At 39.7% G+C, this 141,715-nt stretch overlaps 12 protein-coding genes across 19 annotated transcripts in view; 7 read left to right on the forward strand and 5 right to left on the reverse strand.

Annotated features, from left to right (window-relative positions):
• Positions 1-16,127: 16,127 nt before the first annotated feature.
• On the reverse strand, positions 16,128-20,366 carry LOC117415152 (MARVEL domain-containing protein 1). The gene has a single exon (XM_034025139.3). The coding sequence runs from the start codon at positions 20,217-20,219 to the stop codon at positions 19,713-19,715; it is 507 nt and encodes a 168-aa protein (XP_033881030.1). The 5' UTR covers positions 20,220-20,366; the 3' UTR covers positions 16,128-19,712.
• A 4,429-nt stretch (positions 20,367-24,795) lies between these two features.
• Positions 24,796-28,756, forward strand: avpi1 (arginine vasopressin induced 1). The gene is made up of 3 exons (XM_034025458.3): positions 24,796-25,112; positions 26,503-26,877; positions 27,588-28,756. The coding sequence occupies exons 2-3, from the start codon at positions 26,564-26,566 to the stop codon at positions 27,808-27,810; spliced, it is 537 nt and encodes a 178-aa protein (XP_033881349.3). The 5' UTR covers positions 24,796-25,112; positions 26,503-26,563; the 3' UTR covers positions 27,811-28,756.
• Positions 28,757-29,551: 795 nt separating this feature from the next.
• On the reverse strand, positions 29,552-38,842 carry LOC117414671 (phosphatidylinositol 4-kinase type 2-alpha). Of its 2 annotated transcripts, none has more exons than XM_034024437.3 (9): positions 38,171-38,842; positions 35,798-35,998; positions 35,478-35,699; positions 34,054-34,207; positions 33,449-33,510; positions 32,834-32,933; positions 32,606-32,739; positions 32,428-32,487; positions 29,552-31,917 (listed from the first exon to the last, which is right to left on the reverse strand). In XM_034024437.3, exons 1-9 carry the CDS (start codon positions 38,507-38,509, stop codon positions 31,756-31,758), a joined length of 1,434 nt encoding a protein of 477 aa, XP_033880328.1. In that variant the 5' UTR covers positions 38,510-38,842; the 3' UTR covers positions 29,552-31,755. The 2 variants fall into 2 exon arrangements, with proteins under 2 accessions (XP_033880328.1, XP_033880329.1); XM_034024438.3 differs by having other exon boundaries at positions 35,568-35,699; positions 38,171-38,837.
• A 2,787-nt stretch (positions 38,843-41,629) lies between these two features.
• Positions 41,630-47,860, forward strand: cdc25d (cell division cycle 25 homolog d). Its single transcript, XM_034024394.2, has 13 exons — positions 41,630-41,849; positions 42,261-42,425; positions 42,870-42,967; positions 43,861-43,906; positions 44,342-44,375; positions 44,613-44,675; positions 44,789-44,950; positions 45,400-45,501; positions 45,590-45,652; positions 45,966-46,064; positions 46,148-46,488; positions 46,577-46,688; positions 47,076-47,860. Exons 2-13 carry the CDS (start codon positions 42,280-42,282, stop codon positions 47,217-47,219), a joined length of 1,410 nt encoding a protein of 469 aa, XP_033880285.2. The 5' UTR covers positions 41,630-41,849; positions 42,261-42,279; the 3' UTR covers positions 47,220-47,860.
• Positions 47,861-48,422: 562 nt separating this feature from the next.
• On the forward strand, positions 48,423-57,376 carry pgam1b (phosphoglycerate mutase 1b). The gene is made up of 4 exons (XM_034024608.3): positions 48,423-48,843; positions 52,375-52,649; positions 54,216-54,396; positions 56,087-57,376. The coding sequence occupies exons 1-4, from the start codon at positions 48,705-48,707 to the stop codon at positions 56,254-56,256; spliced, it is 765 nt and encodes a 254-aa protein (XP_033880499.1). The 5' UTR covers positions 48,423-48,704; the 3' UTR covers positions 56,257-57,376.
• A 3,133-nt stretch (positions 57,377-60,509) lies between these two features.
• On the forward strand, positions 60,510-64,537 carry exosc1 (exosome component 1). 2 transcript variants are annotated; one of them, XM_034025270.2, is made up of 8 exons: positions 60,510-60,614; positions 61,388-61,503; positions 61,898-61,972; positions 62,348-62,436; positions 63,125-63,158; positions 63,301-63,351; positions 63,552-63,636; positions 64,101-64,537. In XM_034025270.2, the coding sequence occupies exons 1-8, from the start codon at positions 60,587-60,589 to the stop codon at positions 64,205-64,207; spliced, it is 585 nt and encodes a 194-aa protein (XP_033881161.1). In that variant the 5' UTR covers positions 60,510-60,586; the 3' UTR covers positions 64,208-64,537. The 2 variants fall into 2 exon arrangements, with proteins under 2 accessions (XP_033881161.1, XP_058882301.1); XM_059026318.1 differs by lacking the exon at positions 60,510-60,614 and adding an exon at positions 60,643-60,875.
• Positions 64,538-65,166: 629 nt separating this feature from the next.
• On the reverse strand, positions 65,167-65,995 carry LOC117415769 (histidine protein methyltransferase 1 homolog). The gene is given in 4 exon segments (XM_059027819.1): positions 65,167-65,215; positions 65,217-65,265; positions 65,268-65,608; positions 65,610-65,995. Coding segments are annotated over 4 exon segments (825 nt in total).
• Positions 65,996-66,653: 658 nt separating this feature from the next.
• LOC117416052 (palmitoyltransferase ZDHHC16B-like) lies at positions 66,654-75,547 on the forward strand. 4 transcript variants are annotated; one of them, XM_034027081.3, is made up of 11 exons: positions 66,654-66,801; positions 69,598-69,854; positions 70,455-70,649; positions 70,767-70,855; positions 71,128-71,156; positions 71,290-71,423; positions 71,767-71,814; positions 72,833-72,918; positions 73,377-73,500; positions 73,739-73,809; positions 74,601-75,547. In XM_034027081.3, exons 2-11 carry the CDS (start codon positions 69,615-69,617, stop codon positions 74,707-74,709), a joined length of 1,125 nt encoding a protein of 374 aa, XP_033882972.3. In that variant the 5' UTR covers positions 66,654-66,801; positions 69,598-69,614; the 3' UTR covers positions 74,710-75,547. The 4 variants fall into 4 exon arrangements, with proteins under 4 accessions (XP_033882972.3, XP_058882302.1, XP_058882304.1 ...); XM_059026319.1 differs by lacking the exon at positions 66,654-66,801 and adding an exon at positions 66,816-67,944; XM_059026322.1 differs by lacking the exon at positions 66,654-66,801 and adding an exon at positions 68,005-68,292.
• A 352-nt stretch (positions 75,548-75,899) lies between these two features.
• On the reverse strand, positions 75,900-89,642 carry LOC117416050 (MMS19 nucleotide excision repair protein homolog). Of its 2 annotated transcripts, none has more exons than XM_034027079.3 (31): positions 89,252-89,642; positions 88,484-88,532; positions 87,953-88,053; positions 87,074-87,159; positions 86,698-86,772; positions 86,444-86,513; positions 86,110-86,238; positions 85,909-85,970; positions 85,517-85,603; positions 84,581-84,655; positions 84,255-84,332; positions 83,948-84,086; positions 83,706-83,860; positions 83,485-83,563; positions 83,263-83,388; positions 81,923-82,004; positions 81,626-81,723; positions 81,335-81,487; positions 81,089-81,244; positions 80,876-80,966; positions 80,693-80,795; positions 80,393-80,467; positions 80,186-80,312; positions 79,807-79,910; positions 79,609-79,665; positions 79,003-79,189; positions 78,429-78,511; positions 77,337-77,501; positions 76,830-76,889; positions 76,521-76,621; positions 75,900-76,155 (listed from the first exon to the last, which is right to left on the reverse strand). In XM_034027079.3, exons 1-31 carry the CDS (start codon positions 89,337-89,339, stop codon positions 76,128-76,130), a joined length of 3,069 nt encoding a protein of 1,022 aa, XP_033882970.2. In that variant the 5' UTR covers positions 89,340-89,642; the 3' UTR covers positions 75,900-76,127. The 2 variants fall into 2 exon arrangements, with proteins under 2 accessions (XP_033882970.2, XP_033882969.2); XM_034027078.3 differs by having other exon boundaries at positions 81,335-81,490.
• A 305-nt stretch (positions 89,643-89,947) lies between these two features.
• On the forward strand, positions 89,948-101,847 carry LOC117414701 (ubiquitin domain-containing protein 1-like). Its single transcript, XM_034024468.3, has 3 exons — positions 89,948-90,954; positions 98,260-98,487; positions 98,598-101,847. The coding sequence occupies exons 1-3, from the start codon at positions 90,873-90,875 to the stop codon at positions 98,978-98,980; spliced, it is 693 nt and encodes a 230-aa protein (XP_033880359.1). The 5' UTR covers positions 89,948-90,872; the 3' UTR covers positions 98,981-101,847.
• A 1,173-nt stretch (positions 101,848-103,020) lies between these two features.
• On the forward strand, positions 103,021-116,146 carry LOC117415014 (RRP12-like protein). The gene is made up of 34 exons (XM_034024917.3): positions 103,021-103,297; positions 104,152-104,375; positions 104,497-104,580; positions 104,675-104,751; positions 104,868-104,973; positions 105,211-105,327; positions 105,443-105,581; positions 105,679-105,806; positions 106,059-106,157; positions 106,316-106,407; positions 106,600-106,711; positions 106,870-106,970; positions 107,060-107,174; positions 107,414-107,556; positions 107,768-107,889; positions 108,028-108,092; positions 108,306-108,468; positions 108,578-108,732; positions 108,875-108,942; positions 109,131-109,224; positions 109,329-109,487; positions 109,577-109,657; positions 109,913-110,018; positions 111,997-112,104; positions 112,492-112,649; positions 112,974-113,065; positions 113,211-113,369; positions 113,531-113,694; positions 113,777-113,887; positions 113,989-114,038; positions 114,163-114,238; positions 114,460-114,527; positions 114,928-115,010; positions 115,449-116,146. The coding sequence occupies exons 1-34, from the start codon at positions 103,159-103,161 to the stop codon at positions 115,549-115,551; spliced, it is 3,861 nt and encodes a 1,286-aa protein (XP_033880808.2). The 5' UTR covers positions 103,021-103,158; the 3' UTR covers positions 115,552-116,146.
• An 8,040-nt stretch (positions 116,147-124,186) lies between these two features.
• Positions 124,187-141,715, reverse strand: part of LOC117415751 (anthrax toxin receptor 1-like) — a 33,206-nt gene continuing 15,677 nt past the window's right edge. The window contains exons 12-18 of one of the 2 annotated variants that reach the window (XM_034026482.3): positions 135,342-135,420; positions 134,823-134,918; positions 132,748-132,786; positions 131,767-131,865; positions 131,436-131,600; positions 131,253-131,333; positions 124,187-126,423 (exon numbers count right to left, since the gene is read on the reverse strand). In XM_034026482.3, coding sequence (XP_033882373.2) covers positions 126,184-126,423; positions 131,253-131,333; positions 131,436-131,600; positions 131,767-131,865; positions 132,748-132,786; positions 134,823-134,918; positions 135,342-135,420 — 799 coding nt within the window. In that variant the 3' untranslated portion in view covers positions 124,187-126,183. Of the gene's footprint in view, positions 126,424-131,252; positions 131,334-131,435; positions 131,601-131,766; positions 131,866-132,747; positions 132,787-134,822; positions 134,919-135,094; positions 135,157-135,341; positions 135,421-141,715 lie in introns of those variants that run through there. The other variant, XR_004546447.2, reaches the window with a different exon arrangement.

The raw sequence follows: 141,715 nt of genomic DNA on the forward strand, positions 1-141,715 counted from the left end.
TTGATTAATTCTGTTGTTTACCATGGCCAGAAAGAACTGGATTTCAGAGGGCATGATGAAGGCACCAATTATGTAGAATTACTTTCTCTGATTTCTGACTACAACAGCATGTTAAGCAATAACTTGTCTACAGCCACAGTATTCTTGGGTACCTCTAAAAAGAATCAGAACGAGGGGGGGTCGGTGGGGGCTGGTGTTGATTCTGCTACCCCAGTAGATTTTGTCACGGCATGCCACTGGGATTTTTGTGTATATAGCTTTGGGATCTACCACTTAGGAAAGGCTTTTTCTAACACATGTGGTTTATTTTCTTTAATATGTGACCACTGTACACTGCAGCACTTCTTTTACATAAATGACATTTATTTCACTGTCACGGAAATATGGGTCCTTTGATTCTATTGCTTGTGTAGCAAATTCAATAAAAATCACTGACCACCTTCCAGGCTGGATTTATTGGAGGCTAACTAACAAGCAAGAGTTAACTTTGTTATCGTCTCTCTTGGGACTAACAAAGTGAGATATATGTAAGCTGACTGGCATTTTTTTTGTTAGATACTACAGTATATCTTATTTATGCATTGCTCTGTATAGCCATATAAATTGTTATTTCTAAATGTCCATACACACAAGTGGCTCCGTCACTCTCCTACCTGCAGACATGGAGCAATCCCTCTCTTTCTCTCTTAGCACTAACATTCATTTGCTTCAATCCCAGTCCAAATGGAGCTTGCTGAATCTCTTGGATACAGATAACAATGCTGGTTGAGATGCATAGAGTAGTGATGTAGATACTTAAAGAAACGTATTTTGTTTTTTTGTATAGTTTAGTTTAGTTTATTCAATTTGTGCCCATAGGGCCAGCACAGGTACATCTCCATAGTGCACACACTAATACAAAGAAAGACCTAAGTAAACCATACTCAATAATATAATAATACAGCAATATAATAATTAATATACATCCAGAAATAAATATAAACACACACATATAACCATATACATTCTGTATACACATAAATGCTCAAACACTCACACATACATATACAAATACATATACACACACGCACATACAAACCTATATATATATATATACAGTACACACACACACACAGAGTTAAAGTTTCATTCCAGCTAAATCAAGTGATTTGTATACGACAGCCTGCTCATCAAAGACAGACAGAAGACACATGAAAGGCTCTGCCTGCAGCCCAGCGGTCGCCGTTCTTTAATAAGCAAGATTCGTGGGAGCCGTGAGTTTAATAAAGTGCCTAGATTTGAGCTTTGGCAGAGTAACCATGGTTCTTTCCCCCAGACATGCACAGCGACTCAGAGCTCTATATACAAGTCATGGACACCAGAAATGTGGATACAGTATTGTACAGTCCTAACACCTAACAAGTCTCCAAATAAATAGAGAAATAAACAAAAAAAAACTGCTGTGAAGCCACCTGCTTCACAGCAGCCACACTAGGTGGTTCGGCTCAAGGCGTTTGGTAGCTGAAAAAACAAAATTGAGTTTTAGCATGCATTTGTTTTACCCCTCCAGAGAGGATAAAAACTACAGAGATTACATAGGCAGGACCAAACTGGCTGGAAATCAATTGTTGCTTGTCTCTGTAAAGATGTATTGTGTTTACTTTAGTGTGATGTATTTAAGTAGTAACAGGCAGTCAAACAGATCCAGGCAGGGTAAGGGGGAGTCCACAGTGTAAATGTGTACACATGGGGTGCCATGTGTGTGGATGTCATAGCATATTGAAAATGTCTGTGGAGAGCTGGAGGAAAACTCACCACAATAAAATATTTCCATCAGCTTTCTGTTTATTTAGCAGGGTGAACACAGTACAGAACAGTTGCGTACAACTTTCAACAGCAGACTTTACATATATTTATAATTATAGTATTGTACAGGTTTTACTTTGCTTTTGGCTTGTACCCAGCTCAGGTCCATACAAGCTCATCTAAACAGCCCTAATACTGGACCACCCTTAATAACATGAGGGATACTCATACGTATATTCCGAATGCACATTTTATATTATGTAAAGTGTAACAAAGGGTTAAAATGACACTGCTAAAACTGCTGGGGTGTCATGTGACTACCAACCAACCTTCAGAGATTGAAAGCAGTACAAAAACAGTTGGTGACAATTGCTTCTGTCAACCTGTTAATTTTCATAAAGCAGATTAACTTGATATGATATCATAAAATTCAACTTGTAACACTTTTTTTTTTCTCTGTTCACAGGCAGGTATAGTTTTAATAATTAGAAAATCAGTCTTTTAGCTGGAGTTAAACTACTAGGTATCCCAAACATTGAGTTGTTTGCATATTAAAGTTCCTCAATAGTTGCATTCAGCTTCTCCTGATATTCTTGCTACATAAATATAAATTAATCCTACCTGTCAAGAAACTAGAACATTCCCAGCTAACAAATCTTCCTTAGCAATTCCACTGCTGCCTCCAGGTTTCTTCTGTCTTTCATTGCAGAGAACTACAGTACCTGATTTACAATAAGTGAACCACAGGCCTCCAGTTGATTTAACCAATTGCAGTGATGTAATTAATTGACATTGGCATGTAATGTTATGGGATGATTTTGCCCTGCAGCTTCTGTCTGTAATCTCTTCCAGGACTCCACTGTGGAAAACAGAATGTTTCATCTCAAAGAACGCTTATTTTTCAAAATTGAGAAGTGTGTGATTTGAACTTTTTTTTATTGAATTTTACTGCCTCTCAATCTGGATAAGTCTTTATTGTGAATTCACTCACAACCTACACTAAACCATATTCTTGCTAACAATAATAATTAGAACAGGCTGGTTGATTTATCTGGTTGATTTATCTGGATAACACTTAAACCACCCTAAAAGTGCATATGGGTAAAAATCTATTGGCACTACTGTAGTTAATCTGAGTCTGTTTTGACCAGTCCAGTGTGTAATAGCTGCCATCCCATTTGGGTGAACTGCATAATCACTCTTACCTCTGTTAATGTAATTGTTTTTTTTTTTTTAAATGTTAACTGAAAAGCAATAAAAGATGTGTAATTACTCCCTCTTTCCCAATTGCTTTATTCCTGTTTAATTAGGCTGCTGGGTGGCTCTGCTATTTGTTAAGAGCGACGGGGATATTAAAGCCAGGCATAAAGTGGTGCCCTTGGACAGTGCAGACTGAGGCCTCAGGAAGCCTTGGTAATTGGACAGAGCTGGCAGAGGAGATAGTGGCATGGGAATTGCAGAGGACAGGGAGAAATGACAGCAAAAGGAGATTCTCATCCACCTACCAGGTGTATTAGCCTTCTGAGAGATTGCTACTGCCACACGGACAGCTTCATAAATGTACTTTTTAAATGTGTTCTTGGCATTTTTAATTATGCTTTAGTTTTGTTATCTCCCGGTAGGGACAATTACTTTAAATGAACCCAATTTGCGAGAAAAACAATGCCTGTGTTAAAAAAAGACTGCCTTTATTAACACCACAAGAAGTCTTTCAGCCTTATTTATTGTTATTGCTGGCGTAGCAGTGTAGGGAGGACCCCAAAGACTGGCTTTCTGGGTACAGCAGCAGGAAGGACACTGCTTCTCTCTATTTACGACATGCTGTAGGTAAGGCACTATTTGGACTTCTTGGGATTCACACCTCTGCACCACTCCATGCAATGAGATGGCATTCTTCTCATTTAGATCATTTCACATTATTGTTTAGCCATAACACTCAGTTCCACATGCATCATTTCCCACAATTGTCCCATTCCTGCCAAACTCAGAAAGTAGGGGTATTTTGGGATGAATGTACATTTTTCATTTCTGTTAGACTAGCAGATGGTAGAACTTACATTAATTGCATCATGTGAATAAACTGACGAGTTGAAATTGATCAACACCACATGGGACATGAATTAAAAATAGATTTACTCATCCATCTTCCTTTTCTATTTCTTTTAACACATGCACAGTAACAAGTTTATGCACAAAAACCTATACCTACTTTGCAAGCTGGTTCAGTGGGTTACATTATAACTTTACAGTGTTACTGTTTTGACATCCATCAAGCATAAAAAGCCTTGTTCATCCCACCACAACTTATTACTGTTTTGATGTTTTTTAGCCACATCGGCAACTATTACATTTGACATCTTTATCCTGTTTCTTTTGCCCATCTCTATGTGCTTTCCTCCTCAGTCTGTCTCTCTAAGACACACCACTAGATGAGAACATGGCCCCACAGAGGGTATAACAGCAGGGCTCTTATTGCAATGGGTAGCACTGTCTGTACTACATTAATCTCTACATAGGGCAGCTTTATTACCATAAATATTCATGGACACTCTTCACAGCATTTACACTGACATGCAAATGTTCCTTTCAAGTGTTTTTAAGATGTCAGGTCTCTCCCATTGTACCTTAACCTGGATGCTGTGATACTGGCTACAGCCTTAAATTCACTCGTGTGATTTACTTTCTATAAAGAACAAACCAATTCATTTTTTTTTGTTTTTTTGTTTTTTTGTTTTTTACTGTTTTTTATGATCTTTTCAAGTGCTCTAAGGTTCTAATCTCTGTTGATTCAAAATTATATTGCCAGTAAGAACAATTCCTAACTTCATTACACGGTAGGTGACCCAGGAGATGGGGTTTCCACTGCCTTTCATTTAGGCAAACAATCAAGTTTTATGGAAATACACAATATATAACGGGCGTAAATGCAATAAGTACGATTGTAACATCAGACCTAAGCAAACAATATGATCCTTAAATCTGTAAAAGAGTAAGCTGGGAAACTGTGTTAATGGTTAATACAATTCTGCCCTAAAAAAGAAAAAAATCAAGTAATGAAGATATTGTTTCCTTTCATAAAACATAATAATTAAAACATGCAAATAGGAATAGTCAGACTGGCGAAAAGGTAACTTGGTCACAATGTATTGCTATGTTGCTAATCACAATGTGTTGCTAAAAGATGCATGCCTGGTACATCATGAGTTTAGTGTCCTTTGAAAATTCTGCCATTTTTCGTGATTTTAAAGATGGTAACCTTCCTCATATTTTCTACAGCAGGATCATATAGTGGCCAAGTAAGTTTTCCCCCCCTGTTATGCCCCTTTCTCACAGAATAGCAGTGAGGTGCAAAAAGAAGGTTTATTAAATATCAGGCACACACTCTACACTACTCTACTGACTGGATAACAGTATGTAAACATAATTTCATTTTTTGTTTTGTTTTGCAATCATCGCTTAATTTTCCTTTTATTTCAATAAATAAATAAAACACGTACCAGCGCAGAGTCCTTTCATCATAACCCAGGCCCCTGTTCAGATAATTTGCTCATTGCCTGCTCCGTTTCCATTGATGTCAGGCTTGTGGAAAAGGGCTGAATAATTTAAAACAAATAGGATTCGGAAAAGGCTCAGTGCTAAATCACTTCTGGTGTCCGACATTAAAAACAAATTGCTGGCAGAAAACATTTTAAGCAGATTAATTCATATTAAGCTGGTTATCACAACACTTTGAAATGGAATTAATAGATTCTGTTCCCTGTTTTTAAAAACTGCTAGCACGCAATACTCTTAGCAACCGGCTTCTTAAAAATAGTTTCTAATCAGTGCCTGAGACTCCAGGCCTGTGCACTCCAGCTTTTAAACTCAAAATTGGATCAGCAGAAATCAGAACCACCGTGCATGATTGCTAACGATATAAAAATAAAGCGGAAGAAAGGACTGAACTGTGCAGGTTAAAGCTGGACTGGGAACTTATTTAACACCACTTCAGAAATGCCCAACTATCCTATTACATATTTCATTTTGGAAGAGATTGCTTAAGGATCTGTTGGAAGCCTAATTTAAAAAGGTTTTCCACTTGGCCTGCAAAGACCCTCAGTACCAGATTGACAGGAGTCGCAAGCAGCAGTGTCTCTCGGATTTTTAACTTAGAGGGCTGGAGACCTTAAAAAAACATTTCTTGCATGCTGATATAAATATAGAAACAACCCCTCTAGAGATTCAGGGTGACCACATACCCTCATATGAAAAAGAGGGGGTAAGATCATTATTATTATTTATTTATTAGCAGACACCCTTATCCAGGGCAACTTACAATTGTTACAAAATATCACATTATTTTAACATACAATTACATTATTTTTTACACATTATTTTTACATACAATTACCCATTTATACAGCTGGGTTTTTACTGGATCAATCTAGATATAGTACCTTGCTCAAGGGTACAGCAGCAGTGTCCCCCACCTAGGATTGAACCCACAACCCTCCTGTCAAGAGTCCAGAGCCCTAACCACTACTCCACACTGCTAATGGAAAATGGATATTCAGAAATAATGGATATCAAGAAAGAGAGGTTCATAGCTGAATTGTTTCTCTAAAAATATACACACAGGCACCAGAAACTAGTTCACCCAATTCTTTAAAGCCTTGTAGTTTGGTCTGACTCACCTACAAGATTCAAAATGTGTGATGTTACCTGCCTGTGAATATTCTGTGAATGTATGAGGGGTCAAGTTTGTGTGGGGTTGTGTTGTACAAAGAAAACCCTGCAGTTCAATTAGGGTAATCTGCTGTCTTATTCTACAATAATGCATTGGATATAATCTATTAAGCATTTATAAAGTGTTATTTAAGTATGTGTAAATTAGTCCTAACTGACTCTCAATGATCTTTCTAGAAGCAGAGTGACCCATACTAAGCAACTAATCCCCACCATTTTACTACCATTTTAAGCTTATATTACAATAATGGAAATAGCATGCCATACCAGGGTGCAATTATTTCTCAGAAAAGCATAATGAGATTAATTTAGCAGAAACACCAATTATAGCAGAAAAATAAATCATTTTGACACCTCGAAACCAATAAAGCTAATGAACTAAAATTAGACATTTCTAACATGACATCAAGAAGGGCTAGAGGTGCTCTTGACTTTGGTTTACTGCATGAAGCAATCAGGTGACTTGCCAAGATCAGACAGCTAATTTACAGCAATGTCAAGTAGACGTTTCTTTCTTTATTGGATGTTTGCCATTACGTATTTGCATGCCATATTACAATAAGACATCACGCTGTACCCTATAACCGATACAGAAAGCTGAAGGTTATCTTGATAGGAATGGATACATAATACAATCATTAAAGCAACCATGAGAACAGAGGAATCCCCAGAACAGGTAATATCTGTCAGCTCACCGTCTTCAGGAAGAGATGAGGATCAAAATGATCTACATACCTTAGAGAGGGAGAATAAGTGTGAAAAAGCAGGCAAGAAGAGTGTGGGGAGGGAAGGAGGGAGTCTCTCTGCAGCACTGCACTGTCTGCCTCTATCACTGAACAAGCCATAACGTAATTAGGATATACAAACAAAGAGCAATTAAAGTTGGATAAATGAAAACACATTACACTGTTATTTGTATAATTAGAAAAGCACAGCGCTGGGGCTTTTGGAAAATGAGTAAACAAAATCTAATTAAATCAGCTCCATCCTGAAACTAACTCCTGCTGGCTGACAGGCAGCAGAGCTCTGTAGAAAGTGTGCCCTTCAAAGCCAGGTGAGTGTATTACCTTACCAGCATTACAAACCCTCATCAAAGCAAATTGGAACACAACACATGTTCTCACAGATGGCTTTCTTTTTATTTATTTCTTTCACTGAAAAAAGGCTTTAGCTGTGCTTTCAGGCTTACTGTTTCATAAACAGGTGTGCTCAGCTGCAGTGCAATGATAGGATCGCAGTGGATCAGCACTTGGTGCCCAGGCTAGTCACGGAGCACACTGTAGTTTGTATACTGTATAACGCAGTGGGTCTTTGTTGTTCAGTTTCATGCACTGTGTCTCAGCAGCTCAAAAGATGAATGAAATACCTGGAAACCAGTAACAGGTTTGCTTCATCTGGCAGGTCAGGCCTTGTAATATTACCTCACATATGCAGGAGGCTTGATGGTCCAGTGGTTAAACAAAAGAGCTTGCTACTAGGAGGTTCCTGGTTCAAATCCCAGCTCAGCTACTGACTCACTGTGTGTGACCCTAGGCAAGTCACAACTTCCTTGTGCCCTGTCCTTCAGATGAGATATAAAACTGAGATCCTATTTTAAGTGACCCTGCAGCAGCAGCAGCAGCAGCAGCAGTTGTTGATGCATAGCTCACCCCCTAGTCTCTGTAAGTCGCTTTGGATAAAAGTGTCTGCTAAATGACTGATTCATAATAATAATAATCCAGTAGAAGATGACATTGTGAGCTCCAGTTTAATTAAATCAGTCTTAGCGCAATGTTTGTCTTATTGTTAGCTTCCAGTCATTCTAAACTATTTAAAAAACATATTGTTAGATACGGTGCATTTACCTTTGCCATGAAAATGACTGGAGAAAATGGCACGCAGTTTTACAGTAGAAAAGGCAGGGAGCCTACAACAGAGCCAGCCCTGATGCTGAGAGAGGCTCTGTGTAATAGTTTAGCAACAGCACTAGTTCTGCTAGGATAGCCTGTGTTAACAGTGGGCAATTATCTCTGGGGTTGTGGCTGAGGTTTTTAAAAGAAGGCCTAAGAAACAACAGATCAGCTTTTATTGATTAAACTTCAGAAACACGGGTCTGACTCATCTTTAATGAGACCCTGTTTCTTTTTCTTTCCAGGCTCACTTTTTGCTTCCTGACAGCTGTGCAGAGAGAGAGAGAGAGAGAGAGAGAGAGAGAGAGAGAGAGAGAGAGAGAGAGAGAGAGAGAGAGAGAGAGAGAGAGAGAGAGAGAGAGAGAGGGAGGGAAGGAGACAGAATGCGGGAGTCTTATTATCAGCTGCCTTGTCAGGCACCATCCCTTTAATTACTACAAATAAGTGGTACATGACACAATCTAAACACTGCAAGTGTAAGAGAAGACCAGCCAGCAAAATAGGTATAAGCTCCTGCTGATGGATTGTGAGAAGGGGGAGCCCAGCTATCTCCACTATCTGGAGCGATGCTACTTCACAAATGTCTAGGGTTTCTTTTACTGGTTCCCCTCAAATCTTTTACAACCTTTTAGTCTGTTTTGAGTCCCTGCTGACCACCACCACCAGATGCACAAACCCATTTAACTTGTGACCAGATAAAATGAAGGCCTCTGGGAATCTTACATTTAACATTCAGCTTGTCAATTTTTTGTTCTTTGTTTGTTTTGTTTTTTTAACATGGTGCTTCCCTCTCATGTTGTGAAGCTGTCAAGGCATGTCATAATTGAAGAAGCATGGACTCAATATATCAGTCCTGGGTTCAGGGAATGAGTGGCGAGGACAGCCTACCTCTTCTTGGAGACTTTAGGAACATTTGTCTTTTGAATGCTTCGTTTCCAAACAGCTTCTCTTATGAAAGGCCCTTGACGAAGATTGTTTTTGCATTAATATGCCCTCAGCGTTGTCTCCTCCCATAGAACAGGTGTATAAGGGTTATTGTCGGCTTCAGCGTCAGCACTGACTGAATCTGTTGCAGTCTGAGCTCTCTCTGCCTCCTTATACTTGAACATCTAACAAGAATCTGTGTCCTGAGGAGTCAAGTCTATCCCTGTCCTGATTAGTGTTGTTTTTTAACCCAGCAATGGTCCAGTATCTGACACCTTACTGTGTACCTTAAAAAAATACATATACTGTATATCTATTACAACAATTCTAAATGTCTTTTGCATTCAATGGTTCTCCAAACCTCACTGCCTGGCTACAGCTCCCACCCCCATTCATTTCAAATCTGTCACAAAATATACCACACGATCTGACAGAGAAGGGGAGTGTAGGTCAGTGGCCCTTCGATTTGTAGAAAAAGCATTGTGCAAGAAGGTATGGTAAAGAAAAGGCAGGAACGGTACAATCGTGATAAAGAAAAAGTAGGGAAAAAGACTCAAATCTGTGGTACAAAAAGCACAATTGCCACAATACTGCATACCACACCAGAGGTTTAGCATTTCTGTTAGATATTAAACCTCTAATCTGCAACCTATGGGGCTATGCTTTTTATTTCTAGCTCAGCAAGAAAAAAATCAGGCAAAGCTAGCCTGGGTGTTATTTTCTGTCTGGGGCACCACATATATATTTTCCCTTCCCTAGTGCAGCCTAGTGACAGCAAATCTCACACAAAGCTGACCCAGAGGGCCTTCAAGAATGGAGAGAAATGTTCTTAAACTGCGGGCTCCTGTGTGCACACAGTGCATGTGAGAATGAGATAAAGCTGGAACTGAGATCTCTCTCACCCAGCCAGGCAGGGAAGATTAGGCAGGGGCTCATGGAAAAAGCTTCCTAATCCAGTTCTGCTGACGGTAATTGATACAGAGGAGATGGCTTTGAGCTGGCTTGATGTTTATCCTGCAAGTGAGTAAAGACACTTAACACTCCCAAAGTACATCCATCTGCAGTGTAAGTGGGTCCCCAGCTCCTTGAAATATTCCCCATCATATTGGAAAATAAATCAGTGGGCATTCTGCAGGCAGAGTGTTTGCACAGGCAGCGTTCCTACAATAATATTCTAATTGGGGACTTCACTGCAACATAAAGCTAAAGCCCATTCCTCCAATAAGAACATAAGAAAGTTTACAAACGAGAGGAGGCCATTCGGCCTATCTTGCTCATTTGGTTGTTAGTAGCTTATTGATCCCAGAATCTCATCAAGCAGGTTCTTGAAGGATCCCAGGATGTCAGCTTCAACAACATTACTGAGGAGTTGGTTCCAGACCCTCACAATTCTCTGTGTAAAAAAGTGCCTCCTATTTTCTGTTCTGAATGCCCCTTTATCTAATCTCCATTTGTGACCCCTGGTCCTTGTTTCTTTTTTCAGGTCGAAAAAGTCCCCTGGGTCGACAATGCATCTATTCATTAAGGGCAGTACACAGCACAGTATTTTTCTATATCCTGTGTGACTTAATTTACACCATGTTGGACTAAGACTGACTGCAGGAATAATGCCTCCAGTTCTCTGACAACCAGATGACCCAAGCAGGCTATATCATTATTCAAAAGAAATCTAGAACACAGAATCTAATTTCAATCTCCATCCTAATCGCTCCTATATCAATCAATCGCTGTCATTATTTTCAGTATTGCCAATTCTAATCCACACTGGTGTGTTCTGTTGCACTACGAGTCCCTGAGCTCAGGGAGGTTCAAAAAGAGACTCCCCATTCTGAACAGAACGTGCCGAATGTGGAAGGCGAAGGTTCTCCTGATCTTGAGAGTCAGTGCACATACAGACACAGAACACACAAAGGAATCCCCTGCACAGGCAATCAATCCACAGCTCAGAATGAGATACTACTGCTGCTGTATGGGGGGACTCTTCTGTCTCATGCATTTAAACCTTTGCAATGGTTGCATGTCTAATGGAACTGAAACGACCTATCACTGGCTTTGTTCTGTCTAGTTTTCCAGTGCAGCTGCAGCCACTTTCGATAAGGGAGTGCCTTATATAAGAACATTCTATAGATCTTCCAAAAGACTATCAAATACTGTAGCACTCACAGTTCTTTAGTGACTACATTAAAAAGTAACACTTTCTTAATGCTTTCTCTGCTTCCAGGCATCATCGCTGTTAATATTCTTGTTGTCTTAATTTTGTATCTGATTGCTAGAAACAGCATGTTTTCTTTTAAGGCACACAACAAAAAACTAAACCTGAAAAATAAACACTTTCAGAAAGTCATAAACAAATAAACAAGGGTTATTTTTTGTTAAAGCTGTAACTGTTATTTTCTGTGTGCCAACAATGCCACCTAGTGAAAATAGAGTATAGCGCAGATCTGTTTCTCATCATCAATCAAAATACTATATTACTATTGTGCAAAATGCGAAACACACAGGGAATAACTACAATAAGGTTGGCAAGACAAATGCAAAAATACTAGGAACGAAAAAAAGAAATGACAGCTGCATGACATTTAAAAACTGTGTGGGAATCTGCCAGTGATTAATGGATGTCATTGAAGTCGCTGCAAGTCTGAAAAGCTGGCAGAACTATTGCATTAATGTTAACACTTTTTTTGGTTGTTGCTTAAAGCATCTTTATATCCTGCGGTATTTTAATTGAAATTGGCTGCTCTACTAAAGAACTACCACTAGATGGCAACATAATACACTACAGTTGCATCAGTCTGTCAAATTCTCTGTATTTGGTTACTACAGAGCTTCATACTGTTCAATGTTTTCTGTCTGTATCTGGGTTGTGGTTTGTCTTTTTAGCCAATTAGCTAAAGAAAAACATTTTTGTAAAAAGCAAAGAGAATGAGATTTTCAATTTGTAATGTGACATAAATCACTGAAGTATTTTATTTTGAGGAAGGTGTCCCAAGATTTCAATATACCTTCCCAGGACACAAAAAGATCCTGTTTTCCTGCTTCCACAACCATGTAAATTGCTACAGCAACCCCGCAATGCCAGTACCTTAAGTTAGCACAATTTAGATAAATTAGGATACAATATTACTGCATTAGATGCACAATATAAATTGGTTGTCACTACAACAGTAGTAATCAATGCTACTAATTGAATCTGGAACCAACTCCCCAGTAATTGAGTCTGGAACCAACTCCCCAGTAATGTTGTTGAAGCTGACACCCAGGGATCCTTCAAGAAGCTGCTTGATGAGCTACTAACAACCAAATGAGCAAGATGGGCCGAATGGCCTCCTCTCGTTTGTAAACTTTCTTATGTTCTTATGTTCTTATGAATGACTATAGGATTTCTAGACAGTTTAAGTTTTTAACAACCCCCTTGCATTCAGATGTTCTGTTTTTTTGTACCTCAGAGGTGGCAACCCTATAAATCGCTGTTGAAAACAGAACAAGGAAAGGCCTCGGGTGGAAGAGACAATGACAGAAAGCAAAATGTTTCTCCACCAAACAAACGTTATTTACGTCATAGAAATTACACAGAGCCAACAAAGATGCATCTCATTGAAACTAAAATGTCAGCAGGGATAAAAATGTCTGTTATTTTTATTTCAAAGATAATCATTTATAATGGAGATCAGCCAGTTAGCTGTCATCAACTGACCTGCAGCTAATACATGCTTTAACAGGCCCGTCAATTCCAGCAAGAATCCTTAATCTAGATGCGTCACAACAAGCACTTACACAGTAACGGATTGAAATCTTACCTTTACTTTTCCTTTCAAAGTCTTTATCAGTCTTGTTATATATAGAAGTAGGCCACAGTCTCATGTTGTGTTGGATTGGATATATCCTTAGTACGAGATAGCTGTTTTTTGTACAAATGTTTTGAGGGTTACATGGAAAAAAGGGAGAGCACACGTTATTTTAATTGGAATCAGATGTTGGCAACCTTTTGTGTTTTTTGGCAACGTCATAGCTGTGCAGAAATCTTAAGCAAGTTTCAGTGCATGATTACTTTGGTATCTTTGTGTGGAATGTTGAATATCTTACATGGTAGGTTCACAACAACCTCTTATTACTGTATGAATACTGCTCTGTAGAAGTCAGTCAGCTGTGGGTCCTTCTATTGCAATATGTAATGTTTTCTCCAGAATGTAGCCCATATCCCCTACTTGGTTGCCTGTAAAAAGGTACAAAGTCCTTGCAACTCCATTTGCAGTACTGCATCCCCTCTACTTGTGGTGCATAAAATATATTATTATATCATTGCACTTATTGACACTTTGCACTTTTAATTGCACTACATCTTGTCCTGAACATTCGATGTAAAAATAAAAATAACTTAATGGCATTTTGGAGGGTTATATTCTCCAACGTTACAGAGAGCAAGTCTATTTCTACCTGCTTTCCTTCAGAAATATTTTAAATATGCTGTTGCTTTAGAAATGGGTCTGAAATGCTACTGTTTGAGTTTTATGTTTTTAATTTTGGTGCTTGTGAATGTAGTGCTCATTAAAAAAACAATCCTGGTCCTCACTCAATAGCTGCAGTGCTGATTTCTGTAGTGGTTAACTTTACTACTGGGGGCTAAACTGAAACCACCAACCACCAGCCACATTTGACTTGTACCAGATTTGAACCCAGGCATGAAATGTATGAAATGCTAGGGAATTAGCCCTCTGCACCACCACACCATGTGTATGCATGTTGTTGCTGAATTGTAATAACACAATGGCCAGCTAAGGAATTATTTGAAGAGAATGTCTCACCCACTGTAGATGCCCTGTATTCAGATGCCTCTTTGTGTGCTGTGTTTGCTTTTCAAAGGAAGGGCTGCTTCCTGTGACCTATGGGGCTCATAGAGATGAGGTCATTGTTTTATGGAAAAGGAGCCTCGCAGAAGCAAGGCTCATTGGCAGTGCTGCAGCACATTGAATAACACATTCTTACCATCTGTTACAAACTGGCAGTAGAGAACCAGCTTGGTATTTCCAGGGTCCTATCAATAGAACCGCGGGCCGCAGCAGCACTTTCTTCTGCCACACGCTGCTGGAACAGAGGGCCTAATTCAGCCTCAGAGAGACAGGAAGTGATGTCACTTCCCCCAGGTCCTGACTGGAATGTTGTGTCTGAAACCGTTACTGATTTTTTTCCCCTTATTATTGACCTCAACAGAAAAAGCACAGGCAATAAAAAAAATAAAGAAAACACACTGCTGGCTGGCAGGAGTGCAACGTTTAAAAGGGCACTTTCCTTTTGTCCAGTAAATCTAAAGTTTAAATCTGAACAGTTCCCAACACAAATGAATGGGTTTGGAAAGTACTATTTCAGTGGTCTACGTCCAGCTAAAAAAAGAAAAAAGGCCACTGTCGGCATGTCACAGGGCTGGATGAAAGCTGTCTCCAATTACTGGAACCACGTCAGTCAAGCTGGATTCAAACAGTCTAGCAGCATGGTTCAAAGACGTGTCTGTCCACCCAATCCTATGAACTAGCCTATGATGTGGTCTCGGTCACAGTGAGAAAAGAATGGTACAGACACCAATGGATATAGAACCCCAAGTTTTCCAGACCAACTCAAAGCTGCTTCCTCACTCTCTGTAAACATTGTCATGTCTGGTAACCATTAAGGTGATTGTGAAACAGTTCTCTCTCACACACACACACTCTGTTTCCATAATAAACCTTCTAATTACAGCAGGACTGCATGAGCTGAGCAAGTTGTCTGCAAGCCTGGCTGGAGAATTTCCTCATAAGGAATGTTCTCTAACAGAGGGCTTGTAAAGCTGACATTCCAAATCCTGAGCACTAAGTCACTAAACAGCTCAGTGAAATTCAATATTTTAACTCTGAAATGAAACTTGTATTTTTCATCTCCATCAAGGTTTCTTGTGGAGTAAAAAAATATATATATATCATTACTATTTCATGTTTGTTTTATAACAACAATTTTTTGTTTAGCATTCTCCAAAACTACAGTAGAAATATTAGGAATAATGTATGGGAATAATAACGGGAATTAAACATGTTAACGCTTTAATACTACTTGGCTTTACTTGAAATGAATTCTTAAAAATAAATAACTCACTGGACTTTATGTCTGAAATGTCCTAAATAATTTTGTATTTATGTTGTATTTTGTGAACCTTTACTATGGCTTTCTTTGTTTATTTTTAATATTCTAGTGTGCATTGCATTTAAATTTAACTTTTTCATGTACAAATAAGGTTTGAATGAATTACTGAACCTAGAAAAAGTAGAAATGTTTTAATAGTTCATACCTAGGTATGGTGCAGCTGTGTTTGTCCACACAATATTCTGGTTGGTACACAACGAGGCTGATCTCATCTAAAATCCTGGCCAAGAAAAGAATGCACTGAATAAACATGAGACCCTTTCACAAGCTATATTCCCTGTTCTTGATTATGAAGCTGTCATTTGCAGGAATGCATCATTAAGCAGTCTGCAAAGGCAATGAGGTTAACTACTCCTTGGCAAGGTCTGTGCTGAACTGTGGTCCCAGGTCTCATCACTACATCATATACCAGCAACTGGATTGGCCTCTATGAATGACAGAAGGTTGCCTCCCCATACATAACTGGCTGTAAATAACAAAGTCAATGAATGTAGAGAGCTGGAAAACTGCCTTATTACATGTAAAGCAATTTCTATTAATGCAACATACCATGTAGTTAATAGTAATGTGCAAAACCAAACTGAACACATATAAAGCAATTGAAAAACATGTCAATGTAAAATATATTTTTTATGTGTCCAAAACTACTTTTTTCAGCTATTTTTAAAAATATTTCATGCATTAATATTACGGTTATTTACATTCAATCAACATGGGATTTTGGCATAGCAAACAGTTCCCCCACTTGGCTAAATGTACAAATTGCAGGACAGATATTAACATTATAATTTTCTGCACACCTTTTCTTTTGATTCTTGTATTCACTTTTAGTATATCAGTATTTGTAATGTAATTCTGCATTGTATTAACACAATTATTATGAGCACAATTTTATCAAACTTTGCAAGCATATTTGTTACAAGCTGTGAATGTAAATATTGATCTGGAAGTGTTTCTGTTTTTTACCTGAAGTATATTCTCACTGCCTTTCCTTTTTAATAATTTACGACCGATTACTGATGAAAAACAGATTCAACAAGCATGACAAAAGCATACATACAGTATTCCAGTCAGCTGTAAATACAAATTAAAGCTGGCAGAATAACCACAGCCATTATTAAAGTTTTCCAACAGTAGAAGTATGGCAAAGTGTAATAAAGCACAGTAGGCATAGATAGGCATTGTAAAGCCCAGAGAGGTATGGCAAATAAAAAACATGGCAAACTATGGGAAAAGCATAGGAAAACTGCTAAATTACTGTGGTAATCTGTTATAAGGACATATGCACAGTACATCAATTTCAGGAGAGTGCTTCTTAAGTTGTTATCCAAACCAGTCGTGTAAAAATAGGCCACCACAATCGAATAGCTCCAGTAACAAAAGAATGTCCTTACCAAGTTTCATCACAATAAGCTGCTCTAGATATACATATGTATATAAAAATATAAGTAAAACATATGTATAGACCAATGGATGTCTCCATGCATCCCCAGATTCCACTAAATGAAGCACAGGAGATCTTGATTTAATTGTGATTTTTTTAATTATTAGAATTCTACTTAAGGTAACACAGAAAACAGTCTTGGATTCAATATGACAACAGCTCAACATCAATACAAAAGAGGTTTGAAAACAGGTGAGTTGCATTGTAGTTGTGTCAATGTCATTAAAGCTCTATTAAAAGGAATCAGTCAATTAATTATTCAAAGTGTTTACTAGGACAATAGAATGGGAATATTTATATGGGAATATCAAACGGGTTGATTCTTTCATAGTTCTTACAATGAGCCTTTCACTGAGCTGAACATTTTCCTTAACAACCAACGACTGAGTATGCATGTTATTTTCTCACTGAGACTGATTCAAACAAAGAGTAAGCTTTATCAAGAACTCCAGCACACAAGTATACCATTCTATTATATCAATTCAATTCAAAGATTGGAATTTCTGAGCTCTAAAAATACAAAACAAAACCTGTGCTGTTTTAGATAATTAGTAAGAAAGTATTCTGAGTAAGGTAACGTAATTGGCCATTAATGCCCCATAACCATAAACCAGCACAGGTTGTCATTTTTTTGGTAGACCAAAATATAAATACACACACAATAATGTAGTCAAAGACAGTGACAAAAAGATGCAAAGCCACTCTATCACCAATCTCCAGGTCAGCTCATATTGTCAGTGTTTAGCTAAATGTATGGCAGAGCTGTGACAGTCAGATTACTGTACTTCCTAGACTAATGAAGCTGCTCTTTAAGTTATACTCATAGAATGCTTGGTAAGACACCACAGGCTAGCAGTTTCATAATTAGATAATCTTCCCATTTCAAATCCTGGGTCATATCTTGACGCACATGTAGTGATTCACGTAGAGCTAAATGAATAATAAAAGCAAACTCATTGGTGGGTCTGCAGACATCTTGTGTGGTGTCATAATCTTCCATGACTAGCTGGGCAGGTGTGTTGGTGCGCTGAACCTAGAGAGATATTCTTCTGGGATTAGGTTACTACAGTCTGGAGAAATACAGATTTACATTGGGAAAGGTTGGTGCTAGTTTTACTAATATAACTCTGCTGGCACACAGTGATATCAGCTTTGCACAAAACTGAGATCCTTAGTGGCAACACCTAATTAACAATAATCGGGTCTATGGTGGGAGGCAAGTTATTGAAGCTGCAGGGCAGGAGTTTAAGCAGCTGTATCCAGAGGGGTAATTTCTCTGCTGAATCGTCAGTTTCGTCACATTAAAAGCCTCAGCGTCAGCTACATTTATAATTGTGAGCCATTTATAAAGTGAGAGAGAAGGAGAGAGAGAGCTTTTGATTTATCTGGAACCTCTTGGTGTGTAGCTGGAATAAATACAATAAGCATGCTGTCAGAGGAGAATATCCTTCCTTCATAGAATCAGCATACTTTAATTCCAATGGCAAACTGATCGCTGGCTTGTATTGGTCTTCAGTCAGAAGTAGTAGTCTGGTTTTGTGAAAGGTTTGCAAGGTTGTTTTGCATGGATCCAATGCAGGAATGTGGCTGAGAGTCCTGTCCATTTGTCTTTCTGCCCTTTACGTTTGTGTGGACATGATAAGCTCAAAGTCCAAGAAAAAAAACAGGTTTGCTAATGTAACACTGAACACATTTTCCAGGAGTGAAATGTTTAGCCAGGATAGCTCCCTTGGGATCCCCTTACTGTAAAAGCACAAAGCTTTAATGGGATCAGCAGATGGGCATGGTGAATTAGTCGGATTCTCTTCCACCCAGCCCTAAAGAGCAATCACAGAGCTGCTCAGACCACTCACTGCTTTTCTTATGGTGGACTCTTTGAAATGGTTTCATGTAGAGAAAGGCCCTCAGCCTCGCCACACATATTTAGTCTACAATCAACATGATCTTTTTTTCACACAAAAACACTAACTGCAAAATACAAATCTGCCAGCTAGTTGAAACTGAAGTTTAAATACAGCTTGTGACACTTCATGGTGTGATTTATATGTTCACACTCATCAGTAATTTAGGAAAACAGCCATACTAGTGCTGCATGCCTTCACATTCTGTGTGTCCAGATTGACATGTACTGACAGCAAAGGGCACTGCCTCGGCTTGCAGTGCTGGAATGAACTAGTAAGAGTAGTTTTTATGAGCCTTTTTTTGTCATTTAATTCTTAAATGTCTCTTTTTTAGAAAAATAAGAATTGTTTTTTTGCAGCAGTGTCTGCTAGGCTTTTGTTGACAGATTCCTTGCCATACACTGAATAAAATTCTGTGGTAATAATACTATGTGTATGCACTGATAAAACATACAGAATATTAGTTTGGCTAATGATTGACTAACGAATTTACCACATTGTTTTCCAGAAAATTTTACAATATCTCCTGCTAATTATTCAGGACTATATTACTTAAACATTATTTTAATATTTATATCAATTTTAAGACATTTGCAGATTTTCTTTACAGACTTTACAAACTAAAGTTAAAATTATTTTCAGACAAAAATGTATTCAGCATGTTTTATTTTCTTATTAAAAAAAAAAAGATCATTCAGACATTTTAATTAGCAAACCTGTATGCACTTGAACAAAGCCTCCACCTTAAGAAAAGCAGCAAATATTTGTTTTTTCTTTTAAAAAATGCCAACAGTGCAAAGACAGGAAAACAAGCGCCTTTTTTGCTAAATTAGTTTCCTTTGGAATGCTAAACCTCCCCTCCTTCCTGTAATTGTTTTAAGTCGCAACCAAAGTCTGTTTTCCCCTGCACTTCCTGTAGGAACAGTAAATACCGGAGAGTAGATAGGTGGCAGCACAGAGACCGGAGAACACTGTGGCTGACAGGTACGCCTTGTACAGGCAGTGGTGTCTGTACTGCTCCAAATTGCAGAAACTGTTCTTCCGCGTCTTGTAGATCATAATGCCCAAGGCTGCAAAGTAAAGCACAGCGGCCAAAAGGTCATGCACTGTGTTGCTTAGCAACCATCTGTCTCCACCCAAAAGGGGGACCAAGTCTTGCTTATCCAGGAGGGTGAGGACGTAAAGGGCCAGGGTCAGGAGCCAGAAGAAGACAGACACAAAGAGAACAAAGTGAACAGAGCCCTCATACTTGTTGGCAGCGATGGTTGCCCAGAGCACGGCTCCGAGCAGGATCTGCAGTAGCCTCAGGACTCCAATGAAGCTCTTCAGGAACACCCTGTTCACACGCAGGCTGCTCCGCTGTCTCTGCTGCTCGGGGGACATATCCCTGCTGGTTGCCTTTCAGTTTCCAGAAGCAAAAAAAAAAAAACCTGGAGAGGTCTGATTTTGAATGTGAGGGTTTTGAAATCTTGATTTCGTGTTTTTCGTTTCTTCTGTGGCCAGTAAACTCCCATTTCCTCCTCCCTTGTCTCTGTTTTCAAGAAGTGGTGGGTGGGTGGGTGTGTGTGTGGAGAGGAAGAGGGAGGCCGTCTTGAAATTTGAATCCTTCTCCTCCTCCTCTAAGGGAAGACTTCCCTTTTTTTTCTTTGCTAAATATCTTCCACAAATTCCTCTCTCTGCCTCGTGTTTCTCTTCAATGCTGTCTCCACAAAAACTTAACTACAGACAAAACAGCTCTTGCTACTGGTAAGCATGAGAGCACTGTTTCAATCCCAGACCCTTTTCTATTCTGTTTCTCCTGTCCTTTATTCATTACAGATCCAAGTTGCTTAGCTGAAACTATAGGACTGCCATCAATACACACAGAGAAATGTATATATATATATATACAGTGCCTTGCGAAAGTATTCGGCCCCCTTGAACTTTGCGACCTTTTGCCACATTTCAGGCTTCAAACATAAAGATATGAAACTGTAATTTTTTGTGAAGAATCAACAACAAGTGGGACACAATCATGAAGTGGAACGAAATTTATTGGATATTTCAAACTTTTTTAACAAATAAAAAACTGAAAAATTGGGCGTGCAAAATTATTCAGCCCCCTTAAGTTAATACTTTGTAGCGCCACCTTTTGCTGCGATTGCTGTAAGTCGCTTCGGGTATGTCTCTATCAGTTTTGCACATCGAGAGACTGAAATTTTTGCCCATTCCTCCTTGCAAAACAGCTCGAGCTCAGTGAGGTTGGATGGAGAGCATTTGTGAACAGCAGTTTTCAGTTCTTTCCACAGATTCTCGATTGGATTCAGGTCTGGACTTTGACCTGACCATTCTAACACCTGGATATGTTTATTTGTGAACCATTCCATTGTAGATTTTGCTTTATGTTTTGGATCATTGTCTTGTTGGAAGACAAATCTCCGTCCCAGTCTCAGGTCTTTTGCAGACTCCATCAGGTTTTCTTCCAGAATGGTCCTGTATTTGGCTCCATCCATCTTCCCATCAATTTTAACCATCTTCCCTGTCCCTGCTAAAGAAAAGCAGGCCCAAACCATGATGCTGCCACTACCATGTTTGACAGTGGGGATGGTGTGTTCAGGGTGATGAGCTGTGTTGCTTTTACGCCAAACATAAAGTTTTGCATTGTTGCCAAAAAGTTCGATTTTGGTTTCATCTGACCAGAGCACCTTCTTCCACATGTTTGGTGTGTCTCCCAGGTGGCTTGTGGCAAACTGTAAACGACACTTTTTATGGATATCTTTAAGAAATGGCTTTCTTCTTGCCACTCTTCCATAAAGACCAGATTTGTGCAGTATACGACTGATTGTTGTCCTATGGACAGAGTCTCCCACCTCAGCTGTAGATCTCTGCAGTTCATCCAGAGTGATCATGGGCCTCTTGGCTGCATCTCTGATCAGTCTTCTCCTTGTATGAGCTGAAAGTTTAGAGGGACGGCCAGGTCTTGGTAGATTTGCAGTGGTCTGATACTCCTTCCATTTCAATATTATCGCTTGCACAGTGCTCCTTGGGATGTTTAAAGCTTGGGAAATCTTTTTGTACCCAAATCCGGCTTTAAACTTCTCCACAACAGTATCTCGGACCTGCCTGGTGTGTTCCTTGTTCTTCATGATGCTCTCTGCGCTTTAAACAGACCTCTGAGACTATCACAGTGCAGGTGCATTTATACGGAGACTTGATTACACACAGGTGGATTCTATTTATCATCATTAGTCATTTAGGTCAACATTGGATCATTCAGAGATCCTCACTGAACTTCTGGAGAGAGTTTGCTGCACTGAAAGTAAAGGGGCTGAATAATTTTGCACGCCCAATTTTTCAGTTTTTTATTTGTTAAAAAAGTTTGAAATATCCAATAAATTTCGTTCCACTTCATGATTGTGTCCCAATTGTTGTTGATTCTTCACAAAAAATTACAGTTTCATATCTTTATGTTTGAAGCCTGAAATGTGGCAAAAGGTCGCAAAGTTCAAGGGGGCCGAATACTTTCGCAAGGCACTGTATATATATATATATATATATATATATAAAATGTGCAAAAGAAATAATGGGACACAGGAATTAAAATTTAACTAATTGTCGTGATTCTTACCTTGTTATTTAGTAATGAAACATAACAAAATAGCAATGTCTGCGTCTTGGAAAGAGAATTTAACACAAATCTTAAAGTCTGATGACTAAAAGGAGATGGTGCATATATTCAGTGCAACAAAAAGATTCAAAATGGGTTATTTGGTCACAATACTAAACCTCCACCAATGAGACTTTAGAGAGATATGGGCTTTCAGTACAGATCTGCATTGAAACCGTTACACGTCACGCCCATCTGAACAGGATTTCCTGTGGGAGGAAGCTGATATCAAAATAACGTTCTGTTGCCTCAAGCTGGTTGATGGTAGCCTATATCTGGTAAATTACGTAAATACCAGAGTTTTGACTCAGTGCTCTTACTAATGGTGTTAATCCTTTTACGATGTTCTGCTAATCAAAGTGACGGAATAATAAAACTCGTTTACACTTTTCAAATGAAGTGGTTCCGTGTATAATGGCTCTTCTGCAGTTAAATATTTCCAAACATTTCCATTCGGCTAACTAATAAACATGAATGAATTTGGGAATTGCGTGATCCTGTCACTTCAATGCTGAGGATACTTCTGCTATCATTATTATTGAAGCAGCAGTTTTGTTTTGTTTTTAGCCCTGGTAGAAACACAGTACCAGAGACACAGTTGGAATAATCAGGTACATTGAGTTTGGTCAGACTGCAAGAACCTCTACAGGCAGGCATATATTGGCCAGCCACCAGCTCATCCCTCAGCACAGGGACTGCATTGACGAATGAATGGCACAGTTTGCAGAAAACCATAATGGGAAAGCATGACAAATGAAGCTTGCAGACATGTGCAGCAAACTGTGACAAGCAACAGATGTGCTACAGTGGCCCAAATCATAGAAACTTGAAGACCATAACAGGATCTCTGCGGTGCTACCCTACAGTCAGATTAACAGTTTGAATGTAGTATAAGGTAAAGCTGTAATAAAATGACATCAATTAACAAGCTCTAAAGGTATGTTGAGGGCCAGTCTATCAGTTATAATTCAATTAATTTGGGTCTTCAAGCCTCTATATTACTGAATCTCAAGTCTTTACACTTCCATTAACTGTCTCTAAACAGCTTATTTTTCTTGTTAGCCTTGCATGATTCTGATATTTCAGTTTAAACAGAAAATGAAACTTATGGAATGACAGGTAAGTTACCCCTTCATCAGGGCAAGCAGAAAGAAGGTCACTAACTGCTGATGGAAATTGATTCTGGCATACAGACCACTAACTCAGCACCGGACAACATGAATTCAACTGCAAATGTAAACGACTCATTACAGCGTCACATTTAATCCCAGACTGAATCTCATGGTTTAGGTGTCTAAAGTCTTTCCTGAGTCAATGCGCTCTAGATTTGTCTGGACAGTCCTGGAATGTAACACTTTTACCCTAACGGCTGGTCTAGTTTGTCACATAACATTGCCACAAATTTAGCAGTGGATTTGGGTTCCACATCCAAACCACTAATCAAATAGGTTTTGTCAATATCTTCTTAATTTTGCAATGATGGCTTATTTATTTTTTGTATAATATTTGTGATGCATTTTGACTTTTATAGCTACAACTGATGCTGGCCTTGTGGGCTTCCTGATTTCTGATATCATTGTTATCACCACATTCGGTCAATTCTGACTTGAATTTCATTGGCTTCATATTTTATTATTAGTTTATTTGGGAGACACCTTTTATTCATATCTGCTATCCATTTTGCATTGCAACCCAGAGCATAAACCAATGCGCTTCCAATAACCTGGCGTGTCTTTTGTTAAGTCTAAAGTAAAGCAAAGGTCTGAGCTGTTGTAGGGATCTTATATGGTTTTGTGTTACCGGGACACACAATTCCTTTCTAGTGACGTCTTATTTGGGGTTAAGGTTTGCCCTTCAGTTAACTTTGTTTTTATTTATTTAAGATTTGTATTACATTTGGTTCTACACAGTTCATAAATTAGTTAAATATCTGCGTGATAACACTGGGTATAATGGCTATATCTGGTGCATCACTTTTCTACTGTGTGTATTTTCAGATGCATATCCACACTCCTCACATCATGAAATAAACAAATACATAAATGAACGCACGTCATGTTTTCTCCATGCTCCGATTCACATTGTGTTACTCTATTAAACAGTGAAATATTCTTCTGTATTGGTTTTAGTTTGTGACGGCGAATCGACATAACAAACAAACGCAACACTTGAATAACAATCTCTTTGCATTGAGCTCACAGCCCGGGGCACTGACGTCAATCGTGGATTACAGTGTTCAGCCACGTGGACATGCAGCTCTTAACGCCCATGTGTGCCTGTGATTGTACAGAACAAGTCCCTGCCCTGCAGTAGGGAGGAGAACGGACAGCCTGTGATTCGGATTGGTTAGATGGGTTCTCTGATTGGACTGCAAAACATACAGCTTTCTGCAGTGTGATTATGATTGAAGAGTTGCACCAAATGACACCGAGAAAGGGAGGTAGACAAAAGAATGGGCAGGTCTACAAACTAAAGTGAGGCAGATCAAATTCTTTGTGCACAAGCTGTTGTTTTATGCGAAGGGTCTGCTGAAAACAAACTGGAACCTGAGATCGTGGCGAATTGAATTTCATCGTCGTATTTAATGTTGTAGTAAATGGTGATGCTAACCTTTTTTACTTTGAAATAGGGTAAGAAAAATTATTGCATTTGTTGTGTATTTTAATATACAGTATCCTGCAATCTGTTCGTATGCGCTGTAAATTAGTCTAAATATTGAATTTGTTGCTACAGCAGGTAATGTGTGGCTGAATGTGTACCGATCGTTTAATCCACAAAAAGATCATTCATTTTTTTTTTAAATGCTCGCTCTCACACACACACACACAGTTATTACAAATTAATTGGATACAGTAGGTGGATTGATTGTGCCAACTAAATTGTCCATATATCTCTGGCAATGCGGCTACAACTGGTACTCATGTTACATTGATACAAGACAAGTTATACAAGGTACAGTACACTATTCGAATAAGGTCTGGTATGTCACGCAAAGTCCTAGTTTATATTTCCGTATTGTCATTCATAGTTTTGGAAGAGCCCCCATGGCTACTTTGTGGCGCGCTGTCACAAGAGGCATTTTCTGTACAAGAGTGATGGGTAACATAAGTATAAGCTTCCCCACATTGGATTGCACGGTGACCCTTAGAGGGTCATTCTTGCTAGAGGGTGCAATGGTAATTCAGTCGTTCACCGGGCGGTTTAACTACATAGCTCTCAAAACATTAACTAACAATGTTTGCTGGTTTTGAACTAGTAAATATGGGTCAAAATGAGCTCCAGACTGCACACCTTAATTCAGATAATCTTCAGCAGTGAGTTTGAAAGAAGTGTTTAGAAAATCAGTGGTCTTTAGGGTGATGTAAGCAAACGGACACGAGACAACAAACAGAATGTTACCCGTTTATATATAACATGTTATCTGATTCAACGACGATGCTAAACCCGTGCAGCTGGGACTGCAGAAAACGGATAATGTCATCCTTGATCATTTGTCATGCTGATTGAAACAGTGACGTTTCAGGGATATTTATATAGACACAAACAGACACTACTGAAGGTAGTTCCATTGAGGTATTTACATTGTAAAGACGGTGGAGAGTGGTGTGTTTGAGTTAGTCTTACTGTGTTGATGTTGTGTTTGAGAAAACTGGCTAGTTTCAATCGTGTACCAGCAACAAACAAACAAAAACAAATCTGACCAGTGCTTTCTATTATAGAATCACACAAAGTACTTTGACACATTCCTCTAAATTAATACCTTGGCTACTTTTTAGTAACACTCAGTGATTAAGTATTTAAAACTATGAATTTGCGAAAATGACGAATTTTGGCTGAACACAACTCTTCTGTAGTTCACCTTCAAATGGGAACCTTACTTTGTGCCACCTGGTGGTCAGTTATTCTAAAAACACTTTTTTAAAAGGAAGGTTACTGTAAATCTGTAATGCTGTTTAGAATGTTGTGGTTCACCATCTCTAAGAGTCCTACCTTCTCATACCTTCTCATCCCTTCCCCCAGTTTCTGTGCAGGAGTCCCTGGAAAGGGTGTGAACGCAAGGCTGCAGGTCGTACACTCCACGATGGAAGCTCCTGCTCCTGCCCAGCCCACAGTAGAGGGCCCTTCTGATTTCTGGAGGCGGTCGGGGGGGTGTCGGAGGCGGAAAGCTGCCTCCCCAAACATCTTCCAGGGGGTAAACCTGCGACAGCTGCAGTGCCTCTTCCGGAGGTCAGGGGACCAGCGAGCAGAGCAGAGGGCAGAGCTGGTGTGGGAGCACGGTGATGAGAGCGAGCTGGCTCAGGCGCTGATCGGACTGAGGCGAGGGAGGAGTCGCAGGCACAGGACTGGCCGGGGTGCTCTGGGACCGGTCTGGCTCAAAACTTTTGGGAAGATGAGGTACAGTATGTCAAGTCCAAGCTGGAGCTGGATTGTCATAGGAAACTAAAATAGTGGGAACGGCTATGTGGCCTTTTTATCATGAGTTTACTGACTGCTCTATAGTTTAAAATGCTTTCCTGTTAAAAATGTACTGACGGTACGCATTTGCATCTTAAAGAACAATGTCAAAGTCCCCATTTTTCTTTAATGGTCCGCATATGCATGAGTTATGCAAACCCATTTATAATGCATCTTTCTCAAAACTTGCACTTCCAAGCTGCCAAATTGATGATTAATGCCCTGCCCCTGGATGTATGGAATGGTTTTCTTTTGTTTCAAACAGAAGACATTTTCCACCAGGTACAGCACATAAAACAACAGCCAAAAGTGGAAAAGCAGTCATAGGACATGACAATGATACTCGGCAGTAGTCAAATTCAGATCCATGTCACATGCTGAGTGATTCACAAGAACTTGCAATTTGCTTATTTTTTATTTCAAAATACCTTTTCAATATTTGGCTGCTGGGTCCTAATTCTACGTTGAGATCTTTTGACTTCTTTAATGACTACAGCACTTTTTATCTGATATTTGTAGCAGCTCATTGTCACAGAAGACACAATCTCTCCCCGTGTCTTGGTTTTAATTAAAACCAGTGCATCTCTGGGTATCAGTGGACCTGTGTTGGTAGTACATTGATTAAAACAATATTTGCTTTTTATTTCCAGAATCAATGAAGGTGATACAGAAGTGGATGATGATTATGATTCAGAGGCTGATTCCAGCAGCACTGACACAACTATAGACGCCCAGTGTGATGCACTGACTGACAGAGAGGCCGACAGCGAGCAGGACTCAAACCAGCAAGCAAGCTCACCCCGGAGGAGGAGCACTGGGAAGCAGGAAACAGAGCGGGACCCTGAGCGATACCTCCATCGCATCCTGCATTAACGACGATGGCAGGAGCACACAAGCACACTACAGATCCACAGCTGCCCAGTGTCCCGACTGATTAATACTACTATGACTTGGTCAGCATAGACCATTACAGTGAATTTAACAGCAAAATGTCTTTTTTTTTTTAACAAAGGAAAGCCTTCGCTTTTATTATTACACTATATATTATCCCTCTTTCATCACACCATTCCAGATTTCTAAAACAGCATCAAAAAGGTTTTAACTGTGATTTTTTATATAGAAAGGTATATATAAATTTAGCTGCCAAGTTTGTCAAACATCTGTCACTCTTTTAGCAAGATACTCGTGCCCTAGCTACTACTTGCAGCAATATGCAGGTTATCAATTACAGGGTGAATTTTCTTGCAGGAGAGGAAACACTACAATATCACAGATATGAATATAACTGTCCCTGAACGGAGCTGCTATGTAAAACACTACTTGTAGTCCACTGCCTCAGGTGACACGACTGATCAAAGTAACCTGAGAAAGAGGAGGGGAGCATTTCATTTTCAAAGATGGGCTAACGCTGCTTTTAAAACAAATTACCTATGAGGGACACAGACATAGAAAACATTTTTGAGTTCCTAAAAACTGTTTTCTTGTAGGAAGTCGGTGTGCTGACTGACCCTTCCTCACAAGTGCTTTTTTTGGTTTGTTTCAACGAATAGATGTATAGAAATATTTGAAAGTTAGAAAATTAAAAGGTCACCATATTTGTTTTTTGTCTGTCTTTCCAAAAGTCCACAAAACTAAATTCAATGTAGTCATATTTTTCAGACCACAAATACTGGTTAAGAACACATATTGTAATATGTATTGGTCTAAATAAAAACTGTACCTGTCTTATGTATATCAAGCAAAATACTTGTTATTTATTTGATTTGTAATGAATAACTATGTTGATAAAAAGCTAGTGATTAAACTAAATTTGAGTGTTTGTATTTCGCATTATTTTCAAAATTCACTCTAATTAAATACTTAAATTGTAGGTCCTTGGCCATTTCACATTAGACCCTCCTTCCTAAAGTGCATCTGACTGAATGTGGCATCAACATTCTTGACTGTACTTGGAAGCTCGTTATCGCTTCAACAAAGTGCATCACTGCTCCCTCTTGTGGATAATAAAAGAACACAGTACAAAGGACTGTTCTCAATTTAAGTTTTCGGAAAGGGGAAATGAACACTTGATTCAATTTGCTGCGTTTTCAAGTTTGGAATGTGTTTGGTAAACCAAAAATGCAGTTAGGCATGTCATAAACTTTAATAAATATGGATAATTTTTATAGTCTCCACTAGTGGAATGCAACAGGTTTTTTAGTACCTTATTTATATTGTTGAAAATCTTAATTGCAATTTATCCGTACTTACCAGGACCTGTGACAAGAGATTCCTTCTGTTTTAATCTGTAACATTTTCTTTCACCTTCAAGTTTTCCAACAATAAAGACTGAGGCCGATTTTCTAAATGAAGACCCCACCTTACCTGGGTCTGCTTTTACTGATTGGGACACCCGATCTAGGGGAGGGTGTCTGCCATTTAAATCATGTGGCATGAAGGGTGGCCAGCACACTGCCTGTTGGTATTATTTCATTCAGTCAACTTCATGATAGTTATCAAGCTACCTGCTGGCATTCATTATTCTCTTCATGCAACACATGCATTCAACGTCAAATATGGATTCGCCACACACAGACCTCAACACCATTGAGAGTTAAGAATGAAAGACAGTTGATTCCGTTATAAGTATTTCTTTCATTAAATACATTACATACAAATTATACAGTGCATTGTCAGAACAGTACGTCTCAGGTCAGTTTGGTAGCTACAGCAGTACAGTTTGGTAAACAATAAGATTTTAATCACAATCAAAATATTCACCTGCAACAAAGTCTGCAGCAAGGGGACTAACAGGAACCCAATGCTTTCATCCACACGGTCCTGTCAACTCCCCCTCACACTATAATAGACCATTTCAGACCAACCCCCTAACTTCCCCAATGGCCTTCTATGGACCATTCCAGTCTTTGTTTAATGGGTTACCTGTAAGAATAACAATGGCTAGTAGAATTGATGCAGAGCGCGCATAAAAGCAGATCTGTTTACTATTCTTAGGTAATCCATTACACATTTGCAAAGCACAAACATCTTTGCAAAGATTCCCGAAAGCATGGAGGACAGATGAATCACCATGAACTCGGCAGTCCCATAACCAAGGGAGGACCTACTGTGTACTAACTCAATCTCCTATTCCCCTTGCTGCCGAAAGGCGTGTCAGATGCATGCACACAGCTTGTACATCTCAGTCGTGTAATAAGAGCGTGCGTACATACCGCCCAGGAAATAGAAAAGACACAGATCATGCCACAGCCTGAGCCTGGAGGCAGACACTTTGCAGTCTACGCTCTGGAGTCGAGCTCTGTACTGTGTAGTGCGTTGGTTTTTATTTAAGTGCGTAATACAGCAGTTGCTAGTTACTTCTCTGAATCTGGAGTTTCTGATAAGGTATGGAAGCAGCTACAGGTCCAATTGGAAAGCTCATTGTATCACTCCAGTTCATTCATTAAAAAAGAAGTATCCCTCCTCCTCCCCTTCAGTGAAGCTTTTCCCATTACACTGCATTTTCTCTCTGGACAAAATGTTTCAGGTCCTACCTTTAGCAGCTCTAAGGTTACACAGTCGCAGGCTTCACAGATGTGGCCCTCAAACCATTTTATCAGAGGAATCATTTAGGTGGACAGCATGGGAGAACAGGGGACTACCTATGTGGACGGAACTTGCAGCAGCATGCATTTCCTGTTACAGGAAGTACTGTCTTGCTCTCTTGTTAAGAATCTGAAAAACTGGAGTTACTTTTAAATAATTAAAATTCTAAATATTTGTGCTGTCAGGTTTAATGCTTTCCATGGAAAACCTTTAAGAAACTGTTCTGAGTGGGAGTCTCAGCAAACCTGAGACAAAGTTAAAGTAAAAAATAAAACACAGAAAAGGAAATAGTGCTTTTGTCTGAGCCTCTTTTGCACAAGGGTTGATGTCCTTTCCAATTCTAATGTTTAGCGTTTTCTCCAATTTTTCACATAGCAGTGATCTTGTTCTAAAGTTTAATACTTTTCAGAATTTCTTTTGACTGCATTGATTTTTTTAGCCCAGCAGATTGTAGTAACTTCAGTAAACAAGTGAAAAATGAAAAGCTGTAGCACAGAAAAGGAAATTAGACAAAAACAAAGATGACATTTCTACCAATTCAATTCTGATCCAGTACAAAGCTGAGCTGTCAGGCACAGAGGGATAAGCAGACAACCACAGAGAGAGCTGGAGGATTTAGTGAGAGGCTGATCCGAAGAGGGAAGTAGGCTTTGGGTCCAGATTCTGGAAAAACAGCTTTTGGGAGAAATTGGAACCTTTTCATCAAATATGTTTGTTATCCTAAACCATCCAAGCTTTAGTTCACTCTAAGCTGTAGTCCCCTACCCTGGTCCCAGGAAGCCTGTAGTGCTCATGCTCCTCTGTGACAGTACTGGAAGGAGGCCGAGTATCTCTGGTACCTGCCCTCTATCCCAAACCACCACCATCATCTCATCTCCTGCCTCCCAGCGGAACGCCAAGCAGGGGGATCAGCGTGTGGGTTCCAATAGCAAAGTACTTGGAATGTAAATGGGTTCTGAATGGCAGCTCTGCAGAGTGTGATGACAGCAAGAGGGAAAAGCCTTCCATTGTACCATAGCTGTACATTTTCTCTTCTTCTGAGATAGAGAGAAAGGAAGGGGTCCCGGATAGTCAGAATATATGTTCCCCCGGTGTCCCTCAATAAGGGAAATAATGTAGAATATGCTCAGATGAGAGGCATGATAAGGCCTGCAGACGCCTTCTCTCCCTGCCTCTCTCTCTCTCACTCAAAACGGTCCCCAATGGAAGGGAGGCTATCACCCACCCCAAGCTCTACCACCATGTGAAGAAGGGCCGTCGGCTCTGGAAGCTCTGGGTGTACGACTCGCTGTTGGTGCGCTGCTGCGCCCGTGCGGTCTCCACGATCACTGACGGCATCTGGACCAGCTGCAGGGGGGTCTTCTCGTCCTTCAGCGCCTGGCTGAGGTTGAGGATCTGAAACAGAACGTCAAGGCCTCAATCTTACCAGCCTACTTCTCCCAGACTGCAGTTATTGTATTGGGTATTGTGGGTTAACAACTGAGCAGACTTGAAAAGAGGTGTTAAAAACCATGTTTACCTTTCAATAGACTTTATTTTCACTTTTACACAGTTGAAGCCCATTTATCCTGCCCTAAAGGTTTATGTGGGAAACTATCATATCTACACAAAACAAGAAGGCCCTTATGATCTAAAAGTTGCTAATCAAAAACCCTTGCCTTCATCTCTAGTCACAAGTGGGTTCATTATATAGAGACCCATAGCCAGTCACTGCAGTTAAGAGATGCAGCTGTTTGTGTGTTTGAAGAGATTACAATTAGTTCTTCGAAAGTAATCAACCACACAAGCAGGATTGGAAGCCCTGGACCTAAATATGTGTACTGTAAACTCAGTAACCTTTCCAGCTCTCTGTACAGTCAATGGGTCTCATTGTTAAGTGAATGTGAAGTGTTAAACTGAACGCACCTGCCCCCTCATAACTGCAATCTGTTTATGGAACTGTCCCCTGTCGAAGCCTGGATCTTTCTGAAAAACAAATGGTAGCAGTGTGAAAAAGCTGTACAAGACAGCTACTCATTGATCAGGCTTTTAACAAACATTTAGAAAATGGTCACACCCCCCGCCCCTCCCCATCTCTTTTCACCTTGAACAGCTCGTAGAGGTCCTCCTCCAGGTCCTTGATGAAGTTCGGGTCAGAGATTTTTGGCAGGACCAGGTCTTTAATCTCCTGGGAGAAGGGGACCTTGGCCTGAGCCAGCCAGGCCCAATAAAACGGGTCTGCAATAGGAAGAAGAAAAGTGTAATCGCTGGTGCCAGAGAAGTAGCAGACACCTGGTATTAAAACAGGTACAGAAAGTGGTGCTGTACTCACAGGCTCTCCAGGAGTCAGGGTGTTTGAGTGGGAATGCTAAACCGTTGTCTATTGCGGCTAGTTTGATAATTGGCTCCTTAACCAATACCCAGTCTGTGTCCTAGAGGAAAAAATTAAATAAATCCACTTAAACAGGGATCAAAGAAAACATGGATAAAAGAACATCCAACGTCCCTAGACAAACCTGAATGCATTGCAGATTTCTGAGCAGAAATGTAATTAAAACCAAATTTATACTTAAAGAACAAAAAACAGTAATATTTAGAATAAAGTTTTGGTACAGTTTTGGTTAAATGCTTATAGTTAAAGGCTTTTTTATTTATTATTTATTTTTTTATCTTTCTATACAGCATTCTATAACATTGGTTATGGAAAATCCTCCCCTGAAGGTCTATGCCACAGTGGTCAAAAGGCTGATGGTGCCACCCTCCTCAGCCCAAAAAAAGCCACTTGTTTAATGTTAAAGAATGTGTAGTTTGAAAGCATCTCTGGATGATTTCACCGCTTTACAAGACAGAGATAAAGAGCCTGCAGGGAGGTGATTCAAGGGGATATTCAATGTGCCACACACAGCACAGCATGCGATGAGTGACAGATAATCATGCACTCTCTCACCCTGGAGCCACCGCTGTCCATTGGGCAGTCATACTTTAGAAGCCAGTTATCATTCCCTCGATCTGCAAAGGGAAAGGACAAGAGAAACCACAAATCATGATTTAAGAGCTAGACTATTTCTTGCCTAATGTATTTTTTTTGTTGTTTTAAATTAATGTTATTCTTAATCAAGAGTTCCAGTTTAGCAACATGAACATAATAATCTGGGCTATACTCTTGATCTGAAGCCACAGAATACAAATGTGAAGGATGGTTTGTTACTGTGTCAAAAGCTTAACGTTTCCACACTGCACGCTAAGCTGTCCTTGCATGATTACCACAGCAATTTTGGTGCCGGAGCAATAACATAATTTTCAACGATTCTATTCTTTTTGCATTATTGATGAGAAAATGTACCACCCAGTAACACTAATTTATGGATGTTGGAGCTAAAAATAAAATTCCATCACTGTTAATTTTGGAGATGAAAAAAATAAATCTGGTATCAAATAATGTATTGAATTTGGATGCCGTCATGTCCATCATTTTGTAATTTGTGAGAATCTGCATGCGATTCCCTTGAAGTACACAATCTGAATTTACAACCCTACTCCCCTGATCCTCACCTGTATTCCTGATGATGAAATCCAGCACCACCAATCTTTCAAACTGCAGCTGCAGCTGCCGATTGGTGTTCTCTGGTAGCGGCTCAGCCTCAAAGCGGCGAAGCCAATAGTCTGCATCTTTGTAACCTTCAACAAACAACTGGAATGAACCGACCTGCAAAAAAGAAGAAAATACTGTATATGGTCATTCCATCCCAACTGGACACAGCAGAGAATTGGTTATCGGCATTTCATATATTTTCATTGAAAACATTCAGAATGTTGAGACCAGGATCTCGGCTTATGAGATGCATGCCCCAGACAATTGGAGGACTAGCCCCCTCCACAGATATATTACATCTTCCAATGAGTAAAGCATGGATTAACATGTCAGGAGTGGTGTAGCAATGTACCGAGTGGCTTACAAGATGCAGCTTGCAGGATGGAGGCCTAAGCAAGTATTTCAGTTTGCAACCAACAACTTTTTACTTTAAAATGACAAAGAAAAAAGAAAACAACAAGAACTCTGGAACTTACTATTTATATGGTCATTCTGTGTCAAATCAACCAAAATCCAGGAAAATCCCTGCCTCAAGATTTTGCTTATATTTTGCAGAGTGGAAGATACAGGTCAGTTATGAAACCAGGCCTTTTGGGGGGGGGGGGGGGGTCATACTTGAAACGTGTCTCATTTTGGAGTGATTTTGAGGATCTAAAAAATGATATTTAGAATGTCAGTAGCCCTATGAATGCTTCTGTACAGTTAGCCAAGAAATAAGAGGTCAACAGTACCTCTGTAGCCCTATGACAAACCACTTGCATATAAAGATTACACATTTTATGGTTTTAGTTTTATGGTTTTATTTATTTATACACGTTTTATGGTTTCTCTTGGTTTAAACTCAAACTATTTGCTAATATTGTATAACCCAAAACAACATAAATGTGTGTTGTTCATATTTGTAAATTTATTAAACTGTGAAGGAGACAGATTACCATGTCAATTATTTTGCCACAAGTCCTTCAAATCCTCATCTATATGCCCACCAAAGGTCAGTTTGTTAACTCGTGTCCCACAAGGGGTTTCAGCCCTTCAAAGATGGGGCCATTTTCAAAACTTTCATCCTGAAGTCTTTGTGGGGTCATTAAATCAGTAAAGTAGGTAGACAGTAGCAGAGCTGCATACAGAAAGTCAGTTAAATTATGAGCACACCCAAGCAATTTGAAAGTGATACCTCTTCTACTTTAGAAGGAACATGCACTCATAAATCACATCATTTTTAGATCCTCAAAATCACTCCAAAATGAGATGAGTTTTTTTTCTTTCACACACGGTCAGAAAAACAATGCCTGTGAATTATTGAAATGGGGAGGAACACTGTTTCTTCGAAGTGAGAATAAAATGTATATGGATAGTAAATAAAACACCTTTGCAATTCCCTCACCACTAGTTCACTGCAGGTCAATCTAAACCTTCTCAGTAATTGTTCACCATCCAGACCCCCGTCGGCCGTCACAGGCAGTCCGAGCCCTACCTTGGGTGGGAGACCTATTCTGTGGAATCGCTGCCCCACTTTTGGCACTTTCTCCAGAGCAAGCCTCTTTCCCCTGGACTTCACTCTGTCAATGGCGCTGTAGTTAAAGGTCTCACTGGCCAGGTACACAACCTGTGGATGTGTTAGAGAAAAGGAACACTGTGAGCGCTGAAGATCCACATACAGGAGAGGAACGAGTAGCGGCGAGCAGGTGTTGCTGCAGGCTGTACCTTGGTCCTGGGGACGATGTTGAGCTCCAGCTTCTGGTCCACAAGGCTGGCCCCAGCCTCAGACATGTAGCCCTGATTCAGCACCAGGCAGTCCCTCCCAAAGCAGCATGGGCAACACAGTTTCTGAAGCCACTTGGTCCACTTGGGGTTGAGCTGGCCATAGGGCTCCTCGTTCTTGGGCTTGAACACTCCAATGATCTTCTACTGGCAGAAAAGGGGAAGGAGGTGGGGGTAGAGAAAAGGGTGGAAAGTAAAAGGGAACGGGAAAAGAAATGGGATAGAATAAGTGTTTCATAATATATGATATAATCAGCCATTTAAAGTACAAAAAGGGCCCAATGTATCACTAGCATGTATCACTAGCATGACCCTGTGGCACACAAACAGCTCCCACGCTCAGTAAAACCAATCCTATTCAGCCCTATTGGGGAGCTGTCCATGCCTCTCTATAGCAGACTGTGTCACTGCAGCACTAATGAAAGGAAATTGGAAAGGTTTGCAACATGTTAAGTTCATAAGATTAGTGTAAGTGGACTCACATGACTAGAAATAAAATTTCATGAAGCCAAACCAAGACAGACTCCTGCTTTGTAATCACTTCAACAGCAACCCCGTCCCCTTGACTGACCAGTATGATGGTTAGATATACAGTATACAGAATCCCTTTTAAAGCATAGTCACAGGGGAGAAACCTGCTGTTTGTGTATTCATATCAGTTTTATTAGAAATGTATCATGAGAGGACATCATCTCTTTTTAAAGATAATCATATACATCTGTCTAGTTTAAATACTTTAGTCACTAACCCTGGGTTAACAGAAGTGAAGAGCCCTGTCCTCCCTTTAAAAAAACAAAACAATAAAATAGATGGTCTCTTCAAAGACTTTCAGTTTCATTCCAGTTTGCTTTGTGTGTGAGGCTTTCTGTGAAGGGATTTTTTATAAAACAAATTACAAATAGCTTCCTTTGCCACAGTGCTCCTTTACTGTATCCTCACTTCAGTTAAAAAACTGAAACACATCAAACCTTTATTCACTATAACTGGCTCCTTTAGGCTCACAATAGCTTGTCTGTGTTACTAACACAATGGACCATGAGTGGAACATATTTGTGCCGGTCAGTTTACGGCCAGTTCCATGGACATGTGGGCACCCAGGAATTCCCCAAGCTGGCGCTCCCCCTGACTCTAACAGAGCGCATATTGACTCATCGTTGACTACAATGTGTCATCCCTGAGAAACGGGGTTCAAATGCAAAGCTGTCAGGTCATTCACAGGAGTCTGGAACATTCCTGTGCCATCTCACTGAAATGGAAAAGCCTTAACTGCCCCCTTTCTCTGAATGTTTTTAAAGTGTAAAGTGTAGCTATTCAAGGGCCGGATCATTTGTAATTGAATATGTTTGTTCTGTATTTCACATGACATGACAGCCAAATGCTAAACATTTGCAGAATATACCGAGATGCTGTACCAGGGTAAAGATACGATGGGGGTGAATACAGAAAGGATGAGGTTTTTTGACCAAAACAGAAGGTTAATTTATCACTCAAAAACGTGTACGTGAGGAAAGTAGATCAACAGCCAGCTCAACATTTTAGCGTTTCACTTTAACATTGCTCACTTAAAAATCAGCTAATGCATCTCTACCATTCACGATTTTATATTATATATATATATATATACATATATATATATATATATATATATATATATATATATATATATAAAGTGATTAATCTGAAATGATTTTGATTAAGTAAGCAAAACTTAAGAAAACTCTCCAGAAATTGCACTCCTCCCAAACACTAATGACAACTCTAACTATAGCCCTCGTGACTTGCAATTTAGCAATTGCAATACCTTCTGCAGTTACAACATGCATGACATGGATTTCAAAGATGATGTTCTGCGCATGCAATGTTTTTTAAACTGTCAAGGGTTCAAACTGCATCGACAAAAACAAGCCACGTATTGAGGTGTGGAAAGGAAAGGCACTATGGTCTGACGACAATCGATATCTCTAATCTGACACTACCTATACATCTGCACAACACTCCAATTATTGCACAGCAATCAATCAAATCTTGTTTTATCCCGTCCCAGCCCAAGATAATTACAGCAATACTATAGAAAAAAAACATGCGAGCCCTCCGTTACGCAGTGGCTAAACACTTGACTGCAATGACACATATAAAAAATCACGTCACTAAAACTTTGAATTGTTTTGTTGGGAAGAATAAACAGAGATATGCTAGTAGCATACGTGGACAGAACAACCTAGTCTCGTCTGGAGTCAATAATTTGTTTTTATGGATAGATATACAAATACTGTACACCACATGAACACAAATGTTTATTTAACAATGATTTCTCACCCCCTGCAAATCTTTTACAAAGTAGCTGCCGCTTGAACCTTGGTATATTCTTTCGGGGAAAATTTCGGCCTCAATTGCCAATTCTGCTTTTTTGATGATCTCCTTGAACTCGGGGTCCTCCGGAAACTCGTTTCTATGCGGATCCCGGGGTGAGCCACCTCGGTCCCGGTCCAGAAGGGGCTGTCGCTCCCGGCTCTGTCCCGGACTTCCTGCGGGGACTCGCACAACAGAACCGGGCATGCCTGCAAATCCAGCCCGAGGACTTGCAGGCCCAGTCGGACCATAATTAAAATCTGGCTGATCCCTAAGCGGGGAAACTAGCGGGCTCGTCTCATCCATCACGGGTAGGAGAAGAGGGAGAGAAGGGAGAGAAAATTGCAGAAAGCAGTGTCTTGGTGACTTGTTTCAGCCTGCGTTGTGAATCGAGGCAGCTGACTGTCAGCTTCCTGGAGTCCCGCCCACAGTTGCGATTCGTTGTAAAAACTGCTCATTTTACAATAAGCACTGCCCATTGCGCACAGATCAGAGGCAGGGAAAGATCAAAGTCGATCGTTAGGTGGAGAAGAACATATTTGTTCCTGCTGTGGTTCTCGCAGGCCATTGGCATCCAACTATGCCAAAAAGAAGTCTTGACAAAAGGATGTAACACTTTTACACGTTACAAAGATATCCGCAAAGCACTATGTAACCTAAAACAAATTCCAAACGCACGTAGGTACTGTGATCCAATGATATACATGCTTCACGTTCATGACGTCATTCATGGGGTTTCCATGCGGGGCAATTTACAGGTGAAATGGCGATGCGCGTGCACGTTTGGGAGAGTTAGTCGTGTAAATCAAGTTTGTGGCCGAAAAAAACTGCCAGAGAAAGCTAGGATAAATCTCATTTACTTGTGTAAATGTTGAAACACGGTTTTATGGTTAACAGTGGTGTAGTTCACCTTAATGATAAATAATGTCTTGGCTGTCATGTATATCTCTTGTGGGTTTACATTTAAAGCCACTTGCCATGAACTGCGCCGTTATGCCCTTGTTATGGTATTAAAGCAGAATACCCTGTTTGAGAATACCCTTGCTGTAGAAACTACGCTAAAGTTAAACACGAAGAGTTTACTGCTTAGAGCTGCTTACTATGTATATTACTGAATTGCCTTGCTTTTGATCACAGCTATGTCCAAAGACAACGCGTGTCCGCCCTCCATTAAAATCGCTGGAGCGAGGAGGAAACCCGGGCATTGATAAGTATAGTTAGTAACTTAGATGTGTTGAGCCAGCTCAATTGCCCAAAACAGCATAACAAGCATTAGTGCCACAAGCTAGGGACACATTTTTAAAAAAAAATTGAAACCGTCCTACCTGCAGGAACGATTGTAAGTCGCCCTGGATAAGGGCGTCTGCTAAAAATAAATAATAATAATAACGAGCAAGGAGGTGCCGTTCGGGAGGAGAGGGACGGTCCCGCAGAGCAATGTTTTTTGCTTCAGTTACATCTGGCATAGCTATGTACGTGTTGCTGTGCCTCTGAACAAGAGTTGACAAACTTAAAATACAGCGATGAACTGTGGTTTTATGCACCCCAAACACATTGCCAACTACCCTGTACTCAGCTGAGTAACCCTAATGCTGTACTCAGCTGAGTAACCATAACCCTGTACTCAGCTGAGTAACCATAACCCTGTACTCAGCTGAGTAACCATAACCCTGTAAGCTGAGTAACCCTAACGCTGTACTCAGCTGAGTAACCATAACCCTGTGAGCTGAGTAACCCTAACGCTGTACTCAGCTGAGTAACCATAACCCTGTACTCAGCTGAGTAACCCTAACCCTGTAAGCTGAGTAACCCTAACGCTGTACTCAGCTGAGTAACCCTAACGCTGTACCCAGCTGAGTAACCATAACCCTGTACTCAGCTGAGTAACCATAACCCTGTAAGCTGAGTAACCCTAACGCTGTACTCAGCTGAGTAACCCTAACGCTGTACCCAGCTGAGTAACCCTAACGCTGTACCCAGCTGAGTAACCATAACCCTGTACCCAGCTGAGTAACCCTAACGCTGTACCCAGCTGAGTAACCCTAACGCTGTACTCAGCTGAGTAACCCTAACCCTGTACCCAGCTGAGTAACCCTAACCATGTACCCAGCTGAGTAACCCTAACGCTGTACCCAGCTGAGTAAACCTAACGCTGTACTCAGCTGAGTAACCCTAACCATGTACCCAGCTGAGTAACCCTAACGCTGTACTCAGCTGAGTAACCCTAACGCTGTACCCAGCTGAGTAACCCTAACCATGTACCCAGCTGAGTAACCCTAACGCTGTACTCAGCTGAGTAACCCTAACGCTGTACCCAGCTGAGTAACCCTAACGCTGTACCCAGCTGAGTAACCCTAACCATGTACTCAGCTGAGTAACCCTAACGCTGTACTCAGCTGAGTAACCCTAACCATGTACCCAGCTGAGTAACCCTAACGCTGTACTCAGCTGAGTAACCCTAACGCTGTACCCAGCTGAGTAAACCTAACGCTGTACCCAGCTGAGTAACCCTAACGCTGTACCCAGCTGAGTAACCCTAACGCTGTACTCAGCTGAGTAACCCTAACGCTGTACCCAGCTGAGTAACCCTAACGCTGTACTCAGCTGAGTAACCCTAACGCTGTACCCAGCTGAGTAACCCTAACGCTGTACTCAGCTGAGTAACCCTAACGCTGTACCCAGCTGAGTAACCCTAACGCTGTACTCAGCTGAGTAACCCTAACGCTGTACCCAGCTGAGTAACCCTAACCATGTACCCAGCTGAGTAACCCTAACGCTGTACTCAGCTGAGTATGCCAGCCTACAGAGAGCAATCGCCACCCTTTTTTCCACTGGCAGGAGGCCGTACGTAATTCCTTTTTGGCTGCATATTTTCCTTTACCAGTTCCACTGTAATGCTGAATGTTGCACTGCAGATCTGAAAGAGTGATGCAGCACAACCTCTTCCACCAGCAAGATGGTCTAGTATGTGTCCAAACCGTCCTTTCGCTACATTGGCATTAGATAACAAGGCATAAGGATTTGCTGGTAGAGGATGTTTGGAGTTTCAAGCTCCCGAAACAACGGGAAAACATCCACTGTTCCCAATCCAGACAGCCTTGGGAGCATACGTGGAAGTCTGTCACAGAGCTTTAGAATCCGAAGTCTTCGCCGGGGTTTTTTAAAACACATTATTAACCAACCAGGCACGAGGTATTTTGCTTTATTACAGCATCTTAGATTCACTTGTGTACTAGTTCTCTGCGCAAGTGATATTCAAATGATATTCAAATTCAAATGCACGCTGCAGGACCCGAGTAGCAGCAGCATCATTACGCCCTTATCATAGCCACTACAATGCAGGTGTTCAGGCCGCCTGAAAGTTAGAAAGATTGCCAGCCTTGCCTGGGTGTTTAATGTTATTGGCTTGGGCTAGCTGGTGTGGAATATTTTGCCCAGCTGGTGTCTGTGAAGCTTGTTGTAGCAACAGCAGTCGTCAGGGGAGGGGACTGGAGAGAGGGGCATGTAGCTGTGGATAGGGGAAACAATAGAACAACAATCTACAATCCTTCAAACACAGACACACAGACTGGACAGGAAGACTGGCAGAAATCCACAGCAGGCACTAGAAACCAAAAACACCAACAGACTCAAACCGGTAATCAAGGTATGCTGTATTTATATGTAAATCCATATATTGCTTTTTTATTATTATTATTTTTACTAAGTACACATTTTCAGTACAACAACTTTCAAAAGAGCGCAACTGACATAAATATATATTAGGTTGTAGTTGCAGTGAGCTTCATTAAGCACCAATGTTATATTTTATTTGTACTTTTCAACCACATTACTACAAAAAATCCAATTACGTTTTTACTAAACTGTTATTTTTATTATTTCCAGATTTTCTATCTGACTCAAATAAACTTACTTGAAAGTGCTTATTTGATGTTAATTGTGTAATTGGTGATGATTTGTAGTGGTGGGTGCATCAGCTATTGTTTCAGCTCAGTTTTCACAACTGTCTTCATACCAGTGCTTGTGTCTGTGTGTCTGCGTGCCGGCGCTAATGCAGGTCTCCTAGTGACTGACTGATGGATTCTACTGTCGCACCCGAGACCGAAAGTAAAGCTGCACGGGCCAGGGAGATGGACTGTCTGTGGAATCTATCCCCGGACTTAGGACTGTCGCCGGTTTCTGACCTCTCGATCAACATGGGAAACCTATCCTTTGAAGAAAGGTGGTTCTAACAAAGAATTGATTTGAAGAACAGATTGTGTATATATCAGCATTAATAATGTATCCATTGGAAACGTTACAGTGCATATACCTGCCTTAACAGAATGGAAAAATATAATGAAACATGTACAGTATATAGAACTTGCAAGAGTTATATAGGAGGATATGCATACCAATAATAATAATAATAATAATAATAATAATAATAATAATAATAATATAGTTACCAAATGAGAGTACTGTTAATCTTATCAAGAGGGAGCAATAGTTTAAATCGCAAAAAATACATATAACATGAAGATCTATTCTGAACTAAACTGAATGTATGGTAGCCTATCAAAAGTGTATTCTGGTATTTGATCCATATATGCATTGGCGTCAATACAGTTATTTATTTCTGTATTTTGTATTGATTTGTGTATGTAAAACTGTTTCTGCTCAACAGCACCACCCCCAGGAGAAAACTGCAGCTGTCCCCGGAGCTCCTGCCTCCAAGCCCCACTCCAGCAAGCAACGTTTCCCCGGAGACGCAGACGCTGACAGGTCTGAACTCGCTCTTCTCAGCTTGATGCTTCCTTCTATTCTCTCTTCTTATGAATTAATCGGCTGTAGTAATTTAGAGGGAGCTTCTTTGGGTTTGATTTAAATTGCAGTATCAACTGAAGAAATACATGTGATTGACATCAGGATGTCTGTAAAACAGCATAAGAATGTGTCTTGCAAATCTGTAGCGCCAGAACGTGGTACATCGTCAGAATGTGGTACGCCTACCCGTTTAAAGACAAGCAATGGTACACTGTCAATGCCGTGATGGACTACTGCACAAATCACTACGAACAAGACAAACTGTAGTTCACCCACAAAATTGTATATGTTTACAATTTTAGATAACCCAATGTGTTGCTCATCAGTTAAAGTCACATAAATTTGCTGAATTGTGAAAACAATTGTATTAAAAAGAACTTTAAGGGCCCAACTAAGTACATCGTACCCCTTTCAGATGGGCTTTTCCTTGTTTTCTGAGTTAAAGTCATTAGTGCATGCCCGGGCAAGCACAGTACACCGTGTACCACGTTTTAATGCATACCGCAATAACACCACACGGGTACTAATATGTGTTAAGCATATAATAGAAAAAATAATAATGCAATATTACAGACACAAAATCTGTCTATATCTTCTGTAGTTTAGTACAGTAGAGATCTACTTTGTCAGAAAGAACTTAATTTGTTTGCATTTCAGCCACGTAGTTTCAATTAGGGACACAAACTCCCACTTAATTCCAGAAGTTGGAGTTAGGAGTTAGGCTATACACAACCTCTCAAAGCTCTGATAAAGCTCAAGAAGTAAAGCTTTATGTGTAGACAGCGTACAGTATATATGATCATGCCTCCTAGACAAATTCAGTTAATTATAATTTTCTTTTCTCCCTGAAGGCTGCATTGTTCCACAAGAACCCAGCGAGAAGAGAAACGGGGGGAGGTAAGCGGTGGGGGGGGGGGGGGGGGGGGAGTGGGGGGTCCTGGGCTGTATCAGGAGCTTCCCCAGCATAGTCTAAACTAGGCTGCTGCTAGAATTCAGTTAGCCCCCTGGGCAGAGAGAACCAACCTCAGTGATGTTGGTGGAGTTTGAGAGATCCATACTGGGACAGTAGTAGAGTCTGGTACAATGCTGTCTCCCAGGACACCCTTGAAAACAAGACGAAGCCTGGTGAAATCCAGGCTGAATTTTAAAGATGGGGTTGGGGGAACCTTGACACCTTCAAATCTAACAGGGGTAGGGGGGCAGCTGATTGCTTCTTCACAGCATGTCTTTCTTGTATATCTCAATAGAAATATATTTTACAAACTGTACAAAAAATAATATTGAAACATAATGTACTTTTTTAATATTATAAATGGTTCTTTTTCCCCATAGGCGTATAAGTCCTAAGAACTCTATGCCTAAACCGGTAAGTATTCTTTTAAGTATATTTATTTAATATTGTAAAAATGTTGACTAACCGTACTCTAACAGATCCATCTAATAACATTTTTACAACTGTTTGCTTGTGTATATTATTTAAAAACAAAAGATTTGTAACAATTTGAATATACATATATTGTAATAGTGTGAGTACGTATAGGTCTCTAGACAGCCATGCCTCAGTAAGTTTATTTATTTAGTTTATTTTTTCCTCTAATCACAGAGAAAGCAGTCTGGAAGAGATCAACTGAAGAAAGAGAATGGATCCCGAGCAGACAAAGAAAACGTGAGCCTGCTATATTGATGGGGGAGAGGGTGTATGGAGAAACCGTGCAAGAATTGTGAAGTGGGTCAGTGTGTAGTTTGGCATTACTGACTGTTTTAACTGTTTTGTTACAGAAACGATGTCGAGTTAAACTGTCCAGCATGTTTACCAGCCCGACTGCACCCAAAAGCAAATGGGAATCTGGAGGTAGAAAGAGCAAGAGCCCAGAGAGTGAGGAGCGCTGTAATCTGAGCAGGAAAGCAGCATCGCGGGAGAGCGATCCAGAGATACACAGAGTGAGTTTGCAGAACTGACTGAGCTGAGTGCCTGGCAGTGGGAATGAGTCTCATCTGAGACTGTGGTGCAAAAATGAAGCACAGTTCTATAAATAATCATATGGAAAAGTAGAACAGTGCACGGTCTGCAGTGCCAGAACAGGCACAAATGTAGTTGTACTCTTGAGTTTTGTAATTTGAGAACATCACAATGTTAGTAGTGTAAATCTTGCAGTATTTAACAGAATTGGGGCAAACGTATTTGCTATAGTTATAGACTTCAACACTTCTAACATTTGAATAGCATCCATGGGCTCTGGGTTATGTAGAATCCTTCCTGAATGAAGGGCTTGAGTCTGCTACTGCTGTTTATTTCTAGGGGGCAACACTTCTTTCTGCTCCCGGTGATTGACTGGCACAGCTCCTTATGGTTCCTGCCTGAGTCTGATGTTTCCACTTCATTCACCCAGGTGCCCCCTTTCCGAATGGTACAGTCCAGACAGCAGGCTCCCCCAGTGGAGATGCCAGACCCGGCGGCCGAAGACAGAAACCTGATTGGAGATTTCAGCAGGGTGAGAAAGAGGACCTTGACTTTTTGGCAGTACCTCCAGATCTGCAGTCTTCAGAACTAGTAACTAACAACAGCGATGTGTTTTCCAGCCTCACGTCCTCTGTGCGGAAAAGGGAGATCATCAGGACCTGCACTACGTCTCACCACAGACCGTGAGTAACAAACAAGCACCATTCTCCTTAATAGGCTTCCTTTATTTATTATGCAAACCTGCTGAATCATTCTGATTTGTAAACCAAAAAATTATGCCTCTGATTTATTGTCCCCTATTAACAAGGGACAGAATGAACCACCAGCACCACATTCTACAGCAGAATTAGTCAGTGCTTGGATCTACCTTGAATCCTAGGTTGTATGGAGTGTGAAGACTACAAGGTCCAGAATTCCTCACAACATGACCTTGGAGGCATGACCATGGAGGCTGTGCTGATATTTGTTCTGAGTTTTCTCATAATCTCTCTGCAGGTGGCATCAGTACTGAGAGGCGAGTACAACGGTGCTGTAGAGAGGTACCTCATTATCGACTGCCGCTATCCCTATGAGTACGAAGGAGGCCACATCAGGGTAAGCCTGGGGATGTGTATATATTGTTTCATGTTCTGGGGATTTTAGTAAGGAAGAATCACTGACTCTTTACTTCCACACAGGGATCTTTGAATCTACATAGTGAGTCTCAGCTCCTTGCTGCCTTGCTTCAGGAGCCAGCCTTGTCTAGGTCCTCACCACGAGCCAAGCTGCTGGAGAGTCCATCTACACAAGTCATGCTACAGGACAGCCCCACTATGAAACCCATTCTGACAGACAGCCCCTCTGCAACTGCACCTGAGCAGGAGAGTCCTTCCACGAGAACTGCATTACAGGAGAGTCCCTCCACCCCAGCCACACCAAAGGAAAGTGCTCTTGGGAGAATCACTGTACAAGATAGCTCCAGTCCAAGAACCCTGCTCATCTTCCACTGCGAGTTCTCTTCAGAAAGGGGACCTCGGCTGTAAGTGATCCCAGGTCCTCCTCCTTTCTTGCCTTCTCCCCGCTGGCCCCTGTTCTGTCTTAATTCTCTGTCTTGTTTCTGTTTCCAGATGTCGGTTTCTACGGAAGATCGACCGAAACCTGAATGTTTATCCTCAACTTTTTTACCCGGAGATGTATATACTGAAGGGAGGTTACAAGGAATTCTACTCCCAGTTTCAGGTAAAAGAAAATAACATTGGGTATATTCCCTGTTCAACGAACCGCCCGACTCTCGCTCTGCCCAGATTGACGTGTCATTTTATATACATCTACAGTGTGTTAAACCAATATGGCCAGCAGTAAAAGCCATGTGTCTGTTTGTATTGGAGGTGAATACCTTTACTTTGTTTTCTGACATTTTGTCCTTATAAATGTTTGCAAATTACACACACGCACAAAAAAACAAACAAAAAAAAAACCGATATAGTTATTTGGAAATGATCATGATAAAGTTAATGCTAACGAAGTGCTGTTATGTAACTAGTGGCTGATGGTTCAGACTGTCCCAGTGACACACTGTTGGCGGTCCATATTTGACATAGCTCTCAACGCACGTTTCCTCCTCAGAGCCTCTGTGAGCCCTGTGGCTATGTGCTGATGGTTCACGAGGACTTCACTGATCAGTTGCGAAGATATCGGAGGAAGAAGCGTTCTCGGCCATCTCTGTTTGGGAGGAGGAAGCAGCTGCTTGAACCGGGAATGGAGGCGTGAACTGAGACTAATGGGAAAATGAAGATAAATGGCATTGGGCAGAATGGAGTGAACTTGTATGAACTGGGAACTGGAGTGAATTTGAATTTAGAGAGTTGAATTGGAATGGGGAATCAGTAAATGAGGACAGTGCAACTAGGATGAGGTCAATGTGTAATAAGATTTTTAAATGAAAATATTTTACTTGAATATTATAAAAGGAATATTTAAAGTATTATTAAATTATCTGTATGTATTATATTATTTATAATATTATTTATTTGTATTTATAAAAGATTAAGAACAGAGTGATGCCTTGAGTATAGCTCATGAGGAAAAATAAAATAATGATGTAATTTGAAATGCTGCCTGTTATTTGTGGCCGATTGTTTTCTGTTTATTATACTTATTTATACACACCTTGATTATCACTTCAATAGTAATAGTCAGACACAGATTTACTGTTCCAGTGCAATAACATTTTCCAAAATTAATAAGATTCCACTTACAAAAAGGTGGCGGAAACTTTGCGCTTCAGCCACAGCTTATCAGACCAAACCCATTAACTTTATAATGCTATTGTTTTGGAGTTAATCTGATATCAAGGTGGTTAAAGTGTAAACTTAATGTCCATGTGTAAGGCTAAGCTCACACTGGGAACCAATGAGTTAAAACATGTTGAGTATACACTGCCACTGCCAGACACCAGCCATTCTTCTCGTCCACCAGCAGGGGTCTCCTCTCTCTGACCCGTCATCTCCCTCTCAAAAGACCTGTTTCTTACTCTACTGATGCTGCACAACCACAGGTCTCTTCATCTATACTGTATGAACTGTAATAGCTAGGAATCACAGGTCTGTCTCTCTCATCCCTCCCCCAGCTGTTTGTCACTCCATTACAGGCCTCAGTAAATCATGTGGCAGTTATTCCTCAGTGCAGTGTTGTCAGAATGCAGGGCATTGTAGATTTGCAGCTTTTTTGGCTGTATAATTTTGGCATGGTGTATTATGTATTTGCACACACATTCATTAATATTACCGAATACATTGGTCCATACGTTTTGAGACGTGTTAATATAGCAGTAAAGTACTCTATATCTGCCGAACAAACCAAATACGTGAAGTGGTATCTAGATACAGTATGTAACTACACAACTAAGTGGTGACCTAGACATTTTTACATGCTGTGTGGTTATACACTGTATCTATACATGTATAATTACGGTAGCTGAAGGTCACATTGCTCTGAACGCTTTGGTTCAGCCCGCTCGTTGCTGACGTGCAATAAGAAGAGCTGATTTCTACTGCAGGGACTCTGCAGTCAGTCCAGACCCGTCCACTTACAGGAAGTGGTACTAAGACATTTTCAGAAGGTCCAAGGCCAGAAACTAGCGGGTCCGTACAAGGAAGCCGAGAACGACTCTCCTCGCATTGAAAAGATTGTCACCCCGGCTGACGGTTCCGTTTCCCTTTGAAATCACAAATCTCCACCACTGAAACCCGCAGGATGGCCGCATACAAACTGGTGCTGATCCGCCACGGCGAGAGCAACTGGAACCAGGAAAACCGCTTCTGTGGTTGGTTCGACGCAGACCTGAGCGAAACCGGAGCCGAGGAGGCGAAGAGAGGGTCACAGGCCTTGAAAGGTGCCGTGGGATTCATCATTTTAAATTTAATCTAGATGACGCTTATTATATAGGATGGATTCTAATTATATATCGAAGAATGTAAGCAAAGGTATACGAAAAAAGAAAAAAAACATATTGAATGTTTTGTTTTGCAATTTAAGCAGCTAGTAGCCTATTAACCCGGCCTGTTTCCGTCTCATGGGTGGTCTAGTTAACTGGCACCTACTTGAAGCTGAAAGATAAAATTAACATAACGTTTTTCTACCGTTGAAATACAATTTGTAATTTTTACTCTTGAAATTAATTTTGTAATTCCGGAAACAGTTCAACAAGTCAGGTGTCGCTGATCTGTCTTTTACTTTAAATACAAATCTAAGTATTTATTTATTTATATAAAACTAGCAGAAAGCCTTCTTAATCGAGGTACTATCCCTAAAATATAATACAATGTGGATTTTGAGGAAGGACCCCCAGAGGGATGGGGGGATGAAAGTTTGTGTCTATCTATCTATCTATCTATCTATCTATCTATCTATCTATCTATCTATATATATATATATATATATATAATATATATATATATATATCTTCTTCTTTCGATTTAAAGAAAAAAAATTAAAACACGGCTAGAGTAAATCACGGTAAAGATTCATGTTGAATTGCAGTGTGGGCGTAAGTGTGTGACACTGGAAGTTTTCAGACTCATGGTAGCATGCGTTTGCTCCATGAGACCTGAAAGATTAATTACAAGGATAGGCAGGTGCAGTGTTTGTCTATTGATGCTAATACTTTTAGTAAACCCCTCGGGCTGCTTGTAAGAGGTTAATCTGACCTTCATAGCAACAGCACAGAGCTTTTAATTTAATAAAGCAGCTTCTTTTACAAAGAGGTTGATATTCACTTTAACACAAATGTGTTTCTTAGGACTCAGAGGACAGTGAAACCAATTCCAGGACTGAGCAACATAGTTATTTGAGTGGCAGATAAAAGGACCAATATAAACTCATTTGAAGTACATTTTGATAAACACTAGAATTGTGCGACTCCCTCCCCTTCCCACGTATCCCTCCCCTTCCCAGTCTGTCCTCTCCCGTTTCTTACCTGCTCCTCCCCATATCTCATCTGGCCTTGCCGTCTCTGTACTTAACCCAACCTCTAAGCAGGCCATTTCTCAACCTCACTGCTGCATTGTTAGCCACTGGCACCTCCCCTCCTCTCTGCTTCACCCTCCCTCTCTTTGCTGGGCCACTCCCCATCTGACTGAGTAATTTTCCAGTAGATGTGAGGTACGTGCCGCCACAGAGATGCGAAATCATGAACGTTTTCAAAGATGTGGCAGTGGTGAGTCAGCAGGGGCAACGCTGTACACATCTACAGTGATCCAGCCTTCAGTCTGAGGAATCAGAGTCAAAGCTTTTGAATTTCAAAATAATTTCCTTTTAGAGAACCAAGTACCATTTTTTGTCCGTGTCTAAAGGTTGATATTGCAGAAAGTAAACTGGCTTGATTGTGTGTGTTTTGTACTTGTTGTTTTTTGTTCTCACACTATACCTAAACTATGCTATCTTGGGCGTATTGATTCCTCCAGCACTGGGTGATTATAGTTTCTTCAGCTGATAACCACCGCTGTTGTTTTATGCACAGACTTGTGGGTTCGGCTGTCAGCACTATTTGATGCAATCTTGCACTTAATGGTTTCTTATACCTTCTCTGCCACTTTTTCTGCAAAACTAACAGTGTACAAACTGTAAATGCTTGCATCTTATATTGTGTTAATTCTTCGTTTTCCATGTTCAACATTATTGGTTACAGTCCCCCAGCCATATCCCTATCCCAGGGCATGAAGTTAAGGTCATGAAGGGCAAGGCAATGTTGCTTTCGTTGGGTGTGAAAATTCAGCGGTACCAAGGCAGTTCTAGGGGGCAAAAAGGCAAAACATAAATCCAACCCAAGGGCACCAAGGCGATTTCATACTCCTTCATAAAACAACAAAAAAATTAATACAGAGAGCATATTATGTTGATGAAATTAATTAAAACAAACACAAATAAATGTTTTCTGAGTGATTCGCACACTAATTGTTACAAAAATAAAATATAGGTCATTTTTCCATTGTAATGTTCAGGGTGTTTTTTTTTTTTTGTTTTTTTTTTACTAAACTTGGTCACGCAGTTTTCATGCAAACTGGTTGCAGATTTACCCATGGCTGGAGTTTGATAATGATAGTGGCCAAATGAGTTGTTCAAGCTGCAGTGTCTGCATAACTGTAGTTTGCTAACCACTGTTAAACCTGTACAAACAACATTGTTTTTTTGTTTTTTTTTTTGGGGGGGGGGGGGGGTATGCTGTTTTTAAGCATGCACATTCTAACCCCTTTTGTGAAAGCGCATGTTTTATTAGTTAAAAAGCAGAACTACATAAGGTAGTGAGAATGTATTACACAAAAATAAATGAAAACAGAAATCGATGCACTTCTCAAGATTGTGTTTCCTTCACTATTATACTCCTACTTGTTTCGTAACACGGAGCTGCTACTTGAACCATGTCATAGCTACTTAATTTTTTGGTGTGTTTTTTTCGGTGTAAGAATTTGAGCAAAACTAATAATTATCTACCTATTGTGTGTAACAAATTACAAGACAGCAACAGTCATTAAAATGTCTATATAAAGTAGCAATTTATATACACTGAAGACATGAAAGGTGTGAGAATGTGTATAGCACCCTTGCATTTTAAGTACTGCAATTTTAAGCCCGTTCTCTCACAATTCAATTTAACTCTGTCTAATCTCATCCTTTCTGCAGTACTTGACAACTGTAAGTTCACATTAATATTATTATTATTGTCGGGTCCAAATTGTTGTGCACACATTTCTTGAACATTAGGTAAACACGAACACTTTGCTGCTCTTCATCTTTCTTTCTTTTTAAACGTTTTTGAGATAACATGGTGCTCACAGACAGAAGAATCACAGTGACACTGCCAGTGAACACGTGTGATTGAAAATTCCTGGAGGCGCGATCGTATTGAGCTCAGTCTAACAGCATCCCTCCCTCTGTTTGCCCTTCATTAACCAATGATACAGTACGTCTTTCTCGTGGTTTAGTGCTGGGAGGTGCACAGTACAAAGAATGGCAACAATAATACGTTATGATAATGTCATTCTCGCAGGATGAGATTAGACAGAGAACAGGCCAGCTGACACAGAGCAAGTTTGTGGATGGGTTGTAGATCAGATGTGCTGGTGTTGATGGACACCGCCGGCTATGATGGGCAGGCTTACAGGCAACTTTTGCCGTCATTTTTTTTAATTTGAGAGGCATTGCGGCAAGCAGCTTGGGCACTTCGGAAGTTGCTGCCGGTGCCGTCGGTTATTTTGCGCCGTGCCATCCCGATTCTGATTAATTAGTTGATTTCAGAATTTATTTTTGTTTCTGTGTAACAATAAATTTGAATACCACTGCAAAACCTTTTATATAGCAGTACTGTCTTCAGGTCTATCCTTGATCCTAAGACCTAAATGTGTTCCTCTCCTCCCTGTTCTTTCAGAGGCTGGCTATGAGTTTGATATTTGCTACACCTCGGTCCTGAAAAGGGCAATCCGCACCCTGTGGATTGTACTGGATGGGATTGATCAGATGTGGCTGCCGGTGCACCGCACCTGGAGGCTGAACGAGCGTCACTACGGCGGGCTGACTGGCCTTAACAAGGCAGAGACCGCAGCCAAGCACGGCGAGGCACAGGTCAAGATCTGGAGGCGTTCCTTCGACGTCCCACCTCCCCCCATGGACTCGGACCACGACTACTACACCACCATCAGCAAGGTAAGGCCACGCCACTGCCACCTTCTCAGGGGCACCAGGGACACTCCTCAAAAATGCCATTTGGTGGTCAGAAGCATGCCATCTTCACTGATTGTTTCTTTCTGTTACTCTTATTCTTTAGTATATCAGTCGTTATGTGCACCTTCATCTAAGTAGTACAGGTGAACTTGTACCGGTAGAGTACTGGACAAACATAGCTTGATGTATATATTGGATCCTGTGTTTTATTTCATTAATGTATTTCTTTTGGACAGGTTTTTTCAGGGCAGTAAATTGAGAAAAAATAAATATGGCCAAAACTAGGCAACATCAAAACTAAAGATTTTGGAAAGCAGAATAAATGGACAAAAAAAGTCAGTGGTTTAATTTTAAAAGCAGTGTAAAACAATATAAGATTGTGTTCTGCTATGTGCAAACTCTGTTGTGAATTTTTCTAACTTTCTGTAGCAGACACAAAAGGTTAGGCAGGTGTAAGTGGGGTGAAAAAAGTGCCCAGCAGTATTATCCAGTACTGTCCCTGTTATAATTCCTGCGGGTCTGTTGCTGTGAAGCAGACTCACTGCTTGCTTGGCTGCTGCACTGCAGCGTCTCGGGGATCATTATAGACTTCATGGCTGTGAACCAGACTGAGATAAAAAAAAAAACATTAATCTGGATTGAGCAGCGTAGAATATAAAACATTACCACTACCAAGATGTGAGCTTAGCTGCTGTGTCTGTAGTACAGGGCACCTCCACAAGCTGCAGAAGAACCTTTCAGGAGAGACAGCTCAACAGGGTCTGTGACAAACACAGAGCAGAGAAAAGGGCCCTTTGGTCACCCAGCCAGCAAAGCAGGTTAGATTATAAAGATAGGAGCTGCCAAAGGGTGATCCTTTGAAATGTGTTGCTGAAAATAAGAGGGGAGAGGGGGAGGGGGGAATCAATTAAGTCTAAAGTTCAGTGCCAAAGGGCCTTTTTATTCTGCTGTGACATATCCAGTGTAGAACATCAGCTTTGAAAACACAATCCCTGGAGAAGGGCCAAAATTTGATAGTTTGTACTGCAATTGTATTGAATGGCTTTTTTTTTTATCTTTTCTGGTTCAGTAGTGAACACAAAATATTCAGTTGTTAAATGTGTGAGCAATGCTGACCACTGCATATTGTGGTGTTTTTTTAAACTGCAGTAGAGAGTCTGTCTGTGCTGTTTTTTTTTTTTTTTTTGGTTTGAGTAATGCATAAGTTTTCCTTTGCAGTGCTAAATGTAACCTATTTCAATATAAAATGCATTTTTAAATACAGTCAGATTTGCTTATAATCACAGAAGGATATCTAAAGTGGCCTTATTGACACGTTGTATTTATATCCAGGCTATTAAATATGGGATTTATCAGAGTGGTCACCGAGAAGCTGGGTCCCTCTGTACAGGTGGTCAAATACAGAATTGACTGTGAGGACACCCTTTGAAATGAATGACCCATTTCTAATCTTGGGTGAAATCTAAGTAAACAAAAATTCTGCTTGCTTGCGTTTCTGTGCCCACTTGGGAATTTTCTTTGTGACCTCTGTCCACTCTTGTCCCCCAGGACCGTCGCTATGGAGACCTGACAGAGGACCAGCTGCCGTCCTGTGAAAGCTTGAAGGACACTATTGCCCGCGCCCTGCCCTTCTGGAATGAGGAGATCGTCCCACAGATCAAGGAAGGCAAGAGGGTCCTGATCGCAGCTCACGGCAACAGCCTGAGGGGCATCGTCAAGCACCTGGAAGGTATGTACCTAGGTGTATTCCTGACAGTGTTTTACAGGGTGTACATGGCGCTGATCTTGATCTAGGTGAAAGAGTCAATGTAAATGCAGCAAATAAAACTTGACTTTGCAGTCACATCTGTTCATTTAACACTAGAACCGCCAGATTTTCGAACTACCTAGAACCGTCACGCGGGTCACTTTGACCCTACATTTATAAACTGCTTCGTTATGAAAGTGAAAGACATACTATCGGATACAACTGAAAAGGTTTATTCATGAACATCATATCTAATTGAACATCATATCTAACATTTGCATCGCAGAAACACCATATTTAACATTAAACAATTAAACATAAAAGGCTTTATTTTTTTAAATGAGCGCATATACAGCATGACTACAAACAGTAAAAAAATATAATAAAATACAAATTTCAGAAGAAACGGGTATGTACATATACCCGTGTAAAGGTGTAAACGGGTACATGTACACACAAAACTATAAAACCAAAATCATAAAAAGAAAATATAACACTACTTCCAGTATGACGGCTACATTATACTCTATATGGAAGAGCGTACGCATCTGCCAGCTGACTGTGCCTGCATCCAGGAGCTGTGTTGTAAACAAAAGACGCAGTTCCATTGAACACTATCGTGTAAACACGTGTAAACTGGTACATAAAAACCTGTAAAACCGAAATGTTTTTTTTTTCTAATAGTAATATAAAAAAAGAATATATAACATACTTTTCATATTATCCTACCTGTCATTTCAGTTTGCTGTATGCATCTGAGTACAGCTTGCCGTATTTCAATCACAATGACTACTTTCAAGATTAAATATTTCCTTCTGATATATTCCCATTGCATTTGTGGAACAAAACGAAGGATTGTTGTTTCCAGGTACATTGAAAAATAAGCAACTAGACTTTCACTGAGTTGGTATCTTGACAAATCCACAATCATAGCAATCTCTGTCTCGTAGTCAGTCTACAAACAAAGGCTTGAAATAAAAAAAAACATGTGTGCTAGGAGGGGGCATGTCTTGTTTGCTGCATTTACAAAAATAATAGAATATCTTATGTTATATTAAAAAAAAAGACGTATTGTATTGTAATGCATGGGTCACATTGACCCACGTGGCGGTTCTAGGTAGATAACTTTATCATTTTTGCGATTCTGACTATCAAACGCCATCTGGATATTTAATTAATATATTTAGGAAAAGTCAAAAATGGACATACACGTACGTTTTACAATGGAAGAGTAATTCACATTTTAAATCCAAAATGGGCCAAATCGACCCGCATGGCGGTTCTAGTGTTAAGCTGTCTGTGCAAGAATATGTCATCTCTAGCAGTCCTGGGGTCAATTTACAATTTGAATTGTGAAATTTGTAATCGCAATTTTAGTTGAACCTTGGCACACCTGCACAATTGTAACAGTAATTATACCATATAATTGATCGATTACAGTTCAATTGCGCATGTATTTGTCATTCGGTCATGATTCTTGTATTTTCAACCACTTTTGGAGAGAGCATTTGTTTGAAAAAAATAAACTATAAAAATAATTTTAAAAATTTTTTAAAAAAGGGACTTGCCAAATACTAGAACTGTTATGGCTTCATTTAAAATGTGTCGATCTGAAATGTATGTGTTATGAGCCAGGATGACCCTAAACATTCCCTGTTCTCTGGTTTGGCAGGGATGTCGGAGGAGGCCATCATGGAGCTGAACCTGCCGACAGGGATCCCAATCCTGTACGAGCTGGATAAGAACCTGAAGCCAGTGAAGCCCATGCAGTTTCTGGGTGATGAGGAGACCGTGCGCAAAGCCATGGAAGCAGTGGCTGCCCAGGGCAAGGCCAAAAAGTAAAGGCCAGCCCTGATGAGAAGAATAGGATCTGGGTGTAGAAGGGGGCACTTTGTTACAGTTCTCAGGGAGGCTAGGGGTTAGGGTGGAGGTCATTTTAGGATTAGGTTTCAGGGGTAGTGTTTCATGTGAATTCAGTCTCCCTTAAAGTCTAAATGTTGTTTGGGGGGGGGGGGGGTTAATAAATCAAAGCACATACCTGGGACCGGAGTTTAAACCCCATTCCATTCTACAGGCTGCTAGTTTTTACTGCACTTGGAAGAAGGATATGTTGCTTCAAAAAGAATATCAGTGTCACTGCTAATTTAAATAAATAAATATATATATATATATATATATATATATATATATATATATATATATATATATATATATATATATATATGGCACTGAATGGATTAAGCAGCATATCTAAAAAGGAACAGCTCATCTACATGGGAAAGACCAAAGAAAAAAAGTAAGTGCATGTGCACATTTGTAGGTGCTAATTAAAACTGCTTAGTACATCCCATCATATACTGTTCCCATGGTTTTGCATTACTAACTGGGTTTCAATGGCTGTTTCCATAGTTACACATTCTAGTTAAACTTTGGCCACTGCAGTTGTTCAGCCCTGCTGCTTGCACCACAAAGGGAGTGTTTTTTTTCATACTCTGAGAGCTGTAGCCACAATCCCCTATGTATCCTGTATCTTGGTTTATTTGTAGTTTAACTTTACACTGTATTGTTACTGTTTGTGTGTCCAGATTTTAGGGCCACGTGTGTGTAGAGTCAGCTTGACTGTCTACATGCTGAGTGTGTGTGTGTGTGTTTGTGTGTGTTAAGGGGCTCCCTGTTTAAGCCCTCTTTCACTGTATGTGTGTGTATAAAGCCCTTAGTCCCAGCTCCGATAGTCTGTATATGAGTGTTTGGATTGGTGTATGGCCCTGTATCCCAGTTTCCATACATTGGTAAGTGTGTAAGGGGCATCTATCTCAACCCTTACAGTAAGTGGTAGCTTGGATTTGTCCCCAATGATTCTTAAGAGAAAGATGGCTTCACTTGGATTATGGTTTATTGTAATGCACTGTTTAAATGTACACTGAAACTATTGTGCAAATCCAATAAATGTGTTCTGTGCAGATGTCTTTGTGTTAAATGCCTTGTTTTATTTTAGTTAGAATTGGGTGTAGTGATATAAAGGGGTAGGACAAAACATAGAAACCCCTGCAAGTAAGGGGAGGTTACAGTTTAAAACTTTGGCAAAGTGCTAAACATTTAGACTGTGCTTACATGTTTAAATGTGGCTTAACATAGCTATGCTATTTAAATAATTGTCATGTGTGCAGTTCAAGGCTAAAATATATTTCATGTAGAATCATTATACTCCTACAGTATATGTAGTAATTTATAATGTAAAAACCTCTGCTCATGGTGTGTATCTGTTTGGTTACAAATATTCAAATTATAAACTGCCTAAATGTAATGCACTGAACAATATGTAGCACATATTATTGTGTAACTAAACTGCCTTTTCATTACGTTTTTTATGCAAACTGAACCACATCTCTCTGTTGCAAGACTGTTTCCTTAAGAATAAGGCCAGGCATGTTACACAAGGAACAGCCTGAAATGGGCCACACTCTTCAGAGCAAATTTAAAACCCCAGAAAATGATCTGATCACTTTAAATAAGTAGGCCTTAACTACTTGTTAAAACAAATTTGAGAATTTTGTTCCATGGTAAAGATGCTTCTATCAGTTAAAGGCAGCATTAAAAACCTATTGCTTCTGAACACTCAGAGAACTGTATAACTTCCTACATATCCAGGCTGGCCTCAGATGCAGTAGGTTTTGTCATAAAAGATAGAAGTAGTAAAACCCATAATAAACAAAACTTGAGTAACCCGCAACTTCTTTCATTTTTTTAAACACGGGACAGTGACCAACAAACAACAATTATGCAAAGTTAAGCCAACCTCAATTAAATGAAAAGCAAAATAATATACTGACGTGCTCAAATTTGTTGGTACCCTTACAGCTCATTGAAATAATGCTTCATTCCTCCTGAAAAGTGATGAAATTAAAAGCTATTTTATCATGTATACTTGCATGCCTTTGGTATGTCATAGAATAAAGCAAAGAAGCTGTGAAAAGAGATGAATTATTGCTTATTCTACAAAGATATTCTAAAATGGTCTGGACACATTTGTTGGTACCCCTTAGAAAAGATAATAAATAATTGGATTATAGTGATATTTCAAACTAATTAGTTTCTTTAATTAGTATCACACATGTCTCCAATCTTGTAATCAGTCATTCAGCCTATTTAAATGGAGAAAAGTAGTCACTGTGCTGTTTGGTATCATTGTGTGCACCACACTGAACATGGACCACAGAAAGCAAAGGAGAGAGTTGTCTGAGGAGATCAGAAAGAAAGTAATAGACAAGCATGGTAAAGGTAAAGGCTACAAGACCATCTCCAAGCAGCTTGATGTTCCTGTGACAACAGTTGCAAATATTATTAAGAAGTTTAAGGTCCATGGAACTGTAGCCAACCTCCCTGGGTGCGGCCGCAAGAGGAAAATCGACCCCAGATTGAACAGAAGGATAGTGAGAATGGTAGAAAAAGAACCAAGGATAACTGCCAAAGAGATACAAGCTGAACTCCAAGGTGAAGGTATGTCAGTTTTTGATCGCACCATCCGTCGCTTTTTGAGCGAAAGTGGGCTCCATTGAAGAAGACCCAGGAGGACTCCACTTTTGAAAGAAAAACATAAAAAAGCCAGACTAAAATTTGCTAAAATGCATATTGACAAGCCACAATCCTTCTGGGAGAATGTCCTTTGGACAGATGAGTCAAAACTGGAGCTTTTTGGCAAGTCACATCAGCTCTATGTTCACAGACGAAGAAATGAAGCTTTCAAAGAAAAGAACACCATACCTACAGTGAAACATGGAGGAGGCTCGGTTATGTTTTGGGGCTGCTTTGCTGCGCCTGGCACAGGGTGCCTTGAATCTGTGCAGGGCACAATGAAATCTCAAGACTATCAAGACATTCTGGAGCGAAACGTACTGCCCAGTGTCAGAAAGCTCTGTCTCAGTCGCAGGTCATGGGTCCTCCAACAGGATAATGACCCAAAACACACAGCTAAAAGCACCCAAGAATGGATAAGAACAAAACATTGGACTATTCTGAAGTGGCCTTCTATGAGTCCTGATCTGAATCCTGTCGAACATCTATGGAAAGAGCTGAAACTTGCAGTCTGGAGAAGGCACCCATCAAACCTGAGACAGCTGGAGCAGTTTGCTCAGGAAGAGTGGGCCAAACTACCTGTTAACAGGTGCAGAAGTCTCATTGAGAGCTACAGAAAACGTTTGATTGCAGTGATTGCCTCTAAAGGTTGTGCAACAAAATATTAGGTTAGCGGTCCCATCATTTTTGTCCATGCCATTTTCATTTGTTTTCTTATTTACAATATTATGTTGAATAAAAAATCAAAAGCAAAGTCTGATTTCTATTAAATATGGAATAAACAATGGTGGATGCCAATTACTTTTGTCAGTTTCAAGTTATTTCAGAGAAAATTGTGCATTCTTCGTTTTTTGTGGAGGGGTACCAACAAATTTGAGCACGTCTGTTTTTAATATAATAAACCTATTTAGGGAACTATGGGTGTACTACAGTTCATTTTTATTAACCGTGTTGCATTACCAATGTAGAATTACTAAAATAATCTTAATAAAGATTATTTGACAAATATTTCAACCAGAAGCTTTTTACTTTATTAGTTTATTTTAGTATTATTACATAGTCTACTGTCGTTTTATAGTTAAGGATGCTACATTAGAAGATCTACTTATAATAAATACTATTAATGCTGGTTAAAAGCTGATTGGGCCATTTACCACTAGTGCATATAGGCATGGCAATGCACTAAAGAAAACAGGCTTAAAGGAGTGATGACCAGACCAGCGCTTTAAAAATATTTATTTTATTCAGTTTGTATTAGTGAAAGCAACCTTATAACTGGTCACATTTTAATTAATTAAAAATCTTTTAACACACAACTTTACATTTTACACATTTGTTCCATATGGTCACATTCCTTAAAATTGTTTAAATAAATCATATAACATAATAATCTTCATATAATTTGGTCCCTATGGGTGCAACACTCGTTAAAGTGCGAAATGAATGTATAAATTTTGAGGCTTGACCAACAGTAACAGTGCCACACCTAAGATGGCGACGCTAGTATACTTGTGGCCTCCTAACCAATCTAGCCAATGGTGGTGCATGTTGATTCCTCTGTTGCAGCCAATCAGTTCACGGTTTGTTCTTCTGAAAAAATATGTCTCCAATGAAGCTGTGTGTTCCAGGTGAGATGGTTAAAAAACTTGAAATTGTGTTTAATTAGGGAAATATTCTGGAATCAAACAGCGATATTACAAAAACGAGCATGCGATAAGTACCCGAAGACTGTAAACTTGCGTATAAATGGCCTTTTATTGATGGTTAGGTGTACATGGGCTGTGCTTGTGTTTATTATAATTTGGACAGGGTGTGACTAGCATGTTTTCAAGTTTGGGAATTCACTTGAGACACTCCACTCGAGACCACCGTTATGAAATGCGCAAAGTGTACGTTAATACGAGTTCTTGTTCATGTTTGAGGCTTGTTTGCAAACGTGTGAGAGCCCGTACTACAAACTATGTCTGTAATGTTCGTGCAACGTGTGTTTGCCCGCAGGCGTTCTGACTGAGTTCCAGTCATACCACCACCCGATTTTGTAATTTGTTTTTAAATTCTTCTCACCAGATATATTTATCCATTTTAATTTGTTTTTAATGCTTTTTTTCAGACTTTTCCTAATGTATTGCCTGGTTAATTGCATTCAGCCCTTTGGCAGAGGCGGATAGTACGCTTCTCAACATGCACTGCTAAAAATAATGGCTCCTAATTAAAAACTTCAAATGGAAATGCTAGGTTAGATAGACAACTGGTTTTACGAGTTGCATGTTTAGCTAAACTCAGTAGTGCAGTATGATTACTATATATTGTTTTAAACTGTGTGGGGGCAGCCGTCACTTTTGCAGGAGATTAATTGGATTGCTAGCGGTGTCAATAAATGTGAATGTGCATATCTTTGCAGGTGAGAGGCTGTGCAGCATCGAGGACTGTATTGCGGGGGTTGGGACTTACTCGCGGCACGGCTACATCTTGGCTTCCCTCGCTGGCTACGTGCTGAAGAAAAATGAGGGAGAAGAGGCGAGTAATGGAGTACAGAATAGTTTGTTCACAAACATAAAAACTCGTGTTATACATATTTCAGATCTTGTCACATTTCAGGTTAATGTAATCCAGATGTTCTCAAACTGGGTTGCAGAAAGGGTTCAAGCTAGCCTGTGTAATAAAACGATACCGATGACGACTGCAACCCAAACTTGTGTTTGCTTGGATTCTTATAGGTTTCAATAGAATCCTTCAAAGGAGTTTGAGAACCACCAGTCTTATCAAACAGTTTTATTAAACAACAAAGTATTTATCTAATGAACAAAAAGGGTGGTTTTAAAGAGTTTGAGACTTGTGGATCATACGTTTTACCTGGATAATAATGTTTTGAGAATTTCCTTTTATTAAGTAGACTTTGTCTCTGTTGCAGCTGCCAGTGATCTCTGTTGTGAGAGAGACAGAAGCTCAGCTCCTGCCTGATGTTGGTGCCATAGTAACTTGCAAGGTAAGAGGGAAAACTCTGCAGCCTGCTAATGTGGGGTGGGTGAACTTTTTTTTTTGCGTGTTCTCCTCCGTTGTTAGCCCAGTGCATGTGTGAGGATTCTGTATCAAATAAGCAGTTGGTGGCCTGGATTTTACATAACTGGGTATTTCAGTCTCAGAAACAGAAATAGGCATCATAGAATAATGGACAAAGCTAGTCTTTTAAAGTTGGACAGTGTAGTTTTTAATAATATTTAACATTTAATTTTTTTAAGTTTAGGTTAAGTTAAAGCTCCTTTTCATTAAGAAATGTAATGCCTGTATCATTCAATGATGTTGACAATGTACTACTTTTATTATGGGCATTTTAAAGCCTTTTTCTTTCTTTGGCCTGCAGGTGACCAGTATAAACCCAAGGTTTGCTAAGGTTCACATCCTTTATGTGGGGTCAACCCCCCTAAAGGACAAATTCAGAGGAACGATAAGGTACTGTTGACCTGATGGTATCTCAACAATAATTCTTAAATGTACCTTTTTTAATAACTTTTTTTTTTTAAGTGTCTGAGTATCTGTCATTTTTAAAACAGTTGCTGTGTTGAATGCTTGTATATATTTCAGAGTATTATAGTTTAATTTAACTATAACATTCTTAGTGGTTCAAATGTTATCTTTTGGTTTTGAATACAACTACACAGAGGATAATACTTGGACCGTCTTTTACAACGCTGTAATTCACAGGGGCCCGAGGGATATGTACTCCCGTCAGGACTGTGGGTTTGAATTACAGTAATAAATACTGTGTCTTTTTATATTTTATATACTATCGTTTCTTTTTCTGGTTTTCCCTTGAGTAAAACTTTTCAGTGAAGAGCCTTCATCAGTGTGATTAGTATTTTTTGTATTTTAGTTTAGAATCTATAATTCAGTGTTGAATGTGCCCATGGATTGTGTACCCCCTTCCCCCAGAACAAAACAAGAAAACTCTAGCAGCATGCTTAGGTTTCCCTGTATACTGAGGTTATACACACTTCACTGACCTTTCCAGGAATCGCTGTAGTAGTAATCTCTTATCAGACCCACTGAAAGAACGTCCGTTTGCACACATGTATTTCTGTTGATGTAAATGTCCAACCAGGTGACCTATCCAATATATATATATATATATTTTTTGTAGAAAAGAAGATGTCCGAGCAACAGAAAAAGATAAGGTAATCTTTTAAAGTATGCTAACAGTTTGTATCTCCTTATTTTGGCTGGGATAGGTATAGAAATGAAACGGTCTCAATTTCCCCCTATGCCTAACCCGACCACCTAGTAAATGTTTGGTAACCTTTATTTTATTGGTTTCAGGTGGAGATCTACAAAAGTTTCAGACCTGGAGACATTGTTCTAGCAAAAGTGGTATCCTTTTTAAAATCAGAGCAGACAGTTTGAAGAGCTGGTGTGCAGTGTAACTGGTAACCACACATCATTTGTGAGCAGGATGTACACTTGAGATTGTGAGGCGAAGTTCTGTGTAAGTTCATTGCACAAGTGGGCTTTTACAAATGTTGGATACAGTGGGCTTTTAGTGGCCAGTGTTATCTTTAACCTGTTAACAGATCTCCCTGGGTGACGTACAGTCCAATTACCTCCTGACGACAGCAGAGAATGAGCTGGGGGTAGTGGTGGCGCACAGTGAGGCAGGTGAGGCTCTGTGGAGAAACGCAGAATCTTGTCAGAATTTCAACAGGAGGAACGGAGCCCCCTCTGCTTGTTTGACAAATGAAGATTCCACTAACAAATGTATACTATGTGTTCACTGACTAATGCTGGCAAGGTGTAATTAAGTAGAGCAACAATGCCATCATCTACACGCATAACCTCTAAATGTTAAACCTTTCCTTTGAAAAATGTTATACTTTTAATTAGTTATTCTGAGGTGCCATCTACCTCATGAAAGATCCCATGCTAGCTCCATAATGTTGCCAGTTCTAATACTACATACATCAACTTCCCTAATTCATTTGTGAAAAGTTCTGACTCCAACATTGACCCCTATTAGAGGTAATGTTAGGGGAGACCTAATGCTTCTATCTGAAAAGGTGCTGATGATCTGTCAGCTGCTTTAGCAGTAGACCTTTATACAGTGTTTGTGTGTTTCCTTGCAGGGGCACAGATGGTGCCCATCAGCTGGTGTGAGATGCAGTGCCCCAGAACTCATGCCAAGGAGTTCCGGAAGGTGGCGAGAGTGCAGCCAGAGTACCTTCAGGCATGAAGTCACAGATGAACTCTCCTGAGACAGTATCCCAACAGAGAACCTGGAGCACACAGCCTCCCAAGAGACACCTTCATTATTTACTCATTGGAAAACTGAACGGAAAATAAATGTATCTTCAGAACATGTCACATGAACTGGAGAGGGCATTGTTTTTGAAGTCTGAAGGTACCCTGTTCCTCCCAGTCAAGGACACTTAAACATTAAGAAGAACTTGATTACAGCGTATTTTACAGTAGATTCAAATACAAGTTTTATGTTGATGGATTTAAATGCTCCATGTGAAAAAAGACCCAATTTAATAAAAGAGTAAACTATTTTATAACAGACTATGGTGGTGTTGAATTGTTTTACTTTTCTAGACAAGTTTAATTATTCTCTTAAGGGATTTAATATCTTTATATGGGAACAATAGCACTAGTACAGTCAGGCAGTTGCTGGCAGGCGCCATAACAGGGGAACATATCCCATTATTTATTTTGATATAAAAACGTATATAGATATTGCGGTTTTTACATGCTCATACCTGCAATACATGGAGCACAATGTACTGCATTGGTACATGATGTAATCAGGAGGGAACCCATGGGCTGCAACTTTTTTCTTGACACTTGTTTAAGCACAAAATAAAGTAATTTTGCTACATTTATAACACAGTTTAGCTTTCACAGTGCTGTAACTTTACTGTAGGCTCATGTATACATACATAACTAAAGCAAGTGTTCATAAATCATAATTGGTTATAAGAACATAAAGTTTACAAATGAGAGGAGGCCATTTGGCCCATCTTGCTCGTTAGTAGCTTATTGATCCCAGAATCTCATCAAGCAGCTTCTTGAAGCTTCAACAACATTACTGGGGAGATGGTTCCAGTTATAATTTGCAGCCTATTGTCCTGGAAAGACTTTCCCCCTGACCAATCCCATATCTGTGTGGGGTTATTGCTGCCCTCACTTAAGTTAGTGTCTCTTCTTGAAGCTCAAAGCCATCACGTGCCTCTTAAGCCCTCCCTTCCTGGCTCTTGATGTTGAAAACAGCTTTCTGTTCCACAAAACTCGAAGGCCTCCCCCAACCCCAAAGTAATGTGCCTTGGTAGCCAGGTACACAAGGCCTGCTGGTGTGAGAAGCTGCAAGAACCCCTCATGCAGGGAGGGATAGTAGGCTGTGTTGTAGATTGTCTCTGAGGTGAAGATGAGATTGTACTGTAGAAGTGGCTCGCTGCTCCGCACAAGGGGAAGAAAGCTGGCCCAGTCTCCTGAGAAGAACCTACACCTGGCCAGTCCTGCCTGTGGGGGGAGCTCTGGTGATTTCTTCTTTGAGGCTGAGCCGTCCGAGTCCCTTTCCTCATCCTCATCATTGTCATCGCCGTTAAGCAGCACGTTTGGCAGCGTCAGTTCCTCTCACTGTGCTGTTGTAATCCTGGAAGTGAACCTCCTTGGCCCCTCACTTTAGAGCCAAGATTCCTAGCAATCCAGCCCCACAGCCAAGGTCGAGCACTCGTTTCCCAGAGAAGGTCTCTCCATCGCTCTCCAGGTGCTCAAGGAGGTCAATGGTGCACTCCCAAATGTGTAAGTCACCCTCGTACACCCCCGAGATGAGGTTGGAGTGAGAGCCGATGTTCTGGGACAGGATTGTTTCCCGGTCAGCACGTTCAGAGGCTGTTTGCCCTAGCACAGACTCATTGAGGTAATGGATTGGGGGTAGCGTTCCCAAGGAAAAGGTCTCGGTGACTGTGTTCGCCAGTAGGTGCTCACAGTCCTGGGGGGATATGCTCCTTGCCTTATGCATATAAAGAATTACATTTTTCGGCTTTATTATTATTATTTTATTATTATTATTCATTCATTTTAGCGTTTAGGAAAAGTAATTCCTTAATTAAAAGTTATGTTTTCTTTTACCCTCCTTGTGGTGTGCAAACATTTAACGAGTAGGTCCCATGCAGGTTTCATATATAATTCCATGTAGGCAAAACACTAGTAGTGGTAGTATCTTTGTATTATGCAAAAAACATATGTTCTGCTATATAGTGCAAACCGTTAAAAGGCAAAATAAAAGAAAAAAAACGGCCACACATTATAAAAGTATAAGCAATCGTATTTTAAACAGGGATTGCCTCAGAGTAAAATTGTTAAAACCCGTTTGGAGGTTATTTACATTGTAGAACTACTTTTTCAAGTTTCGTCTTCTCCTCGGCCGCACCCAGCAAAGGAGAGTCCGTTTCTACCTCCACATCAAAATTAAAACTGAACGCCATTCCCCATACAACCCTTTACAACAGACTTATAATAAACACGACTAAATGTGTGTGTGTATAATATTAAGTAGTCTGTTCGACATGCAGTTTGGTCCAGTATTTTTGAGTTGTTGATATTTCTGAGAAGTGTAGTTGCTTTTCTGTAGACTACATTTTCCAGAAACTGACATGCGCCTGCGCTGTGTCAGACAGTCCCCGTTGATGGAGACAGCTCGGGGACTAGGAGAGAAGATCAAGAATTATATTTATTTTCAACCCACATCTCTGATAATAAGAACCCATTTGGGATCAACATGAGCTGAGACAGCCTGCCGTCTAAGTGGTATCACAACCGGGCCAGGTAATACACAAACCAAGGACTGTGCCAATGGACTCTCATGTATATCGGATGAATAGTACGGCAGCTAGTTTCTGCTGAATATTTTGCGGTAGGGTAAAATGACCAGGATATGGGAATTTTTTTAGTGATGCATTTAACAGAGACGGTTGTTTGCTGTCTATAGTTCTGCAACAAGAATATTGGCTCTTGACTTTATATCATATGATTTCAATATGATTTCACATAGCTGTATACCAACGGTACATTGTAAATGACATTCATTTTTGGTATGAAGATTAAAAGCGTGCCTTTTCGGACTGTAAAATTGAGGCATGGAGTCGGAACTCAGGATGTCTGATAATATATTTTAATCCCGAATTTAATATAAGCGTTGGAAAGAGGTATGAAGGATCATCGGAGTGCCTATCTGAACAGCATGCTATAAGGTCGGCTATGGGGTGCGTTGCAAATCACATAGCGCCTATCAAAGCATGTGCCACTAGCAGGCAGCCGCGCTTACCTGTGTTATTTAGTGTTTTTACATTATACAAAGGCATCAGCAATTTCAAACTACTGCGTGATCACACTTGCTGCTGTGCAGGATGTGTTCGACTGCACCTTCTATCAGCCAGCACCCTTGCTAGATTTCATATACTGATAATGCGTTTTACAGGTTTGCTAGTTTGGAAAACGGCATTGTTGTAAACGGTTTACATGACAAAGAATACTATTGACACGCCATTGCAGACGAATTGCATTTCAAAACTTTGTAAGGTTAATACCGTCCTGTATTACAACAGCTTACAGTTGACTTTTTGCTCATTAAACACTGAGATAAAGTTACCATCTGGGGGCGGACTATATTTAGACATTAAGTATAAATCGTGTCTTGCCCCTTGTTAAAAGAACTAAGTTGGCAGTGAAAGTAGTGCGCGGTCTTTGTTGAGATCATCATTTGTGTACAGTACAGCCACTTGCTTGGAACAATCGTTTGAGACATCATCATGGGTGTTCGTAAAGGTGGGAGATCGGACATCCTGAAGAAAGTTTCAGGGATTCGGAAGATCCACCGTTTAAAAAAGAGAAATACAAATAAAATCATAAATAATAAAATCGCTGCTGGAGACGAGGGACGCGCGAACGGGAGATCAATACACATAAAAGGTGAGACTTAAGAGGAACTATAAAGTATGAACGGGGGAAAAAAATTGTAGGTATCAGTGGATAGAGAAGCTCGAACGTCATCGTTCTTAGAACAATACATTGTGAGACTAATATGCAAAATTAAGAGTTCTTGAGTGCCTTATTTCAGTTTCATATACAGTAAGTGTTGCGTGTGGGGGCCTGTATAGGAACTGTTGGGTATTTTAGGTAATTGTTACATGTGTTGTGGTTTATTGGATACGTTGATGTCTATTGGTTGAGAAACCGGAAACAAAGTTATAAGAAAAAAAAAACGTCCTGCTGGCCAAATTCCTACCAGACAATATCTGGAAGATCGGTCATTTTAAGGTAACAGAAATACAGTCATCAGAGTTCACAATTTGTGTTATTTAAAAGCTTGAGAAGGTGTAATGTAATATCTACTACTTCAAATAGCTGCAGAAACTACTGGTACTCCCATCATGAGATGTTGGCAAGCAGGTCTAAGGGAAGGAGAAGGGTCAAATAATACAAAAATAACAATGCGCAAAAACACGAACACCATTACTGTGGGACACTGCAACTTTAAAAGACTGTTAGCTGTTAAAAGAGATTGGAGATTGTATAAACCTATCAGGGTTTTATTCACAGTCTGTGCTAAAGGTATGTGACAGCATGCTAAAAAGGGATTGATAGAACAGCAATACATGTTTGAGCTTTAGGTTGTGTGATGATTCTTTCATTGACTTTGTGCAGAATGGCAATGCGACAGTGTGTGCCAAAGCATGCTTCATGAGTGACAGAAACTTTATTGTTAGTTTGTTTCTCATAATAGATCACCATCACCAGCTAGGGAGTCTTTCTAATTTCATACAGAAATTCTAGGGCCTGGATGCTGTTTGTTGACTTTATTACTTTATTGACTTTATCCATCATGTTATCTGAACATCTACGCTGCAGGGATCACATTCACTGCTTGACACGATGAATTTATAATGGCAAGACGCTGGAGTGTTGGTGTGCTGCATGCCAGGCTGTATGTAGTTGCAGCATTAAATATTTACAGGCAGCCCTGCAGGCTCCTTCACCCACGTGTAAATAATACTAAGGTAGGATATCGGTTTATTCCCTGTTCAATTAAGAGTCCATTGCTAAATTAGCTGCCCTTTACATTGTTGTGGTATGTGGATGGACGTCCTTGGAATGTGGTCTTGTTCTGTAAGCAGCTAAGTTGGCCCAGGTCAAGCAGGCATCTAGGGTTTTCATACAGATGTTATCTATTAACAAACATGATGTGCACCTCCTTTTTTTGTTTTGCATCATTATTAACCCATTAAGTACCAGAAAAATGTATTTGGGTAAAAAATAAGAACACAAGCAGTAGTTATGTAATTTGATGCATTACATTTAGACTTAACTTTTACGGTTAACAAAATTTGAGTAAGTTAAAATAACAATGTAGGTAAAGAGTACATTTAAATAACAGTCAGGAGCCAGTTAAAATGCTCCAAAGTAGCCTGTCCTCAAATGAAGACAATGGCACTTAATTGGTTAAGTTAATGAAATTAATTTCCAAACCAAATCCATGCAAATGTACTTTACCTAAAGACTGTAGGTGTTCCAATCTCTCCTGTACAAATCCCTTTCAGTAAGTTGAGTGTGTCTGTGCTGCAGTGTGTTGCAGGAGGGGCATGCAGGGCCGCACGCGGCTCTTCGCCTGTGCCATGCGTTTGTTCCTGCGATGTTTCCGGCTGGGCCAGAGGCGTGGCCGCAGTAAGCTGCTGAAGAGAGCCGGGGAGCTGTGGAGCTACGGGAAGCTGTGTGCGAAATCACTGTTCTACAACTCCCTCACAAACAGTGACGTCATCATCGACTCGCTGTTTGAACCCATCTACTGGCTGGTGGACCACGTCACTCGCTGGTTTGGGGTGGTAAGTGAGCGGGGCACATATCACACAATGGGGCTTTGCTACATACTAGAGGCGATGAGTCTGAAAAGTCCAAATCAAGGTTAATAAATCCAGCCTTGTATAAAATAGTCGCAGTTTGAATCTTTAAGAATTGGTGGACTGAATGACTTTGCTTTTACTTTAAAGTCCTTGCTGCAATTACAGCATTTCACTACAAAGAGGAAATAGTTCTGCCATAATGTTTTTAATCAGATCATTATATATATATATGAGAGGCTGTGTGGTCCAGTGGTTAAAGAAACAGGCTTGTAACCAGGAGGTCCCCGGTTTAAATCCCACCTCAGCCTCTGACTCATTGTGTGACCTTGAGCAAGTCACTTAACCTCCTTGTGCTCCGTCTTTCGGGTGAGACGTAGTTGTAAGTGACTCTGCAGCTGATGCATAGTTCACACCCTAGTCTCTGTAAGTCGCCTTGGATAAAGGCGTCTGCTAAATAAACAAATAATAATAATAATAATAAATAATATATATATATATATATATATATATATATATATATATATATATATATATAGTGAGTATGGTCACTTGGAAGTGAACTGAGATGCTTTTCTCCCCCAGGTGTTTGTGTGCTTAGTCGTTGTGCTGACCAGCTCCATCGTGCTCATTGTGTATATCTGCTTGCTGCCTCTCATCCTGGACACCTACAGCCCAGCCTGGATCATCTGGCATGTCTGCTACGGGCACTGGAACCTGCTCATGATTGTCTTTCATTATTACAAGGCAGCCAGGACCTCACCAGGCTGCCCTCCCCAGGTACACAGCCCCCCTACTGGGGGTATACGGGACTCACTGAGGGCAGGGAGGTTAATGAGGGCTGTGTGGCATTCACAGGCAACGGAAAATCAATTGTGTTTTAATTTTTATTTCCAGGTGAAAACTGACAGTCCTTCAGTGTCCATCTGCAAAAAGTGTATAGCACCGAAACCACCCAGGACACACCACTGTAGCATCTGCATCCGGTAAGGAAGTGTGTTCAATCCTGCCTGATCTGCAGCTGGTTTAATCAGGGATCTGTAATTAAATGATTTTATGAGAGAAGGAGGAGACTTCTACACCAACATTTCAGAGTGAGCCATGCACATGCCTCACCTAAACTGAAGGCTTTGTTAATATTTGTACCAGTCTAGTGATTTTGTTACTGTGAAATGATATCCTGAGCAGACTCTATTTCATGTGTTTGTATTGTGTCACCTAATGGTAAATGTTTTAATTCCATATTTTGTTCTCGCAGATGTATATTGAAAATGGACCACCACTGCCGTATCCTTTTTCTAAAGAACAGTGGTGAATAGCTGGCATGCAGGCACACTTATGAGTCCATAGGATTTTGATTCTATTAGTATAATGGAAACTGTGACTTCAATTATTTTCCTTAACTGGCTTCCCTCCCCAGCCTGGCTCAATAACTGTGTGGGCCACTTTAACCATCGCTACTTCTTCTCGTTCTGCCTCTTCATGACGATGGGCTGTCTGTACTGCAGCATCAGCAGCCGCGACATGTTCATCGATGCCTACAATGCTGTAGAGGTGAGGGCCTGTTCTGTCTGCCAGCTTATCTCTGCCTCCACATTCAGCCCCCTCTGCTGCCTCTGTTTTCTCATTTAATTGAAAATTGAGCTACAGAGCTTAAACAGACTACATAACAGTGAGTAATAACTATATATAATTACACTGCTCCTGTCCTTCCCCAACTCCAGTCTTCAATTCCTCTTGTTTTATCTCAGACCAGCCTCATGGCTCCAGCACACCCTGTCACCCTTTTGCAAATCTAACACCCCACATTCCCATTCCACCCTGGAGAGGACTCTGAACAGGGAGTGGTGTGCATGTGATGTTATTAACTCTGCCCGTGTTTGCATTGTCTCAATAGCAGATGAAGAGTGCTGACCACTTGAGGCTCAGGGTGACAGTGTCTGAGGTGGGGCTGCCATTCAGTTTTGTGTCTCTGAGAACCTTAGCAGGGCAGGTAGTAGAGAGCCTGCATCCTGCTGGGCAGTATCTGAGGCTGGCAGTGTTACATACATATCTCTACCTAATAAAAACTAGATGCCTGTACTGTTGCACATTTGTACCTGCCAATAAATAGCACCCATATTCCCATTAACTTTACCTATTAAAATGTCAGTGTGTTTACCTACCTACACATTTGTGACATGTTTTGACCTTTTAAAGTCCCTTTCACAAGCACAGCTAAGCACAAACTGCCCTGTTGTATCTGTATTTAACCTTTACTGCCTTATATAGTACAATATGCAAAGTTTCTATGTTCGTCATCTGTACCCATTTGCAGTGTCTGTACCTTTCAGTGAATTCTCTAAGTACCCAGCTGTGAACTAAATCTGTGTGTGTATTAACAAGTTGGTGATTTCTGTCCACACTGCCAAGATACTGTCCAGTGAGGATAATACTGTCTTATTAATGACCTTCCTGTGCGTCAGTGCTTCTGTGGTGTGAACTAGCTGTAGAACGTTTTATTTTTCCCAAATGTATTACCAAAAGTTATTTTCTTAATATAAAAGTTAGGTTTTGTTATTTCAGTCTCGCATATGGGTATTCATTTATTAAATAAAAAATATCAACCAATAGATACGATTATCAATTAATGCAGCCCTGAAGTAACATTGGAAGCAGTTCTTGAAACCTTTGCAGTTGCTCTCCAGAAGTATCCTACAATGCCATGCGGTCACTGCTTAATTATTGGAAATTGTGTCCGAGTAGAGAAAACAAGATTTACAATCCCGGTGTTTGGCTCAGCAACTTTCTCCTATTTTTAGATTCTAGCTACAGTGCTAGCCCGGGTAGCCTTTGATCTGTCACAGATTTATTGTGTTTTAAGAGCAGTGTCTTCCTGGTGGGATGGGTAGGTTTGGATCAGACTGAGCTTTATATGGATTGATTGTGTGTGCGTTGTGTTTTATTTTTCCTTCTCTTATTAGACATACTACCAGACTCCACCCCCTCCCTTCACCTTCAAGGAGAGGGTGTTTCACAAGTGCATCATATACCTTTGGGTGCTCTGCAGGTACAGTAACATCGTTGACTGCTCTTGCAGTGGCCTTGCTTTAAAAAAAAAAAAAAACGCTATACCCCCTGCCAGTGGCAACCCACAAAACATGCGTTCCCCAGATTAACCTATTATTTGCAGAGCAGTTGGTACTAACTGTATTAAGTCTGGTAAACTTGCTGATGAAATCCCGGACAAAACAGACACAGGTCTCACACATGCGCTGGGGTTGGAGAAAGGCAGGTATACAGATACTGTTTGCATGAATTAATAATCCGCAACAACCCATATATCGTATATGGAATATACCATTGAAGTGAGGGGAATAGTTATTACGAATGTTGAGAATTGCAAATAACAAGAGAGTATTTTGTGGAAATCAAGGACATTTATGTGGCTGCGAGATTAGTGCAGGATTCAGTTTTCATGTTTCCTATATTTTCTCAGATTTCTCCTGCCATGACTTCCCCCTGCAGCTCGGTGGCACTAGCTCTGGGAGGTCTGACTCTGTGGCATGCAATGCTCATCTCCCGGGGAGAGACCAGCATTGAGAGACACATCAACCACAAGGAAAAGCACCGGCTTGAGAAGAAGGGCAAGGTGAGAGGTGCTTTCAGGGAGTGGGTGATCTGCATTGGCTGGTGGTTTGAATATTTAGTATTTAGAATATTCTGGTCTTGAGCATCTTGCAACATCCATCTGAAAACAAAGGAGTACTCAGACCACGAAGTTAATAGGAGTGGGATTTGTGATAGCCATTCACTGCGTATGCAGTAAATAACATGCATAGTTTCCAGCATTGAAGAAACCTGCTCAGACTGCTCTCCTCTTTCGGCAGGTTTTCCGGAACATTTTCCACTATGGTCGCATGAATAACTGGAAGGTGTTCTTTGGAGTTGAGACAAGAAGGTAACAAAATCCACTGTTACTTAATTCTATATTGTAATCTTACTCTTTGATCAAGTTGCTGATCATCATCACAGATGTTTAACTGAGCCTGCACATCAAGAACAGATAATTTGTGAGAGCAGCTTCACTACAGGTAATTCAGATCTAGAAGATGTGTTATTTAACTGGTTAAATAACAAATTAATACAAATGTTTGGATACAGAAGGGATGGATTTCTAATTACTAAGGTAATGTGGTAATATTGTAAGCTTGGCTAAAGTGCTGGAGTTTCATATAGTGGTACATCTCTTCCCACACCATCACATACAAAGCTACAGAACAGATTGCCAACCAATGATTTAGAAATCTGTTTTCTTATTCTAAAGTACTGCTAACATTATGCCTGCCTCCCTTTTATTGTACTGAGAATCTTTTTTTTTTAGTAAATATTTCAGATACAGTGCTATAAACTACATACTGATCATTTTAACCTGACCAAATTGCAGCTACACCTTTGGAATGAGTTTGAACTACACTACCTGAAGTGATTAAGAACCAGGAAGCAGCAGCAGCAGCAGCAAGGGTTCTACTCTGTTCCAATCTTCATATTCCAAATTAAAGTTCAAAATATAATATTGTTAGTGCTAATAAAAGGGAAGTAAATATTGTAAAACCTTGTTTAGCGTTCGAAGAGGGGAATTATTCAAGAGGCTATGGATTTACACTTATAGAATGAAATCTGCAATACTAATGAATGATCAGAAAGTTGCAGCAGCCATTAATCCTTATCTTGTTTCTCTTTTGTCTGCAGTCACTGGTTGACTCGAGTGCTCCTGCCATCGGCACACCCTCCTTATGGAGATGGCCTGACCTGGACCCACTCTCCAACTGCCACCAGGAGAACCTTGCTGGCAATCTAACCGTCTTCTAATTTCATCAAGAACAAGTACTAGCCCTCTAACCGGCCCTCCTGGCCCCATCATTGAGGACTGTAATGCTTACCTGGAGGGTCCGCTCTAGACAAGACTGCCTTGTAACCCACCCAGCTGTCATCTCTGCCAAATACAGGTCACAGAGACTGCTGTTTGATTTTAGTGTTTGTGTGGAAATCCCCAGTATTCATATTTTCTCATTATGCAAACCCCTCTGTATATATTGTTTTGTTGTATCCCATCCATTTCTTCCATTATTTTAAAGTGTTTTATCTTGTCCCCTTGTCTGTGCGGGGCTTGTTTTTATTGAAGTACTGTAAAGTGACCAGTTAGGCTGGAGTGGGTGACATGAGCTTGGTGTGAGGTGTGTCTAACAGGGGAAGGTTGATTAATCCAGGCCCTCCAGCACAGTCTCCATCTACAGACAATGTGAACTGCCAACAAGCTGTAAGTGGACCCTACTCACTGTGTTGCTATTGCACCTTGGGGCCCAAACAAAGCAATAAATGTGTACATTCCAGGCTGCTACAAATTTGACCCCACCACACCTGAATGGAATTTGAATTGGAGATGCACATTTTCTGTGGGTGTTTGTTACTAAGTTACTGTGATTTTGATAATTAAAAAATAACCTGTTTTTTTAAATAAATTAAATGTTGAAGGATGGTTGTTTGTTAATCCTGACCACAGCTAGGCCTCCATTTATTCTAAGGTGAAAAAGTATTTAAGTTTTTTTTTTACTTTTATATACCAGCAATACAAATCTTTTTTCATAACATTAAAGAAAATAAATCACATCCATAATTTAAAAAAAAAAAAAAAAAAACATTTATTGAAATATTATGTTATAGATATACTTTATATACTGTAAGCCATAAATATTTGCAATTTATGATGTGTTTTTCATGCATGAAAAAAAAAACATTTTTGGCACAAGTATCTAATTCCACTAACAACGCATACTTCGTATATTGCAACATGTTGCCAATATTTCTGGAGCAAAATAGGTTTTAATGGTGGGATTCGCCAAATATTTTGGTCGCAAATATTTATGGATTTACAGTACTTGCTAAATTCCTTGGCTGTGCTCATGAGTTTAAAACAAATACTTTTTTCATGTAAAAAGTTCCCACAGTTGGGCCTGGGGCACTTGAAAGTAAACACACTTCACTTAGTCGTGCGGTCTTCATGTGCTTCTTTATGAATGGCAGATAAAATAAAAAGTTTTAATTATAGATATTAATAAGGTTAAAGGCTCTGGTGCAGCAAGGCCCTGGAGGCCTGGGTCCGGAGTCACAGTGAGTCTGGACATGGGTTAAGAGACGGGGGCATCCAAGCAGCCCTCCCAACTCCCAGGGCCTCCTAGTCAGATTATCCATTTTACAAGAAATCTCCCAGGTGCCATTTCACCTTCCTGGGGTTCCCAGCAAAAACCTGGAGAAAAGAAATATTTCAGATGGCATATATCTCCTCAGCAAAGGATTATTATTATTATTATTATTATTATTTCTTAGCAGACACCCTTATCCAGGGCGACTTACAAATGTTACAAGATATCGCATTATTTTTTACATACAATTACATTATTTTTACATACAATTACCCATTTATACAGTTGGGTTTTTACTGGAGAAATCTAGGTAAAGTACCTTGCTCAAGGGTACAGCAGCAGTGTCCCCCACCAGGGACTGAACCCACGACCCTACGGTCAAGAGTCCCTTGGCCCTAACCACTACTCCATTACAATGAGCAATGTGCTGATCACGAAAGAAGCTTCATGTATTATTATTGTTACTCACCATTCCCCTCGCGCAAGCACTGCCTCCCTCCTCACCAGCCGCTTCTTATCACCCAACGGCACAGCCAGAGCACGCAGGATCCGCGGGCGGGACGGCAGCACCTGAGGCAGCGAACACTCACTTTAGAGTTCAAGTGTTAAGGGTTTACAATTGTCTTCACCCTCAAAATACATTAATGTTTTACTGTTGAAAATGTAAACAGAATGTAACAAACTTAGGTTTAGACAGACTAATGTATACGACAGAAGTTTACAGTAAAACAGAAATGGCCCTCGCTTCTAAAGAGGAGCGAGGGGGACAGAGACTCACCACATGCTCAGGGAGCCTGGTTAGTGCCTTCAAGCACTGCAGAGATGTGATCCGAACTTTCTGTGGGGAGACAAACAGAAAACTTTTCTACTGTACAAAACTAGCAACTCCTTTCTCCACACAAACAGATACAGTTTCGAAACTACTGTAATGATCAAGTGGTCTCTATTTTGACACTGGGTTTATTTTTGTCTTCTTGAGTTGTAACCTACAGTGTGTATTTATCAAGTGGATATGATTGATCAACACCATTTTCTACATCTATGTTAGAAGTTTGCCATTTGTGAAACCAAATGGTAGGTTAATTGGTATCGGCAACACCTTCTAAACCGGTTATAAAATCCAGCACAAAAAAAAAGAAATCACTCCATTAACTACACAAGCGATATACAATTACACACCAACCCACAAGTAATACAGCAGTTTCCACTAGGATAGTGTATTTTATAGGACATTGTGCTATATAGACAATTAAAATATACTGTACAAAAGCAACAGGCACCCTACCATAGCTGGGCTGGCGGTCAGCCCCAGGAGTCGGCTGAGGAGGGTCTCCAGGTGTGAGGTCATGACCTGCGGGGTGTCCAGGAGGAGGGGGTGTAGGCAGGACAGGGTGGACAACTGGACACCATGGTCTGGACAAGACAGTGCTTCCAAGAGGAGGGGCAGGAGCTGCAGATAGTGAGAGAAAACCCAATGTAGCCTCCAGCACCTCACAGAACAATGTATACTGACCCCTGTATTGAACAACAGAGGTAGGCTAGCGAACTGATTAGCAAAACCCTGAATTACAGTTCATTACAGGCTAAATTACTGTCACTGAATAAAAGATTGAACTGTATCTGAGAAAGCAGAAAAAAAGATTAATAGAACACTCAATATATAGTGCTCCAATACCCCCTCTTTCCAATCCAACATTTTCCAAAATGATTGAACTACTGACTGAAATGGACTAAACCGTAGGGGTGTGCTATGAAACCAAAATCGTGATTAAAAAAAGCATTTTTAATTACTTTCTTCCTTAAGCTGACAGAGCTTGTAAAAGACATCCAGAGCATTCCTTTGCTGTAAAGGCAATAGTAACAAAATGGTTTTCACAATGAGAAAGTGGCAAGCAGATTATGGAGGGGAAGGGGGGCTGAAACTAAAACTAGGTAAGGAAATAATATAGAAGACACCAACATTGTATTTGTTTAAAATGTATCCCCTATTCCAATGGTTAAACAGTGAGCAGGGTATAATAAAGGAATCCTATTGCACAGCAATTTGAGTCATTCCAATTTTTTGTACAAGTTTAATTAAACACACCACATACCTTTAGGGCAGGTCACCTACAATTGAGGCTCACAAGAAAACCTGAAATAGCTCAAACTGCTACTCACTGGGAGTCATAAAAGTATTCCCTGAGGAAGTGCACAATTACCTTAAGCTCCCAAGCTTTAATTCCCTTTCTCACTACTGTGTCCAATGAAGTATAAACTACACTTCACCACATAGCAGAACACCAGAGTTAATTATTATTATTATTATTTATTTCTTAGCAGACGCCCTTATCCAGGGCGATTGTGACAGCCCATGATTCCCTCAATCAATACTCACAGAGGGCAGCTCGGTGATCTGGACCTGCCTGGGCAAACTGTTGAGGATGTGGGACAGGGCCTTCAAGTAGCTGGATTTCCTTTCTGTAGAAAAAAAAAGACCCACATGTCAAACAGTAACATACTGGAACGACAAAATCAATTTGTACAGAAATAAGTTCACTGCTGTAATATCATATGACTTTGTTCTGAATAACTGCTGACCAAACCCTACTTTATTTCTAAAAAAATCTGCACAGCTGACATTATCTTAATACAGATTTATGAAGCTCCTATAAAATGTCAGATATTTATGGCTTTCGTTACTTTTCTGTTATGACCTAGTTTGTAAATATGCTACAATATCTTGTTTCTATAGTACTTAAAGAGACAGTATTACAACCACAAAGCTATAACAATACCTGCAAGTGTACAGTTGTGACTTTATAATCTGGTATTCATATTTTTAAATACTTCTTAGGAGAAACTATACATTCCTAAAGAAATATCCTCTTATTAAAAGGCATGCATACATAGTAATATAACACATTTCATGTGTCCCATGAGAGGTTTGCTATGCTTCTCTGCTCTGTTACCTTCTGGGGCGCAGTTGAACCCCAGGACTAATTTGGGTGCCGTCTCAGTGAAGAATCTCTGCCGGTACATCATGCGCACATCAGCATGGCACGCTCGATTTAAAACATCCGTCGAGTCGTTCATCAGAAGGGCAAAGCCATCAGCAGCCAGGGAACCCAGCTCTCTGTCCACCAGGAGAGACAGGAGCTGGAATGATAAGGGACAGCTCCAGGTTCACAAGCCTTCACTCAAGCTTTTACACAGAATCCTAGTTTCAGTGCACTGCTCTATATTGGCAAACAGTGAACATGTATTTGAACTATGAGTATTTAGCCTGCAGCACACTGTACCCCACTTGCTGTGCCTATGATCTAATGTAAATTGCTATTTCAAAAGGGCAAACTGGAAGCTTGGTAAGGAAATCTAGTGACACCTAGTGCTACAAAATAGTAATGTGTTTGAGTTTCCTTAGTTTATTCACTGCAACACTTATGTTTGATCAATCTGCAACAAAATGGGACTATCCTTAGAGGAAGAAAATTGGTATAGGATTACTAAAATGAAGAAAGTAAAGAGCACAAACAGGAAATAGGCAAGTACACTGCTTACAGGAACTTTCCTCTTACCTTATCAGTAAGTATTGTGGACAGGGGGTGATACCTCAGGAGGAGTGCCTTGGACACCTGGGAAACAAAAGACTCAAATAACCAGCACAGCACAGCTCACACCTTCTCTTCTCCAGCACATACCCACAACCATTAGGTTTGAACTGCTGCCGAATACAAACAAAAAACAAAAAAAAGGACAGTTGACCAGTATCTTACCCAAAGCAGCAGAGTGAAAACCTGCATTCTGTTTGGCGAGTCACTGCCCAATCCAGACTCAATCCTCTTCACAGATCGCTTCAAAATAGAGTCCAGCTGCTCCCCTATAACAAGAAAACAAAGCTAGTCTCAGGAGAGGGCTTCTCAAAAGGGCCAGTTCTGGGCTACTCTTCCCATTTTAATCTCAGGTACATACTGCGCAAGAGGCTGTAATAGTACATAGAAGGACTATAAAGAAAAACTGTTTAAGCTATCTACCTGATTATTGAGTATTTACAGTTATACAGTTGATGTTTAGCTTTGGAAACAAATAGATCGTCATAGCATGTTGCAAATATTTGTCTTGATTCTCAGCCAGGGGTCACTGCTCCCCTCTTACCTGCTGGGTGTTTGTTGACCAGTCCAGCGAAACACTTTGCTGCCGATGTGTGGGTGAAGGGGTGGACACAGGAACAGCTCAGCTCCTCCAATTCGCTCAAGAGGCGGTCAGTATTGGGAACTTCCACCTACAATAGCATGAATCGTTACTCTCTACGAGCTACACCCTGTTGTGTATGATGCGGACTGTTAAAGGAAATGAACCTACACTCTTAGGCAATGAACAGACACACGCCATCAGGAGACACACCAGCTGAGTCTGTGGCCAGCCGTTAGATCGCTCCTGGAAATCAGAGCATTAAACAGTTACACCTCCCAGGCAACTACATTTGCATCAACAGCAAATGTGGTTTAAACTGTCAGAGCATGACAGGCCCTATTGTTTTCCTTCACATGGTTATTCAAATTCAGCGTTACCATTTTAGTTATGCATGCAAGGATTAGAAGTTTATATTGTACTCAGGTAAACAGTGCCTATTTGAAAAGCGAGAGGCATGTAGTTCCTCACCTTCAGCAGCTGGAATTGCAGTGGGAAGTTGTTCTCAGGCAGGAAGGAGGCATCTCCATCCAGAAAAAGGGAGAGAACGAGGGACGTAGTGTGGGCGGCCAGCCTGCAGACAGGAATCAAAGGTTTAGCAGGCCTACCAACAGAATATTCTCCAAGAATATTCTAACAAGCGCAGTAACTCACTGTGTGTGAAGGCAGCCACAAGCAGTACTGAAGATAGGAACCATAGCAGACAGCACCCTCTCCTCTATCAGGGGGTTTGGGGCACCCCCACCTAGGCATGGACAATTAATTCAATTAAGATAAAAATATTAATTCAAATTAAAATTGGTAACATGTAAATGCTTACTTTCGTGTTAGCGGTGAATGTATGGAGTTTGAGTTCGGTTCACATACCCTGTAGGGAGGCCTGCACTACCAGCCCCAGCAAGCGTGGGATGACAGTCTGGTGGAAGTAGCGGCCGCTCTCCTCACTGTCTTTGGCAAGCTCTGTGATTTGCTGTAGGCTCCGACATGCAGACACCACTTCCTCCAGCTCAAAACTGGCACTTCCTGTAGACAGATAGGTACAGAAAATTAGCTGAACAGCTTCAGCTCAGAATCCTTTTATAGATATATTCTCCCGAGGAACTTGATCTTTACCTTTGTGAGAGACGCAGAGGGCCTGCAGTATGATAGGCACAGTCTCCTGGACGAGGCTGGGATGAGTTGATACTGTCGAAAGAGCCTTCAGACTGCGCTGCCGCAGAGCCTGCTGGGATTGTGCAGTGGGACGGCCCTCGCACTCCTCCATTGCTTCTATGAGAAGAAAGGAAATTACAGAGCAAGTCTCCCAGATAGTCACTGGTACCATTATTCTCAAGCCCCAAAATTATAAATATCTGCCCCCTTATTGCTCCACTCCATGACAAACAAATCCACCCCCAAACTTACCCGAGACGATCTCTTGTTTTAGAGCCGGGACCATCCTGGAGGCGAAGGCGGTGGGATGCAGACGAGCCAGAGAGCCAGCAGCTTCCATCGCTGCGGAGCTGGGGGTAACAAGAGAAAAGCTGTAACTACCCACTCAAGTATAAGACACACACACACACACAAATAGCACAATAACTATCCATGCCCACACGGATGGCACAACAACTGCCCACTCAACTGTACACATAGCACATTTATAAGCAGGCGGCAGACTCCCCCACAATGTATTTCACTCAGGCCTGTCACTGGCAAACCCACCAGGTCTGTGGCTCCTCCTCCCGCAGGACCAGTCGAGTCAGGTGATCAGCAGCAAGATCAATATCCTCCCCAGAGAGCAGGCCTGGAACACAAGAGCAGGGATGAAGTGGGAGTACCCAAAGCAAACCCTGCTTACTAATCCTCTGCACCAAGGTCCTACCTCTAGCCCCATAGATTACATTGCCTGGTTGAATACTAGTGTTGCAACACAGCATAAAAAATGTTTGTGTTGAGACACATTTCCTTGACAGGAGTTTTTTTTCACTTTCAGCATTTCAATTCAGTTTCAGTTTTTAATTAGTTGGGAAGATTATTATTTTGCTTCTATTTAGTTAACTCAATTCTGAAAGCGATATTTCAGTTTTAGAAAAAAAAAACAAAACAGGTTTCAGTATCTTTTCAATTTTAGGTTAATGCAGAGTTGCTGCATACAAAATATATCACTTCATTCCAGATCTCTTTTTTGACAGTGCAAACACATTCATCCACACTTAGGAGTAGGGTGATTAAAAATGGACACATAGTTAATGTAAATCCCGCTCCAACGCTAAAAACAGCAGCGGTCTCGCCTCTCACACATTACCACTAGACCCCACTCAGCGAGGCCTACAACACAATGGTGCTGTTTTTCCATGTTGCCAACTGACATTACGCAATATTAAAATACTGCAATATTATAAGAAAACATAAACCCAACTTTCCTTACAGTAAATGTCTAATTGCACAGGGCTAAAGTTAAGAAGGCTAATCAATTAATGCATATTACGTCATATAAATAGATAATTAAAAAAAAATATATATATAGCCTACATACTCGCCAGGTACTCAAAATGCTCCCAGACTGAGTACTCTCTTTGTCTGCCGCTTGTTGATTTTGCAGACATTTTTAACTGCACATAAACTGGATACTTGAATGTGAAATCATACCACGACCTGTTATCACTATGCGGGAGGGACCCAGAGCTGCGAGTTTACTCACGTGTTCGATCAAGGCTCAGTCATTGCAGCTTGGCTGTGCTATTTATATATAATTTTCATGAGATAGTAATACAACTATATTTGTTTTTTTCATGTTTATTTTTTCGTTCAGTTTCATTTTCCAATTTTTATTACTATTTCTAAGGAAAATGTTCATTTTTTTGTTTTTGGCCATTTACGTTTTAGTTAACTGAAAAAACACTGCTTGACAGACACACTGCAACAACTGAAGGCTCAATTAAAGGACACAGGCATTTAGCAGCATTTGACTATTTAATTTATTTTTTAAATGTAACCTTGGAATTCAGGCGGTGGCTGTGTCACCATGACAGATCTGTGTACCTGTGCAGGGGAATCCTTACCTGGCTGGGTCCCCAGGGCAGTCAGGGTCTGAACGGCTGCGGTCTGCAGTGTGGGGCTTGACTCTGTGAGAGCTGAGAACACCAGGGCACACAGGGGCTGCCGGTAACCAGTCAGAGGGTTTTCATCTGAGGCAACAAGTGAGTGGACAACATTATTGTAGGAAACGAATGTATGAAAACTAAAATAATAAAATGAATGTACTGGGTTTAAAGATGTGTTACCTCCCTCCTCAGTGTGGCTCCCCCAGGGGAGCTGGATGAACCCCTGTAACACTTCCACCAGGGTGCGCCGCTGAGCATTCTGCAAGTGAAAGTGACAGCATTAACTACAGAACATGTGAAAACACAGCCAGTAATGGACTTTAAAATATCCACTAAAAATAAATAAACTAAAAAGATCCTGCATTGGTGCGATTCTCCTGCAGTAGTCCCTCTTCCCTTACCTGTGTGTGGTTGTTGTACTGCTCCAGCAGCAATGGCACCACCGCAGCTGTTATTTTATAACTTGCCCTGTAGGAGGCGCTGGCAGCAGTCTGCAGCAGTTTGGTGCTCGGCCAAACCAACTTCAGGTCTGGCTCACAGAGGTGGTGTTGGCAATCTGGGAAACAGAACACAGCAAATATCAGTGAAATAACAAACTCCGATGAAACATTCAGAAACACTTCAGCTGGTTCGGCTCCATTACCTTTGAGAACCAAGTCGAGGAAGGTGTCGAGCGAGTCCTCTGAATCAGAGTCGAGGACGGAGCAAGACAGGCAAGCTGTGAGGGAGCGCAGGGCAGAGAGGCCGGCACTCTCCACCTTCTCACTAGCTGTCTGGAACACCTGCAGGGACAAGGAGCAACCATGAGCAATGAGACCCAATTAGTAAGCAATCCCTGAACAAGCCTCTGTTCTGCCTCCACAATTTGTAAACATTAAGCACAACAGGTCCAATGCTTGCCACTTTCATGATCGTTGTACTAAAGTGAAATTTAGAGTTGGATCCCATACCTCTCTGCGAACTGATGACCAGAGACTCGGCAGGAATTCTTTCAGCTCTTTGTGTCCGTAGCCAGCGGCACAGGCTGCCTGAAACACAAGGGAAAGAGTATATATCAATACAGCTCACGACTACCTGTTACTGGAAGAAACAGAGGAACTGCCTATTTTCCATTAGAGGTATTTAAATCAATATGTTATAAAAGGAAAGTGTTTTTTGAACAGGCTTGTTTACAGGCTCTGCACAGTCCAGCCCCACCCCTTTACTCCCCTACTGCATCCCCACTGGAGACAGAGTGGCTGCCCCATGCCTGTGAATCAGAGAGTGGTGTGTTTACCAGCGTCTGCAGGGAGTCTAGCTTAGAGCTCTGCACATCTGAATCCAGCTTCTCGATCAGCAGCGGCAGCAGGAACTGACAGCACAAAATATTGTGTTACTTTTTATTAGGAGATTTTCTACTCGTTTAGGCAGAGAAATACACAGCAAGGGACATGTAGCCCAGATATCTGCTACAACCACAGGTTTAATTACTTCACTTAACCAATTAAACCTCTTCAGGTATTATTTAATTGACAAACTCTAAACCCTGATGCGGAGTTTCCAAACCTATTTCCACCGTTTAAATTGACATTTTGAAAGCAAAATGACACCATTGCTCGGCTGGAATTTGTCTCTATTGTACAAATCAGAAATATTGTTTCAAGTCGATTGTTAACGCTTCATTTGAATTGGATGCAGTGCAGCATTCTGTGATGCATGACACATTCATAACATCATAATAAAGGCTGCATAACACTGTAAAACTAACATACATACTGTAATCCTTTACCATCACTTTGAAAACCAACATAACATGCATGTAAGTATTCATAACATGCTTCCAAACAACTTCTTATAAACCAAAAGTAACAGAATTGAAAATTCAGTGTTTTGCATTTGTGTGACTGGTAGGCATCAACACTTTCATTGTAATTCTTGAGATGTATTAAATGCATGTTATGTAGATTTTCAATTTTTATAAAAGTGTAAGATGACCTAGATTAGTGCTAACCATAGTCTAGGAAACCAGCAAATAAAAGCAATACCAAAATAGAGTTACAAAAAAAACAATGACAGCTACTGTATAAAGGCTTCAGTTACACTATTTTGCATATGCCTACAGATAACCTTTGGTGTTGTAATACCATATCCAACAGCAGCTACGTACACAACCCAACTCCTCCCTAACCCCATATTCTCATGTACACAAAAAACATCCCATGCACACAGGTACCTCAGCAAACCTGGGCGTGCCAGCCAGCACTGCCCTCAGGCTCAGAATCAGCTCCTCTCGACTGATTCCATAGGGGTCGTTTGGAGGCTGGATAAAAAATTAAAAAAAAAGAAATAACTTACACTTGAACTTGCTATTTCAATATCCAGAGGAGGCTACTGCTTTACAATACAGCGATCCCTTTTAATAATATAAATGAAGGCACAACGGAAGCATACTAAAAACACAGCTATTAGGGCCTGTTTCACTTAGATTCCCACCGATAGAATGAGTCATCAAAATCATTCAGAATATTTATTTATTACACATCAGGGCTAGTCACCACAACCACGGAAGCCATGTGAAAAACAAGCAGGTCCTTCACAATGTAGGTAAAAATAGGAGCCACTAACCGGATAGAAATCAATGGGGAAATAGCAAGAAGTCACTTCAAACAGCTCCTCTGTAAAACTTCCTGCAACAGACAGAAGTAACAATGTTATACCATTAAGGTAGATCAAAACTTGCTTTTAAGTTGAAAAGCTTTGAATGATATTTCACCCTGCTTATTCTCTATAACTTAAGCCTGATTAAAGCTACCTACAGGGGCTTACCCAGCTCATAGTTCCTGTACAGAATATTTTGGGCAATCTGGAAGGCCAGCAGCAGGTTCCTGGGGTCCTTCTCACCATCTATCGCTTGGACAAAACCGAACACAAAATCTGCACCCAGGCCCTTTAGCTCTGGAAAACAATCAAAAAGAAAAAAAAATACAAAAAAAAACCCATTTAAAAATCATTGTTGGGACTTGTATCAACTAAGCATCTTTTTAAATTGTATTTTTCATTTTTCATGCAAGGACAAGTGAGTTTCAGTTCAGCAGCTTTTACTATTAATAATTTCATTTTCCTGACTCATCCTCCCCCCCACCCCTCCATATCCTCTCACCCTCCTCGCGAGACTCCATCAAATTGATCAGGATGTTGTAAACACAGGACCGGTCTGTCTGCATCAGAGACTGAGAGAGAGAGAGAGAGAGAGAGAGAGAGAGAGAGAGAGAGAGAGAGATAGAGATAGAGAGATAGAGATAGAGAGAGTGAGAGTGAGAGTACAACAATATATGCAAGCTACTTCAAATGAGCTTCAGAAACCAAACAAAATCCAGACCAAATAACAAAGTGGTAACACATGTGAATTGTCACCTGTACATGGACATCCTGAAACAGAGACTTCAAGATAGAGACGGCCAGTCCAGTGGGCAGCACCGGGCACAGAGTCTGCAGCACAAAGACATTCCTTATTTAGCATTTCTGCGTACAGAGCAATTAACAATTTGACTTGAAACAATATTTGTGATTTATACAATAGAGACAAATTTCAGGCAAGCAATGGTGCTGTTTCACTTTCAAAATGTCAAAGTTAGTACAATTGTACATTTTTCTAACATTGATTATGGCATGGATTCCCTGCATTATTTTAGCACCTACTTTGAATTAAGGGAGAAAGGCAGTCATCTCAAGAGGAGAAGATTAATGAATCTTCAGTTAATATGAAATCATATACTGCAGACATACTCACCAGGGCCTTGAGCCCTTGCAAGACATGAGGCGTTATCACATAATGGTCCTTTAGTCTGTTTTCATAAAAAGCTGTCAGGACCTGAACTGAAAAACAGATACAGGTAGTCATTACAGCCTTTATACCCGTGAAGTGAGTTTCCTTCACTGCTGCAGCTCAGGAACTGTAAAATTCCACTTGCCTGCAACTACCTTGTTGAAATAATAAAACAGTCAACTGCCAGCAGTCAAGACCCTGCTCAAACTGCTCTGAAATGGTTAAGGGAAAATGTTTCTCTTCCATAGTTAATAAACATAGTACCCACAAGTACAGGTGTGCAAAGACTGACCAATTCACTGCTTGTCCTGTAGCAGGGCCCTTTGTGTTCTCACTAGCCATTGATACACCCTACAAGAGAGCAGATGGCAACAGAACTACACAGTTCTGACCCAGTCTAGACATAAGCAATTCATAGTAGATTAGCAAGATTCTGTTTTCTAGGTTGCAGGCATCTGTACAATTAAATTGGGACACAGTGGATGTGCTTGTCTCTCTGCTATACTAAAATGATCAAGCAAAATATACAAAGCATTGTATCAAATATCACAACACTATAGGTAATGCACATATAAATCCAAACACAAATATATAGAAATGTAATACGTCTGTGCATTTGCTGTACTGCAAATATTGTACATCTTCTTTGATAGATTCTGAAAAGAGTAGCTTAGTCCAGAACGTGTTCGAAAGCAGACATTGTACCATACAGGTATACTCACTGACTGAGCCACCAGACCCAGCCCTGAATAGTTTCTGAGATCTGTCGATGTGATAATCTTAGACTTGCTTTCTACATCAGTCTCTGCCCTTGAGTGACTGTGTGTGACCCTGCTGCCCTACCTTCTTTCTCCGATAGGCTGGTACAGCATTGTTGCAGCACCTGGGAGAGGAGCTGGATCCCACGGCCCCTAGTTCGAGGCTCAGAGCTTGTTAAACTTGACCTAGAGGAAGAAAGAAAAAAGACAGCAACAGTGATTTTTCATTTTAATCAAGGAGGGGTGTGGAGGGAGAGTGACAGTGGCAACATTACAAGAAAACAAGAGCATGAATAACACACACTACTGGCTCTGGAAAACATATTCTAAAGGTCACGTTTATTTAGGATTAGTGTCAGTGGTGTGCAGCCTGAACATCACAGTACAAAATAGAATAGATCATTAACAAACAGTACATGGTTAGATATAATGCGCCATATCTATTTTCAAAGCAAATAAAAGTAGGACAACCATGCACTGTAAACTAGTACAATGACTGTAAACTTAGAAATCATATAATTTGTAAATATGAACACATTAAAGATAATTGTAACCGTGCTTGTTTCTGAACTTGTATATGTACAGACAGTATTTTGTTTTTCAAACTGTTCCTTACCCCAATACTTCCACCAGCTCTAACACGGTAAACTGTCCTTTCTTCACCCCTAAAAGAGAGAAAATGAACACATAATAACATGCACTAATACTACAACTATAAAACGTATACTGTATGTAACTGTATTTGTATGGCCTGTATTTTCACATGGTCGAGTCTGAAACTTATTATTATTATTATTATTTATTTCTTAGCAGACGCCCTTATCCAGGGCGACTTACAATTGTTACAAGATATCACATTATACATTATTTCACATTATACAGATATCACATTATTTTTACAGCCTTAGGGTGGTTACTTGACAGATGCTTGTAGAACTAGAATAAAATGATTGTTTTTATGCTCAAACTGTCAATGTCTTCAACACTGAAGGTAAATATGATGGACGCTGGAATTACCCCTATGTAGAAGACCGCTACATAAACATGTTTCCCTTACTGTTAGTCAGTCAACATGTTTAATATTTACATTATAACGAGTGCGGGCCTTAGGGTGCCCGGAAATCAGTGTGGTCATGACTTGACACTACGCAACAGGTACAGCCACTTTAATATTATAGCACAATTAACTGTTGTTCCAGTTAATGCACGACTGGCTCCTAAGGGATGCTATCCTACAAAGAAGCACATTCTAGCATTTACAGAAAGCAAACTTTGGGAGCATCCTGCACGCACCCACACACACTAAATGCAAATGTAACACTTTGGGTCGTGACAATGCGCTGAATTATTAGCAGTCCTGCCGGAACTCACTGACACCGGTTACCTGTTACTGTATCAGCGGCCTTACTGTCCTGCATTCCGGTTACAAATTGCTCCACCAAACCCAGCAGAAGGGCTCCGTTTCCAGCCATCGTGCAGCCCTTCCACTACAGAGAGTGCACTGCGCAATCGTGGGACGCTGAAGCTTTCAAAGAGGCAGCATTAGGTTGAAAACACCACTGTCACATGACAACGTCACAGCAAGGTTATAGCATACCTTACTGTGGGAGTTAAAAAAAACAGTTTCATAAACATTCACTGGAAGCACCAGCAGCGACAGAAATATTTTAGTACTGTATTTTATTATTACATGGAAAAGATTTGTTTTCGAGCAAAATAACACAATCTTCTAGACAGAGTATGTCTAATGGATGGTTATGACGATAAATGTTATGCTAGTCTACTTAATTTTAGTGATTTATTTAATGATTTCGAATCAAACAATAAACAAAAAACGTGTTATTGTAAGATAATCTGAGCATCAACATGTGATCTCGTGCCTCTGACTAGGCACAGCCATTCTTCTCAGAAGTAATTATTACATGATGTATTGCACACGGTTTATTTGCTTTTTAATTAAATTAAACAAAACACGTTTTAAAAAATATAAATTGTAATTAACCTCGAATACACACACGTATCTGGCACATGACTAAGGCTGGTCTCTCGCCCCATTGTCCTCATGCTTGTCACGTGACGTAAATTAATACCATCGTGTCCCAGAACGCTACACGGTTACGCATGCGTCCAGTTTTGCGTTTATTACCAGGAAGGAGAAGGGGATTTAAAGCTGGAAGCAGAACTGGTAACGAGTTGGGATTTATTGCGAAGCAGAAAGGGCATAGTGGGAATATTAGAGAATACATATAGGTGGGCTTTGTGGAAACCCGGTGGAGTTGTCACTACAGCCAGGGGCAGGAGAGCGAGAGCGAGAGGAGAGGAGAGGAGGAGGCGAGGCAGGGAAAGTTACACTAGCCCGAAATAGCTTGAGTATTTCTAATCTGCACCGACTAGGCAAGGCAGTTACAGTTATAATATACACATGCGCTTGGCATGTCTAGAAATACACCGAGTCAGCGATCAGCATATTCTCGTCTCCAACTAGAAGGTGCAACTGCCTAGGAAGCTGGTATCTGACTTGAGTCGCGTAGGGTTTGGTCTGTGGAACATATATTATTGTTGTCAAAAGCTATTAACGATTTTACGTTTTCTAACGATTTCACGGTTAACTGCGAAAAATTCAAAAACTGTTATTAAATGGAAAATTAGACAGTAAAAACGCCTAGAAGTTAAGTTTTTATTATTATTATTATTATTATTATTATTATTATTATTATTATTTTTTTTTTTTTTTTAAATATACTGAGTGTACGAACAATGACCGTGTATTACTATTAGTTTTAAAAATTGAGTCCAGAAGCAATCGTAATACAAGCCTTTAACTAAGTGATCGTTTGGGAGGTTACCGCAAAGGACAGGCTTAGACCCAGTGAATTCACTTCCAAAACAATTCATGTTGAGACTGTAAGTCTGCTGTGGTACACATCGATAATATAAAGCAGTTCTATTCTAAAGGGGTTTTCCCTCCTGGATAGCTGTATGGGGATCTGTTGTATCTGACAGCAATGGGAGGTTGTGTCGGGAGAGAGCGTGGGGACACACAGGGGTCGGCTAGGAGCAGCTCAAGGAACCCACGAAAGCGCGGAGGTAAGTATGGAGCCACACATTCTCAATTCTCATATATGAGCGTGCGCTGTTAAATATTTAGAAAAAAAGTGACACAATTTCACAAATACAGTAATAGAAATGGTTTATCCTTAATAGTAAGATATATCCTTGTAATGTAGAGGAAACAGTTGTATTAAACGTGGTGGTTCCTGTTTCATTGCCAGGAGGACGTGATGCAATTAGACATTTAGTCCTGCCAATCTCTATCCCTCGTATCTTATACCCAAGTAGTAGAAATGTTAGCAAACTATACCGGTCCAGTAGCTGTACAGTGAAAATGCCTTGCCAGTTAAGATACATAATGGTGTGATACTTCTGTTCTGAGGAACAAGGCAGGAAGGGGTTTAAATACCCTTTTATAAAGCACTGCCTGTTTTTCTGCACAGGCTTAATACAAATGCATACAGTTATGACAGAATGAATGTTACAGATTGTTGTATTATTATTTTATTATTATTTATTTCTTAGCAGACGCCCTTATCCAGGGCGACTTACAATTGTTACAAGATATCAAATTATTTTTACATACAATTACCGATTTATACAGTTGGGTTTTTACTGGAGCAATTTAGGTAAAGTACCTTGCTCAAGGGTACAGCAGCAGTGTCCCCTACCAGGAATTGAACCCACAACCCTCCAGTCAAGAGTCCAGAGCCCTAACCACTACGCCACACTGCTACCCTTGTGCTTTGTGGTCCTTTTGCCCCAAGTTGCTCTGTTTGTATTCATACACAGCCAGGCAAGATTTGGTGCTTGACTTAAATCTTTCTTTGTTGCATTCCCTTATCAACCTGCATTTTTTGGAGAAGGAAGTTACATTAGGCCAAATGTTATGGATCCACTTGCAGCATGCTTACTACTTCCTGGGAGTGTGTGGGTTGGTGGGTGTGGGAGCATATGTTTGATCTGGTACATGCAAACTAAGCACACATCTTCATAAATAAAAACACCTGAAAAATATTAGATAATCTATATAAACATGGAATCGGAAAATTCACTGTACTCCAGTTGCAGTTTAAGATAAGTGTACTCTGCACACTAAACAAGGACTTTAGCCTTAGTTTATTTTTGACTCTTGGCTTTAAAGGGGTATGATGGGGATCATGATTGCTGGTAAAGCACTTGCTGTGATTGTAAATATAGAACCGGTCTAGGAACCTTGTTTAGATGGTAGCCACTAAACTAATTACTGATGGACTTTTGTGGAGTAGAAAACTTTTATTCAGTTACAGATACAGGATATGCTGTTATACAATTCATCCAATGTGATTCTAGCCTATGCAGACTTTTCCATGCAGTCTGGTTTACAGTACAGTATGTAGGCCAACCTTTTAATTTATTTTCTCTAAAATGTCTGCTGCAGCTAGTATCTCCATGGATCAACATGTATAATTGTGGGGGGGGGGGGGGGTACATCTTTAACCGGCAAGAGTTATATTTGAGCTTCAACTACAAGCTATGCTCTAATGTTAGCAGTGGAACTGGGACAGAGAGTTACTTGACTGTGAGAGTTTATTGGTCCCCTGCATCCAGTACAGTTGTGTTTTTTATAACTCTTCTCCCTGGCAAAATTACAGATACCTCTAGAAGGGGCATGGAAACAGATCGGTTTGCAATTCAATATGTGTCACTCCACACGACTTGCTCTATAAACACAGCCCTGTGTTTCTTCCCTTATGATTCGTGCCAGTGTGATGTGGGATTTCAATTCTCTAAAGGGAGATGAGTTGTAATTTGGGAGAGGTGTGGGTTGAGGTGTAATTAGGGAGAGGTGTGGGTTGAAGTGTATTTCGTGTAATCTATAATATACTGTATGGAGTTTGGGGAGGTTCCCATTCAAGAGTACAACTCCTGATACAGGTTGGAGCTTCAGGGCAAAGTGTAACCTCATAACAGACATGTGAACATCGAGATATATATATATATATATATAGCTATTCAAACACGGATACTTATTAAATGTGTTTATGTTTGTGGGGCACAAGAGGAGAGCTAGGTATTTTAAATATTCTTTTTCCTTTATCTTGATACTGTTTACTTGCATTCTTCCAAAAACTATTTTAACTTTCTGTATTTAATCAGAAGACAATCCATGTAGACTTTGTATTTATTTACATTCTTGAAAGGTGATTTCCGCTGCGGGCACACAAAGCGTAAAGCCTCCTCAAAACTTTCAAACCACTGTCATTTAAAGGCATCCTCTTTTTACTACTTGCAGCGTCAGGATGCTGTATCACCTGCAAACCCAGCTGATCTCAGGAAAGCAAAACGAACAAATGAAAAAGCCTCTTTGTCCACGGTGTTTATCTAAATATAACCTACCATTTTCAATATGTGTTTTTGAAGTCAAATGTAAAAAAATAAAAAAATAAAATAAATTGTAAAAATGTATGGGGATAAAAAAAATGTAAATGATTTTGAATGGCTTTTGTGTGCACCGAAGCACAATTAGAAGAAATCTGGGTTCTTGTATATAATTTTGTTTTGCCAGTACAGTTTTCTACTGTAAGTTGATACTTCAGTAGGCAGTTCCCCTGCAAACAGCAACAAAGTGATAGCTGCAGATTTGTGTAGCCTGTCATTAGATAGGGTTAGACCTATGCAGATTAATATCATATTTATTAGACTTGTCAGATTATACCTTCAGTGCAGATAAATGAATGTCACAGTTTAGGAATACTTTGGACCAAATGGTCTTGTGGTTATTTACATGCACAGGCCATGCACTGCATGGAAACAGATGTTTTGAAAGTGGAAAAGAACAGATTCAAATTCAGCACCAACTTCACTATCTTTATCTGACATTAAGTATGAAGTCCCTTATTAAGGACTTGTTTTCAAGTATATTTTATTCCAATCTAAACTTCCATAGTTTTCAAAGATTTTGTTTAAATATGAAAGCAACAGCACGTCAATTCACTATGTTGTTCCTAAAGTATACAGGGCTAACAAAATCATTTTAGTCAATCTTACCTGTGTGTGTATTATATATATATATATATAATCTTCTTAAAGACACACACATTATGGTAAATGTGTGTTTTATTTTTTTTAATGGTATTTTTATTTAATTTTTTTTCAAAGGTGTTATGAACAGAGTTGCTTCTTGCTGACATTTCAATGCTGCTCCCAGATTGAACTCTTCAGTAACCAATTGCTGCTTTTTCACTGACTCGCATGTTTTCAATGTCAGTGCAATTCTCCTTGCAGTGGAAGTGCAGTATTCTGGTATCTACAAGGAATGATAGGTTCATAGTGTTTAATTGTTGTTACATCTGATTTCTTCAGGAAAATGTGAGGTAAAGTGATGGCAATACATATTGTGTAAGATTTACTGAACTCTTTTGTATTAACTTTTACTTGAAATAAATAATGCAGTAAACATCAGTGGGATAGATACAGTACAGAATCTGGTTAGTTTGCATAGATTTATAGTGAGAAATGAGTGCGACGGGCACTGGGCAGCACACACTGCAATTTAACATCCTGATCTGAAGGTTTATACTGCAGTGGATTTTGACAGAAGTACTATAAGCTATTGATTATTTCTATTTGTGAAAGCACTTCCATCCATTATTACAGGAAATAGTAATAGTATCCATAAGCACAGGGTTGGATTGTTCGCCTCATTACTAAGATCAACCTAGCATTTTACTTGGTTTTAAAAAAAAAAAAAAATTTTTTAAATCAGTGTCATTTTAAAATAAGTAACCAGGGCCTGACCTCTTGTGCTGTATTCCTACTTGGCTGTCTCTCCTTCATGTCTCTCTTTGTTTTAATTCTCAGCCTGGATCTGCAATTTAATGCACACTAACATTAGACAAGTATTATTTTTTTCCCTTCCTGTGGGTTTTAAAATTGAGGTGTACTGTATTCTTTGTTGCTCAACCTACAATATAAGTTAATGACTCCATCCAGAGTCATAGTACAGTAGGAAACCAAAGGCCAAAACGTTTCACTTATTAAAACAGCCTAGTGACATCATTAATAACTTTTGCCTGGGAGAATACAGGGAAATGCTTGAGCAAGTTAAAAAATACATTATAAATGCCATATAGTGGAGGCAATAACATATGGGTTGAATGGATACTTAAGAGATTCTCACTAGTGCAGTTAGTGTGAATCCTCCAGAAGTATGAAGAGGACTGGGATCTCACCCAAGATCAACAAGCCCCCTTGCCCAAACTGCATTTACCCAGAATACTTATTTAAAGAAACTATAGACTACGGGTAGTGATTTTTCACTAATCAATAAAGATGCTATGACAGGTGACTGGTATTTAAGAAAGGGAAACTGCGTAACATGTAAAGTGGTAAATTAGAGGATTATTTATATAATAACATATTACGAGACGGCCAACAGGGATTTAAAAAAAAGAAAAACAGAACAGACTAAACTCTTGGATTTCTTGAAACTTCGAAGATACAAGCGGAACATGGGCCTAATATATTGGGACATTCAAAATGCCTTTGACAAAGTGCTGCATGAAAGACTAATACTTTAGCTGAAATTGATGGGAACGCAAGGCAGAGTTGGCAGAGCCTGCCCCATCATTAATCTATTCGCCCAAGCGATTCTGATGACAGTGCAATGGGGTCCCAAATAGGCAATTGAGCTCTGTGTTAAGATCCGCTGAAACCAGGTTTATTTAGTGGTGCAATTAACAATTAAACACAGTATAAAAAGCAAAGTAGTCCGAAGTAACAACAGTGTGTGTTTGGACTGACACAGAAAAAGGAAATCAAAGAAAGAAAAGTAAAAGTAAAAGAATGACTGGGATGAGTGAGGGGGGGGTTTCTCTGGCGTACTCCATCGCTAAATTCTTGTAGTTTACATACTGTAGTTCATATTTAGAGGATGCCACAATGATAAATAATTTGCTTTATTTATGTATTCATTTAAGATTGAGTAATTTAGTTTGGTTTGTAACTATTCACAAACCACCATTTCCAACATACAGTTTGGAGGTACTGTATAGCTACAAAGGTACTACAAAAACATTCTGTAATTTAACAAAAACAAAAACAAAACAAAAAAAACATTTTTTGTAAGTTTGTATAATACAAAGTTTGATGATGATACAGAGCTGAGGGGAGTGGCTGTTCTGGATGTTACGACTCTGGAAATGGAAAGGGTTTTAGACCGTATTCAGAATTGGGGAAAGTGCCAAGTAAAACAAATGTGATCTGCTGTTGTCCACAGAATATACCATTTGAATACCAAGTGTGTAGTACTAAACTAGAACAGTTGCATTCACAGCAGCTCGTTACATATCTATTTTGCTGTTATTAGTGTATGTTTTGGTACCTGTATAAAATACCAAGGGCAGTGGTTGGTGTTAGTTATCAGTCATCACCTATACAATGTTTTATGGGACTAGGTTTGTTCACAGGTGTGATTACAGGACAAATCATGGATTGGCTACCGATAACCTATCTCAAAGTACCAGGGAAACATTTTATGCAGGCCTTTGTTTTCAAGTGTGCACACAGTCTTTGAATGTTTTATCCGAGTGAGACTGCCCTCTGTCTAAAAAAGCCTTGAGTAAAGGGCATAGGATTGTAAATTAGAAGACTGTGTGCAGTGTTTACTGTTTATGGTTGTGTGGTATTATAAAGGGACATTTGCATACAGTAACTGAATTATAAATGCAGTTCCACCCATAAAACTACTGCCCCCTGCCTGAGTGATGCATGCTGGGATAACCCTGCTCAGTCTTGACCTGTGTCTCCTGATTACAGCATGTAATCCGCGGCTCTATAAATAATTGATTTTTATGAAAGTGACCTTTATAAATACTTGGCATCTGTATTGGTCTTGCAGCCACTTCTCAATGGAGGGAGGATTATAGTGGATTGTCCTGCAGTGTTGCCCTGGACATTGTGTGGTTGAGCACGACCAATCGGTGATGTTCAGCTTCAATATGTATTTCAAGTCCTCTTGAGTGATTCCTAAAACTCTCTAAATTAGCAAAAATATACAAGTTAATCATCAATGTACGAACCCTCCATTGTGCCTGTTCACACAGTCTTGCTAAATGTAAACATACATTCTCCATGTGCAGTTTGTTTTTCCAGACTTAATACTGGAGGTATACAGTTATGTGTGTATGTGTAGGCGCACCTTGGCTGTTCTCCACAGCACTGTAATGTGATCTACACCTGCTCCAGTCCAGTGCACTACCATAGAAGATGTACCTTTTCAGGGACAACCAAGGAGAGTGCTGTAGAAATCCTTATCCTTATTCCTGTGCTGAGAAAACCCACAGGTTGTTTTGCTGGATCGCACAAGGTCAAAATCAAGATAATACTTCTCCACTAAAACAGGGTTTAGCTAAATAGAATGGCTTTAACATAAATAGCTAGCAAACAAAATCCTTTAAAGTATGCCAGGCAGATTCTTTTTATTGTACATTGGCTTGATTATGCTTCACGTGCCAGCTTCAAATTATTTTGCGTTCAAACCTCAAATTTGTTAGGCCCCCCTGCATGAATCGTCAATTTGGTATTCATGAAAGCGAGTAGGCTGTAGCTAAATGACATGATGATCCCATCCCCACAGGGCCAGGCTTTAAGCCTGGATTCTTAAGATTTGCCAGCTACTGTACTATATATAAATCTGTAATAAAATTAGTTGTTTGCACATCCAGCTTCACTGTAAGTACTTTTATTGAAAGGAATTGCTTTGGTTGCCCTCAGATAAACATGTGCACGTGATTTGCTATCTGTATCGCAGATTCATTTGTAATAGTTAAACATTTCCCCAAGCAGATTTTCCTCTGTGTTTTTTTTTATACTTTTAATTGCAGACTTTGTGGGCTCTTGAAATGTTATCTGTCTCCCTGAGGGAGGTTGCCTGCTGGACTCTGCTCTCTGGCTGGCAGTAACATGTCAATAACATGTTCTGTGAACTTCAGTGACCCAGGAAAGAGTGGTAGTGAGTGACAGCAGCTTGTGTTAAAAGCATGGTTTAAGTGATACCAGGATAGCTGGTTCTGGCATTGTGCTGTTAGCCCGTATTTACCATTTTGTTTTGGTTTGTTAGTGGAAATAAATTGGGTTTGCTGAAATTTGCTCAAAAACGTAAACAGAAATTCTGAAATTATGGACAAAGTGAGTTGTAATTGTATGCAATTGTATTGGATTCCTAAATATGAACATGGTTAAAATAAATAACAGCATTTAAGAGGATTTTGTATGTACAGTATGACCTAACTTTTAAGATGTAGCAACAATCCCTTTAAACCACAAAAACAGTGCATTTGTATGATTGCCCCCCTGCAGGTCGAAACGAACCTCTAAAGAAAGACAAGCCCAAGTGGAAGAGCGATTACCCGATGACCGAGGGGCAGCTGCGGAGCAAGCGGGATGAATTCTGGGACACTGCTCCAGCATTTGAGGGGCGCAAAGAGATCTGGGACGCCCTAAAGGCAGCCGCAATTGCCATTGAGTGCAACGACCAAGAGCTGGCGCAGGCAATTGTTGACGGAGCCAGCATCACTGTTCCACATGGTGGGTGGAAGTATATCTGTCTCTTGCAGTTAGATGGTGTCTTCAAGACACCGTATTATCCTAAACATAACAGGCTGAACAGTCTTTTAACTGCTCTGTGTTGGTTTCAGGCTCCTTGACTGAGTGCTATGATGAGCTTGGTAATCGTTACCAGCTGCCGGTCTACTGCCTTGCTACACCAGTGAACCTGATCAGCGAGCGCAGTGATGAGGAAACAACTGATGCCCCGGAGCCACAGGGCGGCACCAAACGGGATTTCCAGCTGAAGGTACGACTGTCAACGGGCAAGGACGTGCGCCTCAGTGCCAGCATGACAGACACCATCGGCCAGCTGAAGAAACAGCTCCAGGTTCAGGATGATATTGACCCAGCCCAGCAGCGCTGGTTCTTCTCGGGAAAGCTGCTTACTGACAAAACCCGGCTGCAGGAAACCAAAATCCAAAAAGACTTTGTGATCCAGGTCATAGTGAACCAGACAGCTGTCCCCAAATGAGCCTTGCTCAGGCACCCCAGAAGATCCCTTTATAGAGAGAGAGAGAGAGACCCACCCCTTCCTGTATAACCTTCCTTTCTTTATTTCCATTAGAACATAAAATAAATAAATGCAATGATTACTATTCCCTTAACACAGCCTACAAAGCTTATCCTTGGGACATTTTGGAAGGTACTGTTCGCTTTGCTGTGTAAACTCTCATGGACAACTGATGTGCTAGTGCAGACCAGTCCAAGACTCTGTTTTTCTGATTTTATAGAAATGCAAGAGTCCACACAAGCACAGACTACTCAGAAATCTAGACTACAGTGCTGAACTGTAAACAGGAGATATAAAAAGGATGCCATAGAGTTTAAGAGTACAACAAGATGAGCAAAGGCAAAGCTGTTTGTTTCAGGATTTGGGCATAGCTGCTAAATATTCTGGGCACAGAATCCCTGCTTAAAAAATGGAGGTGCGGTTGTTAATCCCAGGACAAGCTGAAATCAACACAACTGATACAGACTGGGATGTTTGCATTTCCAGCCATGTGATTAAGTTTAGTATTATTATTATTTTTTTTTAATAAAATTTAGTAGTCGCCAATTAGTTTGTTATTTTCTCCCCAATTTAGTAGTTATCAGTTATTTTGTTTAGCTCAGCTCACCGCTACCACCCCTGCACTGACTCGGGAGGGGCGAAGACGAACACACGCTGTCCTCTGATGCGTGTGCTGTTAGCCGTCCGCTTTTTTACACACTGCAGACTCACCATGCAGTCACCTAGAGCTACAGCGTCTGAGGACAACGCAGTCCTGGGCAGCTTACAGGCAAGCCCACAGGCGCTCGGCAAGACCACAGGGGTCGCTGGTGCACGGTGAGCCGAGGACACCCTGGCCGATCTAACCCTCCCTCCCCCCGGGCAGCTCTTGGCCAATTGTGCGCCATGCCCTGGGAGCTCCTGTCCACGGTCGGCAAAGGAATAGCCTGGACTCGAACCGGCAAAATCCAGACTATAGGGCGCATCCTGCACTCTACGCGAGTGCTTTTACTGGATGCACCACTCGGGAGCCCATAAAGTTTAGAATTTTTAAAAATAAATGTTTAAATGTTTTGCCATTCAAAAACAAAACAAAACGAAACAAAAAAACAAACAAGCACTCTGTTTGTTTATCTTTGCTGTGTTGTTGTTGTTGGTGTTTTGTTTTATATTTTTACTTATTTTTTTTAAAAGGCCTTCTCAGTAAGCAGTTTCAGGTTTTGGTAGTGCTGTGTGTGTGTGTGTGTCTTTCTTGCATTTCTGTGAGCCCTGTATTAACAGGCCTATGTTTTGTGTGCAAGGACAGATTGTGGCTCTGATCTGTAATCCATATCGACAGCCACTGTCCTTGCTAACCATATGGAAGGCGGGAGGACAGTGATTCAAGCATGACGCTACACCAGGGAATGAGACTCGCTGCTATTGCAGAACCTCTCCAAGCACTTTAATGGCTACTGTGAGCTCTCCCCCAATTCTTTGGAAGTCATGCTGTTTTAACACAGCTGCAGTTGTTTTATTTTATTATTTTGTGTCTAACCTAAGATCATATCTTGCATGTTTTTTGGGGAATATTTCAATGTCGCCTAAACTGTAAAAATGCTTTTCAGCAAGTTAAGTGGTGCACCTACTTTCTCCTCTGTCTTCTGTGTTTTATATTGGGGTTAATTGATTATACCGATAGCACAATACTAAGTGGTAGTGTAGTCTACTAACAATTAGAACATTATCAAGTAGACAGTAGCATTTGAAGGTAGAATAATTACTACAATTAAACATGAAAGTTACACTAATGGGTAGAATATAGTGAACTAATAAATAACATATTACAGAGTGCACGAAAAGATGACTGTACATATTACAATTACATAAGGGAAAGTGTTTTGTAGTTTACAGATCAGTAGCACAATGTGTATGTGGTGATGCAGTATGTTATGTGAAGGGCCCCTGTGCTTCAGTGCGGATGTGAGGGAACAGCATGATGCAGTTCTAACATGTCTATAGCAGTTTTCAATATATCCATTTGTCTGTTACATATCTGTTTTAAAAGAATGTACCAAATATGCCACAGGTCTTGGTCTGTTTATCACACCTCCGGTCCTGAAGGGCTTTTAAATTGCAATAAACTAATCAAATACATTCTGGTAATGTGGCGAGGGTGTTAGTCTCTCACAGTTTTACTTGAATCTGTACTAAGAACATCCACATGAGGACATATTTCAATAACAGTCAATTCCTTATTTGGCAGATCTGTGTTTTGTTTTTTTTTGCTTTTCCCAAGATATATCATGCACCAGGCTTGGGATATGTTTGGGCTGGCCTTTGTAAGAGGCAACGTTTCAGAATTCCTGTTTTAGTGCAAGAATGTGTGCTATTTTTTTATTTTATTTAAATGTCATTATCAATACACTTCTGTTGATTTGATGGTGTTTTAAAGCCAAGGCGCTCCAGAGGCCCACACAGTGAATCCAAGCAAGTCTGTAATACCATGAACTTTATTAATGTTAAGTTCCCATTTGGCACTGGGCTGTAAAAATCCTCTCTTGCACCTAGACAACGAGGAGCCATCCAACTTGCAAGTTCTATTTTATAAGAAAAAACTCAAACGGCTTCTACATTACACATGCAAACTCTATAAATGCCGTTATGACTTTTAAATGGGTGTAAATATTTAGAAATCTGTATATTTAGTAATTTAAAATATATACAGTATATATTATATAAATAGTTGAAATATAAGCTAGGGTTTCTGATAATGTAATATCTGTACAATTTATTTTACAGGTTATGTGTACATTTATAAGCAGGTTGATTTTTCTTTTTAAGCTGGCAAATAAAATTGAAACTTCTGATTCCTTGTTGTATTGCTTTTTTTTTTTTTTTTTTTTAATAATTCACACCTATGTGATAATGTGGTGCATTTTATTCCCCTGTAGTCAGATTCTGAAAGAGATGCATTAGAAACTCACACCCAATGTAGCTTGCATCTGGTATTTGGATGTGTTTATTGATAGAGAAATTATATTTTCAAAGTAATATCACCTGGATTGTCTGTGAAGATACAGCCCTATGTATACCCCTTGTTTCAACAAAAAAATAAAACACTCCATTTGTATTTGAAATGAGTGACTACCTATATACCTAGAGTGGTTTCTGACCAAACGCCAAAATATTGTATCACTGGGAGAAATTAAAAGGTTATGGCAAAAATAAATCTATAATGGTAGTTTACCATTAACAGTTTGATAATCTTACCAGTTTTAAAAATCCACATTTTGCAGAGGTGAAATATCTTATTGGCACCCATACATTCTGCGAGGAATACAACAATTTCAACAACAGTACATCTTTTGCAACCTTAATTTATTCCTTTAAAAATTAGCTTTTTCCTTTGCTCGTCTTGAAAATAAAAGCCCATATGTTATGTAGTTTATCAGCACCATACAGTCGGTGACAACTATTACTGTTCATTAAGGCTTGCCAGCACCAAGCGACAGTAAGAACTCATCTGAGTAGGGCAGAACTTTGTAGTGGAAATGTAGCTTTCGTGCCATGAAAGCAAAGCTAGTCTACCATGGAGGTTTCCACAGATGTCCTGACTTGGCTGATTGAATCTGATAAGAACAGATTTTACTGAAGAGGTATGGCATGGATTTGTTCATCACAATACCAGATAAAACTTTTGAGATATTAACAGCAAATAATAATAATAAAAAAATACCTGGATGGTAAAGTTTCGGTGTTATTGATTCTTCTGGGGTTTTAACTTTGCATCTGTTAAACGCTTTGTGATGGTGGTCCACTATGAAAGGCGCTATATAAAAATAGATATTATTATATTATTTGATGCCACCTAATGGCCAAATATTATAAACGTTCTATTCACATTTTATTGGCAACTGTTTTCATGTCCAGATATGTGGTTGCCAGTGTTTAATGGATTTAATTTTAAAATGGCTTTAATTTAAAAAAGAAGCTTGTTTACTGTGTGTAGCCTATAAAGTCAAATACTTAAAGTATATTCGCACAATACCGCCACCGTGTGGATTAAAACTAGTAGCCCTTCTTGCATTGGAAAGTGTGCAATGTGAATGTGATGAGGACCGCAGATTTCCTACAAACTCTTGTTTTTTGGGGGAATACGTTTATATCTACCGCTGAAAATGGTGAAAGCTGGGAAGCTACGTTCTGGTACAGCACAGAAGCTAAAACGCTGGAAAAAGGGACACAGCAGTGACTCTAACCCGAAGACAAGCCGTTACAGGCAGGCAGCGAGAAGCCGGTTCTTCAGTCGCCCCTCAGGTAAAGAAACAAGTTGGAATAGGCAGCAGTAGAGGCCGGGGCTCTGGCCTGCTGCAGCTGGGAAACACGTGGATATCACTCAGAGAGGTTCCTTAGGGGGACAGACATATTAAGACTTAAAAACAGATGATTTTTAAAGAAGACATGTAACGTTCTTTTTTTACATATACAATACGCCAGAATTACGTTGTGATATTTCTTAAATATTATAAATTACTTAAAACGTGCAATTGTTTGTATTGTCATCTATGTATACAAACCGATAGCTAATTATACTGTCACTTACTGAAACAATACAATATTGTGATACTAAGAAAAAATGCATCAAAATACACTTAAGTTGTTATATCCCTTGTGGAAACATGCATTAGTTGGATATTATTGCGTAAGCAACCAGGTGTGTAATTAATTAAAGGGACAGACACTCATGTCAGCTATATGATACGTACCCGCAGTCAGCTAAATTGAGAACTTTAATTAATCAAAATGTGTTGTCTGAAATGACCAACCTTAGAATTCGTATCATTTAACTTACCTTGCCAATATTAGAAACATTTTAAACTAAACGGGGTGTTTCTTTTAAAAGTGTAATGGGTCATTGAAGTACAGTTTGAAATATGCAGTACCCACAATCATGTTGAATTTTATATTAAAAAGGTGACTCCCAGCGTTACTATTTACTTCCTCCAACTATGGTTTAGCCTTGTGTTTTGAAGACAAACAATTCGTTTTCCTGTTTGTTTACTTTACCAAAAGGAAGTTGAGGTCCTTTTTTGGTGCATTCACAAGTGGCTTATGTATTTTGCATTCAGTAAATCAGGCTGTTTGACAGTATTTATCCTCCGACCTTTTAGCGAGAAGTGACCTGACGGTTGACGCCCTTAAGCTCCACAATGATCTGCAGTCCGGTCCCCTGGAGCACAAGGAGACTAAAGACAACGCTCCTTTCGAGGTGGATGAGCCAGCACTCACCGAGCGAACCGCAGCCACCTTCCTGAGTGGCCTGTCTGACTGCTCGAACCTGACCTTCAGCAAAGTGCAGCGCTATTGGGAGTCCAACTCTGCATCTCACAAGGAGGTCAGTGACCTCTTCATGGAGCATTAATGCAGTCCAGTGCATCCGTTATTTGTTTGCGAGGTGAGTCGTGTAATTTGGGGATCATTAATGTACATCTTTTTCACTTCTCTTTCTTTCTCAGATTTGTGCCGTTCTAGCTGCAGTAACAGAAGTGATTCGATCCCAGGGTGGAAAGGAGACAGAGACTGAATATTTTGCTGCCTTGGTGAGTAATAATAAAACCTTATAGAAAAAGGGGCTTGCAATGACTGGCTTCTGTTATTTAACACCTGGTGTAAATGTATCTGTCTCTGCTCTAGATGACCACGCTTGAAGCCGTGGAATCCAGTGAATCTGTGGGTGCTGTGGCTTACCTTCTCAACCTCGTGCTAAAGCGGTAAGAATTGTAACAGATTCTTTTTTTCTCATTATTTTTTCTGCGTTAGATTTATTTTTATGTATTTATATTTATATGTTTACACTGTAGTTAATTCCATTTTTTTGTTCTTCCAGAGTTCCAAGCCCCGTTTTAAGCCTGAAGTTTTCAGACACATCGAAGGTCTTCATGAACATCATGTCATCTCAAGCCAGTTCAGAATCCCCCTCTGCCCTGCGCTGGGTAAATGATCTGGGTTTTAATTGTTTGGGACAACAATCAGGCTAAATGCAAGCTAAATTGCTGTGGTTAGATGTAGTTAGAGGTGAATGTTGAGGTTTTAATTACCAGTAGCTGTTTACGAGACAAATTCCTTTTGATTTATACCATTTTTTTTGCTATAGCCCAGCAATATATGAGGAGTTTTTGATGAAGAGACAAAAACAGTTTGTAACAAGTCATTTTTATTATGCTTTGTAGATCCTCTCCTGCTTGGCAAACTTGATTCGGAAACAGGACGCGTCTGTATGGAGCTATCCATCAACACTTCAAGTTTACCATGGACTGCTGAGTTTCACTGTTCACTCCAAACCCAAGGTAAGTTAACTCTCTGTCCTCCAGACTGCCCAGTCACTGGGACCTCCCACAGGCTGTTACATGGTAAGGGTCAGTTGCCAGCATCAGAGGGACTAATTTCTCTCTTCTGTTCCAGGTCCGTAAGGCAGCTCAGCATGGCGTGTGTTCCATCCTGAGGGGCAGTGACTTCATGTTTGGAGACTCTGCTCCGTCACACCATCCAGCTGCTCAGTCAACAGCCAGATTCTGCATTAAGGAGATGGAACAAGCTGGGGGTAAGTGGGTGCTATGAGACAGGATGGGTATGTGAAGTGTTTGCTCCCATGGTATTTGGGGAATTATTTTAACCATTGCGATTTTTTTTTTTTTTAGGCAATAAAGAGGACACCACAGTCCTTCACATCTTGGGGCTCCTGAAGGAACTGCTGCCATGCTTCCCACATGGTGCTGTCAAGTCCTGCAGCGAGACATTGCTCCGGGTTATGACCCTCAGTCATGTGGTGAGAAGACAACTTCATCTTGGCTTAGCCTTACCTGAACATTGCAGTGATCAGGACCCTGTATTGCTAATTTTGCAGATACAAAATACATGGTCTAAATTTAAATGATTATCTCAAATTGAATACTCTGTAACAGATACTACTTAGTTAAACACTTGTGTGAATACAAAATACCCTCCTAGGGTACAAAGTACAAATATACCCCAAGGGACATATACTCAGGGATCTGAGTTGATTTTGTTTCTGTTGCAGCTTGTGACGGCAGGTGCCATGCAGGCTTTCCATAAGCTATTCAGTGCCAAACCAAACTCTTCATCATTGCCTGCAGAACTCAATGCGCAGATAATTACGGTATGTTCAGATTGAACCGGCTGACACATTTTACACTGTCTCAAGAATAAGAATGAGTATCTCTATTAAAAGTCCTAAATCTTCTATTCAGTAACACCCAGTGTAGAGCTTCTGGGTTGAGCACAGTGTTTTGTGTAATGGATTTGTTTTTGTTTCAGGCTCTGTATGATTACCTTCCCAGTGAAAATGACCTGCAGCCTCTGCTGGCCTGGCTGGCTGTAATGGAAAAAGCACACACTCACCTGTCCAGGTATTTCCCTATAAAAGGCAGCTTTAAAATTCGTTTTTAAATATTAACATGGCCATAGAGAACAAGAATACAAGAAATCCAAGTAGTTCACGTTGATTTATCCCATAATTATCTTCTCGTAGAGTAGCTGGCCTTCAGGAATGTAAGACTCGCCATGCTTTTCTTTTAATGCACTGTTTCCACTTCTCCTAGTTTGCAGATTTCGCTCTGTTTGGGTCACTTGCCCCGTCTCTTCACCGTTGCCATGACTTGCTTCGGGTCTCCGCATGTGCAAGTCGTTTCCACGGCAGCACAGACATTAAAGGTCAGTATCTGGTGCTCTTGAGAGCAGTCATGTGGCTAATGGGCTGTGGGTGTTTAAATAGTAAAGTTGTGTTCAGTAACCTGCATAGATTTGGGATGATGGGAAGTGTAGGTTATCAGGCTGAAATACTTGTAACTGTGTTTGTGCTTTATTACCAGACTTTACTGAAGGAATGTGTTGCTCCATGCATGGCAGAGATCGGGTCAATCACATCGACTGCTCCCTCTGGCAATGCTTCTTACATCTGTAAAGTGTTTCGGTAAGTTTCTTAGTGAGAGTGAGGAGCAGGAGCGAGAGAACCCCCCCCCCCCCCCCCCCATGTTTTCTTACACTTCCTCTGTTTTTCAGACTGGTAGAAGAGGGTCTCGCATATCGATACTATTCCTCCTGGCCCTTCGTAATGCAAGTTCTCAGCTGCTTCTACCAGGTAGCAGGGAAGGAGGCACACCCCATCATGGTAAAGGTAAGAATTATTATTATTATTATTATTATTATTCAGCAAGAGGGGATGGGGTGGTAATGCCTTTTCATGGAACCTACTGTCTTGTCAGATTTAGATTTTTATTTGATAACTTTTCTGTTGAGCTTGTAGTCTTGCCTCCATCCTGTTTTGGTGTATTGTTACATTGTGTTGACAGGGCTGCAGTTCCTGGTCTGTGATCTCTGTCTGTCTAACTTGGGTTTTTGGTTCTTTTTCACTAGAGCCTGCAGTCCTTGTGTGACCTGCGCTTGACGCCTCGGTTCCCTTTCTCAGGTGAGCTGGATCAGACTGTGGGATCTGCAGTAGAGAGCATGGGCCCTGAAATCATCCTGAGAGCCATACCTCTACAGATCGACGGCAATGAGTGAGTACTGCTGTGTGGGAAGTGCCACGGTTTGTGTCGGGGCTGCAGTGGGTGGGAGTGGCGCTGGAATCTGGGGAATAGAAATTGCTTGTGCATTTAGAGTTAAGGTAGTAGGGGTTGATATATGGTGTCACATGTGAGACGTGTAAGTAGTTGTTGAAAAACAAGGAACTGCCCTTCATGCGATTTGTATGAAAAATGTTTGTTTCAGAGATGATCTTGAATTTCCACGGAGTTGGCTGATACCTGTGATCAGGGATCGTGTTAAAAACACAGAACTAGGATTCTTCACCACATACCTTCTGCCACTGGCAACTACTCTCAAAAACAAAGGTAGTGTTTTGTTTTTTTCAATTAACAACCAGGTCCGTGGATATACTTCTATGGAATATATAGTACTATATTATAGTCTCCACTCTTACAGTGGAAGCGTGGTATTACCCAGTAACCCCTTGTTCTGTTCTCTTTTAGCTGACGAGCTTAGTCAGGCAGGCCGAAATCTTGAGTCTAAAGTGTACATGACTCTGCATCTACAGGTGAGGAATTCACAGTTTATTCACTGTTTTGTGTCTTGCAATTTCCACAGGCTTTGCATAAATAATCAGTCAGTATGTAGCGCTGCTTGTAGTGTTACTGTTTTGTTTAGTTTCTTTTTAAAACAACCTTGTAAGAGTGAGGATCGAAATAAAAATGAAATAAACCGTAAATCTTTGTTTCAGTCATATTTACACATTTCTATTCCTATTCAGATCTGGTCCATGCTTCCAGGGTTCTGTATGCAGCCCACTGATCTGGCCACCTCTTTTAAAGGCATTGCTCGAGTGCTCGGCATGGTTATCAGTGACCGACCTGACCTGAGGCTCGCTGTCTGCCATGCTATACGGACACTGATCAACAAGAGCATTAGGAAAGGTAAGGGCTGGCAGGGGTTCATGTGGTCAGGAGGGTCGGAGGTTCTGGGTACAGACATTGTCTTTGTCTTTCAGATTTTTCTGCATTAAGTTTTATCTTTCTTTTGCAGAGGAGGATCATGCAGAAGTTGCCCGCTTTGCAAAGAATTTCCTGCCCATCTTGTTCAACGTTTATACCCAGCAGCCTTCTGCAGCGGACAGTGCTGCACTGAGGATGCCTGTGCTGGACACCATTAAGGTGTACTTGACGATCACTGACCAGGAGGTGGGACAATAGCTGCTTTTCTTAAAAACTCTCTGGGAGCTTTTCAGAAGCTTTAATGTGTGAACGTTTGTTGTGCATCAGTAAATCTCAAGTATCGTCTTTTGGTTTGCTATTTGTTTAAATCTGTTTGATTTCTTTGCAGATGGTTTGTACATTTCTGCAGAAAGCTACCGAGAAACTTTGCAGTCCGGAGAGCTCTGGGTTCACAAGGTGAGCCAATTATTTTCCATGCCAATGTGGAGCAAAGACTATAGTCAGGCTTAAAGTAATCGACTATAACAAATGTATTACTTATTCTAGCTGATTTGCATTGATAAGTTGAACAGGTTAATTTTTTCCAATGTGTGTATTAGCTGTGGTGCCAGTGGAACTGAATGTTTCAACTGTTATTGTTGCAGGCTGGCGGTGATGGACCTGATAATGGCGATGGCTCCGTGTGTGGATGAGTCCACAATGACTACAACCTTTGAGCTCGTTAAGCCCTATCTGGCGGTAAGCAACACTAATTGCAGCTGTTTGATCTTTTTTTCTCTCTGCAAACAGCAGCTGATGCACTAAGTGGATGCTGACAGCTCTGTCTGGGTTTGTTATTTCAGAGCAAAGAATCTGGATTGCAGAAGAAGGCCTACCGTATCCTGGAGGAGATGTGTGGAGGTGAGAGGGAGGCGTGTCGTCAGTTTGTCCTCACAAACCTGGAGGAGCTGAAGCGGACGCTGCTGGGCTCTCTTAAGAGCGCTTCCTCTCCAGCCAAGAGGGTGAGCAGCTTCTCAAGTATCCTGAAGAATTTCTCTTTTGTTTTAATAACCCACAAAAAAATTAAAAAATCACTTCTCTGTTTTTACAGCCAAGACTTAAGTGCTTGATCCATATTGTGAAGCATCTGAGTCCTGAGCATACTGAATTCATCACAGCTGTTCTCCCAGAGGTATGGCAGTAATTGAAACACATGCAACCCACCTTTTTGATGCAGCCTGTTCTTGTAAAAAAGCTGCTTGTAAATAACTAAAACTAGGGTTCTGCAATGGCAGAAAGGCACTGTCCAAGTAATTCAATAGGAATAGTGTAGAATTTCACATGGCAAAATAAACAATTTTACTGCATAGCTGGGTATCCTAGCATGTCTCCTCTTATATGTGGACATTCTTCTATATAAAAGAATCTTGCTTTCTTTTCCTCGCAGGTTATGATCTGCACCAATGAGGTGGCTATAGGTGCTCGACGAAATGCATATACCCTCCTGGTGGAGATCGGCCGTGCATTCATACGCTTCTGTGGCAGCCAGAAAGGTGAGTGGGAAAGCGCACGTCTGGTAGCATTATTTATTTATTTATTTATTTACTTATTTATTTATTTAATTTTAATTTAGTTGTCGCCAAAGGTTTTTACCCCGGTTTCTCCCCAATTTTGCAATTATTATTTTATCCCGGTTCACCGCTGCAACCCCCCGGCGACTTGAGACAGAAACATGCGTCCTCCGAAACGTGTTCCTGCCAATCGTCATTTTTCGCACTGCGGATCCACAGCGAAGCCACCAGACTTAGTTTCGGAGGACAACACAGATCTGAATGGCTCCACTGCAGACCCGCAGGCGCTCTATCAGCCACAGGGGTCACTGGTGCGCGGTGAACCGTGGATTGCCCTGCCGACCTAAGCCCTCCCCACCCAATTGCGCTCGGCCAATTGTGTGCCGCCTCCTAGAAACCCCCAGTCACGGTCGGCAATGACATAGCCTGGATTCGAACCTGCAATCTCCAGGCTACAGGGCGCATCCTGCACTCCATGCGGAGCGCCTTTACTGGATGCGCCACTCGGAAACCCCCTGGTAGCAGTTTTAATAACGAGACTGTTAAGCTGCAACAAATAGTGGTGCAATCGACACCCTAATTTCGTATTCGATTATCATGTAGGCATTTATCAATGATAATCAATGCATTGATGTTTTATTTTTCAAAATAAAGAACATTAGTTTTTTTTAACAGAAGATCCAATAACTAAAAAGATCGTTGTGCATAATAGTTAGACAAAAAGACACAACTTATATTCAAATTAGAACACTTACGATTAGAGTCCTGCATCTGGTCAATAAAAATTTATTTTTGGGTCTGAATTTGAATCACCAAAAACATTTTCTGTCCTTTCAGCGTAATCGTCTGTAACCCTTTCCCAAATAACGTATTAGAAGGTAAATGTACCTGTATTTCCTGCACTAAAGCAGGAGGCGATTAGAGAGGAGTCCGTTTGTTTGATACATCACAAGATCTTTTTATCATGTCTACTTGGTGATATTAAAAATGCCTGTGAACGAGGTGAAACAAAAGATAGTGCAGGGTTTATGTCATGTAGTGGATAATAGTTCAAGAGGTAAATCAGAAGTGGGGAATTCATTTGGAATCATGAATGAAAATAATAAACGTGACTGGATTCGTTGCTTGTAAAACCTGTCATTATGTTTTATGAACGCCACAAAACTGGTACATCATCTCTGCAAAAGCAGGTGTAGCTCCCTTTCAACTGGTGGCATGAAAGGAATAGACAGGTATTTTATAGTAAAGTAAGTAGAGATAGTTACAATGTTAAAATATATCCAGACCACTAGAGAAAGCTAACATGTTATAGCCTATTGTGTAAACTCAATATGTGGAGACTGGTAGAGATATCGTGTGTGAATGTGAGAGAGTCAGTTGACGCAGGCAGTAGGTAAAGGACAAACACTTGCGTGTTTGGGTCGGGTTGCAGGTCTTATTAAAGCGGGTCGGGTCGCGGGTAAGAAGACGGTGTTGCAGTGGGTTGCAGGTTCAGGTCGGGTCCTGTATTAGCAGGTCCGGGTCGGAAGTGGGTCTTATGGTTGCTGAAGAAGCCAAAAAACAGTGTGTTTTTTCTGCTTCACGACAACAAACACTCCCCCTGTCACTGGTCTTTAGTCCCAGTTAGTCCCGCCTTGTCCCACTCCACAGCCTATCACCAGCAGCTCCTGTGGTCCGTGCCTGTCGCCCATAGGCTGTTCGACAAATATGAAACACAGCCCCTCCTACTCCAAGAGTTTCTGCATTTCACAGTCCTCACATACGTTACAATATTATCTTTTTTTGTTTTTTTTATTTGGGGTCCAGGGGCCAGGTTTGTTATAATGAAGGTCGTTATAGATAGGGTGTACTATATGTAGTTCACTTCTGTCTCTGTAAAAATCCAAGGCACATTGCAGAGACCCCTCTGTTCTTATCTGGTTGAAAGAAGCAGTGAATGACGTGTGTATTTGTGTTTCAGAGGCGATACTTCAATACCTGGAACTGATCTATGCAGGATTCACTGGATCGGTAACAATGATCAGCTGCACTGTCCTGGCTCTGACTCGACTTGTTTATGAGTTTAAAGGTAATACTAAAATGAAAGCAATATGACACTCAATACGACACACAGTCGTAAGATATGTAGAAGTCTTCATCGGTTATCTTCATAGATGAGAATTGAAAAACATTTTTACTGGTATTTTTACTACTTTTTTTCATGTTTCTTTTTAACATTTGACGTTTTATGGCTAATCACTTTAAGGAAATTACAGATTTGACGGTTTAGATGCTCAATGGAGTGGTTTGCACAGGGGAAATACTTCATTATCTTCAAGAAAGGAAAATGTATCTACTTCAATTATTGCCCACATTTTTAAAAGCTTTTCTCAGAATTCTAGCAATGAGCACCCCCTGCTGGTACTAGTTGGAATTGTTCTGTTGCTGCAAACGCATCTGTTTTGTGTCTCTGCAGATTCCTTGGAGCATTCAGTTATTGAACCGCTGCTTCGGAATGTGTGTCTCCTGCTCGGCTCCAGAACACGAGAGGTGGTGAAGACAGCACTCAGCTTTGTTAAAGTTCTTTTATTTGTAATGGATGTTAAAGTGCTGGCGACCCACATGCCTCTATTGGTGAGTACTGGAGGTAATACATAGTCTACTTTTGAGGGGAGCTTGTATGCCCGCTACTTTTAATTGCTTCACATATTTGAGGTGCCAACGTCATATTTGCAATGTTATGGTGACTTCTCTATGAAAATCTAACGCCACCCTTCACTTTGACCTATGACTTGAAGATGTCTGACATATTATGGTTGTGTTACTTTTTGGTTTATGGGTAAAACACAACTAGATTCACTGGTTCATGTTCAATTTATTTATTTATTTTTGCCCACATGGATTTTGTTCACCGAAAAACATGTATAGTTTCTTTGTTTTGTTTCCTTTCTCAATAAGATGGAAGGGATTGGAAACATTAAAGAAGACGTGAGGCGGCATTTCCGGACAAAACTAAAGAACATTTTCACAAAATTAATTCGCAAGTTTGGGTAAATGTAGATTTTTTTTTTATCAACTTTAAAGGGAGGGAGAGGGAGTTTTTGTAGACAGCAGAAAAGATTTCTTCCTGGGGGTTAGGGACTCCTATAGAGTACAAACCCTTTCATTCTGAATATCTTTCTTGTGTGTTTGCAGGTTTGAGTTGGTGAAAAACATGCTTCCAGAGGAGTACCATAAAGTGCTGGTTAATATCCGCAAGGTAGAAGCCAGGAACAAACAGAGGAAAACCTTGAAGCATGACGCTGATTCAGAGTCGGAGAATGAGGAGGCTACTTCAAAACCCAAAGGGGACAGGTACGGTTCCCTCTAAAAGCCAGATGGAGACAACCGCAAACTTAATGGGAGAAGATGACCTCAAATCAAGGGGTGCAGGCAAGCCTGGGGTGGGCAAAAAGCATGGTACAACAGACTAGTGCCGATTGCAAAAGACTGTTTAATCCATTTTGATCTTGTAGTATTGAAGACATCCTGGCTGATTCTGAGGATGAGGATGAGGAAGAGAAGAAGGGACGGGGAGGGAAGAAGCAGCCTGGACAGAAGGGAAAGGCGTGGCTAAAGGAGGGAGAGGGCGATGAGCCGCTGAATTTCCTGGACCCCATGGTTTCCCAGAGGGTTCTTGGTAAGACCTGTTAAGATGGAGGTCAAGTTGTCTTGCGTATTCAGCACAGTAGACTTATCTGTTTTTATAATCTGTCTGGCAGCCACAAATCCAGATGTAAAGAAGAACACAAAGGTCCGTCATGATTTCAAGTTGACTTCGGACGGGCGTTTAATTATCCGCGAGGAAGCAGATGACGATGAGAAATCAAAAGGTTGAACCCCTGGCCTACAAAACACCTAGTTTAGGAAATTGAATTTTATTCAAGAATGATGGTTGTATCATCGGTCATTTAAATTGCTATTCTCTCTACAGGTGCGAAGGAGGAAATGGAAGACATACTGGAGGAAGCAGGTGTTAAGAGTGTGAGTTTTTTTTTTTTGCCAGATACGGAGAGTGAAATTGCCGACCAAGTAATCCAGACATTACATAACAGCAGCTAAAGGGGTGTGTGTGTGTGTTTTTTTGTTTTGTTTTTTTAAACAAAAGAAAAATCAGAAGAGAAAATTCCGAGAGGGCAACTTAGATGAGGACATGGAGATGGAGCCACAATTTCAGTATAAAGGTAAAGATATAAACTCCAGTGTCAGCCGTCTATATACGTGTAGATGTATAGCCCACTAAAGTAATCGTTATCTTTAAGTTTTGGTGCAGCTCTGTGATAACAGTGTGTGCTCCAGAGACAAGCTATATGACACTGCCTAGTCTGTGCAAATCATGTATTAAACTGCAAAGAAGGGTCTTGAACCAAGAGCATTTTTTGAAGTAATTAAACTTTTCTTTTAGCCGGAGGCTCTGGGATTCATAGGCCGTTGTCTAGAAAAGGAGACTCTGGTGGACAGTACAAGGCAAAGGTGAGTAAAGGGCCTTGTGCTGTGCAGTGATATTTTCAAAATGGAGCCCTAGAGTACCAATTATATTGCAAACAAGCATCTACAGTGTATGTGAGCCTCTCTCGTATATTTCTCTCTAAAACATATATACAGAAGTCCTGGAAAGGGCCTGTTTTAATGACTACATGTTACGTTAATATTTAAATCGACAACAATCTACATATTTCACCACATGTTTACATTACCCAGCCCTTCCTATACACTGACCTGCTAACAAAAGAAAGTATGGATAATACCCAATGGCAACTAACCATCAGAACAGTGCACAAATGCTAAGTAGCAAATCTTAATGAGTAACTGAAATTCCTAAGTAGTGCACTGGTAGAACAATGTTTAAAAACATTTTAATGTTATCTTTCAGAGTGGTAAAGGTGACATAAAGAAGAAAGGTCAACATGATCCATATGCCTACATCCCACTGAAAAAGGCTCAGCTGAACCGAAGGTATGGGAGAATATCATTGATGATCTTTTTTTTTATTTTTTTATTTTTCTATTAATAAATTATTGTTCCTTCCTTGTACTTTTGTTCTAACATTTAAGATGTAGTAGTTGGAGATTTTATTTTCAATTACTGATTTTTACTAAGGGTGTGTCCATTTTCCAGATGTGTTACATTCTTCACAGACTTGCATGAAGTGCTTTTTACCTTTTCTGCACAGGCATGGTCTGAGCTGTCCACAATCAGCCTTGCAAAATCGTCTGCAAAATCCAATATCTGTTCCGCCTCTTGCTAAAACATGTTTTCTTTTTTAAACGATACAAAGATGTAGTTTTGATTTGTTTTGAAGATGGAAACAGTGGCATCTGTGATTAGGATGATAAGCTTGGGATTCGTATTTTATATGGTTTTTATGTTTTTTTTTTTTTTTTGTCTCTGCAGGAAAAAGGCAAAGCTGCAAGGTCAGTTCAAAGGGTTGGTTAGAGGAGCACAAAAAGGGTCTCGGACTGGAAGGAAAATGCAGAGGAAGAGGAAGAATGTGTAACTTTAGTCTTAGACAAAATAACAGGCCTTCATAATACCTTTTTATGGATGCCATTCTATACACAGTCAGCAGCTTGGTTCAATTAACATCACATGTTTCGAAGAACAAAGTGTTACCCCTAACAGACTGATGTGACGTACAGCTGCTAAGTGCTAGGCTGGATTTCTTCCTTTTTCTAGCAGGGCAGGATTTCAGTGTTGGTCCTGGATAGACAGACACAGCTTGGATGTTCAATGTTTTGGTTGCTCTACACTAAAGGATTTAACTGTTTTGTCTTTCATCTGAGAATAAGCAGAATCCACTGAAATATTCCAGTTCTTCAGTGACATTTTGTATAAATGTAATTTTTGACTTTCTGTCCTGTGGTGTTTGAACCTTAGAAATGTGTATTTATTTACCATGAAAAAGAGTGCTTACTTGTGTTTAAACTGAAAACCAGTTCAGCTTCATTCTGCTATGGACTAAATGAATACAGGGAAACCTGTAATGTTGTGATGTGTGTGTCAAATATTGTCTTTTGTTTCCTGCAAATAAAAGACAGAGTTGCTGTATTGCATCTTTAATATTCAAAAAAGATTCATGCCTTTTATACCCATAGACTTTTTTTTCTTTTCCGAAGTCATTTACAAAAGTTTTTTTTTTATTGTCTAGAGTAACTAGCTGGTCCAGACTATTCTGCTTAGGTGTTTTGTATTGTAGTACAGTTCAGATACATTTTAGTCTGCCAATTTGAGTTTGTTAATGGTGTGTGTGTGTGTGTGTGTGTGTGTGTGTGTGTATATATATATATATATATATATATATAAATTAGTGAAGGGAACAATTCATTCTGAATAAGACCAAACGTAAAAAGTGGAATATGTACGGATATGATTTCTGGAACATTTAGATTGATTTTCTATTTAAACAATATCAATAAACAGGGTATATTAATTTAGGTTAATTCATATTTAATAGCAGTTGAAACCCCTGTACATCGTCCAATATGCAAATTCTTGTTGCAATCTTGACTTCTACCACAAGATGGCATTGTATGCAAAATAAATTCAGTGATAATATCTAGCATACATACTCTAAAGTACTGCATATAATTACACTGGTGTTAGAAATTTCCTGAAGAGTTAAATAAGTAATCATATAGTCATCTCTTTATTTAAGACATGTAACTGGAAGTTTGAGAAACTCGCAGCCTTTCTTAATAATGTAAATCCATTTTTAATAATGTAAATGAGTACATTTGTTATTTAATAATAATATCACGTAGCACCATTTGTGTTCTTTTATGTTCCTCGAAAGAAGTTCTCCCAGGACAGTTCATGAAGAATATCACACTGCACTGATTATGTAATGGTTGTTACAAGGAGGAGGAAAAGCCATCTGTGTGTAAAAGGTTTATTCATTCAGATATTAGACACCACTATGGTGTCTTCTTGAACTTGCAAAGTGTACTACAGTATTATTGTGTAGTCAATTATACCATTTCCACACAAGGCTTTAATAAGATGGTGAGAGTGCACTGCGTTAGAGTGGCTACTAATCATCTTCACACCAGTATTACCTAATTATTCCTCAGAAATAGTTTCAATACCAAATGATCTGTTTATGGACTAAACAATGGGACTCAAGGGGAAGGCAGTGTGCGTGAAGGCAACTACAGCACAAGAAGTACTGCAAACCATTATTACACATGCTTGTTCCTTACTTCCTGTATACACATCTGCTCCAAGGTGCTTGGTTTCTGGTATTTATATTCATGTGCAAATACAAAATGGACATTCTGGACTAGTTTGCTGTTGTTAAGGCAACAAGGAGCAATTGTGCATATATAAACATAATTACAGTTTTTGGACATTGTGTGTGACGTGTGTACTTGACTGCTAGAGATAACCAGGCCATCATGAATTTCAATGAAGAGAATACAATTTCCAGTGCACTGTGGCCAATTAGCCAATGTACCAGTGCATAACTCTAGTAGGAGTAGTACTGTTATTTGCTTTTATTTTTAAGTTTTAAAATAACATCAACACATCATCTATTCATTAGTCGCGGTCTAAGAGAATAACTTCCAATGTCCTGCTGTTGTGTCATTAATTATTACTCAAGCAACTTCCCGTTAGTCTAGTCTTCATACCCAGACAGATTTCCATCTTCGAAGTTAAAAGCCTTAGGGAACGGGGCAACTCATTCACGTAACTAAATGCTTCTTTAAGATCTGTGGTCTTCCTCCCTGTTTTCGGTTCATACCATTCCAAACCCGTTTTACTAGACAATCCTGGATCTACTCCTCAAACAAGCTCAATATTGAGATGGAACACTGATGTGGAACTGGCACTGCTTGACCACTATGGGCCTCGACTAGCTCTATATGTTGTAATCGCAAAGGTTATATGAATTACTATAACTGTTGAGTTCTCAATCTAATCAATGATGAAAAACAAAAAGATGATAAAGGGAATGTTTGTTGTTTGCTATTCTCAATGATCAATTGTGTGTGACAAATATATTTTTAATGTGATGTAGACATTTTCAAGTACATAAAAAAGAAACAGAAAAAACTTTACGCTGGTACCTTTTTAGTGGCCTTTGTTAAAATAAACAATGGATTCTTGAATAACTTGTAAATATAAATGCATGAAATTCTTAGGGCATTTCTCACACTGTTAGTTTTTATGTTAGAATTTTTGTGTTTTAACCTGCAGTTACTATACATATTGTATGGTACTTGCTACAAACACTTGTTAAATAAAAAAAAAAATAAGATGTATTTATAATAAGTAAATGCCCTTTAAATCTACAACCTAGCAATTTAAAACAAATCACAGTGTTGGTTTCTTTAAAATGTATAATTGTTGCTAAGAAGTATTTCTACTGTAAACCTACCACATTAAACTATCTTATCAGCCAATAAAAGTGCTTGGAATACCTCATTACAGCATCACATAGTTAAGAATGCTTATTTTCTATTCAGTTAGTCTTTGTCCAAAGTCATAGAATTGAGTGAGGCAGGGAAAGTAGGCTCCAGAGACATAGCTGTTGAAATTGCCTGTTTCAAGTATAAATGGTACAATAACAGGTATTGTGGCGCTAGAGTTCATCAAAAAAGTGATACACCAACAAAGATGATGGCTAATGCATAATGCTTCTTTCTGTAGGAGGAAAAAAAATCACCATGCATCACCCCTGAAGCTTTCTGTGCAGCTAAAAGATGCATTCATAAGTCTGTGGGCACCGTTCCACACTCAGACTTACACTAAACAAATTCAAGCTTCAAGGCTGTGTTGCAAAGAAAAAGCCTCCATTGAAGAAAATCTACAAGAAGCCCTAGTGTTGGTTGTTTAGGGAGCAGAAACGGCATTTTTGACTGTGTCACGTGTTCGGACAAGACCAAGACCAGCATCAGAAAATCAGAGTTGGAAGTGGGGCAGTGCACAACAGAGTGTTTAATGATGAGCATGACATCATGAACACTACAGTAATACAACTGCTGTGAAATCAAGAGCCAACAATGTATCTGCTGTTATCTGTTTTATAACAGGATCATTTCTAGCCAGTCACCAGCTCTAAATATCATCTGATAATTCATCAAAGCTATTTTATATATATATATATATATATATATATATATATATATATATATATATATATATATATATATATAATTTATGTAACCTGGAACAATGTTTGGAAAGCAGAATTAATCCCACAGTCACCTGCTTGCCACTATGTCAGTTGGGCATCTTCAATCTCTATAGCAGAAGCAAAATTACATTTTAAAAATGGTGCAGGAAACACCTGCCATCTTTATATTTTCAACATGGGTTCTGTAGCAGCCCATTTTTATGTACAACAAATATTTCTAAACTGCATGAGACACTACATCAGTGTTTCATTCATTGCTTTCCTGTTTTTTTCTGGTCAATTGTATGGGAAATATTAAAGAAACATTAAAGCATTATTAACTGTCAGCAAATAACTAACGGCAACCTATAGATGTTATGGGCCACCCATCCTCAAGTTTGTCCTGAATAACCAAAAGGCTTTACAAGAATAGAACAATCCTCTAAAGTCCAGCCCTGCTCAACAGAGGGATTAGGAGGTAATCTCTGGTGAGAAGCTGTTAGCTCTTTACAGAAGTCTGCCAAAGAAAAAATGTCACAGAAACCTGTTATAAAGTATGTGATTTCTTAGAAACTCCAAATGTGAACAAGTTGCAGCCTCATAATTGATACTCACAGGGGTAACTTTGTTTGACTGTCTGCCAGCCAAACACATATAATGAAAACTACAGCATCTTCTGATTAGTGTTTAGATACAGAAAATAATTCCATACCAGTACTGATCCTGTCTGTGTGACATTACAGTTAGCATTACAGTCATCTGTTTCTGAGCACATTACAATATGGCTAAGAGCCAACACTAACACATAGCTTCACTGCACTAGAACTCTGAAAAGCATTGGTCACATCCAAATATCTGCTTTGGGGCCTGACACATTTTTTCCTTCCAGTCGGTTTCACCAACTTTCAGTCTTTGATTAATCAAAGAATAGGGAGTGCTGGGAAGTGATAAGAGACACTATAATAACCTGGTCTTCGTTTCAATATCCATCCCTTTACATTTGGGGGTTGATGGAGGCAGTTATACTAAAAACAGCTCAGCAATGGCAATCCACCTGGGATGTTAACTCTTTCAACACTTCACAGGCAACGCAAAGATATCTCCACTGTAGACAGAAATAAACTTGAGTATTGCCTATATATAACATTTTCACTGATAATATTGAAATTGTTTTTTCCACTTACAACTGAAGTGACCTTTGAGGCCTTAAAAGCTAGTGTTTGTATGTAACAGGTAATAAACAGCATTAACTCTTTAAAACAATTATCTTGACAAAAATGTAATTAGTTATCTTTCTATTATTTAAGGGTAGATTCAACCAAAAAATACAGCACCCATTGTGTTATTACCATGCAGTATTCAATCAGCCACAGTCACCGGTATGTTTTAAATTAAGGGCTGACTGAATGTTATCATGAGTTTGTGTTATATTTGTTTATTCAAGGGTGTGTTCAGAAAGCCTTACTGAACAGCATCATAAAACAGGGAAACAAAGCAGGTCATGAAGCAGTAGTTTCTTTGACATAACCCTTAGTGTTGAAAGGGATAGATGTGCACTTGGATTAAGGGTTAACCCCCCCCCAAACTGCTTGGATTTGCTGTTACAGTGTACAGCGTTCACACCACAGAATGCATGTACTTGCTTTGCTTTATCAAGTTCAGCCATATCCACACTAATAACAGTGATGGTAAAACAAAATGGCTAACAGCATGAAGTGCCAGATGCAATGTTGCATTCGCTGCCTTCATGATTATGACCTGGAGGGTTAAAGCTTCTCTGTGCTCTTCATTTCTGCAGGTGGGCTTTTCAAGGAAGCGGGCCAAGTCAGTAACAGTACAATGATTGGCATTGATATGAGCAACTTCTAGCATTTCTGAGTGAGTTCTTCAAGTGATGACATTTTTTGGCACAAAACATTTGCAATGTTTTTATGAGTAATTCTTAATATAGACGTTACTTCCATTTTTTTGTTGTTGTATTATAATGGATTTTTTTTTATATGCAGTCAGACCTGTATTAAAAACTACTGTGTCAGTATATTATATATATATATATATATAATTTCATTTCTTAGCAGACACCCTTATCCAGGGCAACTTACAATTGTTACAAGATATCACATTATTTTTACATACAATTACATTATTTTTTTACACACAATTACCCATTTATACAGTTTTTTTTTTTTTTTTACTGGAGCAATCTAGGTAAAGTACCTTGCTCAAGGGTACAGCAGCAGTGTTCCCCCACCTGGGATTGAACCCACGACCCTCCGATCAAGAGTCCAGAGCCCTAACCACTACTTCACACTGCTGCCAAATTATAAGCCTAACTACCACAAGACATAGAAGACACTGTGTCCAACACTTACAAGTGATTGCTGAACTGCTTAATATGACCACTGTGTGCTGAGGAAAGTCCCATCGAAGATTGATTAAAGACAACACTTTTCCAAATTTGGTAAGTGATCTTCTTACTCTAAAATTTGGTTACTACCAATTATATAAGTTTGTGCTATAAATAGGAGAGAGAGAGGTGACTATGGTATTAAGGAGATGTTTTAGAGTAGACACATATTTTTCTGAGCTATGTAAAAAAAAAAAGGTCAATCACTCATGTCAAAGTCTACAACACATATTTAATATTGCAGCGCCTGATACTATTAAGATAACATTCACTTTCAGAAATCTGTTGTGAAGCTTATGTCATGAAAACATCTAAACAGAGGCGACAGAAAAAATAACAAGCCACAAAGACAGATAAAAGCTGCAACATGTATCGGGAGTATGATCCTGATTTTCACAGGCTTGAGAAACAGGAAATACAACCACACAAGTATGACAAATGTCTGTATTTTCAGTGAGGGGGATTTTTGTATTGTAGTTTGATGAAAAATCTTTCTACGAATGTATACAATTAGTTTAAATGTACATGACCAATCAAGTGACACCTCCCTGTCAAACTGTCAAACATAGTTTAAGATCGCCGCATGCTGGGTTAAGTCTCGGTTCTCCTTTAAAGACTCTAAAGGTTTTTTTTTTTTTTATGTGTTCATCATCATGGAGAAGCAGGATTGACATTTAAATGTAGAATTAGAGCACTGTGTGTTTAAATTTAGAATTACAGGATTGTGTGTTTAAATTTGTGTTGAAGGCTAGCAGACACAATTATTGTTTTCAAATTGAATATACAACTCAACATTTGTATTAGTTTTATTAGATTTTATTATAAACCTTACTAAAAAGAAGGTATTTATTATTAAAACTATTTAAGTCTGAATTGGTCAAGTGAACTTCAAAAGCAGAGCAGTGCTAATTCAATGGTTCTGTACTGAGGGCCAATGTTAGCACAAGGACAGCTACAGTTCTTCATAATGCACACACATTAAGGAGAATGTTTTCAGCTGTGTATTAAACACCTTCTTCCAAGAAAAAAAAAACATTGCTGATTGAAAGAATGTTCACTAAAAACAAAAAGACAAAACTATTATTTCAATTTCAAACATGAAGGACAATTGGTCATTAAATGTGGTTTATTGCTTCTTTGTTTCCTTCTGTTTCAGCAGGAAGTTGGCTACACTACAGCACAGTTGCCGCTTTAAAAGGTTTCAGAGTACAATGAATATTCAAGTGTTTTCCAGAAATGGTTCAGCTGAGGCTCATGCTTGCTCCCAGACTCACATCTGCGTCTAGGGATCTTATGGATAATGAGCACCATCTTTTCTAGGGCTAATAGATTTTTACAATCTACTTTTCATTGTATGTTGGTTGCTCCTGTACTAGTAAATGTATGTGTACAGTACTGACGTATTGCACTACCATTTCCTCTTTTTCCTTATGAAAGATATCTGTATCAAAATGTATGGTAGAAGTTCAAATGTATAGAGTGTGTCCTGGATACAGTGATGTGTCCATTCCACTTATTGACTCTGCTTTGCTCAGTTTAATCTTTTCATGCTACTTTGTCTATGTCATTCATATCATTTATGTTATTAGACTGGAAGAACGAGCCAATTCCCTCATCCCTATCCATGTTCTTGACATTCCTGTCACTCATTCTTCATTTCTGTCATGAATAGCTTTCCATTGTGCACAACATCATGAGGGTTAATATGGACAATGGCTGAATTACATCTAACAAATCAGCCAGGTTTAAACACAAATGGTAAATGCTTCAGCATAAAATTGTGAGCAATTTAAAATTGCCGGTAAGGAAGAATTTGTTTGATATACTTCTAAAAGTTACGTTTGGGATATGCAGACTGGAACTTTATCAGTGGTTTCTCGAGTGCCTATCTGCACCACAAACATTCCTTATCTGCAGTTAGATTGAAATGATGCAGCTGGAACAGAAAAATATTCTTCCTACATGTTGTGTTCAAAAGAAGCAAACAGCATAGGATTTTCAAGCAGCTGTTACTCATAGAGCTAATCGTGACAGCCCTGTGCAATGCAACTCATTAGGAAAACAAATAAAATCTAAACTGTAAATCAGAAAACCTTCCACATGTCTTACACTCCCCTGGTAGGCGAGTAAAAGGGTATGAATGCATGCTTTATACAAGTGATCAACATCGTTTGTTACAAAGAAACATGGAATTAATACAGTTAATTAAACCAGATGAAATAACAGGGCTGAATTTAAAATGAATTACTTCAAAACTCAGTGGAAGTGCATACGATATTCAGGTGTTATTCCTGTTGAATTCAGTAGGAATTCATTATGAATTTGCGGCCATTATTTTAAAGTGTTACCAAAAGGCCTGATATACATATCCTGAGCCAAACGGTAGGCGGCTGACCCCCGACCTCAGAGTAGTCTGCTCCTTCTGTTGCCATTTAAGATATGAGTTTTCTGAGGGAGAATTTGGATTTTGAGGTGCACTTTCTGTCCCTTAGTTACAGTAAAGCTGTATTTCCTTATGACGTATTTGTCTTTATGATACAGAATGATAGCATCCCCAAAGTGTGTTGAGACAGAACGGTATTATTTAGAAAAGAAGAACACTGAGAATAGTAGTTTGGAACTTCATTTTTATTAGTACTTAAAAAAAATGTTATTTTTGGAAAAAGAAACACATTTTTCCATAATGCTTACATTAATACATGTAAAAGAATAACTAATGTTTTCAGCATTCCAGTATCTAACGTCTGAGCTTTGTCGGAATACATAGTTGTTAATGTTCCCATAATAAACTTCTAGATAGTATTCCAAATGCATCTAAAATAAACATGGGTATAAAGATCTACTCGATAGATAACGTTTAACATAAATGCATTGTACCTGTACCTATGCCCTCCTAGCAGGTTAGTGGAATATTGCTCAAACCCCATTAATCAGTACTAATTTTCATGACAATAGTTTACCATTGATGGAAAGCTACAAAGAAAGAAATCTTTCAATGTGTCACGACAAATTCACACTCTAACAGGAAATAAGTGCATGCAAACCCTAAACATCTTTACTCCATAAGCCATAACAAATGAATGCAATACTATGAAGATAGGCCATGTTATTAAATTCATAAAGAATGAAATAATTAAAAGAAATGTATAACAAATGTAAAAAAAAACAAAAAAGCAAATGTATTGTTAGGTAAATGAGGTTAACTCCAATGTTGTCATCACATGCATACAGTGTCCTGAGCCATCAGCAGCCACCTTGTAATATTCAAGTACCTACACCCAGACCCTGGATTAATAAATTAGGTTGTGTTAACTGCCCCGCAGTAACCATTTGTTTGTTGTAGCAAAAGTTTTCAAAACCACATTCAGTTCTATTAACATACAGACCGGGTATATTAAGTGCACTCAGCACTCAGAGAGATGTTTCAATTTGATACTACAATTGGAACGGCCTGGTTTTACCTTGAAAAGTGTGATAAAACAATGTGATTTAAAAGCTTCTAGGTGCATAGAAAGGCTTTGATATTACAATCAATGTTCTTCTTGCTGTGACACCAAATCAACCTTTTATTCAGTTACCACTTCCTAAGTTCCTTAAGTTTTGTCATTTTCACTTACAGAAAACCTTTTGACTGTACTTAAAAAAAACAAACAAACAAAAAAACCAACAACAACCCTTCAAACCACTACAAAAGAAACAGTGACATTTCACAATACATACATCTCTGTACAATCTTTACCTTCAAGACTCAGTGACTAATACAATTGAAACAGAACATATTTGGCATTTTATGACATTGTCATGTAACTAGGTCACTTATGTAACTGACAGCAAATAAAATAAACAAAAATAACAGCTTGGAGTTACATGACTAAATCGATTATTGGATCAACCCATGTCAAAATCAACCAGGAGTCTTTACATGTTCCCGGGAGGGTCAGTGACTAGCCTGCAGACCTAATTAGATGATTCTCAGCACATTGTTGAGCTAAAAATACTCTTACCTCTTGACATTGAAGGCATATTTAAAATCATCTACATTTACTAGCATTTCATTCTTACCTGTTTATATCTTCTTATATGTGTTCTGAATGATTCACTTGTTGTTTCAGCCTGTGCAACGCTAATATGCTTCCCCGCCTCACTTACTCAGTCACAGTCAGTCTAATAAATCTTTTCTGCCACATAATGATCTAAGTGGACACAACAATAAAGAATCATTCTGAATACACACAGGATAATAGGGTGTTAAGCAGAATAGAAATCAAATATTAGGAAAATGCTGATGATATAAAGTATCTCGTTTAATAATACACTTGCAATTCAGTGTTCTGGTGATCTGAAATTGGCTTTAAAACCAGAATTCATTTTGTAAAAAAAAACTAAAAAAAACTAAAAAACAATGTCAAAAACAATCAAATATCGTAATTGGAAACTTTACATTTTCTGGGATTTTCAGTAGTTGATCTCTGAATTATTTTTGCTGTCCAGCAACAAACCTCATACATTGTAAGGCAACCCCAGCTTTAATAAATACTATACGTTTGGTCAAAGTGGAGATTTTGAACCCATGTGCACTTTGCATCGTGACTCCTGTTTTCTCGTGGTTAGTTGTCTGGGCAGGGTGGTGGGCGTGACGGGGGCGGTCCGGGAGGCGGGCGGGCAGGCGGGGGTCCTGGTGGAGGTCGACTCAGCGATGATCCTCTGGACGGGACGGTGCTCTGGGGAGGGGGAGGGGGAGGGGGAGGGGGCGTGGTCGCTCTGTTTAGAGGGATGGACTCTCGTGGAGCTCTCGGGGGAGCACGTGCTGCTTCCTCTTTCACCCTTGTGAAGTTAATGCATCTTCCCTGTTAGGGCAAGGAAAAACACATAAAACGGATCAGAATCTATACTGTATAGCTGTGTGACCCTCGCTTTCAGACAAATAATGTCACCATTTTCCTGTACACAATCTACCAAAAGTTACTGAACTAAACACACTTTCATTATCCATTTAAAAAACAAGAATGCTTAACCTTATTTTTGTATTGATTTATTATGAGAGGATATATTTAATTATCTATCTAAGTAGTAATCGAAATATTTATTTTCCTAAAGCTGACTGCTGTTGTTGAGAAGACATTGTTAGATGCAGCAGAAAACATTGAACTTTCAAACCCTTCACTAAATTCCAGTAATCTGCATATGTGAGACCTTTAAATAAGATAGCTTATCAAGATGAACCATCGGTCAGAGTTTAGCCCAGTGATCTGTCTGCTACTTAACATGGTCATGACCTCTCTGGGTCTTAGCATTACCGTCAGATCCTAGTAGATTATAAATAAGCACACAGGCTAATGGAGGGTGTCAAAATACTGGTTCATACAACTATTATTTTATTTCACTCTTTAAATGCAATTATGAGCCATATCAGTTTTAAAAATGAATACACAAATTAAAACAATTAAATGAAAAGTAAAATGTAAAACTAACAAAGTACAATTGTAAATGTAAATGAATTTGAATACTGTTGTCTGTCTTATATATATATATATATATATATTTCCAGAGGACAACATAAATATCACAACTCATGAAAGCCATTGTGGTAGTTCCTTAAATATCTAATGGTTATACCACAAACAGTGGATTGCAGTGTCTATTCAATTGATATAAATGACAGTGGATATAAATACTGCCACTGTTAAATAAATGAAGGGCCCAAGGTTAAAAAAGATCAAGCAACCAACAATGTGTTGTGGTCTCTTTAGTTTGCTTCGGTCTGTAATGAAACCATTCCAGAACATTGATATTCTACTGATTTAAGTGACAGCGGGCTTTAGATTCCCAGCTGTTCAGAGAAACTGAACAGCTGTTTTTTTTTTTAACAAATTGGTAACTTTTTAATTACTTGGTCATAATGAAGTAATATCGATTAAGGTTGTAAAAGATGTATAAAGTATATAGAAGGAAAAACAGTATCTTTGCAATTAACTGACTGATTAAGATGAACAAGTAAAAGCCTCTCCATACAAGCACAGACTGACTGTGAACCGGCGACTTCATGGCCCCTCAGACAGTCTCAACCTTAAGTTGACGAATCATCTTTTCTCTGTGGATTCCCAAATTACACAACAATAGCAGCTTGTGCAGGTCAATAGATATGTTATATCATGATATGATGAAGTTACTTTCAGAAAAAAATCAAATCAATAATATATAACATGCCCCTAAGGAGTGTAATTTTGTCATGAATTATGCTTACTTCATATATTCTATTTATCTTAACAGTGTCATATCTACAGCAAATACTACAGGTATCTATAATAGGGATCTTTATGTACCAAGTTAATGCAAATCTAACATATAACATTGGACATGATTCTGTTTAGTTTATTTCTGTCTATAAATATATGTGCCAAGAGAGGTTCACCCCTTTTTAGTATTTTGATTTGCCACCAATTAAATTAATTCAATACCCCCATTGTGTTTATATAATTACATTCTAATTAATTACACATATAATACAGTGTTACCAATATATTTGAACAATAAACCAATTATGTGAATTAGTGAATGAGAGTGTAATAAACCATTTTATTCATAAGATGAACAGGCGTAAAAAACAACTGGTTTAACACTTTCATCAGTGTGTCTGCTGTCTTAATGTGTTGAGCATAACAAAAAGCACAGCAGTGAAAATGCATATCTAGCCCATTCTTGGAATCAAACAAGAATCCCTAAATCCATTTGAATTACTTTCACCTCAGTTGAAATGAGAGGGGCCGTCAAAGTGTTGCCAGTTTCTGCCGCACTGTTTGATTACTTGTCAGACAAACAGATGGCGAGTTTAAAGGCCACGAGCCATATTGTGACAGAAAAGATTGGATTCTTTGTTTGGTATGCTTAGGTCTGCACCAGGGGAAGAAAAGAAATAGCCTCATTTTTAAATACAAAGAGGGCCTTCCAGAATTTCTACTTGTGCAGGTTATTCTGTAGCAGGCCTTCATTATGCTTAAGAATGTGGATTCCCAAACGATGACACTGAACAAAAACGTCCTTGTTTTCCTTTTAAGTTGCAATAATATTAAGAGACATTTTGTTGAACTATTGACTTATTTTTTTCACTACACTTTTTTTCATCACACTTGATACAAAAAGTAACAATCCCAGTCTAATCCGGATAGTTTCTATTTATAGCAATATTTAAAATATAAAAGCAGATGATTTCGAGATTTCTGACACATAAATAAGAAACCTCTCTAACCTCCAAAGTGCAACAACATAAATAGACTAATGAAGAACGACAGTCACAATTACTCCAATACCACTGGCATACTGTACCCCTGCAGTGTGATAAGCATTACATCTTTAAACCAAGGTGTCCGAGTATCATGTAAGCCTTTGCTAATGATCTGAACCACAGCAGCTGTCTATTTCCCAGTTTACAGTCAGCGGCTCAGCCTGTTGACCCTGTGAAGTAGCTCATCAGTCTGCCTGCATCACCTCCTGAGTGCATTCATCGCCAGCCCCCCATACTAAACCTCTCGGTTGGCTAGAGCTTGCTGTCTGCCGCAAACAATTGAGAGCTGTTAAAGCACCATATGGAACGAGGCTCCTACCTCCACTCACATCTGCATAGTATTCATAGGGCACCATTCTCATTCCAGCCATATGTTCCCCCTTGCGCTCGCCTGTTGTTGTGTGTGCTCACCAAATTGTTCTTTTTGCTGCACACGACTGCTGAGGCAGCAAGTGCTGCCCTCAGCCTGACTCCACCATATCAATCACCACTGCCCTCGTCTTCGCTACAAAGGGGCTTCACAATAACAGGTTTGCCTCTTGTTGTAAACGGGCTCATGTCACTTTACGGGCTCTCTGTTTAATAAGGTATTAAATCAGACCACCAAGTGTCTGATTTCTGGTCGTAAAAAAAAACAACCACAAAGGGAATCAATGAAAACAATTGAAATAAGCCACCCATTCACACTGACTTGTAAATTATGCAAAACATCTCCTTGGTAACCATCCTTCTTTCTCTGGGATATTTTGACTAACATTCCTTTATATGAGAACCAAAAACACATTTTAAAGAAACAACAACTTTTCTCTGAAAAAAAACATGAACCTACCATACTCATCTAATCTACATAACTTTGTTCAGTGAAACACAGAAAAAACAAAACATAGCCAAGCTTTGTTAGCCTGTTTGGTTGCATTTGTATATCATAACCCTGGTGAAGACATTAGCCACACTGTTTGACCTCAGTTTTACCTGTGTATTATGTTATCATATATTCGAAAATATAAATATATCTGATGTTTAAATTTGAATTACACTTTCAAGCTTTCACTTAGATTTGATTTATTATGCTATTTATTTTAAAATGTACCAAAACACAAACACAGCCCTTCCTTACATGAATACAAACCCCTTTGTACTGTATAGTTTAGTTGTTTTTAAACAGTAAGAGAGCTGTATTTCCCAATGCTTAACACATACTACAGAAAAGGAACAAGGGTTTCTAAGATACATTTACATGACACACTGTCCCAGGATACAGCTGGCATATTGTAGCCCTTTCTAAAAAGCTCAACACTAACTTCTTCTTAAAGAAATATAAAACCCATTTGTTCTGCAGGTGGGTTGAGGAAAACTAGATGGAAAATAATTTCAGAAGCTTTTATCTCATTAGTCCACAAGACATTCATGTCATCATGTTTTAAGATTAATCCCCATCTTACATGTAAGACGTATTTGTCTTAGATGAGCTGATAGAGGCGACTAAAAGGTCAACTTACAGAATCTGGAAGAACTGAGCCTGTTTCTTCTTTTAAATACTCGGAGTACTAAGAATCTAGGCCAAGAAGCAGTGAATGGTACTATTCAGTGTTTCACAGATGGGTTACCATGACTAACTCCATGGTAATACAATAATGCAGTACTGGATGTTGTGTTGTGTTGTCCTTTATATGACAGCAGTAGAAGGTACAGTAACTGAGGAATAAGCCACAGATTGAGTCTGTAAATCACTAACATGTTTGTTAGGCTTCTATGGCAATCTGTGGACTCTCAGCCTACAGATACACATTATTTAATTCTGATACTGCGTCAAATAAACATGTATGGTTGGCAACTGGTTTGATGGGCTAAAACAGAATAAAACACAGAATTAACTGTGAGTTTTGTAACCAGACTTAAAATGTGTGTTTTTATTTAATGTGTCCCTCAGCACTTTCAGTTTATAATTGTAATAAAACCCATAGACCCATGCTCTTAATGGACAGAGCTAGAGGAAGTAAATTGGTTTTACTGTAGCTCTGGAATGGCCACATATCCTATAAATAGCAGATATAAAACTGAAAACTATTGGTTCTTTCTAACAATTCTGTATTCGTGTGTACACTGGGATAGATAGTGGATAGTGGATAGATATTATCATCTATTTCAAATTATTCTCTTTATTGTTTTTAAATATTTGTATCTAAACTTAGAAGGCCAATAAACAAACATTTATGCAAATTCTGCTTTTTTTATTAATAGCCCCTGTGTTTTAGCTAAATTGGATACTTTCCATTAAACTATGCCAATCGTTGTTTGGAGGCATGCAAAATTGTACTTTAGAGAATAAAAAGCCACACCCAATACTGTCTGCATCTAATAATATGCTATATGTGGTATGTGCATTACACTTACCTGATCTCCAGGTAGTGGCCTCATGAGAGACACTTGATCATAGCCCCTCTGAAACAGTGCCCACAATGCATCAAGTTTGCCCTAAAGAAGCACAACAGTATAGCGTGAATGCATTACGGTCAATTCAAAAGAATTTTCAGAATCCATACTGTAGATTATAGTGCACAAGATATTCTAAATTACCTGGATCGGCGTGTACCATTTTCTCTCCTGAGGCTGCCTCCTGTCAAATCTCTTTGGCTTTGGCTCAAAGGGTTCAAACTCTTGTTCGGGCATTTTAACTACAGCATTCTTGGGTTTCTCCAGTTTAGCTCCTTCTTCTGTTGAACCTTTACCACCCCAGCGTACCTACAAAAATATGTAAACACTTATTTGGTATACCTGGGCATAGTTTAAAAGGTATAAAAACACTGCAGCATTGAGTGTCATGATGAAGTAGATTATCGTAAATGTAGGTTCTTTCTCCACTCTATCCTAGTTGCCAGGTGGATAAGTAGAGAACAACACAAAGTACCTCCATTCTTTTTATGCCTCCAACTCCTCTGCCTCCATAGTAAGACGCATCAACCGTTGGCCATTTTTTCTTTGGCATTCCATCCTCATCATCAGATTCCTGAATAGACACACAACATATGTTATCTACCTTTATCAATTCAAATAACATATCCCTGAAACTCTTTGGGGGCTAAAGGCTCTAACACAAAGGAACAGAATACTTATCAGAGCAAGAAGCAGATTGAATTAGTCCACAGTAATTCAATTAGCTCCTTGCTAAGTGAACTAAAAGGGCTTTCTGGGAAAATATAGCATATTTGCATCAACATGCTACAAACATGTGATGTTTATACAGTGGGCCCAATTTTCCTATTGCCTATGTCATACATTTACTATGTAGTGTACCCACAATGGAAAATACAGGCCAGCGTGGTAACAGTCAGCCCCCCCCCCCTCCCAAAGGATAGTAGATTACCAAACCACAAAAACACACACACACACACACACACACACACAGAATTTAACTTTAACTCAAGTTGTAATTTATGAATAGTTCATTGCATTGCTATATGCTATGGTTTAAATGCAGCGTTACTGTAAGTGCAGCTATACCCAATCAGAACAGACCTCTGTCTCTGCAGCTTTTGCACTGAAGCTCTTTTATTTCTCAGCACAGATGTACGTTAGCAAGAGAATGTGACAAAGATCTTTTCTATTGAACACTGTGATCTGGCTTTGGAAAGGGGGGGAGATACAAGACGTCTGTTATTGCTGTCTGTGTTTCATGAATTAAAGTACTGAGCACTGTATTTAGTAATAATAATAGATACATTGTGCATAGTTACATAAGATTATATACTGTAGGTAATTCACTACTAATTGTCTAACATACCACTAACCCTGTTGTTGGTACAATCATATTCAAGAACATCATCTAAATGCGTAACTTAATGCTACAGATTCAAACCTAGATTAGTCCAAAAGGTATAATATTACTTACAGAGTCAGGGGGTGGTGGAGGTGGGGGCTCTTTAATCACCTTTAATAAAGGAAATGGATAAGAAAGCACACAACAAAAACACACTGTAAGTTTTGATCATATTTTAAACTGTGGGTTTTTGAAAATGAAAAAAACAAGAAAATAAATACTAATAGTAAGCACAACAAAACAATTTGACAATCTTGGAAATATGAGAGTGATGAGTGACTGTTTTTAAAAAAAAAGAAAAAGCAGCTGTACTTCTCTACTTTTCCCATATTCAGTTCCATATTTGGTCATTAAAATATTGCCAGCATTCCTTACACACAACATGGTATGTAATTTCCTCCAAGCAAAACTACTGCAGACAAATCATCACTATACATGGTCTTTACCACTGACTAAATATGTTGCTTTAAGCACTTTTTCAATAAACTGCAAAAAAAAAAAAATTCTAAACTAACTGGGACTATGACAGGGAGAGCCCTGTTGCTGATTCTTGCGCAGATGTGTGCAGCTGGGACGCGGAACAGGAGATGCGTTGCTGGGCAACCAATTGAGCAGTTAGGCACTGAGCTGATCGGGAGGTTCGGATTGGTTGGGGGGGAGTGCCCGGGGAGGCTGTGCAGGCAAGTGCTTACAAAGGTACCACGAAATGTTCTTGTCAGGACACTGCACTCTGATGGGCTATCATATTATCGTTAATAAAACAATGAATAATCCTCTCCCTACACCGAAACCCTAATCTTAAGGTCAGTATCCTATACTGCAGTCATTGCACATCTAAAGTAGTTCATGTTTGGCAGTGAACAGGTGTTTTTGTTACTTAAAAAAAAAAGTGACCAGAGGTGCTGACTTCCTCAGTTGTCCTGACAGGAACATTTCGTGGTACCTTTGTAAGCACTGCGCTGCCCGGAGCTCAAAAAGCGTCTGCTCCACAGCTCGAGACTGCATGGTCATTGCTACACAGACGGGCGCAGAGCGAAAGCTTGCGCTTGTTGACATCAAGGAGAAAAGCGTCCGCGTCGCAGGATTAACTACTACGGATCCCTTCAACTGCAAGACAATGGGCAATTCTCTATGTGTAACATTTCATTTTCAAGCTTGTTCTGGAAATACATCTAGCATGTAAAGGACCAGTCAGGCAGGAAACATAACCCTTAAGGCAATGTGCCAGGACAGTGTTGTGGCTGTAATTAAGGAATTTGACATTGTTATCAGTTTAATAACATCACGTGCATCAAGGAACCTGTCACCTTGTGATTCAGCTTGGTTTAGATTGGGTCTCTAGCTGACCTAGGGCCTAATTCAATTAACTGTTTAGCAGGGAAAAAGCATATGGAAACATATAAATGCATACAATAAGGAAAACGAAGGCAGAGTAATATTTATGTTGCTTTGATTGAAGATATGTTCATTAAATCCCCCAAAATGATGAAGGGTAGATTTATAAAGGGGTCTTTAAGTTGCCAAATAGATGTCTATACTATCTATACTGGATATGAAATAGAGTATCACATTACAGGACTGTTTAATTGCCTTATTTATTTATTTTTAAATGTAGTCGTCGCCAATGGATCTTTTACCCTATTTTTTCCTCAATTTGGAATCGCCAATTGTATGTATTGATCTCGGACCATCGCTGCAACCCCTGTGCCGACTTCGTGAAACGGCAGCAGACACACGCGTCCTCCGAAACCTGCCTTGCCAAGCTGTCTTTTCGCACTGCAGGTCCACAGCAAAGCCATCAGACCTATAGTGCCGGAGGACAGCACAGATCTGAATGGCTCCACAGCAGACCCGCAGGCACCCTGTCGGCCACATGAGTCGCTGGTGCACAGTGAACCAAGGATTACTCTTCTGAACTGAGCCCTCCCTACCCGGGCAGCGCTCTACCAATTGTGCGCCGCCCCCTGAGATCTCCAGGTCACGGTCGGCAAACGACATAGCCTGGATATGAACCAGCGATCTCCAGGCTATAGGGCACAACCTGCATGCCACGCGGAACCCTTACTTGCATTATTTAATTCTATTCAGAGATATCAGAGTAACTTAAATTAAGATACTGAAAATGAATTAGAAACAATATGACTTACCACAGTGCAGCATAGAGGCCAGAACCACCACATCAAAAGAAGACCCAGTAATAAGAACAGGACTAACAGTGTGATCAGAAGTATTGTCCCATCAAACTGTATAGAAAAAAAACCCAACACACACACATATATATAAAGACACTGTTAACTGCACAAGGTGTAGAGGTACAGGGAAAGATAAGGCTTAACTAAATGTTAAGAAAACAATATAAAGAAATATTCTAGGATTATCATTTTGTCTAGCTCCAGAGAGATGCTATAAATAAACTTACTCTAAAAGAACTGAAACAACCAGGTGAAACTGAGAGCTGAGGAACCACCAGAGAGGAGGAGGCTGCACAGAAAAAGAATATGAAAGGAAAAAGAGCAAGAAACAAAAAAATAAATCATTCAGAGTGAGGTCAACAAGAACAAATAGAAAGTCATAAAAGAGTAGAAAGTGACAGAATGGAGTGTTTCTGAGATTCCTAAGTATACGCAAGCAAATGAGTTGAGTACAGTGTGTAGCTATGTACTTACGCAGTGAGTGGTGGTGATGTACACAGAGCTGGTGATGAATGTTAAGCCCTCATTCATACTGACTTGCAGATACACAACTCTAGAGTACAAACACATTGTTTTTATATTGATTAATATGATTTAGTTATAAATTTTCTTGTCATAATGATACACATAACATTGTATAGTTGACCATTGTCATAATGATACAGAGAATACTGTATAGGTCTGACCATTGTCATAATGGAAACTACTGTAGATTATTAAAGGGTTGCAGCTTTAAATAATATACTAGTTACACCGATGTTTTCAACATAATTAGAGTTGTGTTGTGTTCACACGGTTGGAGGGAGTACTGGTAAAGTGGATACAGGATACAGGGAAAGGAAGGGCAGAGAATTGCTGTTTCTCTTCATAAATGTTGCTGAGGATAATTAGTGAAATATGTTTAATTTCTTTTCCCAGTTGTTTTTTTTACCTTGGATGTGTGAATACGAATATCAATAAACATTATGTTGAAAGATACATCCCGCAATACGACCAACACAGGATACAGGTAAGGTAAAGTGTTTGTTGCATACAATACAGACTGGTCTGTAACCCTTAAATTTTAACAAATAACAAAACAATAAAGTTCTGTACCTCACTATATGCAATCACTCTAGATACAGTATATACAGACGTGCTCAAATTTGTTGGTACCCCTCCACAAAAAACGAAGAATGCACAATTTTCTCTGAAATAACTTGAAACTGACAAAAGTAACTGGCATCCACCATTGTTTATTCCATATTTAATAGAAATCAGACTTTGGTTTTGATTTTTTATTCAACATAATATTGTAAATAAGAAAACAAATGAAAATGGCATGGACAAAAATGATGGGACCGCTAACCTAATATTTTGTTGCACAACCTTTAGAGGCAATCACTGCAATCAAACGTTTTCTGTAGCTCTCAATGAGACTTCTGCACCTGTTAACAGGTAGTTTGGCCCACTCTTCCTGAGCAAACTGCTCCAGCTGTCTCATGTTTCATGGGTGCCTTCTCCAGACTGCAAGCATAGATGTTTGATAGGATTCAGATCAGGACTCATAGAAGGCCACTTCAGAATAGTCCAATGTTTTGTTCTTATCCATTCTTGGGTGCTTTTAGCTGTGTGTTTTGGATCATTATCCTGTTGGAGGATCCATGACCTGCGACTGAGACAGAGCTTTCTGACACTGGGCAGTACGTTTCGCTCCAGAATGCCTTGATAGTCTTGAGATTTCATTGGGCCCTGCACAGATTCAAGACACCCTGTGCCAGGCGCAGCAAAGCAACCCCAAAACATAACCGGGCCTCCTCCATGTTTCACTGTAGGTATGGTGTTCTTTTCTTTGAAAGCTTCATTTTTTCGTCTGTGACTTGCCAAAAAGCTCCAGTTTTGACTCATCTGTCCAAAGGACATTCTCCCAGAAGGATTGTGGCTTGTCAATATGCATTTTAGCAAATTCCAGTCTGGCTTTTTTATGTTTTTCTTTCAAAAGTGGAGTCCTCCTGGGTCTTCTTCCATGGAGCCCACTTTCACTCAAAAAACGACGGATGGTGCGATCAGAAACTGACGTACCTTCACTTTGGAGTTCAGCTTGTATCTCTTTGGCAGTTATCCTTGGTTCTTCTTCTACCATTCGCACTATCCTTCTGTTCAATCTGGGGTCGATTTTCCTCTTGCGGCCGCGCCCAGGGAGGTTGGCTACAGTTCCAGGGACCTTAAACTTCTTATAATATTTGCAACTGTTGTCACAGGAACATCAGGCTGCTTGGAGATGGTCTTGTAGCCTTTATCTTTACCATGCTTGTCTATTATTTTCTTTCTGATCTCTTCAGACAACTCTCTCCTTTGCTTTCTCTGGTCCATGTTCAGTGTGGTGCACACAATGATACCAAACAGCACAGTGACTACTTTTCTCCATTTAAATAGGCTGAATGACGGACAACAAGATTGGAGACATGTGTGATACTAATGAAAGAAACTAATTAGTTTGAAATATCACTATAATCCAATTATTTATTATCTTTTCTAAGGGGTACCAACAAATGTGTCCAGGCCATTTTAGAATATCTTTGTAGAATAAGCAATAATTCATCTCTTTTCACAGCTTCTTTGCTTTATTCTATGACATACCAAAGGCATGCAAGTATACATGATAAAATAGCTTTTAATGTCATCACTTTTCAGGAGGAATGAAGCATTATTTCAATGAGCTGTAAGGGTACCAACAAATTTGAGCACGTCTGTATATAAAAAAAAAACAGCACCAATAAAAATACCTGAAATGATTGTTATCTCAAAATGGTAAGGGCATGGCAGACTCCTTATTCTAGGTATTAGAGTGGTTTAAACCTGTCCTAGGCATGTGGAATTCCCAAAGACTTTTACATGCCTGATCATGTGCAGTACAAAAAATTCCCAATACTACCTTTGGGTTTTGTAGTTCTATTTTATCGTCAGTTCATCTGGAGATTTTTGTTTTGTGGTCAATAAAAAAATAAAAAAAACAATAACTAATTCTAACATATCTTTTTTTTTATTGCATCACACTTCCCTTTCACATACCATTAATTCTAACCAGCACTTTAGGAAAATGTAAAGGTCAAAAGATGTGGCACAATTAGCTGTTAAAAAGCTAAAAACAGATACATGTGTAGAAAAAAGGAAATGCATGTCGGGTGCAGGTACTGTTTCAGATATACATGCAAACCTCTCAATTAAATGTTTATGATTGCAAAGTCAGTAAGAAATGGATAAGAAAATATGAACTTTCACAATGAACTCCAATGTTTGCTATAATAAAAATATATATATATATCACTTGATCAGCAAAGAAATGTAATCAGTAAAATATGTAGCTGGAACTAGATTAGTAAGTGAATGTAATTCATATAGGGCAACAATATGTTGGAAGCTAGAAAGATGAGGCTGAAGTATTATGTGAATTATGATCTCAAAGAAAGATTAGAACAAGGGCAATGTGTTTTGGATGTTGAATAGGATGTTTCTTCTGTTGCTACAAAACATACGGTTGAGAGGCAGACATGTCAAAGACGTAGATTTGTCATTCGTCTTTCATCAATGGCTCTCCAATGTGTAACATGTTCTGGTATTTATCACAAAGAAATTAAACTTTGCAGCTGATGCATAGTTCACACACCCTAGTCTCTGTAAGTCGCCTTGGATAAAGGCATCTGCTAAAAAAAAAAAAAAAAAAAAAGAAAGAAAAAGACAAAGGCTGAATTCTGGAAATTATTGTACACCAAATTCTTCCATACTGGCTTAGTTACAAAACAATCTTTTTCACACAATAACTTAAAAACTTAGTAAAAGCATAACAAAGTGTAATAAAGCATAGTGAAAGCATGATAAAACATAGGTATGCATTGTAAAGAACAGCAATGTATGGTAAAGCATATTAATAAACATGGCAAACCAGGGTAAACTATAGTAAATACATAGTGTAACCATGGGAAAAAAAACATTTAAAAGGACACATTTCCCTTACTAAATATATTGTAGCAATCTCGGTTAACGCATCACACAGGGCGAGGCAATCCACACACAGACGGAGGGCGGGCACGAACCCGGGACCTCTCGCACTAAAGCATAGCGCCGATATACGCTCCTTGCAAGGGAGCCAGCTCTTTTGTACAACGGTATCGGCGCTATGCTTTAGTGCGAGAGGTCCCAGGTCTGCGCCCGCCCTCCGACTTTGTGTGTGGATTGCCTCACCCTGTGTGATGCGCCTGCCTGTGTTAACTGAGATCGCTACAATAGAGCAAGCACATTTTCAAAAGAAAAAAGCAAATGTTAAAATATTATTATTTGCACATGTAACTGCATACCCTTGAACTCCTCAGAATAATAAATAGCACTGCCTGATAATAACAAAAAATGGCCCAAATTAAAATGAATAAACACTACTTTTCCATTGAGGCAGACACCTACTGGACTGTTTTTTTATTTTTTATTATTCAAATGTAAAGATTACAATTACGATTGGTTTTCCAGTATTAATTATATTAGGGGGAAAACTTGATCAGCGTATATTTAAAAGGCAGCCTTCTCAATTGCCATCTGCTTTGCCAGATGAGCCGAATAAAATAGTTTTTAGAGTGCTCGTATGTTCCAGTGAATAGTATTCAAAATGTATATTTTGTTACAATAAAATAGCGGCATTTTGTTTCTGGGCTTATGTTTCCATGGACACCATGAATGGACCAATCAGTTGCGAGCTTACAAGCGATGTTGGTGATGAAGACCGAACTGTACAATCATACACCTGAGTCAGTAACCGTAGAGCAGAGTTATGACATTGTATAACATTTTTTTAAAAACAAACAACCTACGTTTTCTATGTAAGAGCGTCTTTTTTACTCAAAGTGTATGAAATACAGTGAGTATATGTTATAACACTGTAAAATGTCTTATGCATTGATTTAGAAGATCGATCTGAAACCTAGCATATACAATTAATTCAGGAAACGATATTCACATTGCACAGTTAATTAATATGACTGATTATTTTATTTTAAAGTGCTTTATTTTGCGGATTCAGTCTTTATTAAACGAAAAATATCACATATAAGCCACAAGATGTACCGGTCAGATATTTTGCATCAGTTGCTGTAAAACTGCTGGTGACAGTTTAGACACAAAATACAGATAAAAAGTACACCCACACACACAAAACACACACACACCCACACCCACACAAAAACACACACACACACACACACACACACACACACACACAACACAACACACACAAAACACATACACACAACACACACACACACACACCACCCACACACACACACACAACACACAAACACAACACACACACACACCCACACAAAAACACACACACACACACAACACAACATACACACCCACACAAAACACACACACACACACACACACACACACACAACACAACACACATACACACAACACACACAGCACACAAACACAACACACACACAACACAACACACACACATACACACAACACACACACACACAACACACAAACACAACACACACACACAACACACACACCCACACAAAAACACACACACACATACACACACACAACACACAAACACAACACACACACACAACACACACACAAAACACACACACCCACACACATACACACACCCACAACACACAAACACAACACACACACAAAACACACACACACACACACAAACACACAACACACAAACACAACACACACACACAAAACACACACACACACACACACACACACAAAAACACACCCACACACCCACACACACAAAACACACACACACACCCACACAAAAACACACACACACACAACACACACACCCACACAAAACACACACACACACACACAACACCCACACACACACACAACACACAAACACAACACACACACACACAACATACACACAAAACACACACACAAAACACACAACACATACACCCACACAAAACACACACACACACAACACACACACCCACACAAAACACACACACACAACGCACACACACACACAACACCCACACACACACAACACACAAAACACACACACACAACGCACACACACACACAAAACACACACACAAAACACACAACACACACAACACCCACACACACACACACAACCACACACAACACAAACACACACACACAACACCCACCCATACACACACACGCACAAACACACAAACACAACACACACACAAACACAACACACACACTAAACACACACACACACACAAAACACACACACACAAAATGCAAAGGAATAAATGGAATACATGAAAAAATAGAACACAAAATACAGCGGATGGCTTAGCTTTTCTGTATTCAGATTTACTACCAATTAATACTGCTTCTTATCTTTAATTTAGAAATTGCTTCAAATTTTTCTCTTCTGTCTCACTTGGTATTATGGTATCTATATAATGTGACATTGTCTGTTTTTGTGTCTGAAATATAATTTCTCTGTTTCATTGGAGTCTGGTTCTGTCTTTTTATCACCACTTTTTTTCTGTGTGTAATTATTGCAAAACCGAACAGAGTTTGCTTAAATATGTGGACTTTATATACTTTGTAATATACTGTGTGCTAAGACATGTTTGTGGTTTTAAAATATGTGTCTATCAAAGTTAGTAAAATGTGAAACGGCTGGGACATCTTAACAGTGGTCACCTGCTGGGAAGTGCTTCCCTTCCGGGGGTTTCCAGTCTCAGAGGAAAGAGAGCGAGACAAAGAGACAAGAGGAGATACTCAGAAGAATAGCAAGATGGATCGCTGCTGTCACAGTTCTGCTATAGGGAGGCACTGTGAGCTGTAAAAGCCTCAGT

The sequence above is a fragment of the Acipenser ruthenus genome, chromosome 7, assembly GCF_902713425.1.
Source record: "Acipenser ruthenus chromosome 7, fAciRut3.2 maternal haplotype, whole genome shotgun sequence".
Taxonomy (NCBI): Eukaryota; Metazoa; Chordata; class Actinopteri; order Acipenseriformes; family Acipenseridae; genus Acipenser; species Acipenser ruthenus.

What these genes read in the sequence shown, in the direction of transcription:
- LOC117415152 (XM_034025139.3), bottom strand. Translation starts at nt 20,219, where the DNA reads ATGTCCCCCGAGCAGCAGAGACAGCGGAGCAGCCTGCGTGTGAACAGG.
- avpi1 (XM_034025458.3), top strand. Translation starts at nt 26,564, where the DNA reads ATGGAAGCTCCTGCTCCTGCCCAGCCCACAGTAGAGGGCCCTTCTGAT. An exon ending in AAAACTTTTGGGAAGATGAG is followed by an intron (nt 26,878 to 27,587) that starts GTACAGTATGTC and finishes TTTTATTTCCAG; the next exon opens with AATCAATGAAGGTGATACAG.
- LOC117414671 (XM_034024437.3), bottom strand. Translation starts at nt 38,509, where the DNA reads ATGGATGAGACGAGCCCGCTAGTTTCCCCGCTTAGGGATCAGCCAGAT. An exon ending in ACATCGTCCCCAGGACCAAG is followed by an intron (nt 35,700 to 35,797) that starts GTACAGCCTGCA and finishes ACACATCCACAG; the next exon opens with GTTGTGTACCTGGCCAGTGA. An exon ending in TTTCATCATCAGGAATACAG is followed by an intron (nt 33,511 to 34,053) that starts GTGAGGATCAGG and finishes TTCCCTTTGCAG; the next exon opens with ATCGAGGGAATGATAACTGG.
- cdc25d (XM_034024394.2), top strand. Translation starts at nt 42,280, where the DNA reads ATGGATTCTACTGTCGCACCCGAGACCGAAAGTAAAGCTGCACGGGCC. An exon ending in ACTACGTCTCACCACAGACC is followed by an intron (nt 45,653 to 45,965) that starts GTGAGTAACAAA and finishes ATCTCTCTGCAG; the next exon opens with GTGGCATCAGTACTGAGAGG. An exon ending in AATTCTACTCCCAGTTTCAG is followed by an intron (nt 46,689 to 47,075) that starts GTAAAAGAAAAT and finishes TTTCCTCCTCAG; the next exon opens with AGCCTCTGTGAGCCCTGTGG.
- pgam1b (XM_034024608.3), top strand. Translation starts at nt 48,705, where the DNA reads ATGGCCGCATACAAACTGGTGCTGATCCGCCACGGCGAGAGCAACTGG. An exon ending in AGGGTCACAGGCCTTGAAAG is followed by an intron (nt 48,844 to 52,374) that starts GTGCCGTGGGAT and finishes CTGTTCTTTCAG; the next exon opens with AGGCTGGCTATGAGTTTGAT. An exon ending in ACTACACCACCATCAGCAAG is followed by an intron (nt 52,650 to 54,215) that starts GTAAGGCCACGC and finishes CTTGTCCCCCAG; the next exon opens with GACCGTCGCTATGGAGACCT.
- exosc1 (XM_034025270.2), top strand. Translation starts at nt 60,587, where the DNA reads ATGTCTCCAATGAAGCTGTGTGTTCCAG. An exon ending in AATGAAGCTGTGTGTTCCAG is followed by an intron (nt 60,615 to 61,387) that starts GTGAGATGGTTA and finishes ATATCTTTGCAG; the next exon opens with GTGAGAGGCTGTGCAGCATC. An exon ending in AAATTCAGAGGAACGATAAG is followed by an intron (nt 62,437 to 63,124) that starts GTACTGTTGACC and finishes TATTTTTTGTAG; the next exon opens with AAAAGAAGATGTCCGAGCAA.
- LOC117416052 (XM_059026319.1), top strand. Translation starts at nt 67,785, where the DNA reads ATGGGTGTTCGTAAAGGTGGGAGATCGGACATCCTGAAGAAAGTTTCA. An exon ending in TACCTTTGGGTGCTCTGCAG is followed by an intron (nt 72,919 to 73,376) that starts GTACAGTAACAT and finishes TTCCCCCTGCAG; the next exon opens with CTCGGTGGCACTAGCTCTGG. An exon ending in GGCTTGAGAAGAAGGGCAAG is followed by an intron (nt 73,501 to 73,738) that starts GTGAGAGGTGCT and finishes CTCTTTCGGCAG; the next exon opens with GTTTTCCGGAACATTTTCCA.
- LOC117416050 (XM_034027078.3), bottom strand. Translation starts at nt 89,339, where the DNA reads ATGGCTGGAAACGGAGCCCTTCTGCTGGGTTTGGTGGAGCAATTTGTA. An exon ending in GTTCAACTGCGCCCCAGAAG is followed by an intron (nt 78,512 to 79,002) that starts GTAACAGAGCAG and finishes TTTTTTCTACAG; the next exon opens with AAAGGAAATCCAGCTACTTG. An exon ending in TGACCGCCAGCCCAGCTATG is followed by an intron (nt 76,890 to 77,336) that starts GTAGGGTGCCTG and finishes GTCTCCCCACAG; the next exon opens with AAAGTTCGGATCACATCTCT.
- LOC117414701 (XM_034024468.3), top strand. Translation starts at nt 90,873, where the DNA reads ATGGGAGGTTGTGTCGGGAGAGAGCGTGGGGACACACAGGGGTCGGCT. An exon ending in GAACCCACGAAAGCGCGGAG is followed by an intron (nt 90,955 to 98,259) that starts GTAAGTATGGAG and finishes GCCCCCCTGCAG; the next exon opens with GTCGAAACGAACCTCTAAAG. An exon ending in CAGCATCACTGTTCCACATG is followed by an intron (nt 98,488 to 98,597) that starts GTGGGTGGAAGT and finishes TGTTGGTTTCAG; the next exon opens with GCTCCTTGACTGAGTGCTAT.
- LOC117415014 (XM_034024917.3), top strand. Translation starts at nt 103,159, where the DNA reads ATGGTGAAAGCTGGGAAGCTACGTTCTGGTACAGCACAGAAGCTAAAA. An exon ending in CTCAACCTCGTGCTAAAGCG is followed by an intron (nt 104,752 to 104,867) that starts GTAAGAATTGTA and finishes TTGTTCTTCCAG; the next exon opens with AGTTCCAAGCCCCGTTTTAA. An exon ending in AAGGCTCAGCTGAACCGAAG is followed by an intron (nt 115,011 to 115,448) that starts GTATGGGAGAAT and finishes TTGTCTCTGCAG; the next exon opens with GAAAAAGGCAAAGCTGCAAG.